The sequence below is a fragment of the Anopheles cruzii genome, chromosome 3 (assembly GCF_943734635.1).
Source record: "Anopheles cruzii chromosome 3, idAnoCruzAS_RS32_06, whole genome shotgun sequence".
In the NCBI taxonomy this organism is placed as follows: Eukaryota; Metazoa; Arthropoda; class Insecta; order Diptera; family Culicidae; genus Anopheles; species Anopheles cruzii.
Window position 1 is genome coordinate 7,184,723 of NC_069145.1, and position 144,179 is coordinate 7,328,901.

At 48.1% G+C, this 144,179-nt stretch overlaps 1 protein-coding gene and 2 non-coding genes across 3 annotated transcripts; 2 read left to right on the forward strand and 1 right to left on the reverse strand.

The window, feature by feature from the left end:
- The first annotated feature begins 14,655 nt into the window (after window positions 1-14,655).
- Trnaf-gaa (transfer RNA phenylalanine (anticodon GAA)) lies at window positions 14,656-14,728 on the forward strand. Its single transcript has one exon. It is a non-coding gene; the product is annotated as a tRNA-Phe (tRNA).
- A 5,087-nt stretch (window positions 14,729-19,815) lies between these two features.
- On the forward strand, window positions 19,816-19,888 carry Trnaf-gaa (transfer RNA phenylalanine (anticodon GAA)). The gene has a single exon. It is a non-coding gene; the product is annotated as a tRNA-Phe (tRNA).
- A 10,205-nt stretch (window positions 19,889-30,093) lies between these two features.
- On the reverse strand, window positions 30,094-107,670 carry LOC128269746 (hemicentin-2-like). Its single transcript, XM_053007148.1, has 18 exons — window positions 107,466-107,670; window positions 66,150-66,291; window positions 59,441-59,587; window positions 53,559-53,620; window positions 53,047-53,291; window positions 49,574-49,646; window positions 43,627-43,778; window positions 42,814-42,964; window positions 42,501-42,631; window positions 42,070-42,223; window positions 39,945-40,036; window positions 39,511-39,871; window positions 39,318-39,430; window positions 38,037-38,138; window positions 37,883-37,967; window positions 31,287-31,405; window positions 30,661-30,942; window positions 30,094-30,582 (listed from the first exon to the last, which is right to left on the reverse strand). The coding sequence occupies exons 1-18, from the start codon at window positions 107,668-107,670 to the stop codon at window positions 30,094-30,096; spliced, it is 3,105 nt and encodes a 1,034-aa protein (XP_052863108.1).
- Window positions 107,671-144,179: the final 36,509 nt, after the last annotated feature.

Sequence of the window (144,179 nt, forward strand, 5' to 3'; positions counted from 1 at the left end):
TGGAACTCAAGTTAGCTTTTTAATATTTGAATATTTTATGATTGAATTGATATAAAAAAAACTGACCATTGAGTAGCATTTGAGAAACAGATCAGCTTTTGAATTTGGTTCTTGGATGTAAATTTAAGGCTGGTTAATTAAATTACCGAAAGTCATCCTCATCAGTTGTCATCGCCAGCTAAGTTGACAACAAACCTTCTATAGAAGCCTTGGCGTTGGCAAAGTGGTTGATGTGGTAATAATTGTTCAATTTTTTGCGCATATTTACTAGAAAGCAAAATCGGATGTGGCGCTGTAAATTGAAGCTATACCATATTGTTATGTTTATCAACAACAGGAAAGTCCTGCCGATAACAACCAACATCTGGTTCTTTTTCTTGTTTTGGCTGTTCCTGCTATCATCGCTAATGATTTTCTCTTCATGTTCACTTTTCAGTGTTTCGGGTCCTCCAAATTTTGAGTCTTTATCGTTCATTTCACTACATCATTATGTCGGAGCATTTTGGAGCATGGAAGCAATAGCCATTGTTACAGTTCGTGGAATGTGGGACGAAAAACTGGAGCCAAAGTTTATGGTGGAAATGATTCCTTCCTGGCGGCTGTTGAAACGTTTCCAAGCCACCAGCGTATCCTCCCGAACCGCATTCACCGATGTTGTCCCATTTTGTTACATTGTTAACGTGGCAGCCACATCGGTTCTCATCCGCTGCAATCGATGCTCTCATTAAAATAATTTATTGAGCTGTAAAGATTACGCTCGGAAGAGGGGGTCTACTTTCCGCGAACTGTATTGTTCACGCGTAATTTCGATATCTAGTGCTTCCCGATTCTCCTGTTTTAAATTGGCATGTGTCGCTGTCGTTGGATGGAGATATGCTTCATTTTTTGCTGATCGCCATTTCATTTATGGCGTCGACCGTAATTTTTCCATCTACTAAACATTGGTTCTTTTGTGGGTTTTTTTATTTCTGTTATTATCGGTTTTTAAAGTAACGGAAAGTTTGTTAATATCGTTTCGATTTCGGTATGGTTCTATCGATTACGAGAGCGATAGAAATGGTTTGTTTCTTACAAAATGTACATGTAGATTAAACGATTTTAGGTGCCGAACGGTTCATAGCTTTTAATGAATTTCTATGGAAGTCTCACTACTTTCTAGTACTACTCCGACTGTCGAAACCATAGCTGACCTAAGAACTTTTTGCTGCGATTGGTGTCAATCCAATCCAATCCAATTCGATTCCTTGCAGTGTGCTGTAGCGCCGTGCTGGCTGGATTAAGACCCGTTTGTAATTGAAACAGTTTTTCGCTGAAATGATTTCGAAATGAAATGAAACACAATATTTGAGAAAAGTTAATTATATTTACCCCATCGTGGTGCTGCCACACAGAACCGCATGCAGGCGACACATCTCTCCGGAGTCGACATTCGGATTCGGGAACGCCCGGGGGCTATTTATGTGAGTTGCACTCCAGGAAAATGCAATACGCCATGATTAAAACCACTCACCTTTTTTGTCCCGTGGCCCAGTTGGGAAACAACGAAAGGAAGGAGTTTAAACAAACGGAAAGCGGCGCTAAGTAAATTACATTACGGTAACCTACCGATTGCCTTCGGTGATGATAAATGTGATGTGTGTGTGTGTGTGGTGTGGCGCTATTCACTACGGAGAAGTGTCCGGAAATACTGAAACCACCCCTGTGCGAAGGAAAACTGGCCTGAGGGTATTGAAAGTGTAAGGAACGATATTTTCCCTCCCTCAAAGAGTGGACAAGCTTCGTCGAACATGCTCTCTGAGGACTTTCATCCCTAAGGCCCTATTCGACGGCCAGGATACGGTTGTACGGTTGGATATGTTCATCGAAGGATAATCTTTGTATCCCTTGACAAGGGTTCCGATTGCAAGCGAACTTCACGGGTTTGCCGGTGCGTTGATATTGCCGAAGGTTCAGAGGATTTTCTCTTTCTCCCGGTTGATGTCATTGGTTTGACGTTCCTTTCCAGTTCCACACGAAAGAGCTGCGCATTTTGACTTTTTTATGGACCAAAAAGAACAGTTTGATAGAAGCATGTTTAAAAAAGCAATTGATAGAAGCTTGTTTGAACAGCTTTTCACGAACGAAACGTTGTTCGTCAAAAAACTATGTACCTTACAGGAATATATAGGTCGACCGTTACTTATACGGATTTCTCTATTCCACTGCCGGATAAACTTTACATTAGAGGTGTAATATTTCAGGATTTCGGTTTGACAAACTTTTACGATTTACTATAAGTAACGATGTTACAAGGAAGCGAGACAACAGAAACGACGCTACTTGACAGCTTTGCCAATGTTTAAGTTTTGACCAACATTTAGACTAAGAACAGAACGAATGGCAATTCGCAACTCGAATAGAGAGGACAGATCAGTCAAAGAACGGTAGCTGCAATCGATAGCCTCAGAAAGTGAGACAGAGAAAGGAAACCGAAGAATCGTTTGGTTTCTATCACGCCACGCCCGTGAACAGTAATTGATCAGTCGTCGTTCTGTCGGACGAGCGTTGAGCGCGTGTTAATTGCACACTTAGAGACTGTGACAAAGATGGGAATACGTTTTTGTTGAAATGCCTGAAATCTAACAGCGATTACGTGTGCGATTCTTTCTTGAATTAGACAAACTAGTAAAATTGGAAGCGATTGAATTAATTTAAGGTTATTTTAATCGTTTCTATCCATTGTGAAATTGTGTTTAAGTATAGTGAGTATGATGATGCGCCCTAATTTGCGCAAGCGTGAGTGTGTTGGTGAGTAGCTGTGAACTGGTGAGACGAGATTTGGCAAAGTGAGAGAAATGAGATGTAATGTGGTGAGTTGGAGCTTTTGATTACTTCGTGAGAGTTAATACGGTGAGTTTAGTTATGACTTGTGAAGTTATTACCGTCCATTTATCGCAATTTTTATCCATTTATCAATCATCCATTTATAGCGTTATTCAAACTCGTTCTACAAGCTGTAAGTAATAAGAAATAAGAGCTGTTCAACAAGGATTAATCAGTGAGAAAGCGAACCTAAGAATGCACCGCACGCCGAGAAAGCAACTAACGGCCGGAGTGCATTAAAGCGGACCAAAGATTCTTCCTGGCAACGGCGAATTCTCTAAGTTCTCGTTTGTCTTCGCTTCGATTTCTCTTTCATCGCAGCGCAGTAATCGAATGTGATAGTTTTGGTCGTTCTGCTCGAAGTTCGCGCAAGACGTTCAACGAACAAGTCGACAAGCGAAAAGGAGACAGAGCTTACGAAGTAAACAAAAAAGCCGCCGGAAATAAGGATCGCTTAGTGGGCACCACATGAGTGGTTCAGAGAGCGTCACGTCGAACCGATTTTGTCCCCCATTGCGATGCGCTTTTCCGTGGTTTTCCTGCCAACGTTTCTACCAACGCTGGCAGAAGATAAACTATTTGGTTCCGTGCGCCGGAAAGGGTGATAAGTGTAATTTAATTTCTCCGAACCATTCAATTAACTGCAACCGGAGGTTCGATATGAAGACGGTGCTGTCCGTCGCGATTACTACGGGCACTGGAATGCCCCGTTCCGAGAGCATCGTAGAGAAAGCCACGCAGACGTTAGGTTTATGCTTGCAGCCTTCTGTTTTGTTGAAGAATTAGAGTAGGAAGTGCTTACTACGGCTCCTTATTGGGTGGCACCTTGCTCGAAGACCCGCTGGAGATCACTGCCCATCAGGCAAATAATCTGCCAGAATGAAAATGTGTGGATAATTGAAAAACAAATCACAGCTCGCCGCATTTCCCACCATCAGACACGTGTTTTCCGTGCGCCACACATAACAGTGGCGCGGCAAAAAGCGATCTGTGTGCACTAAAAATCAGCATCGTTTCGGTTTCCCAAAGTTTCCCGAAAACTTGCTCGCCGCTCGCTGGTGTGGTGATGCTGGTATGATTTTTCGCTTCATTATCCACCGCCGGCCGGAATTTTGACACCACCAACATATGCACCACGAACATAAATCTCTCGCTCTCGCTGGGAACTGTGTTGTCGGCAAAAGTCTGCATTCATCGCAATCGTGGGGTTGCCGTTACGCAAGCCGCCGTCGTCGCCGTCGTCGCACAATGAATAAATTTAATTAAAACTTTTCAAATTATATAGACCACCCTGGCCCTGGCCGGTGCCCCAAATGGGGGCGGCCTAGCCGGCCGCTGTCGCCGCATTTGGACCGCCGCCGCCCCTCCCCGTCAGGGATTTCAATGTGCATGTCGAGGAGCCGACATTACCGGGCCGGCCGGCCGGCCGTGCCGTTACTTGCCACGCAGGAGGGGCCCGGGACCCGGACAGTGCATTTCGTCTGCGTCATGCTCTGGAAGCGAAGCCCCTCTTTTTTCGAAAGAGTAATTAAAATTGATTGAAACAGCCGCGCGCGCTCGAATTATGCGGTCCTGATGGCCAGCGATGGCCGGTGGTTCTGCAAAGTGACCGCCAGATTATCGCCGCCGCTGAAGTGAGATAGCCCGCACGACGTAGCCCGGAACCCGGAAGTGGACGACAGACGGACGCAGAGTGTGATAAATAAAGGAGAACAGAGGGCGAAATTGGCACCAAAATGCTGGTAACCCGAATAAAACGTACCGACCCAAAGGCCAAAAAAAAAACGCCGCCCCATTGCCATTGTTTATGAGTGTTGTTTATGAGCGTCCCACGATTCCCCTCAGCACCCGTCTCTGTCGGTAGGCTAATGGAGCCATTTGGGGGAAGGCAAATCACTTTGGGGTCCTAGGCAGAGAGCGAGAGAGAGAGCGAGGGAGCCGAGCAGCACATAACTCAATTATGACTTTTGAACGTGTTGCGTTGTTGCTCCACACGTCACTGTTTTGAATGAAACGAACATAATTAAGCTGTCCTGGCTTGGCTCCTGTTGGTTGGGCGGTCAACCTAATAGCTGAAACAACGCAGTAAAACACCAGTTTTTTTACTGGATTGTAATGAATTTTCAAAACTTCTCGCGAAACAGTTCGCCATAGCGCGCACTAGCGATGCCTGCGATACGGAACACATCGCCCCGTCAGTATGGAGCATCTGGGGCACCAACTTTCGCCAAAGAAAGATGGTCGAGCAATTAGGGAACGGAAAAAGTTTGACTGACCAAAGCGGCCCGGGCAATGGGGCGCAACTATCTGCCAACTATTGTGCCCAAGAAAGACTGGCAAAGTTTAGGGGTTCTAATAACCGGCGAAGGACCCAGGGAAACGATAGCCAAGAATGTGGTGCGAAACGTTTCATAGTTCGTTCAAGTTTTAAGCATTTTAATCGAACACAATGGCGGCAAAGGCAGCTTTTAAAACGTTCCGCAAATTGCTGTCAAACTTCACTGTGGGGAAGTGGGCAAAAGTTTCCACTTTTGAGCCACAGTTTTGGGCTCCCCAGTTGACCACCATAAGCCCAGGACAGTGAATGAAAACATCTTCCAGGGTGGATGCAGGCGCGTTCAGAACAGAGATCAGAAGTTAAGTACATACTAATGTTTTACATTAAAAACTCATCTTTAAGCAAAGGTTGCAGATAAACGTTTGCCGCCGGCAAGAAGTAGAGACCGGTCACAAACGAACCCAATAAACGGTGGGAAGTGTGCCATTAGCACCTGTGCGAGCCGCCGCAGGTGTTCGGTGCAACCCTTGCACCGGCTGATGATTGAATTAAAGTGACTTTTTACCGGCCCTTTAATGGCCTGGCGGTGGTCAGTACGGGGTCACGGCAAAAGCATCCGACAGCCCCACCCAAAATGGCAGCACGGTGGCCCACTGGTGGCTGATGAATAATGCAGCAGCCGTCGGAGATGCAGCTTCCCCCTGGGCGGGGTTCGATTAGGAGCGGGACGAGCGGTCCTGGCTTTAACGGCCAATTGTGTGTCTGTGTGCGGTGTGTTGAAAGTGTGCTGAAAGTGTTGCTATTGATTACATAGACAGCAAAGGGTGGTGCCGGCCAATGGCCATTTATCACCTTCAGTATCAGGCAACAGTTCCTGGCCCCTGGCAGGAGGGACATTCCCAGGGAGTGCTGACAGGGCGGTTGACCGTTGGGCGGACAATCGGTCCGCCCGAGCCAACACACAGAGGGCGAAGAAAAGAAGCAAAGGACAACAAACAAGCGCCGCATTTGGCATTCATTTCCAGGTACCGGTTCCGGTTGGCGCAGGTTTCCAAGTTAACCCGGGTCGCAGGCCGACCGGACGAGACTCGGACGCCAGACTCGACACTAATTTGAGCGTGAAGCACGATAAACGTCATCAAGGCAACCCACGCCACCTCCTTCCGGTGGTCCGGTGGTGCCCGAGAAGTGTTTTATTGTTCCCCGGAGAACCCGCCCCCCCGGGGGTCCTGGGATGGTATCATGAGTTTGCTCAGGGCCCGGCTTGGAAGTGCACACCGGAGGCCGCTCCAGGCACTGGTAGTTAAACTTTGTGCACGGTGGTGAAACCGGAGCACCTGAGCGGAACTACTACAAGGGTGTGAGCGGAGCACACCTTTAAAGTTTTTAGTGAAAGCGATTCTGCCAAGGTCTCTCGCCGATGTCCCGGGCGCCTTTACTGGAAACGACCGGCTCTATCTCCTCTGCAGTTGGTAGCATCGTTTAGCCGGTCGCCAGTTCGGGCCGGACCTATCGGCCTCGACCTAACGGCTTTCCGCACTTTTCCGCCGGTCCGAGTGTCGCAGTGTTCGGACACTTGGCCCGTTTCCGGTATGCGTTCCCGGTCGGGCGTCTCCACACCGTATCGGTACGTGTGGATCGAATGGTCAACATTTATCTTTCATTTACGAATGTGACCACTCGGTTCCACCGTTCCCGGGCCGATAGGAAGCGGCGATTCGGAGCGGCACGGTTGCTTTTCGCCGCGTTTCAGGGTGGCACGCAGCCGACCGCCTGGCCTTTGATGGTTGAGGTTTGCTTTCATCCGCCGGTGGTGCAGTTCCGCGGGGGCTTCGAAGCAGTCGCCACTCGCGGACGTGTAGCCACATAAAACGGAGCGCCACCGAGTATGATGCAGAATGCTCTGCAACATTCCCGAAATGCCCCTGGAAGTGCGGTGCGGACCGAAATTCATCCGCATGGAGCTGGTGCGGTAATTGTTTAAAGAGCTTTAAATTGACACCACCATCGAACGGCTTTCGGTTGCGGCGAATGAATCATTATCAGCTGTTTGTCTGCGCATCGCTCCGTTGCGATGGCTCAATTTGGATCGTTTAGTTCTTCCACAATGTTTAAAGTATAACGGTCGGAACCACCGGACTTTCAATTGTGTCAGAACGCTTGTTTTGTACATTTAAAAGTGTTATAAATTGGGAACTCGTCTTATAAGTTAGCCTATATCAAAAAATTGTTTAGAAATCCCGATGCGCTACTTAACGGATCATTCACAGAGAGGGCAACAGAGGTCTCAGACGAGAGGCAACGTTTGATAATCAAGTCATTTTCATAATCTCTTCAAACACCTCATGGATGTCGGCATCTCTGCCAAGTCATGTAGTCATGTGTCAACGATAATCCTGAAGTGCCTCGTTCGCACATTAACCGTCTCGCTGCACCGATTGATCGGGTTCTAAGCGAAAGACGTCATTTCGAATCGAATTCGAATTCATTTGGTGCTTAATACGGCTCTGCCCGTTCTAATAATAAACATTATTCTTTATATGTGGTTAAAATAAATCTTTATTGGATGAAATAAAAGCGTTGTGCTAAATTGTTCACTGTATTGTTCCTTCACTTGAGTATTGTCCGCCCCGTCTCTGAGACGCACATGACAGAGTGACACGAAAACATTATCACTTTAAGCACCAAATAGACTTGATTTTGTGCGCCAAAGTTGTGCGCCTGTTGCTGGCCAACGTAATACGAGATCGGGATGGAAGCTAAACAAGTGTGAACAAGCAGAGGCCCCAACGAAACACCGTTTTGTGTCACCGTTGTCCCCGTAAACCGTGCGATTGCCTTATTTGCAAGTTTTCATCCACTCCGCGGTGCAAGTTGTTCGAATAAAAGGCGGAAAAATGCTAACGATTTCCGCGAAGCGCGAGCGCGCGCTCAGGTGTTTTGGGCCGGAAAAAAGCGTGACCGCCACCGACGACGCCTGGCGGAAGTTAAGAAAATAATGTTTACTTATTCCATTTTTTTGTTGGTTTCTTTGGAAAATTGTGTGCTCAAACAATATCAGCGCTCAACGCGTCCGTCAAATTGGCAAACACCAACCACGACGGGGCGACAGGTGGAAAACGGTGGGAAAAGTGAAAAGAGTTTGCCGGCGAGGGCGAGAGGAAAACAAAAAAAGAAACACAAGACAAATCATAATCAGAAAAGTTTTCCGTAGGCACCGACGGTGCTCCGTTTATTATGTTGTAAGAAAGGCTGTCCCGGTGAAGAGCCGGGCAGGCCGTGCAGGGACGGTGTGGTGGGAGGGCACATCAACACCTGTGCCGGGTTTTTCTTTTGCGTTCGGTTCCATCACCCAAACCTGATATGAAGTAATGCTTCCGGGGTCCCGCAATAGAGTTGGGGTTAATATAGCGGGCCCCTTTCGCGCCGTTGATGCCACTCTTCGAAGCGGAAGTAGAATTTGGCTCCACAGGACTTTTCGGGGCCGCTTTTTTTTGTTTTCGATAAACCGATGGAAATTGAGAAGAAGACAAAAAATCATTCGCCCAGAATATTGAAACAAATTTGGCACTCCCAAAAAGGTTTTCCGATACGCACCGCACCAGTGCAATGAGTTATCCAACGGTGAAGGTGAAGAAAACAAGCTGGGAAGTGGCTGTTGGCCGTTGGAGAGTGTGATCAGGTGGAAAACTGATAGCTTTGAGCGGGAAGTGATAAAGCCGAAGGGGGTTGAAAAGTCAATTTTCCCGCCTTTTCGCGGCGGCGCTTTTCTAGCACGTTTCGCTACTTTATGAAAGTCTTTCATTTTGTTGCAAACTTTTTGCAGTGGTCCATTCCTTTCACTGTATTTCGCTTTCTCGTTGTCGAGTGTTAAGTTTTCTATCGGATCCTTTCCGGGATCTTTACCGGATGCGCCGCGCCGGCCTTGGCTCTGTCTTTCCCTTCCTATAATGGGTTTGAAGTTGAATTGATTTTTTGTCCATTTCCTCCAACGGGCACCAGCGGGTAATGGAAAGTTAAGATTTTTCGGCTTCTAAAGTTGACGACGAACAGCAGGATGGCGTAGGAGAAGGGAAATCGAAAGCAAGAGAGACTGCCAACGTGAAAAACTCCTGGAGCGATAGTTTGCCGCGTAAGCTGTTTATGCAAAACAAGGACAAACATCAACGAATCCGATCGACCGACGCGCGGTACGAAAGGTGATGAGCTCGGCGCCAAAACTGGGTCCTAAGGAAGAAGCCTGTAGGGCCTTTGAACGACAGTTCACGACACGTCGTTCGTCCCATCAGATGGCTGGCTGGCGGACGAGGCTTTGATGAAACATCTCGCAGCATGGAATGATAATGAACTTTTATTTAGTGTTTATTAGAACATCGAACGGAATTCCTGATTAAGGGTGTCCCGGTGGTAGTCCTAGTAGTTGGCCCTGCCGACCCGGAGGAACACTGAGGTGGCACTTATTAACATTGGCCCGGAAGCTGGTAGTGTGTGGGGAGGATTATTTCAATCAACCACACCCAAGTCGTGCTTGGGTCGTGTCCTCGAAGAACAGAGCGAGGAGAGCGAGAGAGAGAACGTAAAGGTATGTCTGTTACTTGGGACTGAGCTTTCATCAAAAGGCGCAAGAATGTTACACCAAAGAGGCTGATCAATTTCTGCCCAAAAAATCTGCCACCTTGCCGCTGGGCCGCATTTGCTATTCGGCCAGGTGCTTCAAGTCAACGCTTAGCTTCGCTTACTTAACACCTCCCGCATGTCAGGAAACGCATGCCAGCAGGTGACTTCGACAGAGATACCAGACCTTGTCCAGGCAGCCCGTTAGTGGATGGGCTAGAAAGTCCCGAGCTTTAGCACAATAACGGCAAAAGGTAGAATATCAGCCCTATTATGGTTCTCGATTCGAGTCGTCGAACGGTCATCTGTATTCATCTGTGTTCATTTGGTTATCCACTCGCCCGTTCGAGCTCTCGAACGGAAATCTGGAACTGGATGAACGCTTTCTGTTGAAAGCTTTCAACTGAATGAACTTTTCCGTTCGACAATCGGTATTATGGTTCTCGAACGGAAACTCGAATTCGACAATCCGGCTTCCGACAACTTTTTGCAACGGAAAGAGCCGTTCCGTTAGGAAGTCTTTGATTTTATCAATTATTTCGTATTGTTTATGCTGCGCCGTGCAAAGATAGTGATATTTTCAAAGATAGTTTGTATTTTGGTGATGAAAAATTCAATTTGTCAAATTTACATCGCAATATTTTGCGAAGAATCTTAGTATTTTCAGTTCTTTTACTGGCACTGTCGCTAGTCCAAAGTAGGTCTGCCTAACTAAGAGCCTGCTCTACAGCAGATAGGATAAGTGATAGGGAACTCAGTAGCTCACACATTGGTGTACATCAAGAACAAATAATCATGTACACCGAGAACGCGTAAACGTTGAACCAACAACTGTCTCGTTATTATGGCCGGCGACAGAGCCGCACCGAATCCGAACGTTGCTTGCCGATCACCGATCACTTTCATCGCGTTGGAGAACGGGACCAGCTAGCAGCCGAATTCGCTGTGCGACCCGGGACTAACCGCACAAGCCGTCGCGCATTTCGTTCGCTATTTCGTGCGCGAACTTGTACTCGTGATCTCGGTGATCCGCCAGCTTACAATATTTCGAGTTACAACCTTCTACACATCTAAAAATTTCAAAAATATAATAGCAAGAATCGCACGCACAGCTGATCTGCTATCTGTGTATGTGTATCTGTGTGTGCAATGTTTACAAAAATGCACAAGAAATGACAGTTCGTACTCAAAGAGCTTGAAAAGCTTTCACATTTAAGCTTTTTAGCACATTTTAGCCTATTTAGCACTCGGAGCTTCTCGATTCGACAACCATAATAGCGTCGTTCGTGTTCGACATTCGCGTTCGAGACTCGGATGAATTTTTCCGTTCGAGAACGCGGATCGGGGGGTATAACTTAATGCTGTCTTCCAGCTGTAAGGGCTATTAACTACCGCAAATTCTAAAAGGAGAAATAGTATTGATTTACTGTAAAGTAGTTTTTACAGTAGTAGTACAAATTTACCGTTCGAGTTAATCTCTTTTAAACTACTAACGATGTACTCTAGAAAGGTCGAAGCTTGGTTTTTTGTGGCAGTAAAGGTTCTGCTTTTGGAATTTAGAAACAAAAATCAATAATAATAATAAATGGATTAGCGAACCTTTTTCCTGTGCAAGGTAACGGATCAGACGGAGCGCCAGTCTATGCAGATTGGATCACTGTAGAAGGTGCTTAATTCTTGGGCAAACTCGAAAATACATACTGGAATGGGTGGGGTCACTTGTTGTAAATGTTGTAAATGATGCCCCTATATTAGGTTTCTTGGACTTTAACGTCCTTTACCGGCTCATTACGACTTGTACACTCGTTGTAATTGACAAACAACGCCTTGATTATTCAACACTGTCTTTATTCTTTAATGATCCAGCGTTACTCCGCGATCCGCTGGATTTGCTCACAGGTAACGCGGGACTCGTAAAGTATCGTTCCATGTAGTAACTGCAATGACGGCCTACCGAGTCTGCTGCTGATGAGTGAAGGTAATTTTTCACGCTTCATCAACATTCGCCATGTCGATTCGGTCCCGGCCGAAAGGCGGAAGCCTTTGGAGGCGCACATGTGTGTGTGTTTGCCAGTACACACACACACCCATAGACAACAACAATTGAACACGAAGCGGCACTATGGAATAGATCACGTAATTTATTTCATCCCGGCGAGGAAAAAGGTGGATTTGGGTGGCTGCTGACGTCTGGGTGCCTATTTTGCCCCGAGCCAAGGACGATTTGAATGTCAGATATTGCCGGAATCTTGTTGTTTCTTCGGTTCCGTTTCGTCGCATTTCACGTGCGTTTTATCTGGACAAGATTAGACGTTTGGGGCGGCAAAGGGCAAGCCGTGTAAATGAGGTTTGGCCAATGGTGCGTAGAACCACACTCGCCCGTCGAAGAGGGAGGCCTACGCGCAGAGGACACACAGCCCCACGCTGTGTGGCAGCTGCCGGATGAAAGATGAAACAGCTTTCCACCGTGGCACCAGGCGCAGCCGTAGGTATTTTCATAAATCTGCCACCCATTTTCACCTTCTTTTTCTCGGAGCCGCCCGGTGGTGGCTCGTGTCGGTGGCTTCTCTGCGGCGCCGGCAACCTGCCGTGTGTGGTTCGCTTTCTTGGTAAACGTCTTTGTCGCGTTCGCTCCTCGTCCTTTTGTCGGGCGACGTGTGAATGTGGAATGTGCTCTACGCCATATTGAATTCCATGAGGTTGTTGTTTTTTCTCGACACACTCACACTTACACACATACACTCCGGAGGACTCGGGTGACATTGTGGTGGCCGTTGCGCCCGTCGGTTTGATCTGCCTCTGCTCTCCGGATGTTTGTGCACCAGTTTTCGCGTTTTCATTTTTATTCCGTTTTTTTTTTCTATTGTGCCATATGCCCCGAAACAGGAGTTCACACGTCATCCGGTGCTCCCGGGGACACTCGCCGGGCCGGTTCTTAGGAAGTTCGTGTCGGGCGCGAGGTCTATACCCGGAACAGCATACCATACAATATTGAATTTCAAAGTTAATGTATGGAATGCGATTGCGAAACGTGCCCACGGACCGGGGCGGCGCGTGCGCCAGGACTTCGCGGACACCCGAACGGGTAACGGCGAAGTGAATATCGGTGGGAAAAATCAAATCAAAGACCCATTTTTTCCGGTGGATCTGTCCGCCCCGGATATGGAGACTCCTTTTCCGGGGTGCGCGCGGGGATCGAATATTACGTATTGAGAAGATGTTCATCGACCGGCCCATTGGATGACGGTCTAGACTCGATTCGGTGAAATGCGGGCCATCTTAAGAGGCCCGGGCATGTCAGCGTCCCACGCGTTGCTCCTTTTGATGGGTTTCGGAGCATAAAAATGGCCCAGTTTATCGGTATGAACGATTGGCTGCAAACGCCACCCGCCACGCCACGGCACGATCTTCGCAGTCTCGGAGTCTTGGAAATTAATGGAAACGGAAATTAAGTCTAATGAAATTCGGAGCCCCACTCACGGTGCCTGGAGTGAAGCACCGATAAAAGAGCGCACAACTTCTTCACTGCTGCTCTTGGGATCGAAATAAGAAATTCAATTAAACGATCGGACGTGCACCGGGTGACCCGGCGGGGCGGGCGCATGAGAGCGTAATGTTGGCTTTACATTTTTCGGTTTCTGGGAACGGAATTGAAATTTAAATTCATTTGCCGATACGCCGGCCGTTCACTTTTTGCTGCTGGGAACCGTTTCCACAGAACTTGGGAGATAATGTTAATGATAATCAGCCTCTTGATGGTGCCTCTTTGCTGTGCATGGAGCGCTTCGGCTTCGCCATTCGTCCTGTGCCAGGGATGGTGCGGACCTCTTTAGCGCGTGCATACGGTTCACTTTCGTTTCGCATTAAATTGCATGTGCTTCTCGTTCGCAGTATTGTAATGCAATCGTACAGCAACCCGGCGAAACCGAGTGGCCACGGGGTGTTGAATGTTGTATCTATAGCAACGGAGCATTCAAATTAATTGGGAAAATGTGGCGCATCAATTGGAATGGTTTTTTTTCGTATCTTCTCACCTAACTGCTCTTTGGAGATTGTTTCCAATTGTTGATCTTATTCGAATCCGTACACATTATTTGACAGGCATCTGTAACTGTTTTCAATTGTTGTATCAATTACATGTAATGAAATTTTAGAATTGACGAGGTTGCAACTTGGTTTCGAACCAGAATCTCGAAGGTCGTGAGGACCGAACCAACATGCTAACGACCGACGTATGTAATTGCATCCAGTTCCGACCCCGGTGCACGATTTCGTTTCATCCATAACTTTCGACTCCCATCGAACGCGGTGACGACCCAATATAATCAGCAAACCTCTCATGTTCTCTTTTTCACTCTCACTCTCAAATCCTGACCTAGCCTTGCCTTCAAAACCGTTGAAAACGTGTAAACGAACACATAAATGTAATTTGCAATTTGTAGCGTCGGAATCGATTATCACGGCGCGGGTTGACGTTGGTGGCGTTGGTGTCGCTGGAACCCCTGGATGGTGGGTCTGCGACTGTAGCAATATCCCCCTCGGGGGGGCAGCAGCTGCTACACCCCACGAACCTTGCGCACCCCCTGTGTGAATATGTTTCGCGGTGCAAAAAGTAGATTACCGGCATCGGTGGTGCCCGCCGCGTTTTGGGACGGGTTGGTCAGGCCAAATGCATGATTATTTTAATGCGTGCGAATGTAAATTGGCGAACGATGGCGGTCGTTCGGCTGGGCGAGTAGGGTGACGCCAGGCCACGGTGGTGCCAATTAGAATGGCTAGAATGTAAATTTGCACGTTTGCCGGCGTGAAAACTGGGGCATCGACTGATTACCGTTGCGCTTATCGCATGCAGCGCACCCATGCAACGGTTGGAGCCCATTGACCCAGCATCCCAGAGAGCGGCCGAAATAGCTCAGTTGGGAGAGCGTTAGACTGAAGATCTAAAGGTCCCCGGTTCAATCCCGGGTTTCGGCAGATTGAGAAACCCGCCCATCATCATATTAAATTGGGGTCCTTATTTTATGCAGTCAGAGTCGTCTTTTGGGTAGCATTAGACTAAGTGACTCGGCAGTCAAGGTTTTGTCCAGGTCAAGCCCCGGTAGACCCGATCGTGTAACCGATAGCTTTTATAATGTTATTTTCGTTCACTACTCGAGCTGATGCAGGCCCTCTCCAGGGGGCTGCCAAGAAAGGCAGATTACGTTGATGAATTTAACCGAGTGGTCGGTAATGGAATAACGCTGTCATAAAATGTTGCCCTCCTATGGCTGTGTCGTGTCCTGGCGTCCTCTTGAACACGAAGTACTCGTCCACTAGTCGCTTCTTATTGTGTATGAGTTAGAGCTTTGCGAGGTCCGAGAAGAAACCAAACTAAGCAGAAGAACCCCCGTACCCGGCATATGACCAAGGAGCATACAGTATCTTCGGACAGCCTCGCACACACGAGCGGACGGCGAGCGAAACTTTTGCAAGAAATTGCCGCCGGCCAAACATAGAATCCATTTGTGGCAGGCCCGACACTAGCCACGGTCGCCATATGATTGGCTGTTATCCGAAATGGAATTTCGTCGCCGGTTCCGGATCATCGGGCCAAAATGTCGCGCACGTACGCGCGGTGACCGGTCCGCGTGATTGTCCACTTGGGCTTGCGAAGGCACTTGGACTCCGACGTGCTTCTCCTTACCACATCGGCGCCTCGTTTGGCAAGAAAATGAAAGAAAATCGTCGTACGGCGGCGCACGGCTGCGCTTAATAGGTTTCAGGCTACCGGAATCGAACGCTAGCCGTCCCCAAAGTTCACTAAATCACACTCGTTTCGTTTGGCTCGCGAAATTAATTGAAGCAAGTCCGAGCCGAAATTCAAATTAGATTTAAAATTGCGTTTACATCGACACTCCATCATTGCAGGCCCGTATCGTGCCAACGTACCATGAAACAAACGGGCCGGGCCGGAACCAAACCGTAAGAAGTAGGACCGCGAGGACCACACAAACTACGGGCAAATAACAAATAGCGGACCGGAAAAGTAATACCGAAAGCCCCCAAAACAAAGCCGAGCGCTCGGCGTATGACAAATGAAGACAATCGTCTTCAATCGGGGCCGATGCGGGACTGGAATCGAATAATTTCAGATAAGTTTTAGAATCGCGTGCATAAAGTCGGACGATGACATAATCTATGCGCTTTCGCGAAGACCACCATCCGGAATGGGTGTGTGTATCGGTGCGCGGTTCCGCGCGGTCCTTGCAAGCATTGGAAGATTACACAACACAAGGCGGTTACCCACGCGGAAGACTTCGGTCAGGGCGGACGGACGAATATTGTGCAAAAGTTTTTAGTTGCTTCGAGCAACATCAGACATCAGCGCTGTGCCGTCAGACCTTGGGAGTAGCAACCGGAAAGAAAAGCACTACTGGCAGCCGAACGGAATCGGGGCAAACATTTTATTTGACTGCCCCCGGCTAGGTGTCCTTTCGCTCGTACGATCCTTCGCCCGGCCACCGAATCTGGGCGTCGGGTCCGTTGGAGCGCCCGGGCAAATATTGGCGCCGGAGTACAAATATGGAAAACTTTACCCGAGCGGCCACGAGCGGCGTTCGCCGATAATATGTAACACAAAATGAGCCACCAACGTAATGCGTTTGTATTAAAAGTTTCGCTCATTGTGACCAACCGAAATGGCGTTCGTGTTGTCTGTTTTTTTTCGACTTTGTCGAGCCAGAGTCGCGCCACGAATCGCGAAGATCTATTTTGTGGCGCGCGGTACATTTTCTTCGGCGGCTAGGGCTAAATTTGCACACATTTTCTTCGAACTTGAGAATTAAATTAGTATTTCGGCTCGTTAGTTTGCCGAAGGGCCGTTGACGCCACGCCTTGTGCGCTGTGCCTTTTAACCTTTGGCCAATTCTCGGCAACGGTTTCTGTTTGAATCTACCAAATTTTGGACTCTGCTCTGCCAGTGCGCGATGGGTGAGTAATTTTAGGGACAATTAACGTATCACTGCCGAAGCCCCATTTTCGTAGGATCGTAAAAACGATTTCCACTCATTTTCACAATCGTGCGCTTTCTGCGAAGCAAAATTTGGTAGCGTTGAAACAAAAACCGACCCACGCACCACCGAATGCAGAAGGATACTTTTAATTGAATTACTTTACGCTGTCGAAACTTGTTCCTGCTTGGCGGCTCCGCGTTACCAGTAACGAAAAATTGGCATTGGGTTTTTGCCGTTTCAGGGGCCGCTTTTCCAGCTCGTTAGGGACGCTTCTCTGTGGCTTCGTTGCACTTCGGGCATGCGGCGCCGGAAGTTTCTGGCCAGGGATGCATTTCCATCACTGCACTGCACTCCGCTTCTTTTCGGTGCCGAAAACGGTTGGAACCACAGAAGACCCCAGAACCAACAACGGCGTAAGAAACGCATCGTAACGCAGCACCGGAAAACTTTGGCGGCTCACCGTCATCGTTGGCGGCGTCATCATCGTCGTCGGTAACCGGGAAGCGGATTAGGTTCGTGGTTGAATTTATGAGTTTTGCGGATTCGCTTACCGATGCTCCCGCGGCGTCCGCGGTGCTGGCATGCTAGGAATGTGAGGTAAAAAAAACAGTGGCACGCGTTCAAATGGATTAAGCAAAACGGTTGCGAAAGTGAACGAAAGCCGCACGGGCTCGCTCGTTCGCTAAACTCGTTATCAGCCAAACGGGCGTGTAAACGGTGAGACAGCTGACTTTGGGCAAGAGTTTTCCGAGGAAAACGAAACCATATTGTTCCAGCCGCGTGCGTTGAAGGGAGTTTTCTATTGTGCTCTGGGCTAGCCGGAAGTACACTTCCCTTTGTGCAAAGTTTTAATCAAATCGTGGAGAATAAAAAAAAGCCATTGGAAAATGATAAACAAATAATAGATAATATAGATTTTTGGTATTTAAACTTCAGGAGATACGATGAGATGAAGAAATAAAATGATCAATTGAAATAGAAAACTGGCATCAACTACTTATTATAGAATATTTTAATTTTCTGTTTCCATTCACGGAGCTTCATACTCTAATATGGTTTATGGATCTTTCAAGGATAAGGGATCGAGTCTTTGAACATACCTTCGCTTACTTATAGTTTTTTATACTGCTGCCAAATGTTTCTTGATTTTTGTTTGATAATTAGTTATTAGTGCTTCATAACTATTATAACCTTAACATCTTTGAAAAGAGTTGACGATAGTTTTCTTCTAAGTAATTTTTTTGTGATTGAATCACAATCGTGCGCCTAGTTTGAGTAGAAAGCAGCCTCGAAGCTCGGAGCAGATCGATCGATCCAGTGCCGCTTGTAGGGTTCAACGCAAAACCCCTCACGGTGCTTCCCGCGCACAATGACCTGAGGGAAAAATGTAGCATCTTGAAACGTGAGTAAAATATTAGCCAGCCCATGCTCGGTGGCGCGGGCAAGTGATGAATTTTCCCCAGAATGCTAGCTATCCCAGAAAGGGCGCACCGTCGCTTCACCGTTCCTAAGACCGTGTCATGCCGGGAGCTGGAGCGGATTAGGGCCGTGTGATGGTTCTGAATGCTCCCAGCGTGAGCTTAGAGGTGTATCCACCGAGCTCCGCGCGGGCCTGTCATAACAGGGAATTCCTTTTTTGCGGTCTCATCGCGCGCCAAGTGAACCAGGAAGTTCGTGTCGTGTTCAGGAGCGTTACGCGTCGAGTGGAACTTATTCCCGATATTGACGGCCATGAATTGGCCATTTTCTTTGCCACTCTATCGCGGAAAGCGAAACATAAATAGTTTGGTTTATCAAAAGGGGTACCACACTAAAACAACTGCTAGGGGGAGGAAGCCTGAAATTATCCTGGAACGTTTTCCGGGTCAATATACGATTTGAAAGGCCTTCATTCATAGAAAGGTAAAGTAAATTATGGAATGATACCTTAACGGTTGATGTGCTCTGAGACAAGAGAAATTAATTTAATGTGCTCCATCAGCCGGCGCCTGTGGCTCCATAATGGCAAGATGTTGGGTCAACCAGAACGGCCGCTCGAAAAGGAGTACATTTAAAGTTATGTTGTGCGAGACAGTTGAGCCGGTCGGAACTTCGCACACGAACGTTTATGTTCGCCGGCCCTCGGGCTTTGGGACGCGGTGCTAAGCTTTTCCACGGCAACGGAACTCACCTATCCTTAACGCTTATTACAGTCATCAAACGCAATCTTCTAAGCGATTTCCTTCAGGCAATTCGGGTGCTCGGATGGTGGCGAGTTCCTTCCAGCTGGCTGCGGTATTTGGCACACGTCGGCAAGTTTATGAACCATCATAAGTGGTGAATAAATGAGCGGCCACCAGGCAGGAGGCTCCAGTGGGATTGGATTAGGACCGACACTGCTTCCTAATGAACGCCATGGGCCGGTTCTTTCCCGGAAGCCGCTGAATAAGTGTTAGGAGTTACGTTTCCAGTTTAATTCTCTTGTGTCGCGGTCGTAACAACACCCTCCGAACTAACCAACATCACTCCAACTAAGCTTGGCGCTAAAAGTTTAACAACTTCGAGTGGCAGCCTTCGCCGGTACCAACGATGGCGGAGGTGTGGTGGAGCTCATTGTTGTTGCACGACTTTGATCGAGATTGTGCCTTGCGTTCTGGCCGCTCTTCTCTGTCTAGAACTTTCTCGACCGGCTTCCCGATGCTGTGTGGACCCGGGGATTAACATTATCATTATTACCACCTCGGAGAGACTCGGTTTGCCTTTAATCACCGGTCTAGGCGTGACGTTCTCCGGGTAGCTGGACTGGCTTTTCAGACGCTTGTTGTTATTAGCTTAGACCGGTCCGGTCAGTTTGTTGTGGTACCTTGAGACTGACCATTACCTCGGTTGTAGACAAGCTGACGTAATCTGGCGGATTCGTATCGCTGGCGGTAACTGATAGTGATGATAAGACCTGACGCAGGGCAGCCACTCTAACCAGAATCCATGTTTTGCTAGCTTTGCGATGTTTTGTTTCATTATCACGACCGAACAAATCTTTGCAGACCTTTGTAGGACCCTTGCCATTTACAACGACCTCGTCCAGGAGAAGCCGAAATAGCTCAGTTGGGAGAGCGTTAGACTGAAGATCTAAAGGTCCCCGGTTCAATCCCGGGTTTCGGCACAACTAGGTCCACTAGGTCCACTTTTTTATTGACAGGATCCCCAAACAGGAGCAACCGTTGTATAGCATATTGGTCGGTGTTGATGCGCCAAAGATTGCCTCGCCATTCAAATGGAACTTATCGAGCTGATGCACACCCGGGATATTAAATTGTAATGAATGCACAGTAGGGACGCATGTCCAGAAATCTAATCACTCTGAGTGAAGTCAAGCCTTTTTCGACTCTCCGGAACGATCGATTCGCTTCCGAACGAATTCCTTGCCAGCGGCACGGGACCTTCTTGATTCGCAATTTGCACTGACAAATACGCGGGAACAGACAGACAACACCAGGCAGGAAGCTGCTGGTGGGCTGGTGGTGCTTTGACAAATGAAAATTAAATTGTCATCTGCACCGTGGCACCGTGGTGATTCGAGTTCACACTTGCACTGCGTTGCCGTACGGCGGCTGCCACTTTTCAGCGCCACTGTTGCGTTTCCCAGCAGGGAAGCATTGAGTTGAAGGCCACTTCTTAAAGTGCGAATCGGGACGCGGTTACGAGACCACATCCGGGCTGCAGCCACACTAAAGTTCGTTGCATTATTAGTGCACCGTCACCCGAAGCATTGCCGTTCGCCGGATGAAAGTTTCCCACAGCACGGGGTTTAATTGAACGAGATTGCAACGCGTAAAATGATAGCAATGTGTGCGATTTTACTCAAGACCGGAACAAGTTTCTAGCTTAAAATTCAGGTATACCGTAAATTAAAATTGAAATGAACACAATAAATTTAGGTTTCATTTGATTTACCATACAAATTTGATTTGCTGTGTTCGTGGCATTGGCAGAGTGTTGCAGCACGGTTTTGGGTGGGCCCTAGCAGTGAACTATTTGCTCTAAGTTGGCACATTTGAAATGTTTGGTTGTTCTCTCTACTATACCTTTTCCTTGTAATATAAATATTACAATAATTTCTAATGCATAAGTTAGCACAAAAAGAGTTTTGAGTATCGAGTATTCGAGTACGTTGATTATCAGTTATAAGTTATCTACCGACAGCCAATCAAAGGAGGCCAGTTTCGGGCAAAACATGTTGATCACTTTTAAACGCAATTTGAAACATTCTTCATGAAAAATGGTAAACTGTAAAGAAGAAAGTAATGACTTTTTCAAATATTGGGCCTTAAAACGATTGCTTTTAAAATTCTCTTTCAAAATGTGCTCTTCTTTCAGAACTTTGGAAAGTGTGACGACCAAGAAGCCAAGCACCGGCTTGACTCGGAAGGTACGTGCATAAATTGATAACACTCTGATAAGGTTGCTGCCGCCGAGTTGCATAAGCAACCAGCATTCCTCACGCGCACTAAAACCGGCTCCATCTGCACAAACTTCAGCAACATTCTCAGCGGAAGGAAAACAACGCACCGGAGGTGGATTCGGAAAAATCACTGGTCAGCCGTGATTGGAAATCCTGCTCCACCGACACGCTGGCGGCTGCCGTCGGTTCATACGGTTCCGAGCGGACTCTATGCAATTGGTTAGTGTTTGATGTATCCGCCAGAAGCAACCGGCGAGCGGTTTTTCGGGAGTTCTTCCTGCGTTCGAACAAGCAATTTGCCGTTCGCCCTGTGGAGCCCTAGCCTTTGTTCAGTTCCGACGATGACGGTGACGGACGTCTTGCTACAGTCAGTGGTTCCGTTCGAAAAGGAAAGTCCGTCGGCATTATTCGGGAGGCTAGGTTAGTGGGCGTCTGCTGCATCCCGGCGAGATAAGTAGCGTTTTAAGCACTCGACAACTTCCGGACGGAGGATTCTATTTTCTTCCAGGCTGCTCCCGAAAGCTCAATAGCAGGGAATTTTCGGAAAAATGGAAAACGGTCAGCTCATGGGAAAACTCAGCATGGCGTTGGTGCCGCCGATAAGTATCGAACGAGACCGGAATCGAACCGGATGATAATATCGTTACACTGACCGACGAAAGATTGTTGGCACCGCCGGCCGGCACTCTTCTACCGGAAGCGACCAATGGAGTTTGAAGGGTTTTTGTCCGATCTAGTTTCCCCGTTCTAGTGCCTTTTGACTTGCGATTGTGATTTGTTGGCTATTTTTCGTTTGTTTGAAGTTGAAATGCGAAAAAGTGTTGCCGTTTATTGCGCCCTGAACTTTGCTGCTTTTCCGGAGCGTTCTGGGGAAAGGTGGTATGCATTGTTGACCGACTTCGAGTGATGTTCGGAAGTTCGAATTGCTTCCGGCAGCCTGTGGCCTTTGTTTGACCGTCGGAACAGATTATTGCAGGTAAAGTGCAAGGTTTTGACCTATCTTTGCTGCGAATAAGCCTGACCTTTCTGCATTTCGGTAGGAGTCCGTTGGTCTGCTCGTGATACGAGCAATCGTACGGTGAGTGGCATGATGGACGGTGAGGTCTCGGAGGTATTTTAATTTCTGAGAACGGTGCCTACGGCATATCAGTACAGTCAGTTGGGTTGTTCACAGCATAATAGCAGCATCCATCGGATGGTGATTACTCACGATCTGACTCGAATTCAATTGATTAAGGCACGAATCGATTTGATTAAAATGTGTTTTGGATCTTTATCCAACTAAAAGTAATTAATGTTTAGTCTATTTTGAAAGACCGCCTGACAGTGTTCCTTTGGTCCCTAAAGGAGCATCGTAGTTCATTCCTACGTGTTTTTCCCAATCGCCATCATAAAAAAGGCCTGGAAAGTTCTTAGAAAATTGAAATGAATAACCCTTCTTCTAACAACACAAGAGCGGTGCTTGATACAGTAAAATAGCAAAACCGAGGCACCACGAAAAGGAAACTTTCAACGGCCATAACGCCCGTCCAAAGCCACGTTTGGAGTTTCGGATGACGTTGCGTGTAGGCTTTGGAGGGGGTTTTTCCAGGAAACCACGATAAAATTTAAATCGCTAATCGAAATGTCGAGCACGTTCCATTCATCAACATGCGTGCGCGCGGGGATGGTTTTGATGGCGCCGGTGGTGTGAATTTAGTCCTTGTCTTCCTCTGCTTCGGGCTGTCCTGGGATCATAGAAAACCCGGTATCATGCATGCCACCAGACGCATAATACCGTGTGCGTGTGGTGTTGGCATGGATAAGGTTGCACACAAAAAGTTGCGTGTGTGTCCAGCCGAGGGTTCGCTTTGTTAGGCTCGGATTCGACTTTTTCGCAGTTTGCTCTGGGCACTGTAACGGAAAAGTCGAAAGTTTGGTCTAAAAAGCGGTCACAGCAACATGGGTTGCAGAGTAACTCTCAAAAGTTGGCTAAAGAATATGCTATTTTGGTAAAAAATTCCACGTACTATCAATAAACAAGGATCGTTCCAATACAAGCAATATTGGAACGCTTTCTGGGAAGTTTTAAACCTGAAACTTTGAAATAAAGTACTCAACACAGTAAGGTGTAAAATGTGTGGCATTTGTTACAAAATCTTTGAACTTCTCAGTACTGTTCCTGACGTGCGTGCTTCGGTGACGTGGAGTCCCTGTTGTGCAAACGCAACAAAATCCTTTATTGCTTTACGAATTGTAAATTTGCTCCCAACGGGCTACGGTGGGTTTCGCTCGTGAGGGACCTCCGTCTTTGATTTGTGATCCCCGGGTACGTTGGGGAAGAAAAAAAGAAACACAACCGTGGAACCGATATACATCCGGTCCTTCGGGAGAGTGGCTTACGCGTCAGAAGGGCTGGAGCTTTCCGGGAGCCCCACACCGAGGACCCCACAAGCGTCGCCGTCGTCGTCGCAGCGCAGTGCACGCTAAAAGGATGCATAGGTTAGGTGTGTTTGGCGTTTTTGTTTTTACGATTCGCAAACCTTTTCGTCCTTTGATTCGGTAAGGTTTGTGAGTAAAGCCGACAAAAAAAAAAGCGAAGCGCCCTGTGGGACCCTAACAAGTACAAAAACTAGCCCAACGCAGGCGCATCCTTCATAAAAGAAGCCTCCAGTGTTTTCCGATCTCTGGCTGGGCCATTCGTCCAGTGGTTCGTGCTGATTCGACATCCGGACCCGGTGAAAAAACCACGGCCCTCCGACCTCCCCGAAGGTGCCGCTCTATCTGCCACACCGCCGATGGCGCCTTGATCGGCGCGTCAGAAACACGGCGTTGGCATTGGTTTCCAGTTCGGGACCTAGAGCGATGCCCACCACTGCGTTACAGCACATCTCGGGTTGTTCTGTGAACCAGAGCCACAAAAAAAAAAAAAAGAATTGCCGTTGGTTTGGATTAATGAACGATTGCGCACACCGGCCGGCCGGCCGGCGTGGGGGCTAAATTCGAGGAATATGTAGCGTTAGTTATACGCCAGTGGATCGATGTTACACATACGCACAGAAAAAAGGGAAAATGTTATAAAACTTCCTCAAATTCAATGGCGTTCCAGTTGATTTAGATTTTCATTCGGGCCCGGTGGTGTTCGATAGAAATGCAGGTGATGTGTTACAGTAAAGTGCAGCAAAAAGGGGTCAGGTGCGGCACATAGCACGTTGCACGCGATTTTTTGAGCCTACGTTCTGTGCGCTGTAGGGCTACCGGGCGGCCGATATGGACACAAGATTCCTGCCCCATTCCGGTTCGATAGAGCGTACGCATTTGGTGGACGATTTCTGAAACCTACGGATGGCCGGTTTTAGGTTCGTGTGTTAAGGGCACGGGTGCAACCAGTCAGTTGATGCCGTTCACAATAAAATAAAGTGTACCCAGTTTTACACAAAAAAACTTAACTTAGAAATCCGCAAAAAGACACATTCATTCATGTGATAGTTGAAATGTAATGTTTAGTGTATTCAGTTATTGGAATTAGTTGGAATGAGCTGTGACCTTGGTGCGCGATTCCTGGTGCTGTAGTCAATTCCGCAAACCCGCATCCCGCATCCCGGAATTGATAGCAAAAACCCGTAGCCTAGAAAATTAGTTCCGAACCGATCCAATAATCTGGCCCCATGAGCGTAGCCATCGTGATCGAGTCAGTTTGATTGTTATTTGAATAAATTAAACTAAACCGAGAGTACGCAGCCAAGGTCCGACGAGACAATTATGCTTGCGCTACTGGTGAGCCTGGGGCACACAATTTGAATGTACGTCGAACACCGAAACCCGCTGGCGAAAGGATGTTCCAATTTCAAATTAATGCCTGCAATGGTATGCAAAAGGAATGCACTTCTCTTTGGCCGGCGAGAAACAATATTTTTCTTCTCAACAATATTCCGCTGGCTCTTTTCAATGAGCCCCAAAAAAGCTGCTCTGCTGGTGTTTTCGTATGCCATTTTATTATCATAAATGAATTGTTCCTACCGGACGGACCGGTGAAGCAATTGGAAAATGTGAAATGTTTGCTCAACTTCAACTTCTCAATTGAAATTTGAATGGAATCCTTGGGAATATTGTCAAAAGGCGAGTGATTGAAAGTGTAGAGACGTTCAAAGAACAATAATCGAACTCAGTGCTCAATAGTTTGCCCAATTGTTTCGAATAAGACCGTTCAAATACGTCCGGTTTTCCACCCGGCGGTTGAGTTTAACTTTGTCCGGTGGAAAATGTTTCACTCGTCATTCTTTCTCGACTCTTCTTCGGTGGCCATTATTCTCGAGACCGGTGTTATGACTTGTTTAAAAAAATGTCGCTTCTCTGAACTTTGCATAAATTTGCTGAGTTCGTGAAATAGATACAGTAGGCGTTGGATCTAATTAGGCCATTGTTGTCTCGCTAAACAATGAAACGAAAGAGGCACCAAATGCTTAGAAAGTCAAATTTCCAGGAAACCCTTAGACCAGATTTCATTGAATGGCCTCAAAATTGACCTCCAGCGATGACGTATCGGTTCGCGCAAATTCAACCACTGGAAGCGAGTTCGATAATGTACACAATGTTAAAAACTTTCCGAATAAGCAAGGTTCCTTAAAGCACTCCTCTTAAGCTGTGTATTTAAATCACACCGAATGTGTTAGTTACCTTCAACCAAACAAACGCTGCGGGAATTGAACTGTTTGTGCTGGTAGTCCAGGCGTACCAAGAGTTTCTCATTTGGTCAGGTCACAAATTGTTGGGAAAACTGCAAACTGCATTTTGCGCTTGTTTCCTGCCTTCCTTGGCCAGTTTGTCACCTTATGGCCGCTGGGTTGGCTGCACAGTGTTTCAAGAAAATGAGAAAACTTTCCACCATGAAAACGTTTTTGCTTGCGCCCGTTTTGGAAAAATTATGATTCGCAATGAGGTATGAACCTAAGCGAGACGCGGCCAACTGCGTCGGGTGCGAGTATTTAGAGTGTTATTTTCGCGGACTATGAGTTGCAACTTAAATAACGTGGGGGTCATTTGATTTATTGAAACAATTTCTGGCGCAAGTGAAAACACCCAAAATGGGTTGCGTTTTCCGTGTGGAAAAAAGGAGTGCTGTTTCCATTCCATTCTTCGACGCAGCAACCGGAGAAGCTGCAGCGCCGCCAATTTCACATGTGTTCCCCGACAAGTAGCAGGGAGCAGGCCTTGTGTGATGGCCTCGTTTCTGTCGGGGGCAGGATCGTAATCAAACGTCCATCTTCCGGAGGTATCGATTTTCAACTAATGGCCATGTCGGAAGCATTCTATCGGCGCCGGCATCCGCCGAGACCGCCCGGAATTGTAGGACTAATTAAATTGCAATTAAGGAAAACTTTTACCGGAACTCCGAACCCGAAATCAGAAGGGATCCGGCGTGCGGTTCCGCCGGGGGTTCGATTCCGTTTCCTTGTCGCAGAAATGCGGGCCGAAGCGATTTCCTCGGAACCGGCAGGACCTTCCAGCGGCAGTAGTAATGACAGCCGACTCGGCAACCAGCAAACTTTCCCCAAAATGGGTTGCGATCTGCTTTTCGGGCCCCCCGGGCCGGGTTGGAGGACCCGTGCGTAGCGTTGCCGAATGCTAAAGCGGCCGGCAACACTCTGGGAAATTGTCGCTTCAAAAGCAAACTGTGGTTATTTCGTACAATAAAAGTGACACTTAGTGTGTACATTTGGGGTGCCCCTGTTTTCAGAGCCGCTCCAGTTTTTTGTTCCATGCTGTCGGCCCAGACGGCCGGCTTGGTCTCGTCCATCGGCTGGGGCTAGAGCATAAAGATAAAAATACACCATTTCTTTGCAGGCAACCAGGTTCAAATGAAAACGAGCTGAATCGAAGCAAAAAACCGAGCCTTGGAAGCGAATGGTGACCGTACCGCGTAGACTTGTTCCGCTAAATGGATCCTCCGACGCCGACGGGCTACGACGAGGTCGAAAACTTGTTGAAAATCCGGTCTGTGCTTCCGATTTCCGTCCGGTTCCCGGTTCCTCTGGTGCGCCGCACACGCCAAACCTTTCGGTACCGAAGTGGACCACACCGACGGGAGACATTAACAGGTTTTTTTTCTGTCTCTTAGTCCTGGCTGGCTCGAACGGAGCTTTCTTTCGGTGGCCTGCGTAACGAGCTCGAAAGTAGCAGTGTCATCGGGAAAATGATTTTCAGCCGGACGGTTCGAGCAGCTTTCGTTTTTGTGGTACAATTTTTCCATACAAAGGCCCGGTGCTCTAAAAGGCAAACATGAAAATTGTGCCACACACACACACACGGTCGATTTATGATATCTAAAATTAACGAGTTTCAGCCAGTGGCCATACTGAAGTGGAGTCTATTATAGGAACGAACACTTTTTAGGCGTCCATTGATCGAGGAAATGACCTTCGCTTCGCCGTGACGAAACGGGGCCAGTGACTCGTAGCATTGAATGGTCATCGTTGCCGGAGGATAAAGGGTGATTTTTCCATTTTCCATCATGTCATCGTGCGCCCGGAGGTGGTGAACAAAGGCTGCGGGCTTGTTAGAAGTCGGAAAGTTACCCGGTGGAGTTTTGCCCGTATTCCCGCGGGATCTTATACGATGAAGTTATGGTGCGATTGTTACACTAATCGAACCATAATCACTTGGACGTGGATTGTTAAGGGTGGACGGAACAAACAATCCAAGGGACAGTAAACAGCAAAGGCAAAAAGGCGCGAATGGGTCCAACATGCAGTAAATGTTTTAATTTTCTTTCAACTCGCACCAAAGACGGCGGAACACGAAACTCGCATTACGTTAGATCTTTCCATTCATCTTTTATTTCATTCAGTTACATAAAAAAACGAATCTTCATAACTAATGATTCCATCCCTGCAATTGGTTTTGTTGTCCTTCCCTTCACTCGCCCTCGACCCGAATTGAAAATAATTTCGCTCTCTTCGCCCGTTTGTTAGTCGCTCGTGCTCCGTGCCGCATCTTGGCTGTTGGCGTATGTGGTGTGGTTAATTGATTCTTGCGGTTTGTGTTCCCACTCTGGGCTTCCTTTTATGGCTTTGAGCAACACTGAAAAACATCAATACATCGACAGAGTCTTCTCCTTCGTTATTTGTTCGCGCAATATCCTTTGTTCGACAGCTGCTGTTAAGTATTCCTGTCGGGTGAGATTTAGTTGTTTCCGTTTTCCAGCTTTTTTCTCGGCTTCGCCTTTGTCTGTTCGTTATTTCACTCTTTTGTTGACTATTTCGCTCTTTGTTAATGTAGTTATTTTCTTTATCTTTCGTCGTCTTCTGTTTACATGCAGCCGACTCGTAACACGGTATACAGTTCTGTTCGATAACACTCGTTTCGTTTTGCACTATTCATTAGCTCGTTAGCATTCTTCGCTTTCCGTCTCTATCACTTGGTTTTAGCAATTGAAAATAATTCACATAACCTACATTCTTTTGTATCTAAGTGCTAATGTTCCAACTTATGCCGCAAACCCCTTTTGTTGTCCCCGCTATTGACTATTACTCGCGTGTTGACTGATTCCTTGTTCAAATTCCATGTTCTTCTATGTGAAATATTTACAGATATTATTTACATTTCGCTTTGTTATGCTCTTACAACTATCCATGCTTTTTGGGCGCTAGTTTTATTGTCCCCAACAACACGGTTTCGTTCTTTCGTTTTGTTTCAATTGCATTTTTTTCTATCTCTTTCTCCACGAATGGTGTACCCTGCCTGGATTGTTTACAATGGTGTGTATATTTTGTAATTTACATTCTCTTCATGATTAAATTCCGCACCGGCCGTAAACACGGTGTGAAGGTAAATAAACAACGCAACACGTTTGAATTTAATTCACGCAGTCGCATCTCGTGTACCATCGACGGCCACGGACGGTGACCGTATTTCGGTGTGGAAACTTACGTTAGGTACGGTTCAATCGAAAACAAGTCAACAATTGGCAAACATTCGGCTAACCCACTAGAAGCAGACTCTTGGCCCTTCCGGTTGCGCGGCCATTTTGGGCTTCCGCGCGTTGCTCACACGTTTGTATCTCCTCCGAGACTAACAAGGAATTAACGAAGGATCGTTTGTTAACAACAAAGCATCCGATAGTATTCGAGATACCAAAAATACCATCATTCGCGGTGTTACTAAATCGGCGGCTTAAAATCATAATGAAATCTCAAAAGAATGGAAATGGCAAATAAAACCTATCGTTAGGGTTATCGGGAAAGCATCGAAGGCTTTTCGGACATGGGACAGCCACTTTTTAGCAATAACCAACCCAGTTTAATTTGATTTTCGGTTGGAAATGTTCTAAAATAATCTCGGCTTGGAAAAACAAATTAAAGGAATTGGGTCCGCCATTGCATGAACTAAACGGGACACTGTTGGCCTGTATTCCGAGGCGCGATATGCTTGGCTTAAGACTACTTAAAACGGGCGACTAAAGTGGTCTAAAAGTAAGGACTTACGCTAGTGTGTTCGCATAGCACCACATTTTTAAGAAACATTTCGGGATCCTTCTCCGACTGTTGCTGTCTGGATACACTGAGAAAGAAAAACAGAACATTCCAAACTTGCCCGAAACACCGATGGAGGCCAAACCATAATTATCTTCAACCGAAGAAGAGTGAACCGACGGCCCCCCGAAAAGCAAAATGCTGGTGGGGCTTTGTGGTCCCCGCACCACCATTTCGGGAGCTTTTTTCCGATTCCGAACCCAAACGCAACGGTTTCAACGTAAATTAATGCGGAGATTCCCAAATGTGTCACAACTTCCTGAATTCGAAGCGATTCCTTAGCCCACTCTGGGTCTCTGAGCGGGACGGGGGGGTTGCATGGGGTGGTGGTACGGATCGGGAGGTGGGTTGCTACTATTCGGTGCACTCGTCCAGCCCGCCTAGCACCGCTAACTATCAACATTTGTCCGGCCCGCCTAGTCCGGTGGCGCACGGCCCCGTACTGTCCAGCGTGCTGTAGTTGGTCGTCAGGAGTGGCATTTTGGCGGTGTAAATCTGCGACGTGGCGTAGCCCCCGTTCGAGGACGACGAGCAGGAGGTCGTCTGCGAGGTACTCAGCATGCTGTCGTAGCTGTTGGGCGTAAAGTCCCGCAGCGGCAGTCTTGTGTAGATGTTGGGTGAGGTGCGCGTCGGTAGCATCGCACCCACCGGGGTGGACAGGACGGAGCCGGTCCCGGGGCCGGGCGATGTGGCCATCGGTGGGCCGGATGCCCCCGGAAGCAGTAGGCCACCACCGGGCGGTGGCGTTACCGCGGCCGACGGTGCACTCGTCGAGGACAGCAGCAGCGAACCGAGCGTCTGGCCCGGCCCGGGTTTGGCGTAGCTTCGGACCGGCGAGCTGTATATCGCGTACCCGGGGTTGGTCGTTAGCGACAGCTCACCAAACTGCGCGTGTGTGAATGGGATCCAGAAATAGGAAAGTGAGAAAGGTTTCTTGGTTTTTCTTGGGCGCGAGATGCGTACCTTCTTGAAGCCATTCCCGGTCGGGGACATTAGATGGTGGTGGTGCGTGGGTGAGTAGGCCCCGACCGCGGACGGCACCGTCGTCGAGACGGTGTACTTGAGCGCGGTGTCGGTGTGGAGCGCCAGCCGCTCGAACTGTTTCTCGTCGTCGTCCTCGCTGTTCTCGTGCGGTATCACGTCCGGGTTCTTGTCATCGATGCTCGAGTGGCTGCCGATGTTGCGGCTCAGCGGTTCCGCGCTGCCCTTGTCCTGCTCCGTGTTACCCGTCTGATGGTGCTTCTTCTGCGTGTGTGTGTGTGTGTGCGACAGTGAGACCAAAACGAAGCGAAACGTGAAGAACCGGTGCACAGAAACCGCGGGCCACAGGAGCCATTCTATAAATCTAACTTTAAAACACGAAGCTCTGGGAGGACAAAAAATCCCTTACGCCTATGTCCGCGAGTTCCCCGAGACATCGGGGCAGATTCGTGGCAGAGGTGTAAATCCCACCACGTGGCGAGCACCGCCGTTTTTCCACGGTGACGTCTTAAAGTTCTGCTCGCTCCGTTCACCGGTGAGGGCAGACCGCGTTCGCGACCTGGATACAAGGTTATATGCGCCCTGGCGCTGTCCCTGACGGTACTTACCTTCGTTTTGAACTTCACGAACACGATAACGCACACGGCGACCAGACAGAGCGTAATAGCCGCCCCGACGAGGGCTCCCAGTAGGGGCGTTAGCTGCACGAGGACCGCCTTCGATGGTGCTGTTTGTGTGTGTGCGTGGAAACGAGATAAAAAGAACAATAGCAAAGGGATGTAGTACAGGAATGTACGAAAGTGTTTAAAAGAATATAAATGTATGAAAGCGATGCCCGAAATGGAGCATAATTAATGAGCCGCGTACACGAACCGGTCTTCGCCATCGCGGTCGCTTTCCTTGGTGGCATCGGCCGTGTTCCGAGCGAACCTGTTGGGAGTTTTCGAGCTTCAAAGGCCTTTTTGGCGGTGCTCTTGGGGGAATCGGTTGCATAAAAGGTTTCCGAATTTCGTACTTCGAGCGAAGCTGGCGAATGTGTGTATGGGTGGAAGGCTCCCACTAGAGTATGATTAGATTGGTTGCTTCAGAACCTTCGAGTGTTACTGCCAGACTAGCATTAGGGGTCGAAAATGAGGCATCCGTTCCGTGTCCGTCGTGGGTCCGTGGTCTAGGTGCAGAACCTCCATACGAAATATCCAAGCTTTTAAAGGGAGGTACACAAACGATCGACAGTAGCAGGGCGAAAGGATCTGTATTTGCAATTTTCCGTAGACGATTATTTGGGATCATTGTCATGGACCAATGTCATTTGTCATACATCGCAGTTTCTTGAGATACCGCCGCTCATACTGGTTCGTCGAGGCCAGTTCCGCGAGTTTCTTAGAATGTGGCAAAAGTCATCTCAACAGCAGCGCATAGTAGTTCTACTTAATTCACATTCATTGTTTTCTCTTAAAATCACACACTCTCCAATATTGTATACTTATAGTAAAAGATTATTGAACAGTTATTATATGCTTTAGTATACTTCAAAGTATTCTACTATTCGCGGATTCTCGTTGCACGTATAGCGGCAGGCAGAGTTCCCAATGCAAGTTTATCTTAAGCTTGTGTCTTACGACGACTGGGCCCGGCCAAACCCAAGTCTTGGTCATTGTCCGATTCAGCGTTGATGGACAGGAATGTTGATTGAAAGCGCCCATCGATTACCATGTTATATCCCGTTTTCCCATATCTAAACTCATTTGGCAATTCCTGAAGAAAATCGGAAACTTTCAAACCGCCATTGAATATGCTTGTATATTTTTCGAAACTGATGATCAACTTTGTTATCTGCTCCATCAATTCCTTCATCACTAATTTGCTACGCTTAAAGTTGTTTTCAAAGTCAATCCCTGCCAAGAGCTTTAAATGCTCCGACTGAAAACGGTCAATATCGCCTCCGATGCCCCGCCATTGGTTTGCTTCCATTGGTACTACTTGCGTATGTCCGATGTAGTTGGCTAAGGCTTTGTGTAGAGAAACGTTAATCTCTTTCAACCCACTATCGATAGCACCTACGCGAATAACGTGCGCCGCATGGAAGTCACGTCCGTGGCCACTGGTTTTATCTTGATATTTACTTGCGCCGCCCTTCACAAGATCTTCACGCGGAATCCCCGTTTCTTCCGAGATACCCTGCAATATGCCTCCGAATTTGATGTATCGCCGAAGCCGACACTTTATGTGCTTCTTCACATCGTGTATCCGGATGCTGTATTGTTCCAAATTGCCTTCCTTTGCCTCACTGAAGGGAGTTGAGCTAGGATCGACCACTCGGTCCGTCTTTTCTCTTCCATTTATTAGTTTTAAAGAACTGTTGGATGCTGCCGCGGATCGTTTTCTTGAAGTAGTACTCGATTCGTGATGAATTTCGACCTCTCCTTCAACTTCTAGTTGCTGCAATTCACTTGGTTTTTCTATATATGTCGGTGTAATCTCGATAATGTTGTTGTACCAATCCTGTCCTGCTTCGAAAAGATTTTTTGCCCTGGTCCACCAATAATTGTTGTCAAAGAACTTGGGGTTGCTCTCACCATCCGGCTGAACATTGGTGTTACGACGCAGATAAACCAAATCAGAATCACAAGACTCGCTAGAATCTCCCGTCTGGGTTTCATCATTCGACTTTAGCCGATCGTTCGGCTTAATCTTGTCATTCGACTCCCTCTCACGACTGGATTCGCTCTCACTATCCAGCTCAGTACGATTTGGTGTTTGGATTTTATTCAAGGGCTCAGTCATATCCCGAAAGGGCTGGATCAGCTTTATTACAGTCTCACATTTACACGGATTAAATTCGGTGCTAAAATCGATTTCTTCCATCATTCCCAAACTCTCTGTCTGAAATCTTTCGATCCGATTTTGAGCGAAGAGAACATTTTTCCCGCTGGAAATTAGAGTCTCTGATTGGCCAATAAAGTCATTTAACGTTTTGAAAAGTTTCTTATTTCTCTGCTTCAAAAGCACGTTGATAGTTCCAACACGGAAGACTGGAACATCATGCACATAATTTGGAGATGGTTCCAACGTATTTCCTAGCTCATTGTGACTCTCTGCTTGAGATATGATGTTAGTACGCGGAATGCCAGTTACTTTGGCTATGGCTTGTAGCATACCACCGAGGCAGAAGTACTGTTCCTGACAGATCCTAATGAATCCATTTACATTAACTCGATTGCCAGGGTTAATATGGTAATTTTTGTACTCCTTATTCTTCACGTCGCTATAGTAAACGCTACCTAGTCCGTGTAACAACTCACCCTCAATGTATTTATGCTGTAGATATTTTAGGTCAAATCGATCGTAACAGTCTGATCGATGATCGCACCGATCGTATTGAGAATAGAAACTTTCAACTATTTTTTTAATCACGTGACGGTTTCCCGGTGAACACACGTCAGCAAAATTAATTTTGGTGAGTTGTTGAAAATTCTCTGAATAAAAATTCTGTATCGCACTAGATATATCAGGCCATTTCTCGTTTTCACTGTCATTTTCGTATTTATCGTAAGTTTGATCGAAGAAATTTGCCAACATATCGTACAGGTCGCCGTTTCGCTGTTTCAAACGGTCGTCAATTGTTACATAGGAGAAAGGCAGCTTAAGGGATGTTTTATACATTGAACTCTCGAATACAATAGTTTTATCGTCCCATTGCACGAGTTCTACTGGCGGAATATTCGTTTCTTCAGTTATCGCCTGCAGCATACCACCGAGGGAAAAGTACCGCTCCAGGCAATTAGTCATGAAATCTACAAACTCACACCTGTCGGAAACATTATCAGTATTCGGACACGTATCATCTTTTACAATATTATATCCTCTTTTGAAAGCCACAAATAATGTCTCTATGCTGAATGAACAAAAATCCTGTTGGACAGCACTCAGCTTATCTTTGTCATTGTGGTTCTTCTTCATTGCTCTTTCCGCAGATATTTTAATGGAACTGGTAATCTTTTTTTTCAAATTTCGTAGCTCAGTACGACTTCTAAATACACAGACTGCGGAAAAATCGATTTTTAGGCTGTATCTCATGTAAAGAAATAAGTTTTTCATGAGGAGGTTGTCGAAAACCTCTATACAGTTCCCTTCCACTTTGTGGATAAGTTTATTATATTCCCGTTTTATAATGTTAACGCATTTTTTCTTAGATGGGTTACTCTTAAAGGCTGTAGGCGTCTTCTGTTTCCATTCCTTAAATTCATCACGGGTATAGTTTGATATTTCATCAATCGCCTGTTCCATGCCAATTGCGAAGAACCACCGTGCCAAGTACGTAGAGATTAGTCGATTTTGATCGAACATGAGTTTGGTGTTAACGATCTTCAGCAGTTCACGCTCTATGTCGAGTCTGTTGGCCAAAAATGATTCGTTGTCGGTTTTATCTATTTGTGCTGTGAAGAAATCCTCCAATTTACACTTCGTTTTACCAAAGCAATTTTCGTAACGACAATATATTATCAATTCCTCCAACGTTTGAGTGTATTCTGTGCTGAGCGTTGGGACGTCCCAAGGATGTTTAATCCTATTCTTTATCTGGTGTATTAATGCATTCAATGCTCCCATGTCCGTAAAACCGTGTCCGAGCGTTGGGATTTCTCCAAAACTAGTAAACAAATGATTTATCTGGTATATTAAAAAATCCAACGGTTCGTCCTGCCCCGTGTGCGGCTCGTCAAAGAGAGTCGTCAACAGACCCATGTTTTCGGACTGAAAACGATCGATCTGGCCTAACACTTCGCTCCATTGACCGGCTTCCAGCAATTGCGTATGCCCGATGAAGTTGCTTAAATCTGTGCAAAACTGTTCATTCTTACGTTTTAATTTTATGTTCACACGACCAACACAAAAGACATGAGCCTCGTGGCTTCTTCCATCATGGCTGATTGTCCGATCTTGACACTTTATGTTCTCGGCCCTAACAAGAGGATAACGAAAGTCGATTTTCTCCCGCATATATTGTATCAGGCGTCCTAATATGATATAGGCTTTAAGTCGACACTTTATATGCTCTTCTATGGTATAAACCCGTTGCGGTAAGTTGTCAGATTGTACATCGACACGCTCACGGTCATGCTGGTCGTCATAAAGGGACTTTAGGAAGGAAAGTGTCTTCTGCTCTCGTTCACTTTTTTTAATTCGGTCAGCCATTTGGTGATTGAAACACAACACTCGTGGATCTCGCGGAATGTGCAGCACTTTGGTGGGGGCCACAGTTGTGATGCCTTTTCGTGGAACGTGCAACAGGAACCGATCAGGCTGCAACAGTTCGAAAACAAACGGACTTTGAATTGTGTTGTAAAACTACAATTTGTTACACGTTGTCAGTTAAGCGGCGAGAATATCGATCTGCCCGCTTAACTGTCGGAACGACTGCGCTACCGGCCACGGGAGAGCGACCTCGTTTCGAACGCAGCTACCAATACCACCAGGCCGACCGGGTGAAGGTTCTCGCCCGATCGGCCTGCGCGCGAGTAAGCGTGATCGGACAAGGGACTTGGATTCCAGAAGTGACCGCGATAAGTCACGGAATTTTTTAACCGTTCCGTTGCCGTTCCGTTACCGTTAACGCTTCCGTTCCGATTACGCGTAATAAAGTGAAAAGTTTAGGTGTTATTGCGCGATTGGTGTAAGACACCTAATTTATTACGTCGTATCACAGTTAATAAGTGCCCACGTCGGGCATAGCGCTTCCCTGTTCGGGTGAAGCGCGCGTGCGCCCGAACAGGGAGGATCGATGTCGGATGATCGAAAGATGAGTAGAGACTGAGTAGACTACTGAGCGGCCACGTGCACGCTCTTTTATCTATCACAAAATGCTGTCAGTGCCAGCCGCGCGCTGGCACCCACACATTCTCGCACCTGCTCAGACAGCCGCGTCTGAGCAGGGTTGACTCAACCTCATGCCCAAGCGCATGGTTGAGTCGGGTCGCTACACTGTTTAGACGAGCGGGTTGCTGGATCGAGTTGGTTTTCCGAGATGCCGCTACAAAAGTAACAGAACATAACGCGTTATAAAACGTGGTGGATATAATTTCATTTCGCGAGCCCGAAAGAATCCAATACACGTATTACCAATTTGCGCACATCGAAACTTTACACGATTACTGCGTTGAGTCAGAGATTTGCAACTAGTGAAATGAAACCGTGCTAACCAACCGTATTCAAGCTCGCTTTTGGTACGACTTCTGTGTGTCTGTGCTCTGCCCTGCATTTTGAACCCCCTTTGATAAACTTTTACGGTTGTTCGAACCGCGAAGGTATGGCAGCGTCGGGTCTAATCGTGACGATGATAACTTATCAATTTTTTTTGCGATTAATGGCTCGGCGATCGGTGATATCAGAGTTATCATGATTTGTACACCAATGTACATGTAGACTGTGCAATTTTGCTTTGAACTTCTCAGAATTTCTGTGAACTTTTTTGAATCTGTACATGAATGATACAGCTGAGTAACAACGAAGAAACAATTTGGAATGGAAACTACCATAAGAAATAAAAGTTTTGGTACATCCCGACTGTTCAATGCTTCGAGTGTTATACACCAATATGCTGGGATGTGACGGTGAATAAAGAGCTTTGTTCGTACTTATTCTTTTGTTGTAAGCATTTGCAAGGAGTTGCACGGAGAAGTTTGCACGGAGAGCAAAATGCATAAACCAGAATAAACCACAAAAACATTAATTTAATATCGTAAAAAATGATATTGTTTTTGCACACCACTGGTCATCTGGAAAAGAAAATAGAGTTCCACTGCAGTCGACGTCCTGTTCAGGTTATTGAGAAGAAAAAAGTTCAGGTGTTCAGCTTAGAAAGAGCAACACCATGCCACTGATTTCGAAATATAATTAAAAAGGCATTCATACACTTAGCAAAGGAAGTGCTAAGAATGGTAATGGACCATCATTCAATGAAAAAAACTGCTAATTTTTGTAAGTTTCGATGACAGCTATAAACACGAAAACATTGCGCCATAAAATATGAAATCGAACGAAGATAGCCACTGCCGACCTCCTTTGTTTTGGCCACCACCTGAATTCGTACATTCCGCCCGGTTTGCCAGCATTAGATATGGAAGTCAGTGATATGGAGCTAGTGATATGGACTCCATTCTGTGTTGGTGCGTTTGATTAATCAACTCTTGGTGTGTGTGTCACTTACCGGTCCTAAGTAGCGGCGCCGGAAGGGTCTGCGCCTTCACTCTGTAACTGGTTGGTGCCGTGCCTTGCAGATTGTAGGGCGTAATCTGTTTGCAGAGAAAACGGAATGACCAACATAAATTTACAAGTAGAAACAAAAATACTCCGAACATTACCTTGATGATGAATTTGGTGTCGCTGGGCAGCTTTTTGAGCAGCATTTCCGGGCTCTGGTAGCTGATGCTTTGTAGCAGCTTGCGCTTAGATTCTTCAAATACCTTCGGTGTTGGGTGGGAAAAAAGTAATGAAATATTAGGGAACAAAATGCTAACGCAGCGCAAAGAGAGCCCTGAGGGTGGCCAGCCCAACGCCAGTCGAAAGTTAAGCTCCTCGTCTTCGTCGCGGGCTTTGTTGGGGTGATAGTAGAAAAACATCCAAGCTGAATGTTTCCAGCACTCGATGCACTTTTTGCGCTCACAAAATGCACCTCGGAAGTCCCAAGGAGAGCAACAAGGAGATTCCCGTTCCGTATCAGCCACGGGGTCACCGAGCGCTGCGCCCCGCAAAACAGATTCTTCGGAGTTTTTCTATGGTATGCTGCCCATCAACAACGGTCCGCGCACATGTCCGTCCCGAGGCCAGGACATTTGACAGGCAGCGGGATTTTTTAAACTCTCCCGGCTACACCCCCCGGGGATCGGCACCCAGTGGGGTTGCGCTCCAACTTCCTAACAAGCAAACTATGCTGGCCAAAGGTGAGTTTCCCGCGTCTAACGACCGTCCGTGTCCATGGCGTGTTACAACTTTTTAATAAGCAAAACTGTGTGGCGCACCAAAGCCGGGAACTCCGACGGGAGGGTCACACCGAGCATTACTGCATCGGAATCGCGCCGGGTCTGTGAACCGTTTTTTCTTGCAGGACTCATTTAGGCAAACCACACTTTCCGGTTTTTCGTGGGATTGATGCCAAAACTACGTCATCTAGCGCGGACGTTCCAACACGCTGGACGTGTAATTCTATTCCGAAATTGGCATTGTTTTCCCCGGGTGACATTGATGAGGTTTTGAAGTACCATGTTGGTTTTGCTCTCTAAATGGCCAACAATGTTGTTTGCCGTGACTGGGGTGCTGCGGCAACACTGCTACAAAATGGTACCAGTTTCAATTTACTCTCCCCGGCTCAAATTTCGATCCAATTTTTGGCCAGCCAATGCCAATGAAGTGTTCCGGACATTTGGAGGAAATTTGAGTAGATTTTCCAAACCATTGTGATGGGGGTTTTTTAACATCAAAATATTCACAACTTAATGGCCAACGGACTGATTTCGGTCGCTCGATGGCGCTCTCTCTTTGGGAGCTGGATTGACAAAAGGTACTGCCTATCCAGCTGTCAAAAGGTACTGCCTATCCAGCAAAGAACGGGCAAGGAGCTGGGTTGGGTGGGTCGTGTAACTTACGTCGAGGTGGAACTGCTGTGGGATGCCACCGTCCTTGCCGGCGATGCACGAGATGTGCACCGTGTAGGCGGTCACGTTCGAAACGGTGCAGCTCTTGATGGGGTCCGGTACATCTGTTGGCGGAGAGGAAGGCGCATATTTCACTCACTTTCGGTGGCAGCTCACCGCCGGGTGACTGATTTTGGGCACCTACCGGCGACGAGTATGTGATAGGCGCAGTGGCCACTCTGGCCGTACGCGTTGGTCGCGGTGCAGGTGATGGTGCCGAAGCTGTTGAACGTCTCCACCCGGTACATGTAGAGCTGGCCGTCCACCAACGGGACCACCGTTTCGTCCTTGTGCTGCTGCTGGTGCTGCTGCTGACGGACGGAGTGCTCCAACCGCTCCAGCTTCCGCCGGACCATCTCCTCCAGGCTGGGGCCCATGTGGTTCGTCTCCAGGTCGATCTCGGCCAGCGCCAGGTTCGCCGCTTCCGACTCGACGTTCGTGTACGGCGGCAGCTCCAGCATGCTCTCGAGCGAGTTGTTGAACTGCCACCGGAACAGCAGGTTCGGCTGCGGGAACGGATCGAAAATAGTTGCATCATTAAAACAACAACCCGCCACCCGCGGTGCGACGATAAATTACCATCGGATTGGCGTCGATATCGCACGTGATGTTGACCGTTTGTTTCACGGCGGCCCGAATTATTTGCGCTTCCGATTTGCAGACCGGCGGATCTGTGGGATCGGCGGTAGAAAGTGGACATTATTCAAACGGAGGTTTAACTCGGTGCGATGAGTAATGTTGGCGCGCCTGTTCGTTGGCAAAACAAAATGGTGTGGTCAAAGTGTGCCACTTTGTAGCCGAACGGCGGCCGATATTGGTGGGTTGAAAAGTGTTTAGGGCGAACCTTAAATGCCTACGAATTTAAATCGATCTACAATCGCAAGGGCAAGGCGAGGGCAAGTGCAAACTATACGACATTGTTCGACAATTTGACAAACAGAAAAACCATGGATAGGTTGCCTGGATTAACCACATTTTTATGACTTTTTTTTGGGGCTTCTCTCTTTACGTGCTAACTCTCTGACTTGTTGATTTCGTTTTTGTCCTTTGAGAGACTTGGAGACCTTGTTACAAAAAGCTTACAAATGGAATTATATGGATGCAATTCTTCTACATTGTTTTAAGTTCTTTATTGTTTCTCGTACATTGTTTTAAGCTGTTGTATCAAATTATATCATGGAACACTCCAATTTTCTCAGAATACTATCGGATGCCTGTTCCAAGGAAGTCGAGTGCTAAAGCAAATGACTGCCCTGTACTACCGTTTGATACCGCCAGCGTAAGTCACACGATAACGCCCACTGGTGATACGATAATGGGACAGAAAACCGCACCCGGCCATTGTGTGTGTACTTGTCGTATCTTTTTGGGGGGACTTGTGACCATTTTGCTTTATCATTAAATATTTAGAACATTATTGACCACCGGAACACCCAAGCTCCAAGGCCCACCTCGGTAAGTACGGCCGGTTTCGAGGCCCAGAAAACCGACAGCAGTTGGAAAATTACCATCGGTTTTTTCTGTACCGGACACTCTGAACTTCCCTTTGGGCCAAATTGGTGCCAATTTGCCTGACCGCAGAAAATACCCCAAACTGTGTCATTCCAAAAGACAAAAGGCGGGTTTTCGGTGTGGGATTTGGGGAAACCAATCGATTGCAACAGTGTGCCCTTAATGTGCCGTGTGCTCTTTCAGCCCGAATAGCTAAAATCGTTTCTTAATTGATAAGCATTTGCAACAATGGCGCAGCGGCTTGACCGGATCGTTGTGAAGCGCATAACGGTCTGTGTCCAAAGTGTAAAGTACCGAATGGTTCGTTAGGTTTTTGCGAGTCGCTACGATCGTTCCTGAATAGACATTGGGTCAATGATGAGTGAGAGTAAGTTTTTATAGTGAGCAGTGACTCGGAAACCCGCGATCATAACGCGATTAGCCACGTGGCATTAAATGCCCCTTTTTGGTTCGGTGCACAAATCGAAATGCCACAATTATCAGTATGTGTGTGGAAAAGAATGACGAGTCCACCGTTTTTTTTAATTTTCCATCGATGGGTGAAAATAACATGGTACAAGCGAGGTCCTTTTGAAAATGGTTGCACCACCGTGCGGCTCGTAACTGAATCCGTAACCACCGTAACGACCAGCACCTGCAACCAGGATCTGCTAATTGGGTGTAACAATCTAAATTTAAAACCAACCCATTATCGCCTCTATCCGCTGGCAATCTTCAAACCACTCACTAATAAGTGGTCCCCGGGCGGGTTTTCATCACGAGCCCCGACTTTATGTAGCCCGGCACCGGCACCCGGGGTAACTAATTGGACCGTAATCGTGGTGAAATCGCGTTAACAAACGCACTTTGACAGCGGCCAAGATTTATCGGCGATTGGTGCTTAAACGGTTTGCAATCCGTTTGTCCGAACCGGAAGGAACTGCAGCTGGGACATAAATATCCGCCGGTTCATTAATAAATTCTCTCCGCCCGCTTCTGAATGCCCACTAATGAATGTTGCCGCTGGAATAAATACTCTCGCGGTGCGTGTTACGGTACTCGAATGAACCCATTTCGAAGATTTGGTCTCATAAATTGTCCGGATCTCCCAGTAGCAACAAAAAAATGGAAAGGTTCAAGGTCCAAGAGAAGTATGGACAAACAGCGCGGTCGGCGGACAGTATAAATTGTAGTGGCATAAGTAATGAATTACATTTGATGTCCAAATAAAGCTGATTGCTGTTGACGGTGCCCTCGCTGTTCGAAGCCCGGCACATGTACTCGCCGTGCGTCGACTTGGTGATGCTCTGCAGGACGAGCGTCTGATTGGACACGATGATGCCGCGGGCCGACTGCAGTAGCTTGTTCTGCAAAGAATGTGAGACAATCGAATGCATTAGTAGCCAGCCACTACTAAACAGCTTTAATAGAGAACGGAAGACCTGCTAGACTTGCATCTGGGTCAATCTGAAGAAAAACTTGACGGTGCGAGAAAAACACAAAAACTCGAAATTCCAATGCCAGAACTTGCACGTAAAGGCACCGGTAAAGGATAATGAAACGTGTCCTAATGGGAGGTAATCTTCCCGGTGGCACACTCGCTGTCCAAGCCCCCCAAGACACCACCACGGGCAGAGTACTTACGTTGTGGAACCATTCGATTTTCTTCACCGCCGGGTTCGCCTTGATGTCGCACTCCAGATACACGTCCGAGCCCTCCATCAGATTCTGCGAGTTCAGCGGTGCGCCCAGTGCCAGCGATATCACAGGAACGTCTGCCACCGGGGGGAGGAAAAGAAGTCGCTGAACATCCGCAGGTTCTAAACTTGCGCCGGGTGTGGCTCGCGTCACGACACCTTGCCCGGGCTTTCAGCCAGCGGAGCAGAGTTTGACTAATTTACGCCAACATCATTAGAGCCGGGCCGGAGCCTGAAGGCCAGCCGGTACCGATACTTACGCTTGACGTTCAGCACGTGGGTGTCCTTCAGGAGCACGGTCGGTCCGTCGACTTCGTTGTAGCTAATTGAGCATGTAATTGATTTTTCATTATCCTCCGGCCCCGGCACGAACACCAGCTCCGATACGGTGACATTGCCGTCGTTGGACGTCTGCGGTCGACCGCCGGGCCGAGAGACAGAGAGAGAGACACAGAGAAAAGGACACGTTAGTAGCCCGAAAGATGGAATCCCCGCCCGAAACCCGAGACCCAACGGTGCGCCGGCGAAGTTTGTGGAAAAAGTGGCCCAAAGTTTTTGAGTTGATGCGTGTAATCGACCCCGATCCCAGCGATCTGCGGCGCTCCTCGCTTTTACAGGTACTCGATGCGCAATAGCAACAGGAAGAACCACGGGTCTGACGTGTGCACAGGTGCCCCAGCTTCGGAAACTCGGCGGTCTATCTTACTCGATTAATTAATTTCGGATTCACGAGCCCGGAGACGTGCTGCTCTTGGAGCGGGCCCTGGTGTTGAAGTAATTTAGGTTACGTAATGAAATAGAAGGGCTAGGTTATGTGTCGAACCGAGGTCGCACTTGACACGGCCGCAGCTAAACTTGATCGTCCTCCGGTGAACAATCCGGGACCTTCGAGTAGCGGCGGATATCAAGGACACAACGTGAGCATCACACATCCACAGTTTTGAAGGCACACCCAAAAAAAGGGATAAGCTCCCTTGGGTCACGGGCGTGGGTCGTTAGTAGGTCTCGGGTGGGGCGAGCGTAAAGCGTGTTTGAAGCGTGTCTGCAAAAAAACCGACGCCTTCGAAACGAACCGTTTGTGATGAGCCACGGATGACGGATGATCCCTTGGTCCAGACGACGCTCGGCGCTGGGCGACTGCCGGCCGTGATGCACGATACTTGCGTCTTGACACCGGCCGTCAGTGTCTCCCGGAGGCCCTGCATCCGCACGAACAGTGGTGGCACTGTGGAAGAAACCCGAGAGATCAGCATTAAAAAACGGCACACAAACAATCGCGCACACACACACAAAATTGGGGGTCTTGCCGGATGCTAGGCCGGGCCGGGGCCAGGAATTATCCCAGGAAAAGTGGGCACGGGTTGTCGGAAAATGGATGTTGTTTTGTAACTAATTGGATCGAAACTGACAGTGATTGAAGCGCGATGTTTTATACACGACGGGGTCACCACCGAACCAAGGCAGCGGCAGGTAGGTAGCATCGTTAATGGTGGCCAAAAGTATTGCTTCCCTTTTTTGGGGGTGGATTTGTTGTTTGATTTTTTTTTCTTCTTCTTCCGCGGGATCTGCTTGGGGTTTTCATGGAAACTCCCCGGCGTCGGCCGTGACGAAGGTCGCCGTGCGATGAAATGCCACGGAGCCCACGGTGAAAAACGGGGTATCTAATTTATCAAATAACCCGGCGATCTTCGATTTTCGGTGCGCCGCTCGGAACCGACGCCCGACCGGATAGGGCGATGAAAAATGGAATCATGAATTAATTATACCTGACCCCCATAGAGTGAGAGAGAGAGTCAGAGTTTAAACAGGCCACGACTCCATGGTTAACGCATTGCAGAGGCTTTTAATAAACAACAGATTGATTAGGCATGGCTCCCGCAAGGATCATAGCCGGCGAACCGTGTTTGGGCGAATAAAGGTGTCGGAAAACCGAAAGCAAACAACTGACGCCATGTTAGAAGGTGTCTGTGTTTCCCTCTCAAGTGATTGACAGCTAAGTCTTCAGTTTTTTTTGTCTATTTCATCCTACAAGTCGTCTAGCATCTTTCGGATGTTAAGTCAGGATAATTTTAATGTAGCGTATCCATTTATTTGTAACTATCCTAGCGCAGTTAGTCACATACCTTAGGCAGATTGTATGATTTCTACTTCATGGTAGCAGTTTAACTTCGCTCGCCGCCAAGTAAGGTGTCAAACTTCAATCAAGAGTCGCATAGATGTAGTCGGCATCTCATTTAGGCAACCTCTGGTCAAAGCAACTGTTGCCTTTTCGCTAACAACATTTACTAGCATCGCTTACTGAGTGTCGTCAAACTTGAAGAAAATGCGCATGCTCAGCCAAAAATATGTACTTAAGGTACTCCTTAGCATAGTTCATTTTTTTATCGACTTCACTTAAATTCAGGGGTTCAATCGTCCAAATTACTCTCCATTTTAAAGGTTGAAATAAGTCGAATGACTATTAGGTCAATTATCAAACCAAAATCATCAACTCTGATCAATCACTTAGAGAGTTTCGTTTCATTGCTAACGTGGGCCAGTCCTGTTGAGAAGTCCGCCATGTGGGTTAAGTGCTCCTAGGTCCTCGATCGAGCACCCTACACTGCCGTGTCTAGAATTGTTACAAACTTCTTTCCTTTTCAAATTCATTGGGTCGGGATCGGCCGCATAAATATGTCGTCAAGTGGCTCGGTCAATCGGTCACGATTAAACCCACAAATTGGAGACGTGCCCAAGCGGGTCCATTGCTTCCATTGGTATCCAAGAGTGCGTCTGTGTGTGTGTGTGTCATTAGATGAGGAAATAAAACTCTAAACTGCTGCGCCAGCCGGATGTGCGCAGGGAAAGATAGATAATGAACCGAGCAACCGGCTCTGCGACATTCTGGGTGTTCCCGGTCCGGATGTCAAACGCTGAAGCTGCTGACGCCGGAATCGAAATAGATCGAACCCCGGTAAACATGAAGTCCCGGGTTCGATCCCGGGTCCCAGCTCCGTTTGACAATCTTCACACCAAACCGCCGGTGGTTTTTGGTCCGGTGTTGTCGGGCGTGGGGCCAATGTTTGGTTTTTCAATGTTTATGCTATGCCGCAACCGAGCATCCTAGCACCAGCATCCAGAAGCCGTTCCGGTCTATCTGGCCGCGTACAAATATAGATTAGACTGCGGACTGGGTGTGTGAGGGATGTGACGTTGGCGAGTGGTGAGATATGACATCCTCGAGTGTTGCAGAGGGTCCCCTAGTGACTGCAGACGGTAGCGATGGTCTTGCATGCCCCACTCAGGCCAAGATTTGGGTCGCTGCTCATGGTGGCTGACGCCCAATGACGCCCGTTAACTACCAGGGGCGATGGACACGATGGAACTCCATAAAGGGGCAGCAATAGCCCGAAGCCAGCGCTACGGGGCAGAAGATGGGGCCATCATAAATTCTTCTATCGCCGTTCCATAAAACCTCTCTATCCAGAGTGCGCGCTCTGTGGGCCTCTCCGGGGACACGATTCAATTATGATGCGTTTTCGGGTTGCATGTTTGCATCGAGACCCGGGGTTTTATTGTTCCCGTCAGCAACATCATAATAGCCGTCATGGTGGTGGCCGTTTCGGTTGCGGAACCATTAGCGGCGCTGCGTATCGTAAAACCGCGGAGGGTCTCCAATGTATTGGCGAGCACTGTCCGATAGATGGCGCGCGGCTCTAGTGACTCTAGCGCGCGTCATAAAATGGCATCATTATCAGCGCGGCACGACACTTGAGCCAGAATTTGTTGTTCCCTTGTTACTATTGCGAACACACTCTTTTGGGGCGAACGAAGGAAACTTCTCAATCCGAGAACATCCGGTGAAAGGTTGTGCCGAGGGCAGGGTGAGTTTCACGCGACGCAACGCGATGAATATGGATGAATTTTGATGAGGGGTTTCCCTCTAAAATAAGGACCCGTTTTGGGGCCTTTCCCGCCATCGTGTTGTTTGTTTTTCCTGCGCTGCACGCGATTCGGGTTTAATGCTTTTTGGCCTGACGAAAGCAACTTATTTATGGCCGTGTTGCCGGTTACCGTCGTGTCACGAAACTGCCATCGTCAGGGAAGTGGACCACGTACCTTTGTCACCGCGGTCTTAAAAACGCGGTCAAAAATGTGCCAACCATCAACACGGCGTCGTAGCTGCATAATTTCTCATTTTTCTATTAAATTTTTAAACCGCCAACCTCGGTTGGGAAGAGCGTCAGCTTGGCAATGGGGTGGCAGCATAGGAACGTCAACGATTTGCCGGGCCGTTAAGGGCCCCGTTAGCGTTGCAGAAACGGAAAGGTTACTGGAACGTGCAAATCAATACGGTGGGACCGACGAATGCGAAATGAAGTTGCAGCCGGTACCGCAAGCGTTGCATCAAATCCGAAGGGCCACCGCTGCTGGGGGGCCACTTGAGCATCTGCAGAGGCGAAGCGTAAAAATTCCAATCCTCCGGTGTAAATCGATTGCGTTCGGTACTGCGGGGCCATGTGGATCGATTTTTACCTTGCTGGCTGGATAGTTACGGCACCCGGTTGGCAAACTGTATGTGACAGAGAGGAAAGTTTATGCAGTTTATGCGCCACTACGAGAGACGGTGCACACCTTTTTAGAAATACAACTCGTTAAGAGGATTGCATACCTTTAGGCGTTTAACGTGATTTCAGCGTTTTTCGAACAATGGAAGCGATGCAATCATTTATCGCAAATGCTGCGGCATTCTTCTTCAATCTAACGACGCTACGTGTGGTAATCATCGCTAACTTCACTTTTATGCCTCCTAAATAAACCATTGCCATTTCAAAAGGCTCACGTTTTTCAATTCCAAACACTACAACCACACTTGATGCATGCTTAACGGCTCATAAAACATTGCGAAACACTCCTTGTGAGAGCACCTAGCGCAAAGGGAGGGAACGTAGCAAAACGGAACCACTGCGATACTTCCAAGGTACCGTCAATCCACGTTTGAGTCCACGCGCGAGTTGATGGTGTTTATTGCGTGCCTTCGGCTGATGGCAGCAAGGATCAGATCAGATCTCGACCCAATCCGAAAGCAATGTCGCGCACGTGAGAAGTACGCGCCCTACGACGACCTGTCTCGTCCCTTGGTCGCATGACCCACCGGTCGGTGGCGATGCGTTCCAATTTGTTCCGTGCTCCGCACCGTGGCTGCGTCGTACCGAATGCCAAAACTATTTGCTTTTCGTTACCAGCCTTTTTGCAGCCTGTTTTCGCTTCGCGCCAGGACCGAGAGGCGGGCGCTCCAGCAACACAACGATCCGCTCCGATGCTATCCGGGAGTAGGGTGCATGATATGTTTGCCAACGACACGGACATGATGCGCGCCCGCTGCTGCTGCTGCTGCACACTTCAAGCTGTATCGTGCCATCCGTTTTGGACTGGCAGGTTCGTCAATGCACACGTTTCAATTTGCAGCAAACGAAGGAAAAAGAAAATGAGGAGTCACAGAACCAATCCGCCCCGTGAAACGGGAGACCTGGGGCCCTCTGGAAAAACTCATCTGCAAGGGATTTTAAATGGTACAGCCCCGACGACGAAGTGCAAACAAGGCCGGGGTGCGTTGCCACGGGAACCGGGCCAGGATTCGCCCACGGAATCCCCCGATGCGTTCGCGCGAACTTAAGTCTCATCCCTGTGCCACGAGGACGTGGTGCGTGAAGGTATCGGTACCAAAATGTGAAGCTGAAAGGTGAAAAAGCATATCAATCGGATTGGAATGCCCCGATCGTCGCCAGATTGCGACCCTGGTGCCCCGGTCGTCGGGTGTGGGATCACCGTTGGAAATTGGTCGACAAAAGCGGCGAAGATATCATTCTCCGGCAAACGATGGTAATTTCTGATCCCATTTTGAGCCGTTCCCGAGGAGTAAATTGAGTTGGATGCGAAAGCATCTTTCGCAATTATTTTCGCCTGTTTTCTTCTGTGTGGAGCGAGCGTAAGACGTGGATTAATGAAACGAGTTCCACGGATGCGGAGTGTTATGCTGGGCCTTTTTTTGTGCCTTTCCATTTCGTGTTTACCGTTTTTCTACTTCTTTCAGCACGACCAGGCTCTAATTTCGTAGGCTTTTCGTGTTATGATCGTGTATGGTTTCCGAAAGAGCTCCATTTCATGGGATGCCTTAGCTCACCTGGTTCAGGTGAACTCAGCACCGATGCATCTGATCAATTCATGAAAGATTGTCAAATGTGTAGCCACGCCATCGTCGTCAACTTTAATGGTAAGGATCGTTTCATGAACGTTACATTTACATTAATTAAACGCGGTCGTACTTTGTGAGTCGTTCTTTCTTTAGCTAGAAAAAGCCAGTTGCGTAAACAAAAAATATGAATGAAAACGGACCATTACAGAGCTGCTGGAAGCGCATATTAATGACCTGCTAAAGGTCAGCTCGAGGAAAAAACAGAAACTCATCGCAAGAACCGCACACTATCAGGCGGCAAATTGCTCGACTTGAGGCTTGAGCCGCCACTTACCGGAGCAGCCACTCTCACCGGGATCCGATAGTCCGCCTTGCAACGTTCGACATTCACTGGCTCGCTGGTGGGCAAATGTTTCAATTTTTAATTAACACTCATCTGGTGCTCGATTTCACTCCAAGTTGCCCGCTTCCCGGTGCTGCTGCAAGACCTTTTGGTAAGGCAAAGCAGTTGGAAAAGTTACACCCAGCCCCGACACCGAAGGAGGAGCGGCACTCGGGTAACACGGGGCAACTGGTTCCACGGAAAGAGCCATCGTTTCGCTCGAAACAGGGCGATGACGGAAAAGTATTGGCAGGAAGTTGTCTGCTTCGCGCAAAAGGCAACAATTTGTTGGGCTCAGCAAACAAGCGGGGGTCCGAAGGAAGTGGTCCGGCGCAGGGTGGGAGCCGGAAAAGCCGATGCTTGTAAACGATCTAATATGAACGCTAATGATTGGAAAAGTTTTGGACTCCGTCCCCTGTAAATTTGGCATCCTGCTCCGTCCTCGGGCCGCTGAGCTACTTACGTTTCATGTCCATCTTAACGGCACTGGAAAGTGGCGGTACCACGTGGCCGTTGCTCGCTTGGCACGTATAGACCTGCGGAAGTATGAAACACACAGAGAGTGAGCGAAACGGGAAGTGAGTGAGACGGGGAAATGTAGTGAAACAAGAAAACGATAAACATTTGTTCATAATTAAAACTTTGCGCCAACAAATACGCCGCCCTCCGTGGCGTTCCGGCGGATCGGAAGACTCCGCTCCGCAGAGAGTTGACGCGTGGAAGATGACGCCTTATTTATGCCCCCTCCCCGAAACGGTAGGTCCATCCGGCCACGCACACACACACACACAGTCAGCCACGCTATCTGGGGTTGATGGAGTCGCCTGGTGGGTCACGAACCTTCGGAGCGTTTTGCCGCGCGAATTGGAGACGCGATTTTCTTGTGCGCAGGAAAATTAGTGAAAATTGCTCCGCACGGAAGGTCAACCACCGATGGCGAAGCGATGATTGATTAGGAGTCTCGGGAGGGCGAGCGAGACGGAGAAAGTTCCGGAAGAAGACTAAAGCGTAGGCAACCGGAAGGCATTCGTGATAATTGGTGGCGATCCGATTTCGGAAGTCATCCGAAAAGTCATCAAAGGAGTTTCGTGGTGACCGAAGCGATGTTCCGATTTTGAGGTTAAAGTAAGGTTGAGCAAACTTATCGATTCCTTATCAGTCACGCAAAATGCGGTTGATTAAAGGACTAGTTTTTCGACGTTTTAATGATTGTTTCTAAGGATGCTGATTAGAATGGAGCGTCGACTATGCAACGCAATTGTGCCCCGTTTGTGTTCGATCCCTAAATCTATGAATTTAATTATGCCAGATTGGAATTCCCACACCCGAAAAGGTGAGATTAAAATTTATGGTTCCCACCACCGTGCACCACGTGCAATGGTTCTCCATTGTGTCGACCTCTAAGGCCAAACAAACTACGCTTCCGGCTTCCGGCATCACAACAACCGGCTGCATTTGTACGGCGCACCGTTGATCGGCCAATAAATCAATCCGGAAAGGATTGTGCGCCAGCTTCAATGGCCAACAATGGCAGACGGGAGATAATATATTATACCGGAGGCTTTTCCAAGGCTTAGCCTTCGGCCGCCGGATATAAGCAAAGCGGATCTTCGAAAGCCAATCGATTCCGGTTGGGGCTTTGATTTCAATTTTTCAACATTGAAAAAGGCGACGTAAAACAATCATATCTATCACGGCGCAGCGCCGGCTGGCGGGCAGATAACGGTATCCGGTGTGGCAGGATTTTATTTGATCACCGTAAATTTGGCTTCGACAGAAACTATCTGACTTTCCGTCTCAATCGGCACGGAATAATCATAAAGATATGTTGACCGCCATCGACCGGAACGTTATCATCGTTATCTTCATCCTCACCATCACCATCATCATTATTATTATTAGCATCGTGATTGTGGGCCAGTTGTTTGTTCGCCGATCGAGCAATGGCGCTTTGCGTCCGAAAACCACCAGGCGCCTCCATTTGGCGGCTTTACAAATGACGTCGCCCCCCCCCCAAAACCAGGATATCCGGCGTGGTAGAAAACTTCGTGTGCGTGTGTTTGTGTAAATGGCTCACACGAACGCCCCATGATCCGACGCCAGCCCCTAGGCAAAGTTTTCTGGCATCACCGCCCGTTCGGGAACACTCTAGCTTCGCAGGAAGAGCGAGCGGTGGCATAAGATGTGATTATTTTGAACGGTGGCCTCACGCACACTTCCCGAATTCGACAAAAGAGCACCAACGCAAGCACCACAATCTAATCGTCGAATTCCGGGGCCCAAATCCGGGGTTCCCGGGGCCACTCCGTCGAGTGCCCCAGAGTCCAGAAAGTTCGGCCTTGGATGGATGGATGAATAAAGGTTTCTCGGTTAATCAATCAACCGTGTGCTTAACCTGGCCGAAGGGTCACGCTCACTGTGAAGGGTTTTTGGTTTTGGTTGGCTGGACTTTCTTTCTTTCTTCGTCCCGGTTTGGTGGCTTCGTCCCGATTTGCTAAGCCCACCCCGCCACCAGGATCTTGAGGTCAGGCGGATTGTTACGAACGTCGAAGTTGCTCGCCGCTAATCGCTTCCGTGGACGTGAAAATGTGTTTCCTCTGAAAGTGGCCAACTGGCTGGCTGGCTTTTCCATGCTTCAGACATTTCGGGCCCCGTGCTTTCCTTTCATTCCCCAACCCGAATCCGGCCGTTTGAGTAGAACGTCTTTTTCCAGCGCTTTGAAACTCGATACCATCGATAACGGGGAATTTCGGGGCAGTCAGGTGTGTGTCTTTACAAACTTCCATTGACCGCCACAGGGAACGCAAAAGTCACGTCCAACAGTCTGATGCAATAAGCGCGCACACCCTTCAGTTACCTTCGGTGAGTACGCTTTCAAAAAGAGAGCGTTTGTTTGCCCACCGCCCCCAATGAGAATCCTTCGAGTTCCTGGCATGCCCGCCTGGCGAACGCGGGCTGTCACTTGTAAAACGGCTTAAACAACCGGCCGACCGCGCCGCCATTCGGTAATCCAATTGTAAGGGTCACGACGTCGAGGGTCGAGCAAAATGCCGTCAAAGGCGGTTAATGGGCAGACGAGCATGTTACGGCTTACTCAGGTCTCACGAGGGGCTCAGGAGGGTCACTCGCCACAAGAAGGTCATCACCTTACCTCCCCCACAGCGGGGTGGCAGCTCAGAGGGATTGTGCAACTATTTGCCGGTCCGTGGTAGTCCGGTTTCTGTCAACACGAAAACAATTGAAGTAAGACCAGAGTCCGCCACAAAAACTTGTAACAGGAGACCACCACAAGAGTATTTCAGGGTTTCGGTTTCTCCGTGTGAGGGGTTTAACAACATTTCAATTATCGATGCAGTTTGACAGTAATTGCTGGGGAATTGAAGCCGCCGTTTCAAAGGTGTTCCCCGCTGCTGGGAAGGTGAAAATGAAACTCGTGACGGTCGCGTTGGATCGGCCTAGCTCCGGGGCTATTACCTCACGCTTGAACGAAGTGTCAAAAACGACCATATAAAGCACTCGTCCCCTACAAACAGGGACACAGGTATCATTTATGACAGTTCCTGTTCCATCTAACCCCACGCTTGGCTCGGAGAATACAAAACTCCAGGGAAATTACCGTTGGCTGCATCTAACCATCGTCGCCGGTGGACATCCTGTCACTGGAGCGGATGTGTCGCAGTGACCACGCGGGGCCGAACATCATTTTTGCAAATTGCCACCAATTCACCGTTAGTGACTTTCTGGCGCCCGTAAGTTTCTGACAGCCGCCCGCCCGCCTGCCGAAGCGGTGTCAAACATGATCAATCATGCTCCCCACGAGAGCAGACTTCCGTCCCCGGGGTGCGGGCGCACATTAGCATAAATGTGCCCAATAAAACTCGCATCATCGTGCGGATCTACAAAATACTTATCATCCGCCCCGAACCGATAACTTACCGAATGCAGATCATGGCGCGACAGTTTCTCCAGATAGAGAACGTTCTTGACGGTGCCGTCCGGCAGCACCAGGCTGGAGTCGTCGAGCAGGGCGTGCTCCCGCCACCAGGTGACCTTCGGCGTCGGTTGGCCCCCGGTCGAGATGCACGTAAGATTGACGTCCGCATGCTCGCGGTACGGACCGACGACGTTGTTTAGGACGGCCGCCCCGAGCTCGTCCAGAATCGTAATCTTCGACGGTGGCACTGCGGTCGGAAGAAGAAGGGCATAAGCAGAGTGGCGTTGAAAAATGTATCGCAGGCGTGTGGCACTGAAGTGAGGAAGATAAATGCTGATAACATGCTAACGAACGCGCGGAACGTCTTCATTCGCTGGAAAAGAAGCGCAAGGAGTTCCGTTTTTCTTTCTTTCTTCCCCCAGCGAGAAAACACAATTTCCGTCGATCGGGGGCTTCAGCTGACAATGCGCAATGCCGACGGCAACACAGCGGGGCGCCTTGGTTGGACACTTACCCAGCACGTCCAGGTCGATTCGGCAGTTTTTCGTGGGCGATTTGTGGAAATCCACTCGGCACCTTTAAGGATGAAGCCGCATGAAGATCGTATCGGAAAAGAGAGAGAGAGACGAAAACGTGAAGAAATTGAATAAAACACAGCCAGGAAACATGAAACGGTCCCGTTAATATAGGGCAGGTGTAAGCTGCGTCACCCCAGATCGCGGGGATTACGCTTAATACGCGCGGTCCAAAACGGGGGCTGGCCACAAAAAGTTAGAAAGTTATTAAAATCAGATACTAAACGGACGAATCAATAAAGCGAAACTGACAACATAATCGGCCCGGGTGCTAACGCAACCCGAGGCCGGCTATCGTAGCGACCGAGACGCAGATCTTATCCCCCTCTTCCTTGCCACTGAGCCATGTTACCGATACCAGGAAGCGTGACTTATTGCAGAAAATCCGTCTGAAGGAAGAGAGAAAACGTTGCGAACGGAGCGGACGGTGCGACTTTTAATAAAATATTAATTCTGTCTCAAAAAGAAACCAACAACATTAAGGATCATCTTGTTGTGAAACTAGTTAGCCTTTTCAGATCCTTCGCGGGCGGGCGAAAGGAACAGGATACAGGAGCATTTGTTTTCAATCTGTTGATGCAAAAGCATAAAAAGTTGCACACACAAAAACAGCCTTTCTGCGCCGTCGTGCGTCATGTCCCGTGGGTTTCTTATCGCCATCTCGGTATGCTTCGCCCATTCCGCCTGTCCTTCTCAGCGTGTTGCTATGGCTGCTATAGTGGGCCCGGCCCGGCCGAAGTGAGAACTTTTTCTTTGACCCACTTTGAGGTCTCCTCGGTACATCGCTTGTTGTGTAAAATATTGTTTCGCACACACACACACACAGTGAACGCGAGCGAACGGTTGGATGCAATCCTTTTTGTGCTAGGCCCTCTTTTGGGTTTTATGCAAATATTTGGCCAAACCGGCGGGGGCCAACAACAACCTCGAGAACCGCGAGATACTAACCGAACCGGCACCGAATCGATCGATGGGCGGCGGCGGTGGTAATATCGCGTGTCCTTATTTCCTTTTCAGGTAAGACACGTCGATTGGATTCGTACAGCTTTTTTTTCTTCACCGATTTATCCGGTTTCCAAAAAGCATCGTTAGCAAAGTGGAGCACCCTTTGAACCTGCCTTGCGGCGGACGAAGGTACTAAGGGCAAGTACAAGATGATACCGTAGCAGCAAAGTCCCGACAACCCAAATGGAGCCCGCCACTCAAAAAGACAGAGGACACACGCCGGTAAATATCACTTTTAGGTTGGATTCGGGAGGATGGCCCTTTTCGGAAACGACGGCACTACGTTGCACCGCAAGCGCCGTTTTTGGTGTCCTTTTTCGTTGTGTTGTTTGTCACGTGGAAACTTTTGGGGAATGATTTCCTGGAGGATTTGTTTTTTTGTTTTTCGATCGCCGCATGCTGCGTTCGATACACACGTCTTGGGAACAGAAAAGTTTGTTGTGTCTTTGGTTTTGGTTCGGGGACACTTTTGGGCTTTCGGGTCACAGTAGGCGATTTGGTTGATTTCAGGCATCCAGCCAACCAGCGCGCTTACTGAGCACTATGGGGTCGTTTCGTGCGTATTGCGAATTAGTTTTCTTTGTGAAGCTTCTAATATCAAACTGTTTAGCGGTCGGTGGATAAAGTTAAAGAACGTCTTTATCATGAAAATGATTGCATTATTCGCTTAAATTAAAGTAAAAAGCAAACGATATGACTTAAAAATTCAACCCATTGATTGAAAGTAATGAAACTGGAATGAAAGTAAAACTGGTAAAATAGAGTGTAAAAATGCATTAAAAAGAACGGCAATTAGCGAATAGAGCCTTATTATTTTCGGATACCCTGATAGTGATTTGGTCGGCTAGGTGTTGTCGCCAAAACTTTCACTACGACAGAGAGAAACAGAGAGAGAGACAAGGCGACAGAGAGACAGCGAAAGTGTGTGTCCGGTCGAGAAGGAAATTGGATTTGAATATTTTAGGCAACACCGTGGAGAAAAGGCAACCAACTGGCGGAAATAAAAGAAAAGGGTGCCATCCATTTAGGAAACGGACGATACTGACAACCGGGCCGGCCAAGGCAAGAGCATAATGTTGCCCTGTACTGAAACCCACCGTGAAATACTGCGCCATCGGGTTGACCTCCCTCAGGGGGGTCTCGCCTTCGAAGCCGCCGACGAGTGCCGGGGAAATTCCCGACAACAACAAGTAAATCTTACTTTCTCCCCGCACACGCACACACACACACACGCACGAGCGTTCCGGACACGGGGGATAACGAGAAATAAAAAAAGGGTTCTGGCCGTCGCCAAGGGTATTGAATCGTATGGGAGGTACGGTAAAAAGAAAAAAACAATGTTCGGTAAGTGGTCGAAGTGGTTGTGTTGAAAGGATTCAATCGCCGTCGGGGCTCGGGGTGATTCCGGACTTTTCGGAACATTATGCTGATGGTGGTTAATACGGAACCATACTGTGCCAACCAACCGGAGAAGGCCCAAAAAGTTGGTTCCGAACAGGCAGAAGTTCCATCGTGGTTGGGCGGAGCAGGCGATACTTGCCTTCACGTTTTTCATCTTTGGGCTCTTCCGACGACCCAACGATGCTGGCTCCTTCTGCCTCGCTCTCGAAGATGATTGACTCGAGAATTCATGTTGATTTGACGAGTTTTTATTTGATTTTTCGCTTTCCCTTTCTCGAGTCGATTGTGTCGTAATTTTTATTACCGGCTCGAGAGTTTCTTCACTTACGCCACCGCCCACCCGCCATGCTTATGGCCCGCTATGCGCCACCCACGGCACATAATGTAATCGAAACTATTGGACCGCAAATTGAAAAAAATAAAAATAACTGCGCCCCAAAGGAGTGTTGAAGAAATAAAAGTTGGCGATGTGTCGGCCGAAACACTTCGGAAAGGGGGTTATCAAATAAATATCGGGATATTGGTTTCCGTGTTCCGATCCTGGGGCCCCGGGCTGCGGGCAAAGCGTGCGCTCCGGCCAAATTCCAATCATTCTGTCGGTGAAATCATTGCGCGTCCGGAAGCTTACCACCTTCGGGCTCGACTGGCGCCCGAATGCGTAAACTCATAAAATCTTATGAAACGCCACCATATTTGTATTTCGCACCCTGCGAGTCGATCGAGTCTTCGGTCGGTGAAAAGTGTGCAAAACTCACACCACACGTGGCCAGGCCCAGCTCTCCCCCAGCGGGAGAGTACTGAGGGCGTCATGCCAATAATGGTGCAACATATCTTTTCACCTTTAGCGCCTTATGTGTCAGGGGGCGCCGAACAGCGGTGGCCGTGACCGCCCCCGGTGGGGTTTTATCCTGCACCATTACGCGCTATTGCCACATCACACGCCCTCGCCACCCGCAAGAAGGAGTTGGTATCAATTCCTGCCGACTTTCTCCCTCCGCGAAAGGGTTGGTGGCAAAAGGTAACCGCAACTACCGGCAGCGGCGGCGGCGGCCTGTAGTTTACTGTTATGGGCGTACACGGAGGACGCCCGGGCAATTTCTGCAATATCCTGGGGTGCCCCGCGGGTGCTGAGACATAGAAAAAAAACGAGAAGGTCAAAATGGCAAAGTGGCGATTGAATTCTTTCCCGTCTTCCGGCCTTCGGTGGTTTCGTTGGAAAATTGAGGTTTCTGCGGAGAGGCGTTCGAGCATAAGAAGCGCTTGGAGTATTGGAAAAAACGAGCAAAAACCTACAAACAAACAAACAAAACTCAGCGCCCTCTGGCGATTGTATCGGTCGATTGCAGGGAGGCAACTTTTGATTTCGCTTTCGCCATTTGCCGGGTTTTAGTGTCGGAAAATTGTCCGGCTTCGGCATCGGAAAACTTCCGCCCACTGCGTCGATGCGAATGGGCGCCCACTATCGGTGCGCATCGGGGCCCAGGGTGGGGGGGGGGAAGCTTCTTCCCATCCACCGTTGATTGGATCGTCGAAATGTGAAAGTCGTGCGCGGCCAGAAGTGTCCGGCCAAAAATGCTGCGTTGCAGCAAAAAAACGGCATCGGCCGCTTCTTCGATCGGGAACCGCATCGGGCATCCGGTCCCAAATGGTGGTACTTTCGGTGGTAATTTTGCTCGGCCCGTCGCCCGACTACTTCCGGCTCTAATCGGCAGCATAAGTTAATCTGCACCTTACACTGTGTAACACGGCAAATGGCGGCCGGAATTGCGTTTAAGAGTTTGCCCAAAATAACGCAACACACCAACAAAAAAACGAGAGAAACAAGAGATAAATGTTAAGTAAACGATTGCACTTCGGAGAAATCGGTTCCCCGGTCGGATGGTGGAAAAACTTTTACGATTATCCGGAAAATAACCCAGCTTGGCACTTCGGACCGGTCAGTGGCGGACTGAAGTGGGACCGAAATTATGCCGCCCCCGTGTGTCTCCAGGGAGTGAAATAAATTTTAAACACCGTAAATACGTCCAAATAAAGTTATCCTATTTCGATGAAAACTTTGGCCGATCGCCGGGTGCCGGTGTCTACGGCTTTTGGTGCTACGATTTGGGGATTTTAATTACACCTTCCCCGGTGATGGACTTGCCCGGAACAGCAGGGTGTTCCGAAGGAGTTTCTGCACTGATTGCAGAACTGTTTCAATTTTATTTTGCGTCGGTCAGCGAGTAGTTGGGCCGGTAAGTCATTTAGCAGTTGAATTGAACTGTGATTTTCATGTGAAGTCTGTGAGATGATTGTGGTCTTAACAGCCTCAGGCTCAAAGCTATCCTTCCGAGGATATTTTGGTCAAAATAAGATAAAACACTTTAAAATGAGCAAAAAGGGGATCGAAGACTTTGTTTAAATGGCACTTGTTTCATAGAATGTATCAGATTCCAACAATTCGTTTGGTTTATGTAGTCTACGTGGTCTATCAATTGATACTTTCACTTCAATCGGAAACAAAAAATGTCTCATTTCGTTATGTCACCAAGAGTTTCTAAAATCAAATGTCTGAAGCAACCTATTATTCGAAAGACTCACAATCTAGGCCATTAAAATTACATCCATAAGCATTAGCAACAATTGCCATACATGACGACATTCTGGAAGGTAGACATTCTGCAAAGACCGAGTTTGGACGGAGAAGATTTACGTTGCCTTTTGAAGTATCAGTCCAAATAAAGAGCAAGTTGAAAACAAATCTAAGGCATATTAGAAAAATGCCTTGATGTTGGGAAACTTCCTCAGTAAGGCGCATCAATACCTAGGCGAAAAAATGGCATTTAAAACTTTTACCAACTTTTGATTGACCAACGTTCAACTTGTTCCACTCGGTCCAGGGACACGTTCGGTCCGAGGTTCGGCTTCTTTGCCATCTAAAGAGAGCACAATTTCGCGATTCGCGTAACAATGCGAAGGTCACCGCGTCACCCCGGCAGTGCATTTTCCGCATTTCCGGTGCCCCACTGCCATCGATTCGCATTTGATTGATCTTATGGCTTATTTTATGGGTTCGCTCGCCAAATTCCTTTCTGATTGCAAAACCCGGTGCCTCACCGGCGGGAACGAATGATGGAGAGATAAAATGGCGGCGGTGGCCCCCGACAGAAGATGATTCGCCAGATGAAACTAGTCCGATGAAACTACGGGGCCATCCACGATAATGCCGCTGCCCATTCGCAACGCAGCTCACGTCCGGACCGTACACTTTGTCAGCCGTGAGCCGTGAGCGGTTTTATGGGCACTTTTTGCGACTAGCGCCAGGTGAGCCGAAGGCCACACCAGCCACATCGGTATGTAGCCAATCGCCACTCTCTCGGTCGGTCTAGCTAGCCGGAGGTGGCTAAGTTTCGCAACATCTCGTGCCGCCGCTTACCTGTACAGTCCGGCATCCTCCTGCTTGACGCCCTTTATCCGCAGGGCCGGCGGGCTGGTGTCGTAGTAGAAGTACGCCTTCGACTTGAGGACGGCCTCGTCCGACCAGTGGATCGCCTGCTGCAGGCTTTTACCCCGTGCGTCGAAGCTGGAAGAAAACAAAATAAAGGGAAACGGATAAAATAGGATGAATACCTTGCGACGTTCGCGGCAGAAGGGCCAAAACGAGCGTCGGTTGTGTTCTGGTAGTGGCGGCTGCCGACAAGTCGAGGCGCCAAGAAGGATGCCAACGGAACGGAAATAAGCTGTCGAGTGTCGCGACGTGCGAACCAACGCGCGGCCGTCAGGATGCCACCCGGTCCCTTGGCGGAGAACTCGGTTTCAATAAAATCCAAGTGTTGATCACTTGCGTAAACACGGCCAATGGATAGCCGGGAACGGAATTCTCCAAGCGTTGCTCTGCTCCAAGGGTTGCTAGGTAATGTACAGAAAGTGACACTTGGCAACCTGTGTCGTCACCGCCAGCTGCAATCGTGTGCGAGCTAGTCCAACCAAGTGTCGAAGACGCTCGATGGTGCAAACAGAAAGGAAGTCGATATCGGCGTCCATTAGATACAAGTTGATGAGTTCCACACTGAACGCCGACCGGCCCGAGAGTCGATAAGATTTCCAGCACGGGAAATAGAACTTGGGCGCACCGGCGGAGATCACGGGCAAGCAAAGATTTGGAGGTAAGTGGTCCGACCGTTGGCCGGCCTCTAATGCCGGGGCCTGCAATAAATACCGCTACAGCTTTGGCGTCTCCATCCCATATCCAATTTGGTTGCCCATTTTTGGGCCATTGTTTGCCGTCCGGGAGGTCCGGATAGATTACGGACTTATGGGCTAGGCAATAGAAATTATCTTTCCACAGCCTTGCACCCGGACGGGGCTACCAAAGCCATCGCGTATCACAAAGCTTATCGCCCGTAGGCTCGCTATCGGTGGCCAGGTCGCTGCACACTAGCCAGACCCAGCACGGTATCTAGTCCAGAAGGGCTCCCACTCAGAGGGTGCGTGTCCCCTGTATAAAATTGATAGTACCGAACGGATTTAGAGGCTAATTTATGATAGGGACCTCACCGGTGTAAGCAAACTGTGTAAGTGAATAAAACAGGTTAAGTGCGGCATTCGATAACGGTGGGTTGTGACACTCAAATTGAGGGCCTTCCTTTCGGGCCTCTAATGGGACGCTGAGTACGGGGCCCGTTCATTCCTTTACGACTTTCCCACGTAGCATCGGCTTTCCGCGACGATGGACTACTATGATTGACTATCAATTTTACCTCCGCTCCATTCGTAAACTACTTATTGATTTATTTTCAGTAATATGCCATTACGCGGACCCTGGAGTTCTTGGGGGCCACTCGTGCACGCGGAGATTGTTACAACGTTGCCCGGTTGCTTCCTCCAAACCATTGGCGCTGCGCGTAGCTGGCACGTCTCTTTAACTACATGTTTATGTCGCCTCTCAAGCCAGCAGAAGTACCCCCGGGTCGGGTCAGGCGGCCCTTACCCGGGTGGAGGGCGGTGTTTATGCTCAAAGGCACGCCGCCTCGGCCGTGGCGTATTGTTTGCGCTGTGCTGCATGCGTGTGTGCCGCAGCGGACCCCGCCGGTGGTGTGATCGATTGATGGAGAGGAGAAGTTTACAAATAACAATCACCCGGTAGCATAAACATAGGGCGAACGCGACATTACGACTGTGGCTCCCCTCCGACAACGGCCGGGCCCGTTCCGGATGTAAACGCGCTCCGGCAACAACAACAGCGCGTGGAAAGTGAAACAAGCTGCTCACGGTATTTTAGGCTGCAGGGAGAAAATTCAGCACTCGTCAGTGGCAGCGGCAGCAGTCACGGTGTTTAATGAAGCCATTAATTCCGGTAACCTCACCGGCAACGATATTAATTTGAGTGATCGAACGACTCAGCCCCGGAGGTGCCGGAGAATCCGCTGCGAGTAAATAAACGGCTTTTGATGTTTGATGATGGCGAAGGCAAATAAAATTATCTTCCCATACGATCAAGATTTGCGTGCTTTGCGTGCGCGCTCGCGATACGATGTCGCACCGGAAACCGGAGTCAGTTGCGCCGGTGACGGCAATAAACACTAATCGGACCAATGTAATATGCGAAAATTGTGTAACATTATCTGATTTTTATGCTCGGTCCCTCAGAGCGAGAGAGCTCAATTTTATTCTGCTCATTTGGAGCATTGCAGTAGAGTCTTTTATAGAAAAAGAAATCGTCATTTTATAGCGAGTGAATCATGTCGCAAATGTATTTTAAAGTCCTTTTTTAGATGTCTTCGGAAATGTGTTTTTTGAACTTGATTTATTGTGACAGTGGGAATCAAGCAAATACGATGAAAGGTTCAATATGCATACTTCACTTCTAGCTTTGTGTAAGAGTCCTTAAGTTTGCAAAACGGTCTTCGTTCTTCCCTGATACTCCTTGAGAATTTAACAAATTGTTTCATTTATGCTAACATTTATGGTGCTACTGCGGTTTCTGCAGTCTTCTAAATCGACTGTGATGTTCCGTGTGACTTCTCGTTACTTTGATATGTCCCAAATATTTAAAAAAAGTGACGTGTTCATCGTTAATCTTGCTTCTTGGAAAAGCATAAGTTGACCTATACGAGAAGCGGAAACACACTGTAACCAGTAGGTCTGTACCGAAACGGAAAGAATTTGATTTGGTCTCTGAGAAAAAAAAAATCATCTAATGGATTTAGATGGGATCACCACAAGAAGGTGCAGGAAATAAACAACTCCGTTGGACTGCGAACCGTCTGGGGCATACCTGGGAGTTAAACAATTTCCCTGCGCCCCGCCCGCAAGGTGGCACAAACATTCGAGGCATCAATAATGAAACAACATCGAGGGTTCGAGCCGGGCGAGATCGATCAATGTTTTGCTTCCGCCACACCCGATGGCCGCCAGAGTGTCCGAAAAAGCGGCAAAGATTGAATTAAATATGATGGTTTACCCATTTCCGGGACACTTCACTCCCGGGTGACATCACACCTGGCCCATTCAAACCAGCCCGCCGGTGAGACAGAGAAACACAGACACCGTGGGACAGAGAGAGCGAAAGGGCACCAATATAAAACCTCGACAACCCGAAAAAAAAATCGAGTGGACTCGGTAATCCGATTAAAACAGATGTCATGCACTGCAGCGGAGCAAACGAGCACAATGTGTGTGTGTGGGTGTGTGAGAGGAGGAAACGGCTCCCGATTGTTTTGTGGGCCCAATGTTTGCAGCTTCACATTTTTCCATGGTCCACCGCCAACGGATGAACACAACATTTTTGTCGATGCGATCAATCGATCGACCGTCGGTTATGCTGAGCGGATGCCTTTGGCGGATGCGGGCGTTGCCGCGGATGATGTGTATTTCGTTTTACTTCCATTTCGGGTTGCCCACAAACTCCCGGAGGTAATCCTCTCGGTGGCGGGAAATTCCGTTGGGAATTAAATTCCACAGAAGAAGTGTTTGCTGAGCGAACGGGGAGCTCCTCTCGCTGCTCCCCGTGATAATGCCACTGGTCCACAGGAACCCTTTTGTTTCGTGGCAAACCGCAGACGATTCTGATGACTAAACGGGCCAGAAGCTGGAACTCCTTCGTTTGGTTGCCCTTTTCTAAACGCCATTTAGCTTTGGCTAGAAATTTGAGACGCCAGGATAGTCACGATGTTGCTCTAGAAAAGGAGTCGGATTAAATTTGACGCCGTATTCAATGTGCTGCCCTCATTAACAGAACATGAAAGTTGTATGATGTTTTAGAGTTTTCGGTTATATCTTTTGCGCTGGGACGGCCGATCTCGGTTTCTTTTACTTTTAAACGTCAAAGAAACACACCTTCAAATTTCTCAAACTCCAAATACTTCATATGAGCTTCGGCCTATGCTTTAACTATTGTTTATGACTAGACCGTTTATGTGCTTGGCTTAGGTTCCTCTTTAGCATCGAATTTTGACTGCTGGACATCGACATGTTGAGCAATTGAGTGAAGTTATTAAAACAGATGCAGTTATTTAAACCTGCATGGAATGCTGTCCCCAATCCACTAACATCATTTTCAAAGTCTATAATTTCGATAACATAAAATGGGTACCTATGAGCCGATCGCCAAAAGAACCTGGTTGAGGCCCACAATCGGCGTTCCGTTCTTATCACACCTCGATTGCGCGCACGGCAAACCACAGGATTATTGACAGGAGTCGCTCAGGGCCGATCCGGAATCACACTCCGCGGGCCGTACATTTATCTGTCTCATCGTATTTGTAGAGTTAACGACCACAGCCGGAAGGTACAGAGGCGAGGCCCGATATGATAAATGGAATCGAACGATCAAAAACCGCTATATTCGACGTGCACGATATTTGCTTGGCAAACAGACTGCGATAGCGGGGGCTCATTGGGGCAGAAGTTTGGGGGCTGTTGGCTGTGTGTTTGATGTGGGATTTTTATCATCCACCCTCTGTGCCTGGACATTCCGGGCCGGACGAACGGCGGGGTGTCAGAGGTCAATTCGTCTTCGGGTTGTGAATAAATATGACTCTTCAATATGACTTTTCCAGCTCCACGTCAACAGCCGTCCGTAAGTCCGTAAGTCCGCGCAGATAACATAGGGCTAGCGCTTCAGTCGTCTTTTTCTTTCGAATTCAATTCAAAAAACACCCACACAAACTCCGTCCACTGGTTGGCCACCATAAAACGGTAGTCTAGAGAGGTTTGAATCCGAACATCATTAGCATTTCATGTGTCACTCGCGCCATTTTACAGCCGATCGTCGTCGAGATTAGGAAGGCGAAACGGACATCCAGCGCGTGTATCTGATCGCTGATTTATGGTCATTTTAAATGCTGCCCAAGCTGGGCCGGCCGAGTTTCGGGCCCGTTCTGTTCCGGGAAAGAATGGCAGCTTTAATGAGGTTATTTTTGTGCGCGATCATCGAGCATCGAGCTCCAAATCCATCGTCTCCCATCGGGCTATCGAGATCGGGTGCCACTCACTGGTCAATGCTCATTGCCGAGCAGTCAACCGATGCGTTTAAACGCTTTTGGCATGTGGTAGCCACCGGCAACTGCCGGCACTGGAAGTGGAATAAATTTTGTATCGATGATAAAGTAGGCACTCGCCAGCTCGCCGAGGACACTCGCCGTGGCAGTTGGCCCCTGATGGGTGAGTGAATTATTCAAAATCAACATTGATCTCCGTATTGACAAAATGTCAACAAGCGGAAGACACGCATGTGCCGTCGGCCGAGCACGGTGCGCAACCCAAGTCCGTCGAGAATTCGTCGAATTTATTTGATTACGATAACGACCCGGGCACGAAGGTGCGTCCAAGGTTCCGGCGTCCACTCCGGCCGGGGTGTCCTGATACACTTTGTGTACCACAACCACAATCTCGAATCCTGCGCTTCACGAGAGACAAGCAATGCGTGTTTGTGCTTGCCTTGCCCGCAGCCTGGTCCCGGGCTCCCGGGCGCTGCATTAGCATTCCGATGTTTATCGCCAGTGATTGCTCTTTCGGGACGCCGGAACTCTCGGCGAACCTCCGAACCGGGCGGGTCGAAGTGTCCTGGGCAACAGAGGACACGCGAAAGCACGGTGCCGACGTCGAAGAAAAACAAATAAACTCCGACAAGCCCGAGTTGCGAGTGAAGGTCGCAACCGAGCGGAGCTCCTTAGGTGGGATCTGTCGGCCGGGCCGGCCGACGGTTTACTTCTAATTTTTTGTCCCTTTTGGCCCTGCTGAACTTCATATCATTGGTTTAATTTATTTACATTGCTCTCGAAAACTGTCACCAGCCTGTCGGCCGACGTTCCGTTTGTTTGACATCTGCTGCTTGCCCCGGGTTGCCCCGAGAGAGAGAGAGATCACCCAGAAGTATATACCTCGAGCTGGAGAGTGGTCCGTGCGGTTTGGCAATCCCGCAGCCGAGGTAATCGCGATGGGAAGTTGTTAAGAACCCGGCCGGTGTTTGAGTTACAGGTCGGACGGACGGACTGCCAGTTTATGCAATCAAGGATTTTTGCTTCCTTTTAACTACGTACGTACGTACGGTCGCTCTCTAACCATCATCTCCGTCAGTTATTTGCACGCGTTTGTTGTTTGCCAAACGGCCCATGGAGGCCCAAGTACTTCTTCACATTCACCGAGATCTGCTTAAGTAGCAGCAGCAGCATTCGCTCTCGAATTGAAGCACCAGGGAAGGCGGAAAAATTAATCCGGAACCAAAACTACCGGGGCGGGCCAGCCTCTCCTACGCAGGCCGCTATCGGAGGTAGACCTGCGCCACGGTACGTACTTCAGAAAGAAAGGCTTCCATACACACTCAGGCTTTTAATCACATAATGGCGAATTTATTTCGTCTCGCTGGGCTCCAATGGCCGACTTACTGTACCGAATGGCGGTACACCGAAGGCTGTTGTGTAAAGGGGCGATTTACTGTCCGAATCGTACGTTATTGCTGGTTCGTTGGGTTCGCCCTATTGTTTCGGGCTAATTGAGTAAGATGCAGAACCATTTCCAGTCCATTTGCCGACTGGCACTTTCACCTCCATGGGATGGGGTGTGTGCTGATGCACTTTCGAGGCGAAGGACTCCAGCTGAGTCGCCGTTAGGCCCTCAGCCGCTGGTCGTTGGGAGCTACTTACGAGTAAATTGGCTTAGTGTTGCCCTCCTTGTACCAGATGACCAAGTAGACCTTGTCCGTCAGCATGGTCATGCTCGTTGGCAGCAGATCGCAGGGCAGCGAAACGTCCAGACCGACCGCCGTCTGCACCTCTATTAGTGGACCTGTGGAGAGCGCGGACAGAAAGAAAATGGAAACGGGTGTGAAAGAATGAATGAAAAATATGACAATTTCGGGTTAATTTGGCGTGATGATGGAGTTCGGACCAGCGACCTCTGTGAGCTAAGGGCATTCCTTATCCACCATTTGCTGGGATTAGGAGTTGGCGTGCCGTTTTGTGGGCAGTAATATGGATTTGGGTTGGAGACGTCACTGTGCGATAGGATGCTTTTCAGTACGGACGTGAAAAACGAAGCATTCCCAATAATTGGGGCGCTTATGAAGAACTTTTTCATAGAATAAATCGTTATGGAGAAACAATTCTTGTGGGAATTACAAGATGTCGATTGTGAAAACACAAGAACACTCGGCTTTCTATAAGCCGTCCGTACGAAACCAAGGGTTATTCCTTCAGAACGCACCACCTTCGGAGTTCGGAGTGATGAGATAAGTCCTAGCAAGACGTGGGACATAAAGTAGAGCAAATGTCAACCGTTCTTGACACCTCCGTTGTATCTGGTTTTGAGGTTTAGACCCAAGTAGCCCTGCGTGCGCGCGCTTACCATCCGACCGACCGACCGAGAGCGACCGAAAAGCTGTCAATTCCGTTGCGGTTGCGGACGTCTTCCGAACGCCGGGCCGGGCTCGGAAGGCGTCAGATTTATAATCCCTGACAAATCCGTGGCGAGGCGGCAAGGCGGCGTGACTGCGGCCCGGTTGTATCACTTTCCATTTCCGAGCATCAATCTTACGGGCGTGGGGCCGTTTATTTCTTTTTGGCTGCTGGCCGCCGACTTCGAGTGACGTTTGCCCGACCGAACCAATCTCGGGCCGTCCCCGATTGCGACCAGACTAGACCAGGAGTGAGTGTGTGGTGACGTAAACACGGCGGCGGATCGCGGATGCTGTGCTCTGCTGACACACTTTCGTCTCGGGGATGAGCATTCTTTTCTGGTTCCCTATCTCCCCAGAGCGTCGCGCTGTCTTGCATGGTAACGAGTGGATGAAGCGCTAAAGCGCAGCCCGGCTGAAGTTGACTCGAGAACTTCGCGCTGAGCCATGTAAATACCGTGTCTCAGATCTTGCCAGCGCCCGGAGCCGACACTGGAGAAAGATGGCCGACAATATGCTGCATGTCAGTCGAAAAATGGGTACCAGCTGGTTGTGGCGGTGGTTTACAGCCCCGGCTGATGGTGATATCTTGGCCATGTATCCTCCTATCATTAACGACTCGCAGGCGTTGGCGTGTGCCATTTTTCCGCGGAAAGCGAAACGCCTGCCTCTTGAGTACCTTTATGCATCGCCCGTGCGCTGCTGTGTTCTTTTGCTGGTAAATCTTTTCTGGCGCCGGCAAGATGGCTGTCGGAGCGAAGATTGTGGGCCGCGTAAGTAGTAGCGCGCTGTAAGTAATACACCTTTAATCTTCTTAAGATGTCATTCAATCTCGACGTGCCAAACTGGATTTCGCACAGTGACTAATTGTCGTCTTCGGGGAAAAATGCTTCGTGCCAAAGCTCACGGTGACACGCAGGGTAGGATTAACAGTTCCCGGGATTCGCAGGGATTTGCAGGGATTCTTGGGCAAGAATTCGAGAAAAGTGTCTAAAATACATTGCACGTTCTGCGGTTCACAACGATAAGAGCTACACTGGCCCACTGGCAGCAGCAGAGTTAAAATGGTCCGAACCTTCTCCTTTTGCACCTTTCGAAACTTCGAGAAGATGGAGCCGGAGTAACAGAAATGGTTCAATTTCCTGTCAATAAACCTTATAAAGATCGAACGCTACTTCTTTACACCAAGAAGTAGGGCTATAACGGGCAGCTTAAATGCGCGGTCGGTGAAGATCATCCGCGGACAGTATCAGAGTAAGTTGTCAGCGATTTGTTGGCACGTTGCGAAGGGCCGGGACTTTGCCACCAACTTTATAGCGTGCCGGGATGCACTTCTGTAACGTCAATTTCCGATGGTCTCCATATTCTTCTTGCCTTATCCTCCCGGGCTGGGGTGGTGTAATAATAAACGATTCCGAGACAGTGTTTGGCTTGTCAATAGCGCACCCTCGACCGACCGACCGACCGAGGAGTGGTTTTTGTCCGAATGCTTTTACGAGTTTTCTGTCACCACGCGGTGATGAAAAGTTTCAAATTTCTCAAAACTAGACTCTCGGACGGTCCCCGAAGAGCTGGTTTGTTTCCCGGGGAGCCGCAGCCGGCTGCTTTATGATGCTTTCAACTTCTTCGCAATCGTCGCTCGCGTGAATAGTGCGCCCCCGAGCAAACATATAAACTTCCCCGGAACTTTGGAACTGTTTGGCTACCGGAGTTGGCCCAGCTGGTAGCTAATGGCCGGCGAACGATACGCCCCCCAAAGGCAAGTAATACCTCGCCCCAAATGGTTCCCATCGTCGGGCCTGCCTTCTCTTGGAGAACTCGTATTTGTTTTGCCACCGTTGGTTCTTCTGCAGCGCCGAATGCTTGTTTGGTTTGGAGAGGTTCTACCGGGAAAACTAGTGGCGCCCAGGTAGACGGTAGACTAAACAAAAATCGATAGCTCGGTATATGGCGAAAATAATGGTGAAGGCCAAGACACGTTGTCGTAATTTCTTCTGGCGTGTGCCATTTGCGTCACTGATGGTTCCACGGCCGCCCTAGACCTAGACCGAGGCCGCACCTCCCTCGGAGAAGTTTCCGGCCCGGGGGGTGATGAAAGCAAGAAGTAAACGACACCGCGCGTGAGGCGAGTGTTTTTGGCCACCACCGGGAGCGAGAGATAAATTACATCATTTTTCAACACCTTTGGCTTGGCACAGGAAGCAAACGCGCGCGTGCGTTCCCTCCACGTCCAGTAAAAGTCCAGCGCAGCTCCAATGACGAAGATTTCCCTCGGGAAAACCCGGTGGCAGCGTCCGGGAAGTTTTCCGGCCCCTCACGCGGCGATCGGAGAGGCAGAGCCGTTAGATGGACGCTAGGAGCCGAACCGAACCGACCGGCTTCTGTGGCAAACAAATGATGCCGCGCGCCGGTCCGGACCCTCACGTGACGTGTGCGAATGGAAGCCCGGCTCCCAGAAGTGGTTTCCTGTGGCGATACACGTACCGGGGGACGGCCTTTCTGCGCTGTGTCCCGGATCTTCGTGCGCGGCCGCCCGGGAAAACTTCCACCAAAGTTCGGGGTGAAGAATTTCACGGTTAATTGAAATGTTCCTCCCGTTACGGGGGGTTTCTCGGGCAATGCGGGCCGCCTGAAGTGGCACCAGTCACAGCACAGCTACTAATCACACATAAACGTTCCGTTGCAAGCCCCATGTGTTTTTTTTTGCTTTTGCCTTCCAGAACGTCCAGAAATCGAATTCGCTGATTTATTGGTTCATTAAGCGTTTCTCGATGGCGCTCGATCAACCGATCGATCGTGCTGCGTTGTATTGGGCGAAGTTTGTTAAATAATTAAATTTTGCACATCTTGCACCGGCACCGGCACGAAAGAATGGTCTGGCGCGGTCGTCTCCTGCTGGTGCCGCTGAAGTATTTTAATTTGGTGGCTTTGATCGAAACTTTATCAATTAATCATCACCGGGCAAGTCGCCCAAGTGTGTCCTGCGGTCGATCTGGGGTTAGAAGCGTGTCCTCACAGCAACCCCGCGATTCTGGATGGTGGTCTGCTGCATAGCTCTACATTCTCCTTTATTTTTTTTTGCCAATCGTCTTATCAATCGCTCTATCGGTGCCGGATTTATGGAACGGAATGGTTAATTAGCGGGAGTCCCGCAGACTGCGCGATTTTTTCAACGTCAAAGCTTGATCATTAGGTTTTGGGTAAAACAGTGTCACGACAGCTAATACCAGCACTCCGTTACTGACGAGTACCGCATTTTTAATCAAACGAGTCCTTTATGCTTAGCAATCGACCACTCAGAGGTTCGGCGGATGAATTATAGAACATCTCGTGGCCAATCTCTCAAAAGGACGCGCGACATCGATCGCTGCCTAACGACGAGTGGTGGGCCCGCTTTTTATCGCGATTAATTGCTCTAATTTCGTTGCTCCCCGAGAGGATGAGCCACAGGCACAGGCGCACACGTCGGTATTAGTTACCGGATATCGACCGTAACGGTACCCTGGCCGGGCTCTCTGTTGCATAATTAATGGCAAATGCGCGTCAATAAAACACCGGGGTCGCCTGGTGGCGGCACTTGATGGGCAGCTCATCGGATGATGACCCGCAAAGCCGCGTCCACACGATAGGTCATTTAATTAACGAAAATATGATTGTCGGGCTCGCCTCCAATTACGCGAAGTGGCCACTCATCCATTCACGCCCGCCGCCACGTGGCCGCACTTTCAAGTGGCACTAGCGGCGTGTAGGGGCGTCGTGAAAACAAAAAGCACGCTCACAGCGGATTGATGGTGTCTGTCGGTCGGTCGGCTGATTGTTGATTGCACGCGTGAAGAGGTTATTATGCAGGCGCCGTTCGCAATTCGGGATCCATTTTCCAACTAAGGCTCCGAATCACAATCAAACACCCTGCAAGTGGCCACTAGAAGCCTGGGCTCACGCGTGCAGATTACGCGCAAATTATGTTTGTGCTGCGCATCGTTATTGTCGGGTCTAGTCGATGAAGCCCTCGTTGAGGCATTAAGGTTATGTACATTATTTGCCCCTTTTCTATCAAAACATTTTCTACGCCGTTTGGGACTACCACAAGTTGACACATTTCAATGCGAGCCTAAATTAGGTGTGGATATCGTGAGGCGTTCTAGCATTACGTGTCGATACAAAAAAAAATCGATGCACAACACTGAGAACAAACCCTATTCAATCCGTTAGTGCCATCGCCAGCCAATAAGCAGCACGTTCAAAAACACCTGTGTTCGGGTTTTGGGGGCCTCTTCCGTGAACTCACCAGGAGGAAGCATAGTACCGGGGCATAATAAAAGTTGGACACACCTCAGCCATGGGGAACCCTCGCGCGCTAGTTGAAACATGCATTGCATCAACAGATGTCTCCCTGAAAAGGTGGGTGCGCCAGCCAGCCAGCCAGCCAGCCGAGCCGAGCCGAGCTACTAGTGCAAGTATTTATTTATTTATTTTATTGATTTATTATTGGGTCCGTCGCTGACCTACATACCTACCGCTAGATGCCGGAGCATTTCTGGAGCATATGTTCCAGCGACGGAACATATGCATTCTATCCACCGTCTGGCCCCGTCTAGTACTGTCCGGTCTGCCGAGCCCGTCCCGGGTTATTGTTACACCGCATGATTCGGACGGGGTGGCGGCCAAGTGTGCCGATTGGGAGTTTATGTGGCGCAAACGGGCCCGAAAAGGGGTTGGTGGTTAAATTGGTATGAATTTTTAAATTGATTTTCTTGACATAATGCGCATCGCGCTGGGCTGGGCACAGTGCAGCAAACGGCCAGCCGACCACGTGAGGCGCATAAATGTGGTGCTGATTTTTTGATCACGAAGCGTTACTTATAACCACTACCCGGATGTGTGCGATGTGGTTCGAACTGATTCCATTTTTATTCAAGTGAAGGAATCACTGCTATCACGAGCGCATAAATTGTTGAAATACAAAATGATCACGTGAATGGATTCTTAGAAACCCAACAGAGTTTGAGAAATACTTGAGCAAATGGCAAAAAACCGATGAAAGTAATTCACCACAAACCTAAACGTTGGGTCCCAAAAATCAACGGTTGAACGTAACGAAGATGAATATTAAATTTCCGCCATCCTTAGGGGTTTTATTTGATCAGAGCAAATTAATTACTGTGTTGGACCCATTTATCCGGAAAGGATTGTGTTTCCCTTTTCCTAGCTCACGAACATACTTTTATGCCGTAAAAAAACGATTCCAAACGTTCAAGCTACCCCATAAAGCACGGTCCGCTGCTCGGGCGAGGGTTTTTCCCTTCCCTGTAGCTATCATTTATCAGCTATATCCTTCCGCTTTCGTTTTGGCGCTATATTTGTGTTTTGTGCGGTTTTGATTTTGTTTGACTTTTCGAGTTCGCCTTATCGCGTTCGCGTTTTTTCTCTCTGGTTGCCCGCGTGGTCGGGTGTTTGCTTCACTAAACAGCAATGGGAAGCGATTGGGGTTGCGATTGCGCGTTGCTCATTTCGAATGTAGATGATCCTGTTGTTATCCTGCCGGTTATGTTTGGCTTTCCCCGTTGGCTCTGTGTTTATCTTTTCCCTTTGGGTTTTTGAAATTCAATTTTTCGCCTCTTCAGCCGTTCTTTACAATTATGCTTCTGTTTATGCTTCACCGAACATACGCCCAGAGATTACCGGATCGAGCGTCGTCGTTTACCAACACAAATAACCGGACGGATGTGTAAACCAATAAACGAAACACGAATAACGTGATAACATCGCACGTTAATTCGTTGGATGGCGGATTTTTTAATAGAAAACAGATCGGATGAGTAATACGATCCGATCGCAGTCCGATGTTGGGCTTCCGAGTGTTGTGGTTGGAATTGGTTTTTCGGAATGCACATTCGCGTTTTACGGAATGCACTGTTAACAGCATTAAATTGGTTTAAGCCAAAATATGCACAAACATAGCTTTGCTAGGTGAGGTTGTTTCACGCGTAGAATGATTATTTTTCTCACTATAAACGCTTCTCATCGGCTGAGACATGAGATCAAAGCTTGCTTCAATTGACTAGCAAAAGTTTCGTTACATCTTTAATGAGCCTGCCTGAGGATACTTCAAAGCTTCTACAGAACCAAAACCACACTACCAACGGCGTGTGTTTTGGTAAAACATATTTTAAAATCATTTTTCCAGTTTTTCCGCCAGCAGGCAACGGAAAACATCGTCGAGACCACCGCCCGGCATCGAATTGAATCGTAAAAAGGCCAATAAATTCCCGGGCAAACTGAATCGAATCTATTTTTACGTGCGATTACCACTTTACGGGCATATTCTCAACAATTTGGCTCGGTCGTTGGCGTTGGCGCTGGTTTAGCTATTGATTCTAGTTTCCAGCTCGACAAGCAATTCCGTCGCTGCCGTCGTACCGTAGTACACCAACAAGAAAAAGAAGCACCCATGGGTGGATGGCGTGCGGGGTTGGCTCTTTTACATAAAGAAAACTCAGCTTGGGGCCGTTTTTTCTGTCCTCCAAACCCCACTGCCGGTAACTCATATCGATCCGTACGTGGCTTGTGTTTGAAGAGAAGAAAAAGAACCCGGTAGATCCCGGTTCGTCGTTAGTGAACGCGGTGAGAAAAGGGAAAATCGAAATCGAGTGACGAGCAAAAGCCAGCTCCCTAGTGGTCTTGCGTCACACACCATTCCCGGGTGGGGGGGCTTCATCTCCCAAACACGCCCGGTGGCGAAAGCACCTAGAAGCTAATGGTCACCATGGCACGGTTCGGTTCGGTTTTCCTTCGATCGGAAAAGCTCCGATGTCACGGCCGCGGCCGCGGCGTATTGCGAAATGAGATATTTAATGTTTTTCTATGCTAATGCTGGGAAAACGCACACCCTGGGGTGGATGTGTGTTCAGCACAAACATACACACGCACACACACCGCAGGTGGATCGGAGTCGGGTTTCGCCAGAACGCAGCCCTTGTGGCAAAGGAGCCAGCCCAGCCAGCTTCCTGAAAGCCACCCATCTGTTTTCGGTAGTTTGATCAAAAGATTTTGGCACCCCTACTTTCGGCACGACAACTTCAAGACCGGGGCCCCGGGTTGAATTTAAGTGAGACAGAACGGAGGACGAAAAATTGCGGACGTTCCCGTAGGCCAAAAAGGCAATATCTACACGTGAAACGGGTGGCCCATAAATAATCGGACCATTTCATACATCTCTATATGAACCGCGCCCAAGGTTGACGGAGCAGACTCTCCGCGCGTTGCGTTCCGCGGTTCGCAAGACTCTCCGGAGACAGCCTGTGGGACCTCGGTCCTGGCACTTTGCAGCAGGTCGCTTGAAGATTAATAACACGCTCCAAAACATACTCGCTTTGGCCAGGCCAATGCGGCAGCAGGCGGAATATTTCGATGAGGGCGTCGAGGGTTCCTTTGGCGGTGGGAAGAAAACCTAAGGACCTCGCATACGAATGTCAAATATTGACACGGCACACGGGGCTCGGAAATGGGAGCGGGAAACTCATCCGACTAATATGACAAATTGCTCTCGGGCCACCAAAGTGATATGGCATGCCCTCACACAAATAGACCCGCGCATGGGCCCGTTCCGGCCGCGTCGTAATATATTGCCTCCATCGGAGCGGAACTTGCGGGGCGCCGTCTTTAAAGAAAAACGACGGGCCTTAATGTCACTGAGTGGGGAGTAGATATATTTTTGAAAAGGTAAACGACGATGGTATCAACGAAAGGGTTTTGGATCGTTCAAACCAAGGAATAGTAGAACAGCCTTCAAAACATCGTCCGGGCGCTACACAGCACCCGCTACGCCATGCTTCAGCTGCTAAGGAACGCCTAAACTTCTGAAAACGGAACTGCTCCAGGGTGGAGTGAGTTTTCCTGGGAATGCCGGAAGCTCGTTCGCTCGTTCTTAACGCGCTCCATGACGCCACGCATGAGCTGCAACTGCGGCAAAATGTGTGGAAAATGGCACGTTCAAACAAGAGCTACTTTCTTTGTTATATATTTGGACATAGAGACTTCTTTCGTCTTAAACGTGAGAAAGGACTTACTGGAAAATTTTCATGAAAAACCTCAAACCAGGGCATCGTGGTTGAGTGGGAGAGTGAAAAATTAACAAAATATCAAAACATCACAATGGAATCATTGTTGACTTTGCTCGTTTTAAGAAATCATCTTCAAGAAAACCTCAGTTTTCCGTACCCAACCGGCTGACAGAAACGGCATTAAATTTTCCCGAACTCTTTATTCTGTCGAGATGGCCATTTGTTGGTGACGGTGGCATTTGTTGGTGCGTATTCTTTGGCATAAAGCACCAACTGTGTTGGACTACTTGTTACACGCCACCCGTCCGCAGAGTCGAATGAAAATTCTTTTGAATGATTCGAAATCATCTTCCGAGCATCTTCAAGGTGACAAGCTGCTGTAAGTGCAATCTGTAAGTGCCTCCGGGGCGCACGACAGTGCGGTAAGCAAGTGATGGTGTGGTGGTCCTGGCCACAACCACCATAACATCGTTATGAAATAAGACAGCGAAAAATGCGTTTCAACGGAGAGACTTTTCATTCCGCGGCAACGGTGTGTTTGACGCGCTGTTGTGCCCCAGCTGTTTCGTGGCTCGATGAAAGTGGTTTTACTATTCGCCATCGTTTTAGTGCAATCATTTTAAAGCTTTCAAACGGCGTTATCTTGGTTGTAACGTAGATGGTGTCTCGACAGTTGGGGCGTAATTCATGGACCACAAGTATGAATCGTTGGGAACTGCTTATTAATTGTATTATTTGGAATTTATTTGCGTAATTTAAGTTTGAGTTGCTTGCTGTCCATTCTCCTTTCACAAGCTAGTTAAGATGCTGGCTCTCACTGCCTTACCTTGCTGTACTTTTTGTGTTTTAGTGTATTGCTATTGCTTTCTTATGTTTATTTTCGTTGTTCAATTTGATGAATAATTGAGTGTAAAAAGAGTAAGAGAAAAGCTCAGTACATTCCACAAAACAAGGTACGATAACAACGGAAACCCAAACATTTTCACGCCGGAAGTACATTAAAAATGTACCGATACCCAAGCATTTAGACCACCGTTTTGGTTCGGGTTCGTTCGGCTCGTGGCTTCGAGGGAACATCATACAAGGCCACGGCCACACAAAAGTATGCTCCAAAAATTTCAAATTAATTTCCACCAAGTTTTCCGTTCCGCTCTAGCCGAAGGCAAAACTTTGCCCCACTTTTTTGGTCGACGGTTGAAGCCCCAGGCGCATGTATATTTCAATTAGAAACATCTTTTGCTCACGCTGCTTTTTTCTATCTCTCTCTTTCTCTCCGGGGGTCCTTTCTTGACTCCAGCCGGGGGTCTTATTAATAAGTAATAAACCATTTCACCGAAGGACGGGACACGGTGTGACGGTAGAAGGCAGTTGCTACCTTCCCGAAGTAGCGCCGGTTCCTGCTGAGCTCTAATTTGACAGTCGGCCGGCTTTTTTGTGAGTCTTCCGGCCGGTCGGAAAAGCAGCTTCCATAGGTGCGCAAAAAGTGTCCCACAAAAAGATTGTTTCGAACAGAACTTTCCTTTTCCCTTTGTGAGCTTCTGGTGTCTGATGCTCTCATTAGCTCTTCTTGAGATTTTAAATGAACAAAGAGACTCCAGGCAACAACGTTGTGAACTTTGCACATTGCTTTCAAAGTGCAACTTTATAAATTACCAAACAAACGAAGCAAAAAAAAAAGCGTTACACTTAAATACTGTTCGAGTAGTATTCGAGGTCATGACTGTACACTTCATCGTCTACGGAATGCAAATGCTACCATCAGATGCTTACACAATAAATCGTGTTCCATTGCGCACGGAATAATTACGCTTTCCGACTCTAATGTTTATGCAAACTAAAATTTAATCTTTTTCTGTCTCGCCTGCCGACGGCCAACGTCATTTAACATTCGTTCCGAGACGACCAGCCCCGGGTGGCACTCCAATTTTCTTCAAATCCATTAGCAGCGGGCCCCGTGCACGAGTGCAGTCGCATTCTCTAATCTCCCGGGAACCGGGAAGGGATTGGAATAAATTGACCTTACAGCTCCAAACTGCGCTGCATTCCATCACCACTGCCGGCAGCAGCAGCAGCGGCATCAACAACAGCAACAATATTGCGCCCGAATGCTTCCATTTTCCGCTCAAGTTTTTCACCCACTTCTCGTGTTTACATCGCCCGTGGGAGTGGGAGCAACTCGGAGTGCAACGAAAATGTTCGCCGGTCTGATCCCGACGCTTTTCGGTGATGCGATCCCGACAACGAACAACGAATGGACATGAACCGCTTTACGAAGGGGGGGCCCGGCGCGGCGAAATGAGCATAATTACCTCGGATATTTTATTTATGCTGATGCTGTACTCCTAGAAATTGAGTTACTTTTGTTCGCCATCGTTGCCGGTGCCGGATTTGATATTATGCAAGGATTCACTGCAAAACAGTAGAAAAAGCGCGAAACGCGAAAACAGATTTTACTGCTGCCCGGGCGATGTGTGTCCCTGGTGTAGTAACATTTTCTTTTCGACTCTGAATCGTCAGCCAGTAACCGACGGGTTAGGTCAGTTCTTTATGGGCTTACAGTTTCTTTGGCCCCAGACAGCGCGCCAAGTAAAACTATGGCACATCAACAAGCCCGGACCGTGGCCATCGTAAAACGCAGCCGACGTGTGCTCCGGGTTCCGGCAGGATCAGGGTACTGGGGCCATCATCATTAAAATTTTACTATTTCTCAGCGACAAGTGCACCAAAAGTGTTTTACTGTTGAAATGGCAGTACGCGGCGAGTTTGGCTGTTTGCGGAATGTTCCTACATTTGTAATTTGGGAAATCACCGTAAATACCGCTTGTTAAGCATGCTATATTGCGAACTTTTGCAGAAATTCGACTACATTGAATGATAATAAAATTATTTTAAAGTTTTTAAATAATATTTGATTTAAAATCAACTCAATAACTAATCCCTTTTTCATGTATAAAAGATATAAAATCATTTTCACCAACGCTATACCGTAAAAAGCAATAACATTGGGCCAGTAAGACGAAACGTCACAGCGAAAAGCGGAATGAACGATACCACACAAAAACCAGTCCAACCCAACCGACGATCCTTCGTTGCATTTTTGATTCCAGGCCACAATGGCGGCGTATGGCAAATGTTTTAACATCATCAACCAATTAGCATATCTTTTGTTGCATAATTTAGCGGAGCGAGATTGTGTTTTGTGTGTCCCAGGTCCCAGGAGCGGGCTTTCGTTCCGAGGCGCTTCGAAGAAAATGGGGTACCGTTTCCTTTTCTACTTGCCCGGAGCAGAAGGCAAAATAAAATGTAAAATGTATTTTAAGTGCATAAAGACTGAAGCCAAAAAGCGAATCCTTTACGCGTTTTGCGCGATCCCGGCGAAACCCAAAAAGTGGCGCTTTTTTATGGCAACACCCACGAGCGAGTGAAAGGCCACCAACACGCCATAAAACTGTTTCATCCTGCTGCTTGATGGGCTTTCCTTTCAAGGGTCTTCCCGATTTCCGGTAACAAAATGGATGTTTAAAGATGCACGAACGTGACCGTGGCGATGGATGTGAGCCGGTTCGTGTGACTCGGTGCGTTATGTGAATGATTCGGTAAAAGTACCATCGCCCGAAGAAAGCTAACGGCAACAAGTATTTGCTGGGTTTTTGGGAAAACGGCGGAAGTTGCGGAACTTTTTGCGTAATGAAACGAATTCCGCCCGCTCTCGACGCCAGAAGACGCCGCCGCGTTTTCTAGGCGAATTTCGATTTGCCGGTACGCATTCCACGCCGAGTTCTCTCGTTACCGTACCTCAAGGGCGTTGTTGAACGCAAAATTTAACTACATCCTAGAAAACAACGAAACATAAATCCTTTCACGGGTTTTTATAAGTTTTTCCAATGTGAAGAAGAATTTGCCCGGTTCCCCGGCCAGGCTAGCGGAGTTGTATCGGAATGTTTCCGGGCACCGTAGAAAAATGGATGTTGTGAATTCCTTCCTTAGTTGATATGGTTTTGATAAGAATTTAACTCTCATTTCGTAATAATCCAACATAAATTTAATCCTTCTTTAAGCCATGCCATTTCTGAACGAAACGAGGGAAACAAGCATCGACGCTGAGAGGAGCCATATTACAATGCCGCAAAGAATGGAACCCTCTCGTGAGGCAAACCCAAATGCAAAGATGGGTTTTGAAATCACTAGGGAGGCTTACCAAAAGTCCTTCTCCCCGAGGAAAAATAACTATGAAGGAAAAGGATGTTATAAATGAACCCTTTTACCGTTGGTTCATTCGCTTTGATCCTTCAAACAGCCTTCAGCAACCAGCCGGGACAGATGGTTCTACGCTGACCGGTAAGGGCTGGCCAATTATTAACTTCTCCATCGGCTCCAGTGACGCTGGGTAATGTTTCACTCATTTCATTAAATTCACAGCTCCGAAAAAAGAAGGTCCGCGGTCCTATTCGTTAACACTCACCTCAGACGGGATAATGCGGGAACAGCACGTTCCTTCAAGGACGGCGGCCACTGTTTTTTGGAGCCCCCCCTGGGCCAAATCGCGCCCAGCGAAATTGGATGAAAGCGGAAAAGGAAATGATCTCCGATTTATAGCCGAGAGGTCCCGGTGGGTGGCTCGCGCCAGACAGGCAACCCGTGGCCGGGGATTAGAAAATGGAGCTTCGGAGCGGCCCGGAGCGTGTTTTGGCTGTGCGTTCAGTTCATTGAGCAAAAAAACGGAAACCAAACGCCCCGAAGGACATCGCGCAGGACGGTGAACGCAAAGCACTTTCGACTTTCGACTTTTCGGGTCGACTTTCTAATGGAGGTTTATTTCCAGCGAAGGCGAGATTCATTTTATTTTATTTCGTGGAATGATGGAAAATGGAGAAATCGAATGAGGTTCTTCTATTGCGCTCGACCGTGTCTTCCATTTCGCCACAACAACCCAAAGACCGCCGGGGATGGGTTTGTCGAAGCACTGGTTTTCCCGGGATACTCACGAAATGCTGAGAAGCGCAGTGCTTAGAAAGGGCAGAAACGAGCCAACTGATTTTGGAAGATAATTGAAAAGTTCTTGATGGACTTGTTGGAGAGGATGTTGACGATTTTGCTGAGAATCATGAGCGACCATAATTTCGGACTAAAAGAAAAATGCATCACAAAGTAAGCAAACCAAATAAACGAATGTCGCTGCTACACATTCGCCCATCTCACTGAAGTAACCATTTAAATCCATGCGTTAATGCGCTCTTGGTTATGCAAAACGCATTACTTTGCATCCCTTATGGTATGTTCTCTTGTTTTTATATAATTTAAAATGGATGAAAAGATTCGATTCTACACTTCCATCGCATCAAGGGCTGACGCAACATAAACTCCTTTCTGCCAACGTGCGTCAAATCGATGAACCGAAATAAACCGGCAAACGTGATGGAACTGGTTTTTGGGTTTTGGTTCACCGGAGGGAACATCTACAAAATGAAATCGATCGATCATTGGGTTTTATGAATTTTTCCCAAACATCAGGTTGCTTTCCCCAGTTTTTGGCGTTGGACCCCAACTCGTTTCTCCTGTGTGGAGTTCGTTTTTGGGGCAATCGGGCCAAGCTGAAGGGCCTATTAATGTTTCGCGTGATTTGATTCCTACTCCCGACTGGCTTTAAGCTGCCGTATTAAGGTGCAATCAATCGAGACGCAGATTTTTCTGCAATTTTTTACTTCTTTCCTTTGAGTTTTTCGCCCTTTTCTTTTGCGCACCAACCACCCAAATATGAAACGTTTTGTTGGGGCCAAGCGATAGTCGCGCGAATCGTCGATAAGACCTTTTGCCTTCTGTGCGGCGGTAGGCTACTATGCCCACCCGAAAGACCCATCGCCATGGGGAGCAATAATATTGGCTCGCCTGAGCTAGCAAACAAGAAAACGGCGCCAACTCCTGTGGCGAGGATACGGAAAATCAGTACGAAGGTGATCGTCTGCGTTGTGTCGGGCGTCGTGGGGAAAGGGATTTTAATGGTCCATTTGTGTTCCTCGAGAGATTCGGCATCCGTCCGTCCGTTCCGGTGGTGCGATGAGATTTGGGGGTGGTTCAATTTTGGCAGAAAATTACTTCCCCGTTTCCATCTCATTACTGACGCACTTTATTGGACGCACGGGCACCGGACTGGTCGAGTGCTGTAGAGTGCGTTGCGGATCATGCGGATTGACGTCTAGAGCTGCCCGGCCAACACTGTTGGTTACACATTCATTCCGGTTCGGTAAAATTAAATTCGATTTTCGTTTTAAATGTTGACACCGAATGTTCTGAACGGAAGCTGTGACAAGCCAGCTGGCAGCACCCTTATGACACGAACATTTGTCCAGCTTTCTCTGTATGCTCAGGCACCACTTGACTTTGGGACCCGGGGTTTGTTTACTCTCGTGCCGTCCGACGTCGAGCGAACACCGCGTTGAGTTGGGCTAGTTACTCGGATTACGGTGGCGTTGAGGCGACGATCTTGAAACCCGAAACCCTCCCGAGCCACGCGCTAGCCAAAGGCTTCCATGAACTCGCGCCCGCGCTAACAACATTCTGCAGCCCGAGACCCTTCTTTTCGGGCCGGAAGGTTTTCTCACCCAGAACCGTCGGCTGGACGCTCCCACGTTTTAGACACATTGTCACGATCAACAGGACCACACCAGATCCACATCCTTTCGGTGGCTTCAACACCGAACGCCGGTGGTCTCGAGTGCTGTCGGTTCTGCATATTCCACATTTTCTCATGCTTATTTATCCTTTTCTAAAATAAATTGATTTCACCAAATGTGGGTCTCGACGGTTTCGAGTGCTCCTTTCCGGGGTCTCGTTTGCGCTGGCGCGCCCTCTCTCTCTCTCTCTGATCCTTTTTTTCTGTTTCTCTCCCTTTTGTTACCAAATGGACGTCCCGGCATTCCGTCTCGCTCCGCTTGCCAGATTTATGGGTTAGGGTTATGTTGAATGTTATTTAAATACCATCTTCTTCTTCTTCGATGGCCGCGCCCTTGAGGGATGACGTTCCTCTCGTCGGCTAAATGTATATTGACGCACTCGGGGCCGCATTGGGAAAGCCATTTCGACGACTTGGGCCGGGTCGTCTGCATTTTCCTTCCCGGGCAGAGATTTCCCAAGAATGAAGCTACGTGACTGCCACACGGGGTGACTAATTAGAATCTTTTGTTTCGCTCTTCGCTACAGAAATCGGAATAAATGTGACACTTTTGAAGGAATATTTTCTTATGTAATCCGTAAACATGGATTCCAGTGCTCTGGAGTGGAGCAATCTTTGATTTCGAACCGCTGGCTTTAATTTCATTAAGCATACTTTTGTTGTTTGGGTTCTTGCGCTGCGTCTGGGTTTGATGCTAACAATGGTTCAGGAACAAATTTAAATAGACAAATGAAGTTTTTATAAATTCCATAACCAATGAACAACATATATTTGTAGCATCCTCAAAAAATCCAAGCCAATTAAGACCAATATTTTCGTTATAAAGATTATTGTTAGATACACTTTACACAAACTGAAGTGCAGCAAAACTTATACATAACATTCCAAGATTAAGTAGAAACAGTAATTAACACATACAACACTAAGAACAGGTGACTGTAAAAGGGTCAAAGAATAAAGAGAAAGAAACTTAACGAGGCTTGCTAAAATGCTTTCAGCAAACGAAAAGACATTATAAAAAAAAAAATAAAGCGACCACCAGAACATATTAATAAATGGCATTTTTGTACGTTGGTCTAAGTTCTATTTGCACTTAAATAAATGTTTAATTCGATCATAATGGTCAAGAAATCCTCTTTGGTGGACTATTTCGTTAAAACCATTTCAAATGTAACTAAGGGAAGAAATCAAAAGCCAACGATCTGTAGGATCTTTACCTTTCAACACGTTCCTTCCTCGTCGTCCACTGCTCCAGAAATGTGTTCGCCCAGAGAAGCGACACGATGAAAATATGTCCGCTTCCCCGGGGAAATTGTTTGACGTTTTATTTTTGTATACTTTCCCCGGTCTATGGGACATTTCACGTCACACACACACACACCCAGAATTCGGAATGTTTATTTACCGGAAACGAATTAACAATGGCATTGTTTTGCTTCCTGCCTCCAGGCGCTCGGGAGCCCCACCGGACCCGGAATTTGTCCGTTTTTCTCACCTCAACCCATATAGAAGGCAACCGAAGCCAAACACACGTGCAATCGACCAGTGGACGCCGTCGTGCTGGCTGGAGAAGGCCGGCCGGAGCGAGGTGTTGAACGCTGCTCGCACCCGTGGGGAAAACGCGTGTCCCAAAAGGGGAGAACATACGTCGACGCCGTCGTCGTCGACATCGTGGGCCAAAATGAGGGGATCCAGGACGCACGAGCCCGTATCCCGAAGGGGACCGCTGACGACCCAGTGGTGGTTGATGATGACCATTAATAGCTAGGGCCACGGTCGTCAGCCGTCGCTACATCCTTTGACACGTTTGGTACCTACGGAACAACGGACTGATCCGAGTTCTCCTCGCCCCTGTCCGACCCGGTGAATGGTTGATTTATTGACTCGTTATGAGTCGTCCCCAACATAGATCGTTGTTGTTGCTGCTGCTCCTGCTGATGCCATCTGACAACGCTGGATGGACACAAAATGGATTAGGAATGCAGAGCGGAAGGAAAAATAGAAAACATTCCGCATTTGTTTGTGCTACAGGAAGTTTTCGAGTGGCCCGGGGGCACTTTCCCGGGACGGTCCCAGGAAGCTGGTCCGGGGCGACCGCCGTGAGCCAAAGTTTTCGCTCGCCTTCGAGCAATTTGTTTTTATTATCAATTTTAATGTTGCTCATTTTCCTGTGCGCCGCCAAGCGCCGTGGCACTTCCGGGGAAGACATTCCATGACGGTGATGATGCGGAGTCGTCTTCTATAAATAAAGCGTATCCCAAAAAGTTGAGCCTATTTCTCGCCGAGCAAGACGGCCGAGAGAGGGAAGTACATTTACCCTAGCGCGGGCGTCCTCCTCGTATCGCGAGACACTTCAGTAGAGCCCCGGGGTCGACCACTTCTAGTAACGCCCCCCAAGAAGCTAGCAATCGGTATGCAGATGTCGAGAGAGCCCGAGTTCTCTGCCCTTCTCCGATCTCGGACTTCCAGGGCCCAGGTCGTCACTGTTATGCTTTTGCTGATGGACAGAAATGTTGATGGTTCTAGATCTCCATCCCGAAGAAGACACACTTCACCGCCATCGGGCAACCAGCGCCCTCAGCAAGGGGCCACCGCTGAGGCCAAAAAACCCTCTGAATTAAAATTACGATGCAGCCAATATCAATAATTCTTCGTTGGATCCGTTGGGGCCAGCGTTAGGGGTTTTTTTTCTAAAGAAAGAATCTAAATAAATTCCGTCTTTTTCGGAAGCTGTGCTCGGCCCTTTAAGTTCTTGAAGTTCTTGGTGGCGCTCGCCACGGCCCCGGATACTGACATCGGTGCATCGGTTGCCGGTGACTAAAATTAACGGTCATCATTAAAAATGATTATAAATAGCTCGAATGCTCTCATAAATTGCATGCTTCGTGCCCGTGGCCCGCAGAGACAGAGAGAGAGAGAACGAAAGAGTGGGCGTAATGTCGGTCGAAAAAGTCCGCCCCAAACTGCTGCAGGAACAGCGGACCGGGCATGATTTTACAATGGCGCAAATAAAATGCACCTTTTATGCTTTGTTCCGCGCTGTTTTTATGGGCTGTCGTTTGACCGCTTTTATGCACCCATCGTAATCCTTATGGTCAGTTCCTTATGACCCAGCGGGCACGGTGTCACGGTGCGGTGTCGTTTTCTTTTCGAATCCCGCGAGCTTTTAGTGTGCCAAAATAAAATACTTTGTGTCATTTCATTTCAGGTTTCTTTTGCTCTTCATCATGTTTTATGGACGTTACACGCCTGTTCATGCTCATGCTTGAATATTTCAAGTTTGATTTCTTCTGTCAAGTCTTGAGCAGTCTTCACGCACGCGTCCAGCTTTGCTAGTAACTTAAACCTTTTGGGTATGGAGTGTTGCGAACATTGTCAATAACGTGATGTTTTTAAACTTCGAGTTACTGTTTAAAGATCAGAAAGGTATTCATAAGAATAGGAAAAAATAATGAACTACCATGTTAGGTTGGACAGGTTTTGATGTTTATTTAATTGATTCTACTTAATTTCAAATTCCACTGAAAATTTTTACTATTATTTCGATGACTGTTAAAACTACCAAAATAGGTATTTTACGTGTTATCTACCTCTTTAAATGGAGCTTATCTTTTTACCGGTCTGTTATTACTTTGGAGGCTTCAAATGTGGAAATGGGAACGACATCATTCATTTAGTAAAATGGAGGTTTAGTAGATCCATGTTACATATGCTATTAGTATTTTACTTAAGTCGTAAGTTTAAGAGCGATTTTGAAAAATTCCTTTCAGCTATCGTATTTGGAGTTTCTTGTTGTATGATAAGATAAAGGTTAGCCAAAGAAACCTAAAACTTTAAATACTAGAAAACTTATTGCAATCCACGAAGAGTAGTTAGTTAAATATTGTAAAATTTAGATTCTATTTGGGCTTATACTCATTTTGACATTTCATGAAATGATTGAATTCCGTTGTTACTCAAAGTTCCGTAGACACATCCACGGTCTCACTCTTTTAACCACAATTTCCAATCATCATCGATTTACGGCTCATCTTTGCCCCCAAAAACCCACGTAGTTAACAAATTTGCTTCCCACAACAAGTTACCCTTCTAACGAGATCGCTTCCCGAAGCGTTACAAACAAATCGATCGTCCCGCGGAAGAAGAGCGCAATCAGAATCGCCCCAGTAATTCCCACTTTCGTGCAGCGAAGACTCGAACAGCAGCTGTTGCAGCATAAAATCAATGAAGTAAACCGATCATGACGTGTTGGGGTGCTGCGGAAGCAAATGACTTAGTTGTTACTTGCGAGCATGAAATACGCCGCTGGCCGGTGCGCATCGGCCCCGAATGGAGTGCCACGGGATAAATTGTAATTATGGGCGACATAAATTGTGGACCGCCGCCGCCTCGCACGCTCGTTAGTTTTGCCGTCATGTTAGAGAAGCAGAAAAATGTGCCAGTTGGAACCATCGAACGTGCCTTTCGGAGTTTGGAGTAGAATGCCCAACTTCAGATGGCCGCACGTTGTGTTTGCGGATGCAATTGTGAAGAATCCCCGTCCGTAGTTGGCAGTGCCTCGAAAACGACGAAATCTAAGCGAATGATGCAAGTGCAACGTGTTGCATTTAACTAGCCACGCCATCGAAGGGGTGCAGCACTAATCGGGACCGATTTTCTGGAACGATTGGCTCAAGCAAACAATGGAAATAGTCATTTGTTTTCGCGATCACAAAACGCATTCAATGATCGTGAGAAAATGTCGATTTCACACTCGATGTAGTCACTCGGGTTGGCACAATCACGCCATCCGTTCGAACGAAAAGTATGTTGATTAGATTTAAGTTATTTATTTAAACTTTAAACTAGTATTGGTTATAGGAGCCCAGAGAGTGTCATTTTGTCATAAAAATAAATTATTAAACGAACTTAATTCTTGAATTGTAATAACTATGTCGTTAATCAAGAAGGACACGTTCGAAGGTCTTCCGTTTTATTTGTATAAACTTTATTTTTAAAACCATTCCTCTCTACTATTTGATTTGGCTTCTTCGCACACCGGAATATCCAGAAACAAGGGATCGATCGTTGGCGATAATTGAAATCGTATGATTAATCGTCGTTTCGCGAGCCACCGCGCGAAAAGGAAGCTGGCTCTGCTGTTGTGGCGGGCTCCTTAAAATGAACCGCAGTACAGGGCGTTGGACTCTTCCGGCGCTCGGGCTCGGGCTCGTTCTGTTACAGTTCCACTCCCCCGAGGGCGATATCGATTATTTACGCGCTCAGCGTTCGCCGTTCGACAAAATAATTCATTAAAGTGTCACTCGGAAATTTATCACCATTAAACGCGATATCTGTGCGCAATCCACGGACTCCACGAAAGTTTTCGAGTGTGATTTTGCGATATGATTTAATTGAACGGAAATGACGACGAAGCCGAACGGGACTGCAAGTTCGCCGGACTCCGAGAGTTCGTAATTTAATTGGCTCGGGAAGCGCGAAATGCGAAACGAATGCGAAACATAAATTGTTCTGGCCAAAAAAAAAACCGGAGGATGCAAATTCTTGAGCTCGGGCAAACTTGTTCATTCATTGAATATCATCATTTTGCTGGCCCAGAATCACCGGGTCTAATTAAAATGAAACGGGGGGATCAACTAGAGGGCGCATTACACGAACCGGCGCAACAAGATGCCGCTAATTATGAGCGCAACTTTGCGAGCACGGGATACCATTAAGGTGAGACGTTTAGTAGCGGAGACGGTGTGGTGTGACCAATTTTGCGATGGGCGACAAGCGGACCGGTTTGAAAGTTGTCATTGAATCAATTTTAATTTGCGTCCCAAAGTGGACCGGTCCAGTCCAAGAGTTCGAAAACATTCTGCCGGAGCATAAGGTGATGAAGAGACGGGGCGAAGACGTAGCAAAGATGGGGCGAAGACGTGGCGAAGATTTGAGCGACGGGTGCCGCGCCCGATAATGGGTTGCGTTAAACTAATTAGCTCCAAAGCTCCATCGATTTCCCGCTGCACAGCGCTGCAGGCTCATCACCCGGCCCGTCGACACTCTAGGATGGCTCGTGGCTAATTTTTATTGCAATCAATAAATTTATCGGCCCGGTTGGGGGCATAAAAATAATTAACAATGCCGGCCTATGACGGCCCCAAGGGTGCCGAAAACGCAGATCAGTTAATTTGAACCAATCCCTTCGGAACATTAACAGCATTAGATGGGAAGCCGGGAATTTATGCTAAAATGGGTACAATTGATGTTAAATTTAAATGACGTGCAAAATTCACTCGTTTGAAATCACAACCACAACTTCAGCGCTTCATTGGACCCTAGAGGGCGCACGTTTCGAGGGCCACTTTTGAAGGACGCGTTATTTGCAAGCACACGTTGCGCTGCAGTGTGCATCTTTGACGAAGTTCACTACCAATCTGCGCGCGGACAGCGTAGAACGAAAGGCGTTAAAACCCGTAATTAATTCCAATACGGGAACATTTTTATCGCCAACCCGCCACGAAGTGCCCGGTGACACTTGATGACGTTTTATGCTCCACTCTCCAGCACGCCAGTAGCAGCAGCAGCAGCAGCATAAATGGGCTTCCACTCGGGCCTGGCTGGCTGTTGGCAGCTTCAAGCATCGCCCTCTTGACGTTCCACGGAGCATCGCGCACTGGAGACACGTCAAGTGATTGGAGTTTTGCTTTTCGTTTCCTCTTCGGAACTGATCATTTGCCCGCGGCAATCGCACTGCGCTGATGATGCATTTAATGTGTTTCGTTCACATTCCATTCGTCGTCGGAGGTTTCCCATTCGTAATAAGTAAAAAAAATCTGATTCTGGAAATAGTCCTAGGTTTAAAATGTGGCAAGTAAGCAAGTTGCTTTCGAGGCGAGCAGAAAGCGACCTGCAGCGACGGAAGTCTAAGCAAAGGGACAAAAGCCGATAACTGCAACTGCATCCTGGTCCCTCCTCGAGATGGATAAAGCGAACTCACGATCGAACTCACGTCGATCGGGCCGCGAAGGGTGCCCAGCCTCTGCGGCTCTGGTTAATTGAGATGTCTGGCTCCACGGTCCTGGGTTAATTGATTTTCTTGCCGTCCGTAGGAATATAATCCGCGGTCGATAATCTTAAAACGCCGTTCCTCGGCCCCGGGTCGGTTCGTGTGAGGGTCGTAAAATTTATTTCGAAAACTCTGGAGAGGATCGCTCCGTTGCACCCCGAGCGCCACCAGAGCCTTCGTTAATGACACCGGAATAACGTCGCAACGGGGTCAACGGACACGGCGGCGACCGTGAACGGGTTCTGCTTTGGGCTGGCGTTCGACGTTTGTCCCGTCGTTACGAGGAGAACGAATTTTCCCAGAAAAATCGAACCCATTTTCCCGTATGTGACTTCGGGCGGCGAAGTCATAAGTTGTGCCCCATGAACCAGGACCGGGAATCGTGTGAGAGAGCGGGAAAATCACAAAACCCAGCGACATCTGATCGCTTCAGATTGTGGCGCTGCGGTGGGGAACTAATTGAATCAATTATTTGAGGCCATGTGGCCAACGGAATGACATCGGAGGCACCGAGGACCCCGGGGGAACATGTCACGAGTTACCACTAGGATAATCACATGGCACAGGAACAGGAATGTGGATAAAGCGGACCCCGGCCGAAGAAGAAGAAGAAGTCCGGAGAGGTCAGGCATAAAATATGAATGCTAATAAGTTGGGAACACGCAGGTCGCGCGCCCGGCCCAAGAAAAGCTCCAGCAGAAACGAAGGAGCAAGAAACGAATTAACTTTGTCCAGGACAAAGTCCAAGCCACGTCAGCCCAGCTCAGCCCAGCAGTGCGGTGAAACTATCGATTGTTTCACACAAACCACAGCGCGGGCACCAGTAATCGGACCCCCAGTAAGGGGGGGTGGGTTCCCCAAAAAGTGCCACAGGACCGCGCAGAAAGCTGGAGAAGCGGAAGAAGGTGAGCCCCGGCCGTGCCGAGGGAACGATAATGTTTGCGCAGTTAGGACAACAAAAAACTGGGCGAGGGCAGAAAGTTTTCCCGACGCAGGGCGCGGTGGGGACGTTGGGAAAACTTTGCGATGTTCGAATACTTTAACTTTACCCCCTTTTTCTGGGCTGGATTCTTGGCCCTGGACGATCGAATAGGGGCCCCCGGCCCCGGTCTGTTTATCGTAATTTATTTTGAAGTCTACCTGCCCACAAAAACAGAGCAGGCCAGCAGGCGAGCGATGGACGGCCGATGGCCCGTACGTAGGACGCCGAGCCCGGGCCTCCTGTTTGCTGCCGGATGTGGAGATAGGTACCAGCGCCAGAATTTGCATCCGGTGTGCCGGGCAGCCGATTGTCGGGGTGGATAAAATGATTGATGATGAGAGTGGGCCACTGGCGGGCAAGAGACGGGATGGAAAACCAGGAATTAATTATGGTGGCCGCTGCTGGGCGCTCCAGCGGAGCAACAGTGCCGCGATGCCGTTGCCGGCCGAGATGTAGTATGCTAGGCGAGCATTGGTGTCGCTAGAACTTTGCTTTCGGTGCGAAAATGAACAAATCCGCCCGGCTTGGTAATGAAGTGACCTGCGGAAATCAGTTTACCGCTCGGTTGGTTACGATTTTAAACTTTGCGATTAGATTACGATCACTTTTTTCGTAATTTTTGGCAGATTGACTAAACATTTCCTTTCCAAAATCCGGCATATCTTGCTAATAAATTGATAATAAATTATCTAACTTTGGCTATCATCTAAGAATCTTCAAAGGGCCGCATGTTAATTGATGTTTTAAAATAATTTGTTTGATGTTGAATATGTTGTTTTGTCAGCAGAAGCTATTAGCGGAATAGAAAAGCTACTCATTGTTGTGTTAAATTGGATTGCACTTTCGTTAAAGGATTGTACATTGTTTAATTTTCAAGGCAAACAGCCGGTAAAAGATTGTTGTATGGAATGATGAAATGTTACGATCAGTTTACAGTGAAAAGTTACATCTCACAACAGGTGGAATGAGCTTTCAGCACACGATGAAGATTAACAAGGCTTCGAAAGCTAGTCACCTTTAGAGAACAGTATTTACTTATTTATTCACGTCAAGTCAACGGTCAAGTCAAGTCACTTAATACTAAACAGAAGAAAATCTCAAACTTAAACGCAGGGATAGTCAATAAGGACAGACAGAAGAGCTAACAGTGAGGGTAATAATCGTAAAAAAATAAAACAAAGGCTTTATGGACGTGTTGGTGTTCAAAACTGATGAAGCTTAATTATATGCTGCCGGCGATATTGCTAAGTGCGTCGAGAGTAGAAGACGATCGACGAATGTAAACATTCACATCTAACAAAGGACACTTTCTCATGAGTGTATCATTTTTGTGACACTGTTAGCATTATCCTGCATTATTACTACTATAACAGACAGTTATTTAACGTAAAACGAGCAGTGAAATTTAGGTATTTTTCCATTATTAATATGTTAATGTTATGTGTGTGATTATACGATGGATTTCGCTTTTTTCCAACGATTTAATCTAATGTCGAGTTTTACTACAATGTACGGCGCTGTATTATTCATTAGATTACAGCTTCTGAACGTTGGACCGGGTGTCGGTTGGGCCACACAAACACCAGCATCCCGCACCATTACGGACGGCCCACACGGGAATAGCTTTACAAGTCGTCTTTTGATAGAGTGCCACCGCCGCCGCTGGGCGCTATGGAAATGAATTTCAATGACTCCGATGATGGCCAGATAGTGGCATCTGAGGCTTCTGCGGCTTTCGGCCGAGCGGCTCGGAACGAAAGGATACTCCGCTCCCGGTGGCAGCATCATCAGCCTGTGTCCTGTGACCACGGGATGCCCGAGCTCAAGTGGCCGATCCAACCGACCGACGATGATGTGAAAACAATGGCAATTGCGCCAACCCTGGCACCCCCCACCGCCCGGGGTGGGCCCCTGCTTCCCTACTCCGGCCACCGCACGGGGCCCTTTCAAGTGCGAACGACCACAATTCACAGCACACGGGCCTTTGCTTCCGCAGGTTCCGAGACACGGCAAATCTCGCCCTATCGGAAGCCGGTCCGGGTTTTTCTTCTTCCTCTCGCCTGCCTGGCTGCGGCCTTTGCTAAGTGCTTGCCAGCACCTGCGCCGGGCCGAAGACGGAGGTGGTGGCTTTCGAGTGTGCAGTGTCAAACGCTCGCTCCGCGCCTGGCCGCGAGCCCTTGCGTTGCGCTTATTATCCTTGATGGCGCCTTTATCGTCACCGCAGCTGGGTAACAGGAATCCTTTAAAACTTCCACCGTTACACATTCTTTATCGCCGCCGTCGTCGTTGACTTCTCGATCCCGGCTGCCCTCTTTCGCTCGGGGACCTGGGATTTTTTCTTCTTTATTTGTATTCATTCCACCACAGACACACACACACGCAGACTCTTAACCTTCATCAGCGCAAGAGGGTGGTCTATCATGCTCACAGCGCATTAAAATAATGATGCATCCTTCGACTCCCGGTGGGCTACGGCAGCCAACCGAGGAAGCGGACAGATTCAGGGTTGGGTCTGTGTCACACAAGGACCTCCGTTCGTTCGGAGCACAAAAAAACGGAACCCATCAGTGCACGCACCGCGGCCCTGCAGGGGATGCTGAAGTGGTTTAATGTTGCTGTCACAAAACAAAGACAAGTTGCGTATGTTTGCACCGACCGCCGTGCCATTCGAAAGAGTGCCTCAAGAGGGCTGCAAACCGAGGGCGCACTGCCTTGTCAGGAACAGGAACGGCTGCTAGGGGTGCCGCCGGTTCCTTAGCCACCAACAATTACACCCAGCCAGCCAGGAGAGTGCATTTGAGCTGATTCACTCCGATGTAGCCTTATTTGTGTGCCCACTTCGGAGGCCAACCGAACGGAAAAAAGGCACGCCGATCCACTCGTAGACGCGCTGTAGTTCGCAAAAGCTTGATAATGAATTAAATTACCGGCGAAGCCAACCGAATGGAAGTACTATAGTGTTGCAGCCAGACGGCGGCGGCAGCGGCGCATTGTGTGCGTCATCAAAAGTTGCGCCATTTTGCGCAACAAAACATTGAAAGCATATAATTACAACGCGTGTTGAACAACCATCAACTCTGCCGGGGCCGGCCGGGAATTTATTGCCCAGACGGGACAGCGAACCCCGCTCTTCGCAGGCCGGGCCGCCGCCGCCGGGGCATCGATCAACGAGCGCGACGTTTTTATTGCATAAGAAATACACCATATGTCGTGGAAGGCACTCTGCTCCAAGTGACCAAGTGCCGCTGCTGGTGTACGATCAATTAACCCGCCTGCCGCTGCTGCTAATCGGAACGAATCAGCGTGGATCTTAATTAAACTCGAGAGCCATCGCTTTCGCTGAACGGCAAGGTTTTATGGTGATGCGTCTTCGCGAGATCCATCCTTTGGTGGACTCTGGTGAACCCTTTTGGCGAATGGTAATCGCCGCCATTTCACCGCCATGCACAGGGAATTAGCGAAGAACAGGGATTGTGTCCAGGAATGAAGCACACTCCTTTCGATATCTAGTCTAAGTACCAAAAAGAATGTCTAAATATTTTTTGATGGTTTCAACGCAGAGCTGAAGAGATGTTATTCAGGGGGACCGAACATGGATTGCTATTCAGGAGTTCATTTTATGTGGATGAAACAAACAACACATTTTACATCGGTGTTGTTGGCCCTTCGAATCTTCAAAGTTTTTGTGCACAGAAAATTTTTGGACAAAATCTTTGGTCTGCTTTGCGAATTGTTATAAAAGTTCATATTTATTTATCATCAGCTTTGGATCATCATTGAATGTGTTTGATGACAAGGACGTCTACATCGATTAAAAAAACTGAAAACTTGATTGGTTCAAAAATAACTTAAAAGTTATAAAAATTGAAAATGAAAGAAATCATTTGGAGCAATTTATTCATTCCAATAGCTGAGCTTTAAACTCATAAAACTATTTTCCCCAACAATCCCAAAGAGATCTAGAACAAACTTAATTCGCAATCGAAGTCCCAACTTCTGAAATACAAACCATCGTGGTGCGTAATGTTTATTTAAATAATTTCCGATGGACGATTACAAGTTGGCACGAGTTATGGTCTATCATTTAGTGGTACGAATTCCCCGTGCGCCGTTTAACCGCTCAATACGGACCACATGCACCAACCACGATACCAACGGTGAAATACTTTCCCAACGAGAATTTAGCTGCACATACTGCGAACGCTGGAAGCTATACCCCTCGACTCGAGGATACGCTACGTTGCGTTCGCATACCTTGTCGGGCACATCAACATTTTCTTCCGCATCGAAAGGCTGGAGTGGAGCGCACTCTATCCGTTCATCGCACACACACACACCGACAGAATGGGTTGGTCCTCGGACTTCCTGTTATGTCTACGCCACCCGCTGCCCTGTCTAATCTACCGCATCTTGGGCGCTCCAAACGCTCGAACGTGATTTGCTTTCTTCTGGCGCAACGCTGCCTCATGGCCGGGAAATAAAGAACAACCACTTGCGAGCGACGGAAGGTGCAGAAGATGCTTCTACTTGGCCCCGTTGGGCCCGTGTGCGTGTGTGTGTGTTTGTGAGGTCAACAAGCCACTTCCGTGTCCGCACTACCGGAGTGCACTGGGTCAAAAGGACGAGGACGGGCGCCAACTTGCTGCACGTGCACTGCAAGGGCACTGATTTGATTGTAGTTCACCGCAAGAATGCCCAAAGGCAGTCATTGACGGTTCATGGATTGTTAGAATTAAACTTTAACACAAATTACCTCACTACACGACCGTGTATCATTATATAGTAGTTGTTTCGTGCTATAAAAAGTGAACCATTCAAATATACACACTTCGGACGCGTCTCACATGACTCACCAAATGGTGCCCGTTGTGGCCGTTCAGACCCCGGGGTGTACCTGGGTTTGGTTGTAGTAGTAGTAGTTGGTTTTATTGTTGAATAACCTTATTTGAATTTAGCTCATTGTTTAACATAATTGGTAACGGGTTCACAGTGTTTGTTTTCCTCGTTATACTTAAATTATTTGTGGCGTTGCCGTTTGATAGTTCTGTTTATGTTTGTGTTCCATTGTGTGGGAAAAAGGGGAAAAACCCACGCCAAAAAAAAAAAAAAAATTTTTACATAATAGTACTTAATCTATGCTTAATACTAACTTATTTATTCCTATCTAATTATGTACTAGTCTCCGATTTGTTGACAGTGTATTTATCAAGCTATTTTCGTTGTGTTCGCATTTATTGTGGTAATTTAGGTTTGTTTTTTCTAGGAATTCGTTTATTGTTGGTAACTGGGTCCTATCATGTAGAGCTTTCGTGCTGTACCAATAAGGAAGGTTTAAGATCATTTTAAGTGTTTTATTTTGCTTGATCTGAAATTTCTTTATATAAGTTTGGGCGCAGGTACCCCAGACTGGTGATGCATACATGATAATTGGACGTATGCATGTTTTGTAAAGTAATAGCTTGTTTTTTTCATTTAACTTTGATCTTCTGTTTATGAATGGATAAAGAATTTTAATTAATTTGTCTATTTTGATTATGGTGTTGGTAATGTGTGTATTGAATGTTAGTTGTCTTTCGAAAAAGAATCCTAGATATTTAATTTCTCTTTTCCATTCTATTTCTGATGCTCCTAGTTTTACTGAACTTTTTGGAAGTTTGTTAGCGCTTCTGTTTCTTGTAAAGTATATTGCTTCTGATTTTTCGATATTAGTTTTTATTTTCCAAGTCTTGCAATATTTTGAATATGCCTTTATCGACAAGTTAAGGTTCTTGATTATACTGCGAGGGCTTTTAGCAGAGCTCGAAATCGCTAGGTCATCAGCGTAGAGATACATGTTGCAATTTTTCATATCAGTAATGTCTGACGTGTATATGTTATACAATGACGGTGATAAAACACTTCCTTGTGGTACTCCGGCGACTGGGCTGAACGGTTCTGATTGACTATTTCCTATGTGCACTATATTGACTCTATTGTTTATGAACGATTGGATAGCTTTTATAATGTAGGGAGGATAGTTGTGTTTTATGAGTTTATATAGTAGGCCATTATGCCATACGGTATCAAATGCTTTCTCAGTATCTAGTAATATTAATCCAGTTGATTTACGGCATTCCCTACTTGATTGTATGTGGTTTTTAAGCCGATGAAGTTGGTGTGTTGTGCATGTATGGGGTCGAAATCCAAATTGCGTTTCTGGGACAATATTATTCCTGTTGGTATGCTGGTTTAGTCGGTTGACTATGATTTTCTCGAAAATTTTTCCTATGCAACTAAGTAAACTTATTGGCCTATAACTTTCGGGATTGGAATTGTTTTTCCCGGGTTTTGGAATGGCTACAATCTTTGCCTGTTTCCATGCGTCTGGGAAGTACCCCAATTTCAAGCATGCGTTAAAGATATGATTAATATATACCACTGCCTTGGTCGGGAGTCTCTTGATAGTGTTGTTATTGATTTTATCACAGCCTGCTGATTTTTTAGTTTTTAAGTTTTTAATAATTTTGATAATTTCCTTGGGCTTTATTAATGGGAAACGCTCTGTTTCAGCTGTCTGTTCTGATTCTAACTGATATTGGCTGATGGTATTAATTACCTCCTTTTCTAGTGGGCTATGGTATTTGTAGGTGGTTTTGTGTGCGTTTTCAAAATGTTCTTTAATTGCGTTGCATTTTTCTGAATTTGTTATTAGTATGTTGTTTTTGACCTTCAGGGCTGGAAGGGGTGTGTGTTTTTTCTTGATAATCCTTACGAATTTCCAGATTCTATTGTTGTTTTTTTCAGAGTTAATTTGTAGTAGATTCCTAGACCATGCCTTATTTCTTTCTTTGGATACTTCCGTCTCGATGTACGATTTCAGGAAATAGTATGTGCTTCTGTATTCCATGTTACTACGATGCCTTTGCCATTTCTTCCTATACTTGTTACGAATCTTAATAAGTTGGAGAATGGACTCAGGGAGGATTATATTGAAGCTGTCTGGAACTTTCGCTGGGACACAGTTTTCGTGAGCTCTCAAGGTGGTAGATGTAAGGTTTTCGATCATTTGATCGATCTCGTGGGTGTTAGTTATGTTCGATAGATTGAAGTTTGTTAGATCGAGCGAGCCTTTAATGTAGTTCCGAAAACTGGTCCAGTCTGCATTTTGGTAGTCGTAAATTTGTCTTGGATTTTTATAGTTGACATTGGTATTTTTGATTTCAAAAATTACTGGCAGGTGGTCGGAGGTTAATTCTGTTACGGTTGTCAATTCAGATAGGTCTAGTCTATTATTTGTAATGGTAAGGTCAAGTGTGGAAGGGTTTCTCGACGCTTGTGTAGGTATGTATGTAGGAGTACTAGGGTGGTGAATGGTGAAGAGCCCTTTTTGCCCTTCTTCATATAATCTTTTTCCAGCTGTGTTTGTACCTTTGCAGTTCCATGCTCTATGTTTAGCATTAAGATCGCCACAAATCACGAAGGGCTCTGATCTTGCAGTAATTTTAATTATGTCTCTTTTAAATAGCTCTATCTTTGTGTTTCCACCTGGGTGGTATGCCGCTACTAACGTGAAAAAGCTTTTTTCCGTGAAAATTCTTAGTCCTATAGCTTCTATAATACTTAAATTCATAGATCTTAACAACTTATGTTTAATGACATTTCTTATCAATATAAGTACTCCTCCTTTAGCATGTGTTACTCTATCTAACCTATATGTGACATACTCTGGAATCGAAAACGTATGTTCAGGCTTCAGAAATGTCTCTGTGATGGCAATGCAGTCTATCTTATAATAACTTAAAAAATAGTTTAGAATAGCTTTTATAATGTAGGGAGGATAGTTGTGTTTTATGAGTTTATATAGTAGGCCATTATGCCATACGGTATCAAATGCTTTCTCAGTATCTAGTAATATTAATCCAGTTGATTTACGGCATTCCCTACTTGATTGTATGTGGTTTTTAAGCCGATGAAGTTGGTGTGTTGTGCATGTATGGGGTCTAAATCCAAATTGCGTTTCTGGGACAATATTATTCCTGTTGGTATGCTGGTTTAGTCGGTTGACTATGATTTTCTCGAAAATTTTTCCTATGCAACTAAGTAAACTTATTGGCCTATAACTTTCGGGATTGGAGTGGTTTTTCCCGGGTTTTGGAATGGCTACAATCTTTGCCTGTTTCCATGCGTCTGGGAAGTACCCCAATTTCAAGCATGCGTTAAAGATATGATTAATATATACCACTGCCTTGGTCGGGAGTCTCTTGATAGTGTTGTTATTGATTTTATCACAGCCTGCTGATTTTTTAGTTTTTAAGTTTTTAATAATTTTGATAATTTCCTTGGGCTTTATTAATGGGAAACGCTCTGTTTCAGCTGTCTGTTCTGATTCTAACTGATATTGGCTGATGGTATTAATTACCTCCTTTTCTAGTGGGCTATGGTATTTGTAGGTGGTTTTGTGTGCGTTTTCAAAATGTTCTTTAATTGCGTTGCATTTTTCTGAATTTGTTATTAGTATGTTGTTTTTGACCTTCAGGGCTGGAAGGGGTGTGTGTTTTTTCTTGATAATCCTTACGAATTTCCAGATTCTATTGTTGTTTTTTTCAGAGTTAATTTGTAGTAGATTCCTAGACCATGCCTTATTTCTTTCTTTGGATACTTCCGTCTCGATGTACGATTTCAGGAAATAGTATGTGCTTCTGTATTCCATGTTACTACGATGCCTTTGCCATTTCTTCCTATACTTGTTACGAATCTTAATAAGTTGGAGAATGGACTCAGGGAGGATTATATTGAAGCTGTCTGGAACTTTCGCTGGGACACAGTTTTCGTGAGCTCTCAAGGTGGTAGATGTAAGGTTTTCGATCATTTGATCGATCTCGTGGGTGTTAGTTATGTTCGATAGATTGAAGTTTGTTAGATCGAGCGAGCCTTTAATGTAGTTCCGAAAACTGGTCCAGTCTGCATTTTGGTAGTCGTAAATTTGTCTTGGATTTTTATAGTTGACATTGGTATTTTTGATTTCAAAAATTACTGGCAGGTGGTCGGAGGTTAATTCTGTTACGGTTGTCAATTCAGATAGGTCTAGTCTATTATTTGTAATGGTAAGGTCAAGTGTGGAAGGGTTTCTCGACGCTTGTGTAGGTATGTATGTAGGAGTACTAGGGTGGTGAATGGTGAAGAGCCCTTTTTGCCCTTCTTCATATAATCTTTTTCCAGCTGTGTTTGTACCTTTGCAGTTCCATGCTCTATGTTTAGCATTAAGATCGCCACAAATCACGAAGGGCTCTGATCTTGCAGTAATTTTAATTATGTCTCTTTTAAATAGCTCTATCTTTGTGTTTCCACCTGGGTGGTATGCCGCTACTAACGTGAAAAAGCTTTTTTCCGTGAAAATTCTTAGTCCTATAGCTTCTATAATACTTAAATTCATAGATCTTAACAACTTATGTTTAATGACATTTCTTATCAATATAAGTACTCCTCCTTTAGCATGTGTTACTCTATCTAACCTATATGTGACATACTCTGGAATCGAAAACGTATGTTCAGGCTTCAGAAATGTCTCTGTGATGGCAATGCAGTCTATCTTATAATAACTTAAAAAATAGTTTAGTTCTTGTTTTTTAGTTAAAATGCCATTGGCATTCCAGTATGCAATTTTAGGTGTTATTATTTTTGGGTTCACGGCGAAGGCGAGCAATATTTAGTAACAATATCAAAGATCGTCATGATCTGTTCTTGCTTTGTTTTGCAGTGTTGCATTCTGTCTATGACTTCCACTACGATAGGAATCAATTCCGAGCGCTCGAAAAGTTCGGGTTTCTCTTGTCTCTCGCTTGTTTTAGTTTGGGGAAACTTTGTGGATGTAAGCGTGCTGCTCCACGCGTTAACGGGATTTGCTGGGTGCCTTATCGGTAACGCCGGGAATTCGTTCGGCATGTGTCTGTAACTGGTGTGTGTAACCGGCCTTTGTGTTTTTTCAGCACGTTTTGGACGCTTCGGGCACTCGTAAAACCCGGCACAGTGGTTGCCCTCACAGTTTGCACATTTAAGCTTGTGCGTTGGAATTATCCCGTCGCTAGTAGCGGCGACCATCGGGCACGACGCTGATGAGTGGTTGTCCGCGCACTTGTTACACTTTGGGCCTCTGTTGCAGTTTGCTGCGCCATGGCCGAAAATTAAACAGTTTTTGCACTGCATGGGTGCGTTGGGTTTGCTGTAGTAGTCCCATCTGACACGGCAATGGTTAACGGCGATAATTTGCCGTAGTGATGGCAGATTTGTTGCCCCTTTCTGGAAGTGTAGCAAGAATACTGCATGGTCGGTGTATTTCTTCTTGATGTTCAACTTTTTCACCTCAACTGGCTGGATGCCCTCTTCTAACAGGAAGGCTTTTGCCTCCTCGCAGGAGCAATCGACTAGGCCCCTTAGTACGATTTTAGTAGTTTTTTCCTCCTCCAGCTGGTAGGAATGGAATTGTTCGTTTATTTTTTTAAAATGGCTGGTCACTTTTTTGTAGTCAATTGCGTTCGTGCAGCGCACGACAGTGCCCTTTCTTGTACTTGTGGTCGTGTATTTAACTACGCCTGCCGCTATTATTTTAAGGTGTATATCAGCTGTGTTGCAACTGACCGTCGTTATTGGTGGTGGTGGCTTTAACACACTTTTGTCCGTCACTACACTTGTCGGGGACCATGGCTTCCCCCCCGCTTGTCGTCCCTGATCGTCGTTTGACATCGCCACATCGTCGCCACTTCGATCACTAAGCAACGCAAAGCGGTTGGTGGTCGCTGTTTGTAACGTGCTGATGGTTGCTGGGCTGAACACTATTGACCCCGTCTTCTTTACTTTGGTGATCCGTCCCTTCCCCATACTTGCAGGGTTAGGAACGATCAACGCTCCCCGTTTCACTCTGTATTGTTGGTTTGTGCTGTTGGGACTGCTTGTTCAGGTACGTCTATACGCTCCGGTGTCTGAACAGCTACTGACCTGGGTTTGGTTGTCGAAACAGTTCCTCTACTGGCCGGCGATGCTTACCCACGAAAAGGAAAGGAATTTCCGGTGGGCAGACCCCGTTCGGGGCTTCTTACTTGGGCGCCATTCCACCGCCGAAGGGTACGGGCCAAGAGCCAAGAATCAGGAAGAAGTCGTGAGCGTCGAAGGTCGCACAAAGAATGTGTGTACGGAGACCGTGTGGGACCGGGAAGAACTCTAGGGAGCCACGCCGTTCCCAGTTCTTGGCGGATGATGCCCACGCGCAGCGGGAGTGTAATGATACCGGAAGCGAAAGTTGCCGCTATCCACGGCGAAAATCTACAAAGTTTGGCCCTTTATGTTCTATTTGTTTTTGGGATTCTTCCTCGTCTTCCGGGTGGAGTTGCTAGTACAGCGCTAGTGGAAGAGTGGCTAACGCGCGCTAATGTAAGGCCGCGCGCGTATCTTACCAGCTACAGCACGGAACAAGAAGAACCGTAAGGCGGTACGACCCTCGTCGGTGCCATTCGCCCAAAGTGCGACTGGCGAGAGGCTTCACTTCACTCGCGGTCGTCGAAATGTAAGAGACGACCAGTTGCCGGTGTGCAATTTAAATGAGTTCAGTTCCCCGTCCGAAACGTGCGGGGCGCACGTACCGTGCCAAGAAGCTCCAGACGGGAACTCTGAAATCCACCCCGAACGATGGAAGTGTGTCTTCCGGCAGTTTCGGCTTTCCGCGAGGGCTCGGAACTTCTTGCTGAAGTTCCGGGTGAAGCGGAACATAACGAGCGAAGTTTGCGAGCCGTGCGGCTCGGGAACGAAAATCTTTTCGATGACATTAGATTTATGTACACCATTAAACGCGCTGGGAGCGCACGCGCGAGCGCCCGCGAACTGGCTCAACTGCAGCGCAGCGTTTCAATTATCCTTCGGCCGTGTGCCCGTTTCGATGGTATTAGGGAATTAGCGGGACGACAGACTACTCCGCGGCGAAGATTTATTTGCCCAAAAATCGGGGTTTTTTTTAATGGCGCACGTACACCCGACCTGGACCTGGACTGGAAGCAGAAGTTTGCAAGTGGCAAATGGTTCAAACATCCCGAACAACATTTGAAATGCCCGATGCGTAAAATATCGAAAGTCGATCAAAGGATTACCACGTCTTGTGGGCGGCGGCGTTTTTATTGAATACAGAATGCCGGCGGGTGGCCAGTTTCAGAATTTTCAATCAACGTGCCCAGTGGTCGGTTAGAACTTGAAGCTACCAGCTACCCGCTACCAGATTTGCGCTGAGGCGGGGAAAAAGTTTCCCCACCACATCCACCATTCATTCGGAATTTACAGCGAAAAGCGCATTCCCGCAAGTAACTGGCGAATCGCGAAACGCGCGGCCGATTTTCGCGTGAATGATTGATGGGATGCGTAGCGCTGGTCTTTTTTATTCCGGGGGCGGTTTCCACGGATTTTCCACCGGTAAAATTCCCAGGAAATAGTTTTGGGCGCAAAAAAGGAAACTCCAGGAAGACTCGGGAGCTCTCTGTTTTGGAGCAGGAATTTCCCGGAAGAACTTTTTTGGGAAGTGGCGAGGCCCAATCGATAAACAGCGTGGCAGAAGCGTATTATGTGGGTCACTAGAATGGTGGGTGGGGAGGGGGCGGTTTGAAGTACACTTTATTCGGGCAGAACCCCCGGCCCGGAAAGGATAACGAGCCACGGTACTGACGGGCGGGCGAGATTGATAATCACTTCGCGTACGCGAGTGTTCGGAAATTGTTTTATTTATTATGCAACGCGGCAAATGGGACCTAGCGTACGTGGGTTGGCCAGGCCAGATATGGCCAACGCGTGTACGAGACAGGTAGGTATGGCCCCGTGAAGGTACGCGATGTATGCACAGTTTTACATGCAGACAGACAGGAGGTTTCGTTCTTTTCGAGCATACACACCCGCGAAACGCTTCCTGCTGCGCCTCGAATGTGGAATCTTTGGGTGAGGGTGAGGCCACTTTATAGTATATGATGCTTTTGGACAACAAAATGACGATGAAACGTCCTGGCACATGAGCGAAGGGAAGGATGAATGAAGATGAATCCATCCATGGACTTAATATGGCGTCGGTCAGTAGGTCGCTGAAGTGAAATTTTAAAACTGATGAGACCTTTATGAGCGCCTGGATAGCGTTTCTGTTAGAGCACGCGTTTGTGAAAGAAGCTACACGGGAAGACGTCTTTACTCTGTGAGGATCACACGCGGTCTGCGTGATATATTTTGACAGTTACAGTATGACGAGTCGAAGTGTCACTTCTCAACACACCCTGCGGGAACGGTTGAGTTGTCGCCAAATGCTCCGACAGTTTCTTGTACCTATCTCTTACGAGTTGACTATAAGACTTTTGTATCTTTGGGCTAGGTGGCCGAAAATAGCCGCTAGAAGCGATATCTTGCCATTTTAGTGATAAACGAGTGATTCTAGAGTTACGACTTTGGGGCTACGATGGTTCCTTTCTGCATTTGAGACTTCTTCGGTACAGTTTTCTGGCTCCAAATGTTACGAGACTGTAAGCTACCATTAATGCTGATGATTAAAAAATTAAATTAAAAGACATCAAATCAAAAAGGCAACACTGTACAAATCGTGTCCTACATAAATCGGCAGCAAAATATGCAAAACGAGGACCATAAACTAAATCACGAAGATACCCGAAGCCATAGGCCACACAGAGTGCAGAGACACCGGGAAAAGATGCTACCTTCGAGTGCGGCAAATTATGGTCCATCGTTCCGGCCGACCGGCGAAGATTGCGTATTTCGCCATAACAGATCAATGTCGGACGACGGCGGAACCCAAATCCGCATCGACATAAGGCCCTGGCCGGCGGGGCCCACCCATCCGTATGATGGACGGGATATGGGCCGCCGCCTTTCGCGGTCCGTTTCAAATGTTTCAGATGTGACGGGACATAAATAACCACCGAATATCGGTTGGTGAATTCAAATCCCCAGAAAAATAATTTATGACAAGCCCACCCAACGCAAATCGTCGATCGCCAACCGTGCCAACCTATTGATCGCATATTGCACACACACGCACCTCCGAGGCAAAGGACGTAACGAATAGAGTCCCGTCTGTGGGGCGGTCTGTGTTTTGGCCAACTCAGAGTAGGGGCCAAAAAACGAAGGTCTGGGGGCGGTTTCACTCCTCAGAAGAACGATGCTAATCTCCACGTCCATCTATTCGGAGGCTTTCGGTCACAGCGAGATCCCAAGACCCGACCGACCGCCGGGGATCGATTTTATTGATTCCCACACATCGATCGTAATGATATGCTAAGGCCTGCCCTGGCTCCGGCATATCTTTTGAGAATTGAAGAAAGGAAACGAATACACTCTCTGCCTCTCTCTCTCTCTCTCGCGCTGCTTCATTTCCTAGCGGGAGTTCCCAAAGTCAGCTCCAGTATTATCCTTCGTGAAGGGGCGGCCAGCTTTCGAACGGTCAGCCGTTTGATCCCAATAAACAACCGAAAACGGGTTGGCATTTCATGAGCTGCTTCTTTTCACTTCTCACTCGGCCCCCTCTGATCGGGTCGGTCGCCCCTCGGTCCAAACCTTCCAGGAAGTGAGGCTGTCTCTTCATCAACCCCACGTACAATTCAACGGGGGAAAGCATAAAAAATATGTCCCACAATATTCCGGGCGTAACCGAAGCGTTTTACTACTACGCACGTGTGTGTGTGTCGATTTCTTTTGACTGCCAACGGCTCCCAGCAATCAGTTTCCACCCCAGAACCGGCCCCGAGTTCCTTTAATGCCTGAATTTTCTTACTCCGGGGCGAAAATCAATAAAAATCACCAAAAAAGGCTGTTGATTAAATTTTCTTTCCGCCGACATCCTTTGCGTCGTAGTCCGGTGAGTGATAATAATAATAAAAAGCAAAGAAATATCCCGAGCGATACGCACCGACTGACCCGGACCCGGGACAGGGTTAAGATGATGAGAATGAACGGCGACGACAACGACGAGATGATGATGATGATTTGTTGACACGTTCCACGGCACGGCCGTCTGCGTTTTGCTGTCTGATCCTGGCCCTCTGTCGGTGCCAATTCGTCGATACTCAAGCGACTCCATTTCTTTTTTGGTTTTGTTCCATTGGACTCGGACCAGTGGTTCTTGTGCCGTGCGCCGGACTCCATCAAATGCCCATGAACGGCTGCCGGTCAGGGCCAGGCTGGAAGATCTTTGATCTTGCTCAAACACGGCTGGATGACGCAACCTGGAGGATGGCTCATAAAAAAAGCATAATTCCATTCCGTTGGCCGGTGGACGATTTCTTATGCTGCTCTCCGGGTTCGTTCCCACCCGCCCCGGGGATTGTGGTAGCAAATTCTTCAGGTCCGACGATCTTCACGGTCCCATTTCTCTCGGCGAACCCCTTTCACCGGCACGAGCTTTCATCACGTACGGGCGGACTGTCTTTGAGACTGGCCGCCGGTGTGGCCGACCCGCGAAGGTGAGCTGTTTACGAGCGGCAACCGGCTTTCATCCCGGGATTAGCCCCGTTCTAGGGCCTTATTTATGGAATATCCGTAACCGACACTTGGACCCCGCGGTCCTCCGCGCAGGTGGCTCGGGTTGCATTCGCGCGCGGACCCTGCCATGAAACCGTCCATAAAACCGGACCTCAATCTTTGAAAGACTCCGGCCGATCCGGCCGGCGTTCGAACCGTTTTGTTCTAATCAATTAGGCCGATAAACTCGGGAACGGTCCGGCTTCCTTCGGGAATGGTCCCGACTAGAAATTATAACCACCTTCCCGAACGTGGAGTTCTCTGTTATTGACCAATACAATATTTTAATTGGATTTAGAACTCCACCACGTCCACCATTTCTGGGCGGCCAGGTATCAGATGAAGGGCAAATGAATTTGTTTCTTAATAGCTTTCGAATATGGAAAACATTATTAATTCGGTTGTCGGATTAGACTTGTCCGTTTAGATCTACGCGTCTGTGTCTATTTTCTATTCGACTCCATATCTTATCGCCGAATGGATTAATTGGTTTCGAAAAAGAAACTTAAACGTTGGCCACAGCTTAAGTGCACCAATTTGATGATAGTTCCTATTCTTGCGCCAAGTGCGATCCACAGCTTTCCGATTGATCTGTCCGTCATTGTTGTGGAACAATGCTTCAATCCAACAAACCGGATGACGTCCGGACTTTGGCCTGCACAACACTGTCAGTAAGCACACAGGGCACGGGATTTTGGCAAACAGAAAACTCTATCCAATTCGATTGAGACCACTCCGAAGTGCACAACAACGGGGCTCCCCCATTTTCCCACAGGATTCGATGGCGCCTCTCGTGCCGGGACCAAAGGTTTTCTCTGTTTGCTGTGGCAATTCCAATCCGGCTAAGCCGCCAAAAGAACTGTGGAGCGCAGTAAAGCGAACAGTCTTCGTCGGGATTTTCGGGCGCACTTATGTTTCGGTCGGTGGCGCCTTCCTTTTATCGGAAGTAGTCCCGCTCCTGCCCGCCAGAGTCCAGAGCCCATCGGTCAGTACGGAAGAAATGGGATTAATTCCGCGCCACACGCCCATTCCTTCGGTGCCAGAAGGATAAATCCAGTAAAGGGAATTATCTTTCGATTACGCTGCCATCGATCTTAATGTTGGCCGCCCGAGCCAGCGAGGCTTTGGGCTCGTTCGATCGGAAAAGAATGACCGGCGTGTTGTTGTTGCTGCCTGCTGCTACGGTTCGGGGCCAGCGGACGAAGCATAAAACAAGACGACATGCGCGCCTCCGTGGCCTTCCCCAAGGGATCGCCTTTCGGTTCGCTGGTCGCGTGCCGAAATGGAGAAGCGCTTTCAGCGGCGACCACGCCGGCCTGGGACGGCGCTGAAACGGCGGATCGATGTGGAAACTGATAGCCGTCGTCGGACCCGCTGCGATGGGGGTGATCCGGGATTTAGTCCGGTGGCACCGCCGGTCCAGAAGCCCGGCACTGGCCGCACCGGAATTCGCCGCCCGTTGGCATCTCGGTTGTGGCTGTGTGTATGTTTGCAACATTAGTTTTTCGCTTCAGTTTGTTACATTGTTTTGGTCTTTTTTGGGATGGTTTTTTGGATTCTTTTTCCGAGACCTGATTCTCTCTGATTGCCGCCGGTCATTAGAGAGTGTTTTTACGTTTTCTGGATCGCTGGCGGATCGCTGTGTCGGTTGAAGAGGGTCGTCGGCGCAATTGGATTACGATTGACAGGCGATTTCCGGGCGCCGGCTTCCGGAGCAACGTTTTCGGGCTTACGGTTTCTGGAGACAATTAAATCAGATGGCGACAAAACTGGCGAAACTAGTGTTCGCTCCGAAAGCGAAAAGTTAATTGTTTTTTCAGTTGGCTTTTTGTTTTGAAAACATAAAAATAAGCCACACCACGCTAACCGCGGTTCCCGATTTCTTACTCGGTATGTGTGCACCCAAGAAACACGATCTTCTCCTTCGGACGATCGATACCCGATTTGGGGGGGGGAATTTTCACGGTTCTCTCTCTGTGCGCGCGTGCGAAGGCCGCCCTTACTTTATTGCCGCTTGGCATGCCCGTGGTCCCAAAATGGTCCCAGGGACAGCATGATTAATTGGTCCGTCTGATTTGTAACGTTGGCCGGCGGTTCAGTTCGTATGGCGTGCGGATCGGCCATTACGGAACCGAATTGAGCCCGGCCGCCGCCAAATAATTCGATGAGCGATTGGGTAAGATTAAAATTTAACTAGATGTAGATTTTGGCTGAATCGTGGTCGAGGAACAGCTAAACGCCAGCTAAAAAGAGTGAAACTTGGGGAACCAACTCACCATTCTCGTCCCCAATAACGCTGCTGGCCGACGACGCCGGCAGCAGCAGTGTCCTTCCGGAGAGGGTCACGAGTGTGACAGCCGACAGCCAGCACAGTGCGGCCACGGTGACCGGAAGCGGTGGCTTTGGTCGCCGCCACCTCAACTTTGTCGTTAGGCCGGCGGTGGCGGTGGCCTTTATTCCTGTCACGTATTTCGGCGCCATTTTTGTTGCCATTTTGATTTGCTCTCCAACACCACACAGCGGCGGGCCTCGGTGGGCTTGGTGGATTCACTCTAATTTTGCACTCCGTTTTTTGACGGCACAAAATTAAAATCGAAATAAAAAAGAACAAACACACTCACACACGGAATTTTTCGGAAAAGCTCACTTTTTTCTGGCCATACACTATTTAAGCTTCTCTCTCTCTCTCTCTCTATCACTTATTTTTCGCTTTTCTGTAACTTTTTGCACATTTGACGATTCACATCCTGTGCGCCAGTTTTCACATCTCACGCGACACACCACAAAGAAGCACTGCGTATCGGGGCCGACCTTTTCACAACCTTTTATGAAACGCGAAATCCACTTTAAATGAAAAATGAAAATTCAAACGAAAATGGAATAATGGGATTTTTCAATCAGCGTGACATATTGACACTTTCGGGAGTTTCACCCGGAGCCTACGTTGATGCACTCGACGAGCACTTGACCAGTACGGGGAACAAAATGATCACTTTCACGTCATTGCGACCGCACCACCACACGAACAGAGACGTCACTGCGCAACAGTGCGGTCCGGCAACACTTGGCTCCTGGGATTAGCGCGCCGGGTGTTCACGATATCCTTGCGGTTAGTGGTGCCGGTTCCCAGCAGGCCTCGACTTCCCATCGATTCGCAATGCACTCGGGAAGGATTTCTCGAAACGCCAATTACAACTAATTGAGTTTTCACAAAAACTGTTCCATCTTTTGCACTGGAAGTAAGTTTAAAATAAAAAAGATTAGGTTTTGTCGAAAAAAAAGCTTTTTCTGTGGCCACAGCTAAAGCTAATTGCTGTTGAACACCACAACGGCAACCGCTTCTGCACTCTGCCAGTAATCCTTCGGAGCTTGAAATGAACTGAGTATCCCGAGAACCGATGGATTTATTTGCTCCATTCGCGCGCGCTCTTAGCACATTCCGTGCTCGTTATCACTTCACCAGCGCCAGAACCCTGGGAAGGTCCGGGGAGTTGGCAAGGAGTCTGACAAGCACGGCGGGAAACACGACACCACGGCACCCCCGGCCTTCGCGATGCGAAACATTTCGGTCCTGTTGACCAAGACAGCATGCAAAAAACCAGCAACAATATCCTTTGTTTAGCCTTCAAAAGTTAGTCCACAAATATTTTGCCTTCCTGCTGCCGCTGCGCGTTGTGTGAGGCTCCTATGAAAACTGAGCACTTTCCGGGATGCTTTTTTTCGCGGCGCTTCACTTTCCCGTTGCTGGCGTACTACTTTGGCTTCCTTCCAATGGACGGTTTGGACGGTGCGGCATAAATTTTGGTCCTCCCAAACAAAAAACGTGGCACGGGACCCGGATTAGCGCCACGTGGTAGCGAAATTTATTAATTCACTTCAGTTGATTATTAGAATAATCCGTCGTTCCACACGAAAAGCCGGGATCCGGCCGGCCGGGGTTTTGGGAGACCTTCACGGGGCGGGCTCTGCGCGGGTATTACACTGCAAGGGAGAAGAAAAGCAAGGAGAACACCATTTAATGATTGAGTGAGACTTATAATCAACAATTTTTTCATCGTTCGCTCTTCTTCGGGGAGCGCGCCACACGCCAAAGTTTGCACCAAAACTGTGCAGCGGCTCCGGGAAAGTCGCATCGCATGAGAGTGATGGGAGGGAAAACTGGCCCCAAGGGCACTCCAAAAGGGGCCAGGAATTAATACTGGCCCAACGACGGCACAGTATAATTAGTTGCGGCCGCTGGCTACCAGATCGTGACCCAGTGTACGGAAAATGAGTAAGGTTCACCAACGTTCCCGTTTTCCTTGTGCGAGAAAAACTTTTCCCAAATCACGCCACACAGGGAAACACTACACCTTTCCTGGCCCTATAATTGATTAATTAATAATAATGGATCTCTGGTGTGCTCGGTGTGCTGTTGTTGGATTGCCAAAGGAACCTTCGTTTTTGCGCTTTCATCCAAAGTTTCTGGATCGCACACGCCCAGACACAGCGCACCGAATCTCTTACTGTTGGTCCGGGGTTGTAGGTCGCGCAACATTTGGTTCAGAAACCGATCGATCTTGCCGGAAACTGAAAGCCGTGGCGTCCCGAAGTGGCGCCTAACGACGCCTGGCGCTGCTTGCCCGTGGTTTTCCTGCTGCGGTCCGTTTAATATGATTTTTTCCGCTTTTATTTAATCCCTTATGCTTCACTGCGCGCATAAAAGCCCCGCGGGGACGACACATTTTCTTTCGCTCAATCCTCTCAAAAAGAAATGCGAACCAAATATAATCCATTACGCCGTTGAGAGGCCGGAGAGGCCGGAGAGGCCGAACATTTTTTGTTTTGCAGCGATTTTTTGCTCCAAATCGCTTAACAAATAATTTGTGGTGGGAATCCTTCAGGGCAGGGAAATTAGTCCCGACAAAGGCGCCCGGGCGGCCGGCTCCCTTTCCCAAAATGTGGACGAAATATGATTTTATGTTTCGGTTCGCTTAATGAAAACGATTTCATTTCCGGCGCCTGGTGCTCCGGCTAATCGTGCCGCCAGTTTTCAGCCGCTGAGTGCGGCCGGAATAAAAGAAAAGTGGCGTAGGATTTGGGACCAAAGTGTCCTTCGTGTCCTTCGAGCGGCCGGCAGTTTCTTGGGAGTTGCAGCGTTGTCCGTGGGCTGGTGGAATTTGAATACACACGCACGGTCCGTGGCAAGTGGTTTATCAGTGTACCGTATTCCGTACAGCAGGGCGGCCCTCCAATGGCGAGCGCCGTAAGCCAAGTGGACAGCTCCACCGGTAAGCCCTTGGTAGCGTTTCGAGGATTAAGAGGACTACCGACCGACTGGTTGCAAGATTTGGCAAGATCCTGGACCGCGCCACGGCCAGGATTTGGTTCTTTTTGTGGTGTGAAAACAAGGAAACCTTCTCACGTAACACACTGCTGCACAGAGTGAGATAAAGCGAAAGAGAGAGAGAGAGGGAGGGAGAGGGAGGAATTTGGTAGACTGTATCATGCCAAAGCTGTGTGCGGTCGAGTCACTAATCCCTGGCCAAGATCCCCTTGGCCAGTAGCCCAGCCCAGGGCCTGTGGCTGGCTGGTTTGTTTTAAAACAAATCCTTATCCCGTTTGGTCAGAGAAGAATTGATAAACTTCAGACTTCAGCAGCCAGCTTTTGCTTGCCCATTTCTGGTCATACGAAACAAAAACTACATATAAAATAGATAAACTTTCATCATTTTCTTTCACAACAGCTTTCGGGAGCATCTCTTTTGCCCGAACTCGGTAAGCGGGCCCGCCGTTTGGAAGCATAAAGCGACATAAAAATGGGGGATACAAGACCGACGAACCGACGTAAATAAAACATTTTCACATGTTTTGCAACACACCGACCCCGGGCGAGCGAAGTCTTCTCTTTCCCGTCCGAAGATTGTCGGGATCGCGGCCCACCATCGTAAAGTGTTGGCCCAAAAGTAAAACGACCAACTAAATGTGAATTATTCTTGGTTTGCCGTTAATATTTCCGCCGGCCTAGCCTGCCCGGTACCAGGTACCCGAGCCGCTCGGTTCACGCAAGGAGCCCCACGGCCCGTCGGGAGTCCTTTCGGTTGTTGTCTTTAATTTCATCCTTCACCGAAACTGGAGCAAAAGCAACAAATAAAGTAAATTATCAAATGGACGGTGGTCTGGGTTGGGCTGCTCCGAGCGAGATGCATAAGAACGGAATCCTTTTTTGTTTTGCTTGTTAGGATCGACCTGGGACGAGTTAAACTGCTCATAATTCAAAACCCACCCCAGCCCGGCCGGGTCCTGGGGTCGGTCTCAGTCGCACGGAGTACAGAGCACTAGCATCGTAAATGTCGTTTAAAGTTGCTCGTACGACTGAAGCTAATGAAAATTGTTCCGCGCAACCGAATCTGGGCAGGACGCTCCAATCAGGTCATGCCGTTCCTGGCCGATTGGTTCGTGGTCTTCGCCCGTGGCCCTTTTTAGTTGTCGCCTTCATTAACCAACTGGTCACTTGGCTGGCTGGCTGGCTGGCTACACGTTGCCCATTTCAGCGATTCGCCGGCAAAACGAATCAAGGACCTTCGCGGGCACCTCGAGGACGTCCCAGATCGGTTCGCGGTATTCTTGCTCTCTCTCTCTCTCCCCGCGATTGGTAGCATCCACGGCTTCATCAACCGCATTGGGTGAGTGGTTAAAGAGCGCAAAACTTGTAAAACAAGTTCACTCGATGTTTTGCTCGATGGTGCTCGGACTGCTCGCCATCGGAGGAAGTTGTTTGCACAAATTTTACACAAACTTCCTCCTCCGAATCAAATGAAACCATGCTCCACAGCGGAAGAAGGAAGCGCGTGCGTGCCGTGAACTTCTGAAGGCCCTCCGTGGGGTGGAACTTTGCCCTACGCTTGTGGAGGACGTTCCGGGAACGTTGCATTTCATTAACTAACAAAGTTGGACTAAGACAACTTACTCACCCACACAGTGCCGCGTTGCGTGTGAAGGACTCTAGTCGGACCCTTACTGGACCGCGACCGAGTGTGCTGGTGAATTGTGTATTTACATTTATTTTACTTTAATTTCAACAAAAAGCCCTTCAAAGCTCTACATAAATCGCCAGCGGCCAGTCAGTCAGTCAGTCAGTGGGCACCGCACGCCAACCGGAAGCGCATGGTTGCAAGCGACTTTCCGTTTCGATCGGTTCCGTTGTTCCGACCCGGGAACCAGGAGCAACTTCAGGAGCAAATAATGAATGTCAAGTAGGTCAAACACCGCCAACCAATCACGATTGGAAGGTAAAAGGGGCAAGTCAACGTCAGCCCTGCTATGCTTCTTAAGCTTCTTTCGACCAAACCGAGCTCCCCAGCGGTGCGTGAAATGCGCGCGCGGCCCGCTCCAGCACAAAATGTTCATAAATCTTATCATAATCTCGTTAAAAGCTTTTCGCAGCCAGCAACGGAAGCGCCATTGTTGTAACGCCCCCCCCCCTCCCTTGCTTTTTGCGTGGTTCGATGAAAATGGTCAACGATGTTGGAGCCAACGTTATCGGGGGCCTGTTTCAATTTTATGTTTTTATTTTTCGTGCTTATCGGTGAACGGGCACACGCCACGCAGCAAAACAATAGTCTTCTAGGAGGGCACCCTCGCAGAAAGGAGACGGTATCCCTCCCTAGAAGGGGGGCCGGTCAAGGAATGCAAATCCTGTTGCGAGGCCACCGATAAGGCGCAGCGGGCTTCGCTCGACACCTTTTTTGCGACCACAAACCCTTGGCAGAAAAAGCCAAGTAGCAGCCACAGGATCCCGCTAATCCCGTGTCGTACGTCAGGGGCAAGCTCACGGACCCGAATCTCTGTGGCGCCCACCCGGGAGTACCACAGGAGCGCAGGAAGCGCACAATTTATGAATACCGGGCGCTTCCGTGCGATTCCGTGCGCAGATTTCCATGAGCTGAAGGTACGGTTTTTTTTTTGTGTGGTCGTTTCTCGGTTCTGGAGCCACTGCCCGCTGCTGCCGTTGCATGTGTGCCACTCGAAGCCTACTCCGTCCCTTTGCCCACTGCCAAACGCTTTCCCGCACTGCCCGGTGGTGTTCGAGAATTTTTCACGGAAGAACAGGAAAACCGTGAGCGCCATCGCCGGGCGAATCGGAAAACGGCGAAACCTGATGAAGACATTCGCTTTCGACATGGCGTGAATCTCGATCCTTACTACACAGCCCGCCTACGTGTACGCCTCGCGTACGATGATTTATGGCGGTTACGGTGCTCGAAAACGGGGACCCGGGCGCGGGGTATAATCCACACCCGGGCGCCACCATCCGGAAGTGAGGGAATTATTCATGGTGCCCCAGGCGCCACCCACGGGATACGGTTATGGAGGAATTATCAATTCATTACCGCGAGTTGTACAAGTTCGCCAAGTGGTGCGATTAAATTTGATCGGCGAGGTCTTTGGGGCTGTAAAACTGAGTTTCGATTAAACCCGGGCCCGAACCATTAATCGATATTACGCGACTTTTAATCCATTAATCAATCGGCAATCGACCAGCCCGGAGCCATCGGTGGACGGACATCCACTGTTGGCACCCAGCTTACGCGCGCCGTTATCAAGAACGGTTTTAATTCGAAACAGGTTCACCGTTATCGGCGCGTAATCCTCAAAGTTGGACCTCGGCTGAGAACAGTTGGGCCAAGTAATGATCAGCCGGGAAGCATCCATCCAATTATGTTACTCGAATGATGGCAGTGTACCTGATTCCAGGAAGAGCGCCTCCATCGGGCATCCGAATCTGATCATCTGGTTCATTGTTGTGTTTCCGAGTTTTTGGAATGCTTTTACCAAATTTCCGACTGTCGGCCCACGGCCAATTGCTGTGAGCTTTAACATCAATATTAACTTAAAAGATTTATTTGCACAATATAGGAATTGTTCCCATTTATTTGCTATCGAATGACGTTAAGTGATGCTGAGCCCTAGTGCGGTCGCAGTATATTTGCATGATTTAACATAAATTAATTTGCCATATTGAAAGCCCCCCCTTTGGGGTCCTTTTTTTATGAAGCAAACAATAAAAAAGAACTTCAATTATAGCAACCCACAATGGTTGTTCGAGCAACGGTCCGATAATGCGCTGTCCTAACAAAGCAAAAACGTATTATTAGTTTTATATATTTTCATCATCCTTCGCTTCAGTTTGTGCAATCGATTATTCCATTATTTTCACCCACTCTCCATGCTTCGCTCGCCCATCCGCGGTGCTGGCGATCGCTGCCGGCGATCGTTTGAATATGAAATTAAAATATGATGCATTTATGGATGATAACAATGATAATGCGCGGCCCGGCAATAAGAATCCCGGCATGTCACGGACCGACCGGCAGCTACACGCGCACGGTACGCACCGCCGAATGCTTCACTAATTTATCATTTTACACTTCGGTGGACCAGATTTCAACCGTAGCATCGGTCCGGTGTGTATCGAACGGAGTGGCAGCTGACGGCGCGAGGCGGCTGTTAATTAACTTCCGGATCGTAGCACCTGATAGCGTCTGATGGCGATGTTGTTCTAGAGCACGCGGCGGTCGTAAAACAAACATTGTTGTATTTGTTGCCATTTCTCTTCAAATACCATTTTCCGATATGTTTTTTTTTCTCTCTCGAATGAATAGTACAGATTTTGCGGAGAAGTGGGAAACGGCCTTCACATTATTTGCGAAATTCATTTCTACCCCAAACTCCCAACATTTTCAGCGTCGTTTTCTCTTTTTTCGAGCCGCTGCTCCACCTTAAAATGATAAGTCAATCATGCGGAAAACATAAAAAGGAAGGTTTGGCCCGGTAAGAGGGCCCGCACCGATAAGAAGGTGCAATTGGCTACGGTAAACTGTGGATCGACTTTCCCGCGTGACCTTTCGTGACGGGACACCTTTTTCCCGGGGGGATGAAACATTCTTTCGCACGCCTTCGCACGTCATCCATTTTCTCGGGGCAAACTTTTGGGCCGAAAAACGATATCACTTTTGTGTGACTTTTTTTACACTTCGGCGGTTTTGCGTTGACGTGGTCGGTGGTGCAGAATGTTTCACTTCAACAATTCGTAGGCTTAGAACATCCCCAGAGAGATGCTATTTTGAAGTTGGTAATTCGGACACCGAGCACTGACAGGAAACTAATGCGGTCCCAACGGACGCTTCACGGTCACTGATAGTACTGATAATGGAGAGCACAATACACAGCACCGGGAGATCGGTGGTAGAGATACACGACTCACAATTCAAACTTGCACTTGAAATTTACTTTCAAAAATTGACCTTCCGCCAGCCACTGGTCACTGGTGAAATTTAAATTCAAATTCAACGAAAACATTTTCCCGCTTCGACCGAACCTGTGGGGTGTATAATCCTTGCGGCGAGAGCTCAGCTCAAATAGCAAACTTAGCGATGATGGCCATCATTCATCCCGGAGCGCGCCAACTTACCGGAAAACAGGAAACATCCAATTTGTCTCCAAAGTTAGGCCGCCAATCGCCGGTTTTTCTGGTATCCTTCTAATCCTTTCGAATGCGCCGAACACAATTGGGCCTGGCGGGTTTACGCAACCGACCGTTGGCGTTTCTCACTTATTGCACGTGGGATTTGATTAATTTTCCCGGATATAAACCTCCACAAACCAGGCGTCACACACGGAAGGGGGGGCACCGTGGCCAGACCGTTTCACGCACGCACGCACGGTCGTGCGCTGTCGTCGAAATCCGTCGTCACCAGAGAACGCCGCGTGCACCGCGAACCGAAGCGAATTAAAATCCGATGAACACTGCCGCTGCGACGGACTCGGAACTCGGATGCGCCACTCTTGCGTGGGACCACGGCACCAACACCTGGCCAAGCACGCACTACTACACCCACGATCCGGTACACGACGCACGACGCCGGGAACTGCAGCTGCTGAGATAGAGAGAGAGTGAGCGTGAAACAGTTCATTTCTCAGCATAAAAAGCATACAGAGCATAAAAGGGGAAACCTCGGATTCGTTGTACTAAAATTGTGCCATAAAACTCTTCAGAACGCAGAAGTGAAACACAAAGTGAGTGAGGGAGAGAAACGATACGCTATACAGAAAAGCGAACGCATTCACTGTGAGAGAGAAACAATAATGTTGAGAGAAAATGGTACGAGAGAGAAGCTGTAGTTTTTGTCGAGAGTTTTATCGAGTTGAATCGAAAGCATCGAAACATAACATACATTTTTATCATACATTGATCCCTGAAAGAGTGATAGAGAGAGAGAAAACGACTGATAGAAACGGAAATGGGAATACGATGAACTTGGCATTGGGAATCGAAGAGTCCATTGATATCATTGGCATTTGGTGATGCTGCGGCTGCGATAATCTTTTTATTTGCAATTTTTTCGTCATTGAACATTATCACTTAATTGATGATCGTAAATTGCTGTGTAACGATCTATGCATGACTATTGCTTCGGCCACTTTTGCGGTGGGATATTTTTAGCGCATAGATAGTCCTTTATTAGGAATCAGATATTAATAAATTGTACCATTTCAGCTGGCGAGATTCATCTCATTTAAATGCTCTCAGACCACGGATAAATTTTCAAAAACTCCACTCAAATTCCTCGAAATTCATTTGCAAATTAAGTTTTCGATAGCCAAATTATTAATTAATGCAACGCGCGTGCTGTCAGCTGACCTTTGTTGGATCGTCCAACAAGTCTCTTCTCAAAATTGACCCAAAAGTCTGAGAAACGATTCCAATACGGTTGCACAAGGTTTTCTGCTTAAGTCTGCAATAAAATCGCGTTGTTTATGCTGATGGGCCCCTTCGGACGCACGCCCGACTTATAGCATGGATTCCATTTAGGTTCTCCATTTAGCATGCCGGCCCAAGCCGGCACATTCCGATGTACGGCTCGGAGAGTCTATTAGCTTAGCTGTTCGTAGCTATCTCCTAGAAATTCCTCCTCGAGAACCTGTTGGTGTGTCCGTCCAATGGCCAATTTTACCATTTTCTTATCGACCGCATCATCGTCGCTTATCGGGTGACAAGTAATTTGGTTGTACAAAGTGTCGGACATTAAATTAAAGCGCTGCACTCTTTCTTCCCTTCGGTAGCGGGTTGTGGCCCCGCAACCAAAATGACGTTTTTAACACGATTTCATTTCGAAAGGTAACAGATAGAAACAAAATGCCGCAGCCGCATATGTTTCGATCCGAGACCTTAAGAAAATAGAAACTCACACAAAAAGCGGAGGAAGCGACTTCTAATTAATTAAATCGAAACAAATCGTCCGTCCGGAGCCTGGCGTCGGCGTTGGGGGCTACCCCACGGAACCCGTGGGCAGTAGTAGCGACGGTGTGTATTCGATTTTGACTGCTAAGTGGTTGTTTGCTTAAATATTTCAACCCATTAAACCGGCGCGATCTTCCAACACGCCTGTCGCACGGATGTCATGCTAACCGAAGTAGATTAGAAAATTATCACCGCCGTTTCGGAAGCGAAGAGATTCGTTAAACTTTGTCCACCAAATTTCAATATTCGGTTCGTGCATTCCGAACTGGAGCACACGATGGAAAATCTCGATTTTACCGGGCGATAAATCTCTTGACCGAAAGCCGACCGCCCTGTCGTCGGTGGCGTATCGTTTCGATAAATATTGTTTCCAAAAAACGAACCCCTAAACAAACCTTCGGTTGGTCGGTTCGGAAACCAAAATGGAGATATGTAATATCCTTCTTTTTGGTTTTAGGCGAGTAATAAACAAAAGGGGACAAGCTAAACGACGCCACTGGGGTATGCAAATATACGGCGATGGTGTCTCAAGTTTCAAAGTGAAAGAAAAATGGCCACACGTCTTAATTAGCCCGCGGGCGGCGCTTCGGCCCTTCGCGCAAAGGGTGCGCTCAGTCGGTGCCACAGTTGGCGCTACGGACGACGGTAATTTATTCAAGTTTTTACACTAATTCCCACCAACTAACGGGGCGCGACTCGGGAGCGACCATCGTTACCTTGGCGCGATCCACTTTATGATGCGATCCGGTTCTTATGTTGGAGAAAATCGAAAACAAGCGTGTGGCGGGGCGTACCAGATATAATTTAATTTAATTTCGTCCAGCATCCCGTACGCGAAAGTTTGGTTCCTTTTGTGAGCACATTCTCTTTTTCTTCGAGACACACGCCTCGGAAGGGCTGATGGAGGTCCCGAACCCGACGAAAGAGTTACGAGCGATAATTTTTCACGTATTCAAGGGTCCAATCCTTTCGCGGTCCGTTGGTTGATTTATTTTACTTCAATCTCGTTCGGGTTTGTGTGGATTGCTTTTTATTAGGCCTTAGATGAAGGTAGCTTTCGGACCCGAAAGCTCACATTGTGAAGGTTGCCAGACCGATTGGTCAGCAGTGAATAAAACGACAAACCACAAAAAAAGGAAAGCAGCACCCTTCAGCATTTCAAAATACTCCATTCCACGTTTGTGGTTAGGAAATTGGTTACATTTTTCAAATTAGTTCGACGAAAAAAAGCTTCTTGACCAACCACCCGTTGGACATCCGTCCCGATTGTGCGATGCATTCGGTTGTTGGTTTCAAGATAAAAATGCGATAGAGACATTCTACCTTCCGTTCCTTTCACTGTCTTTCGATGCACCGGCGCCAGGATATTTAAACATAAAAAAACGCGATTCGCGCACCGATCGAAAAAAGACATCCGCAAGAGCGCACATTTTTTATGCGCTTGTTCGCGGTTCGTGCGTTGATTTAAAATCTCTGCGCTCTTGCTGAACGGTTTTTTAAATGTTTATGGGTAGTGTGAAAAATATTTAACCCAAACCCGAAACGGCACGGCAGGACGAACGAGGTGATACAAAACATAACCTCAACGGACCGTGGAAGATGGGATAAAGGTTCTGGAGGCCAGTTCACTGGAGCTTACTGTTTAAATTTATGGCCTCATTGTTGTCCGCAAACGCCATGTAAAGACGGCCGGTGAAGAAGTTGCCCCCCACTGCATATGCGGTGTGAGGTTATGTCGAGATATTGATGATCTTCGGCGCTTTACGCGATCGCCGGGACGCTCAAAACATAAGCACGATACCATGAGCTGCCCCCGAAAAAGGTGGTCAAAAGCCGATAAAAAAAACCCATTGTAAGCTGGTGCGGTGCTGCACAATCGATCTCACTTCTCACTTTTGGGATGATCCTGTTTAATCTTTCAAAACGATCCTTCTTAAGTGATTTTTTATCTGGCCGCGTGCAACGTCATTAAGCAAATATTTGCTAATCTAAATCAGAGCCTCTAGAGCCAGTGCGCGGGGCTCATTAAATTTAAAAGAAGCCTCTCGAAAAAGGGACCCCTGCCGTGGCGAACGGGGAAAAAGGGAACACCATGTAAAGGCTATGGCCAGGCCGATCGTAGCGGGCCTTGGCTCTTGTTCGTTCTGGTACGTTCGGCCGTTCTCGGATCGCGCCTCCAAACTCAACGGTTTCGTTGAACCTTTTCTGGGGTTTTTGCCGTTTGGTTTTTGTCTCACTATGCTCTGCGATCCGTTTTTATGCTGTCGGTTGGCCCTCGTTGGCCCTTAGCCATTTAGCACTCGCCCGGCTTGATCGTACGCTCATTACGAAATTCCTTGTAAACAAATCACCAACTATTTTTCGTAGATGGCAGCAATCACCACCGTAAACAAGGGCTCGAATCCTTCCAGAGCTTGCTCTCGTCGTGTCGTGTTGCTCGTGGCTCGAGTGGGGTTCACCGTGTTTTTTCACACCTTCTACTGTCTACCGCGGTTCTACGTTCTCGTTCTTCTGTGGCGGTGGTTTTCCCACTTTTTTTTTGTTGCTAAATCCCTTTTATGTTCCTTACCTGAACGGCGCGCGCTCTAGAATCTCGGCTCACTGTGGGGACGTGTTTTGTTTGTAGCATCATTTGTTCTGCATTTTTTTCAATCTCACCATGCATTCGCGGTCCCCGGTTGTCGGTTCGCGAATGCAGAATACCACAAAACAGGCGCGAGCACTCAAAATTATGCACAGTCCTTCCTTTTTGGCCCTTCCTTTCTGGCGTTTCTTATGCCGTGCACCGCATATCACGCCACCATTCATCAAACATAGTTATCGAATTCATTTCTCAAGTCCTGCGGCCCTCATCCTCCATGTCGGGGCCGTGTTCCAGAACGCCGACTTTGGGAATTTACTGTTTCTCGCCTGCTTGGATGAAGGCACAACCAAACGAAAGAAGAAAAAAAACACTAAAACCCTTCGAGCGTTCTTCAAACGAGCTTCGGCTTCGGTGAAACAGCAACATAAAAACATGCATCGACCGTTCGAAGTAGTTATCAACACGTAATTTTTGATTGGTGTAATTTCAAGCCACCATCGTGTTCCGTGGTGTGGCAGCAGCCACCGGTTCTCGGTGGGTCCGTTTCATTCTTCTTCCTCGGAATCGAAGGATCAAGATTGAGAAGCGAGAAGCCTTCCCAAACTTTGCGGCCTAAACCGCCGCTGAAGAGCACCACTTTGGGAGCACGGTTCCGACATTGACGCGGAAGAAACGACCCCTCCGGGTGGTTGCGTGATCGAACGGACTTCTGGGCGAGAACGCTTCAACATTATTTTTTATGTTAAGCATGAAAAATTATATGCGCACAGTGTGGTAAATATGTTTTGAAATCAATGCTGTTCGCCTCAAGGAGGTGGGATATTCATTCGGATTCCAATGCCCTGAGTAACGTGAACATATCCTGAGAGCCTAATAAAAATCAGGTAATTTTCTCTCACAACTTGACACAGAGATTGACAAAGACAAGAATTCAAATTCTTGACAAAGAGTACAGGAATCAAAGAATTCAAAACCATCAACGGAAGATGAAAGAACTTCCATAACGTGAAGCAGTTTCGAAACATAGTTGCCGTACTGTACGTATTCTATAAAAACCCCAACCCAACTGATCTTCCCTTTGTGTTTATTTGTTGATGGTGGTTTCCCATTTGACAGTTCTCGATCGATCGAAGAAGCGCTTTGCCAGGGTTCTAAGCACTTGGTCTGCCTAGGGGCATCCTCAAACCTTAAAGAACAAGTGTTGAAAGACGTCCCGAAAAGGGGTTTAAAGGTTCGCTCCGATTCGAAAACGAAACTGGCGGTGAACCATGATCTTCCACCGAGTGATCGAGAAGCGAGCAATTAGGAACCACAGAAGGTTTCATCCCTCGGAGTGTGGGGCGGTTTTGAAGGTTCTATAAATTCCTCCACGGGCGAAAGATTTATTTCACCAGTAATTCGACCCGGCCACGCGGTAAAACCGTCCAATTTCATCAACCCAGCACAGGGGTAATGAAGCCCTCAAACGTACAGCAGGGGACAGCGGGCTGTCTTGCCAAGCTGCCGAGCTACCAAGAGAGTTGCGTCGTCTCCGATGACGGACGGGAACAATATTGGTGTATTTATTACGTCGCCGAATGGCTGCTCGCCGATCGATCGCGGGGCCGTCACTTGGCCGTCGTCGTCGTCGTCGTTTTTCTTTCCTTTAACGACTGGTCTTAAAACCATAACGATATAATTTAACGAAACACCGTACCCGCAGAGAGGGAGCGGGCGTGTGCGCGCGCGCGCCCAGCTTGTCTTGGGGTTTTTATATCCAACGCTTCCCACTTCTTCCGCCGAAGAGCATTTTTGGATTGCGTCAACCCGTCCCGACGGTATGGCGGTTGGCGCGCTGTGGGCTGTGATCGTAAAGAACGGCCAGGCTCGGCGGTTTAATTTTAAAGAAGTGCATTATCGAGACCCCAGGACCTGGTCGCTGGTTAAGGACTCTTCGCGCCGGGGCAATAACAATCATAATCGCCACACGATGCCGCGTCCGCCCGTTTTTATCGCCCGTCGTGCCCCGATCCGTACGATTGGTTGCGTTTAATAAAAATTGAGTCTCAAATTTCCGAACGCCTCCAAAAAAAAAAAAAAAAAAAGGCCGGAATAATAACGGCCGGCCGTGTGGTGTGGTGTGGAGATGATGTGGAAATCTCGACGCGATCTGGTGCCACCGTTGCGCGATTCGCGTGAAGACACCTCCGGAGGATGACAGTTGCGGCAACCGCGCGAGAGACTGATCGTTCGCGATCACGCGATAAACTCAAATTATACTTCTGGCTCCTTCGCTGCTGGGATGCTGCTTCCGTGGGCCGATGGTGCCGAGGAACCCCCGGGAGCTACGATTAGGTCAAATAAATCAGGTGGCACCTGCGCACCGGCTTCTGGGGGTCGGTTTCCGCGAACCGGAGAGACCCCCTCCGGCGAACCATACCGGGGTTGGTGTGTTATTACCGCAAGCTCGAGGTGCAGCTCGAATTCGGTCGATTCGGTCGTTTATCAGAATGGTTTATTGATCCGGACGGTTGCGCCTGACCGTGGCGCAAATCGCGATGCAAATAAGTCGCGCAACTTGATGCGCGTGGATCGTGCAGATTGACAAGCCAACGGTTTTGCTGCGGCTTTTTTTTGTATTACTTTCATACCCGCCCGGATCCGGAGTCCATTTTCTTTGTCCGAAGATCTTCAGATCGTATCGTGCGGCCAGCGTTGAAGTCTCTTGTGGCGCCCCGGGGGCGTTGGGCAAAACGACAACTCCAAAATGTGTTGACATTCTCGATAATGATTTATGATCGTGTCTTGGGTGCATGCTTATTTACGGTTAATCTGTTTCGCAGGAAACGCGCCGCGATTTGCGTGCAAGCGTTGCTGGTGAAACCGTTTTGACCGGTCCTTTAGAAAATTGCTAAGTTAAAGAAAAGAAAGAATTCAAAGAAATCAGATTCGGCTTGTTTTTTTTTCGTTTGTCAGTCACGCATTCACTCAAAAGTTATTTCTTCTTCTTTTTTGGCGCTACAACCGCTGAGCAGTCTTGGCCTGGCACCAGAGACAATGCTAATCTCTGATGCTCTTCTGTAACATTTAATTTTTACGGACGGGATTGTTAGCCCCGCGCCAACCCCCCTGTCACGCCGGTATCGGGAATCGAAGCCATGGCCGGTTGAGTTACAACCGATCCCGGGATTCGAACCACGGCCAGCTGCGCTGACAACGAAGAGCGTTACCGACTGCTCTATCAGCGGGGGTAAAAGTTATTTAACTAGAAAAATATTTCAATGATCATTAAAACATCAGATCATGAAAACAATAAATCATCACATTAAATTAAAATAAGATGCGAGCGCATTAATATAGCACAATATAGAAAAGAGACAATTAACACAAAATAAATACTAGAAAAGAAAACAAAAAAAGGATACTACTGCAAAAATGCATGAAATATTGTGAGAAGTTGTTGTCTTTGAAACGGAACGCGCTTCAGGACCAGTTGGTTCGATACGTTGCTGATGGATACTATTGTACTGCTTCCAATCCGTGAAGAGTGAGATTGATTTCCGTCCATAAATGAAAACATCATCGATGGGCCCAGCATAAGTGAAGCTTTACGAACATTCGAACAACAACGATTATTACCAGCTCGTGTGTCATCGCGAAACGACAACTAATATTTCACTCTCCATGCGCTCCTACTGCCAACGACTGGCTCGATCTCTTGGTAGGGCCCCGGTTTTTAATATTTGCTTCCGAGCATTGTCGAAGCACCGGTCGGCTTCGTCAAATGCTGATACACGCCTTATATGGGTTGTCAAACTAACGCTACCACATGGCACGCGGCGTGCTCGGGAGTTCATATGCGAATAACAATAACATCGATCCCACCGCGGACTGCTGCCGGGTGTGCCGATGTTGCTGCGCCCCCATATTGACAATGCTCTTGCGCTAAGAAATATCAATAAGGCCGAGGATTTTGAAAAATAACCCGACACTCCTGGCGGCGTCCCCTGCAACGCTGTCCCCGCTTTACGTGCTTACGCTCGCAAATCGGAGATCATCAGCCATCTACCGGCAACCGGGGGTCGATCGGCAAATCGGGGAATCGGGAAGACAAATCACTCCACTCCCGATGTGTGCCTATCGGGTGCAATATGTTGCGAGCGATATTACCGTGTGACAGCACGTTAAACCTGTTTCCGGGCGTGTATTATCACCAACTTTCGCCACGCCACAGTTTAAGCCCGAAAAAAGGTCCTTCGTGAAGCCACAAATTGAACCACGCGAGAATCCGAATCCGCAAACAGCCCGCATTTGACTGACTGATCGGAACACAATAATTCGCTTCGGTTGGTCCATGTTCCGGGTGTTCTCTGCCAATTTTTTTTTCTCTTTCTATCCCTCTAAATTCCAAGGCCATAAACATGTTGCCCACAACCACCGACACGGTTGACGGTGGCGGATGTTGTGGCAGCGAACAAACGAACATTCTTGCCACGCAGCATGTGTCGCCGGTTCGCAAGGACTCCCGCCATCGGGCACGCTCAAGAGTGGCTCAATATATATAAATTCTGATTTTGCAAACAAAACTAAAACCCACACCCACCCATGTTGTGCGTAGGAAAAAGGAACATGTTCTCCTGTTCTCCATCGTTATTGGTGCTCGGGTGTTCACCAATGTTCGCTCTGCCACGGCTTATCCTTGCAGGATGACGAACGATGGCTCCCGGAGCCACGCATGGCCCAGGCCATGTGCCTAGGCAGTTGGAAAATTTACAATCGTGCAGCAAATAAACCTAGCCCCCGTCGCCCACCCTCGGTTTGCGTCCTTGCTCGGTGTGTGTCTCTCCATTCAGTCAGCTCCGGTCGCTTAGGCATCGAACGCTTCCCTCCCCGGGGGCGGTTTCACGCGTCAACGGAAAAGGTTTTCAATTTTCCTCCCCAGTCGATCGTCGGTCGTTTGCATCGTCAATTGTTGCAACGATGCACAAATACACGCTAGCTGTGGCTGTGTCGGTTTCAGCGATGGGCATGCATCTTGATTACGGTCTGAGCCGTCGATCTAAATATTCATTGTTGTGCCGCATCAGAAGATTGCGTTGCATCGGCAGCTTTCGATTGGAAATGAGTGGAAAATGGGACAGCGAAACCATTGTTCTTTCCTCTGGCATCGCGATGAGGCTACTAACAATAGATCAACAAATATCGTTCTGGTAACATTCCAAAGGGAAGGTATCTGTGTGTCAAAGGAAAACGAGAAAAATAATTACTTTGATTTAATGTGATTTTGTCATACTTATTATGCATTTTATAATGTTAGTAAGAAGACTTCACTAAGAATGTTCCACTAATTTGCTAACTTAAACTACTTAAAAACATTGAAACCATAGAGAAATTTACATTCGAAAATGACCGCTCAATGACTAAATGAACACAGCGCTTGCCGCGAGTTTACCCGACTCCCAAAGAATTAACCTAACGACGGTCCAATTACAACCCCATAAGGTCGCGTTGGTGATCTACATTTTTGTTTTCACGATACCGATACTTAGTGCTCCTCAACTGACGGGGAATTCCGCCCAAAAAAGCAGCCGGCAACGAAATAAACACGTTCATTTATTTTACCTCGTTATTGCAGGAGCGCACGCCTTGAAGTTGAAAGATGGCGCACAACGACGGTTAAGACGCGTTTTCTCGATCTTCGATTTCGCTTCGCCCCTAGACGCGTGTCGGGCGAAACAAGCGAGCATCGATTTTTCACCGACCAACATCCCCATCGTATTCGGGCACCCTGATTGATGATGGGGCTCCAAGCAGCAGCAACCCTACGTCGCCGGGGAACAATGGCTAGAACACAGGCCACACAAAAAGGGAGTGATAAATGGAGACAGAAAGATAAAGAGAGAGAGAGAGAGAGTGCCCGGAATTGGGTGAAAATTGTCGACCCATCAGCGCGCACCGTGCTGTGGTGCAAATTTGAAACCCATATTGTGACACGGCCCCTGGACTATTTTGACTAATTTGGGAACGGCGGCACCACGGAACTGACGGCCACACGCCCTCCGTTTGCGGCCCACCCCGGGGTCCATATTAACATTCTGACTTCTGCGGATCCGTGGGGTGGTGGGTTTTGATGAATGTACGCCCATCGCACGCTCCAGAAGCCGTGGACGGCTTGTTAGGATCGTGTATCCTAGTCCGACCCACGGCTCGATGACGGAGTTGGAATTTGGTCCTGGGTGGGTATTGAGAAAAAAAAACGGACCCCATAGACCGAAAGATAATTCAGTAACTTCGCTTAAACTATTGCCTGACGCACTCGGTCCGCCTCTCGGTGTCTCCATTAAATTGCACGATCAGCGTGATACTTCTATTAGCCGCCGAGGCGCCTTCTCTAAACCGGGCCAAAAATAATGGTGACTATCAACAACCGCACTAATAGGCGATAAATAAAATGAAACCAACTCGCACCACCGGTGGGGGTCCCCCGTGGGGGGTCCCCAAGGCGGCTGGCGCAAAATTTACGATCGGCTCGAGACAAAACTGCGTGCCTGCCAGCCAGCCTGCCAGCGGTCGCCGCCGTACCTTTGACGCCGAAAGCGTCTCTCACGTAGCAAATATGGCACTCGGCGTCAACACCCACACACCCGCACCACCCACCACCCCCGGCGAAGGCCGGTGTCGTAAAACACGAGCACGGCGTCCAAATGACTAATAACTTGGAAATTATTAAAAGCGACGCCGCGTGAGGTGTGCGCGTTGTGATGGGCGCCGCCGCCGCCGCCGCTGCGTCATGGTTCCGGGGAGAAATAATAATTATTCTCCCTAACGCGGAGCGCCGTGTCCAGGCTCCGGTGGGGGGTCGTCGTTGTTTTAGCGTGAAGCCTTCGCCTCACCCACCGCCGGGAGAGGAGGCTGTTGACGAGGAACGCTCGCCATCGCTTGTGTGTCGCCATTGCAATGCGCGCCCGTAATGATGCCACCGGCGTGGCGAACTGCGAGCCCCACCGTTCGGAAGTTACGGAAATATTAATCTTTTCCGAAGCCTGGCCAGGTCGCCAGGCCGCTACAGCCTGGCCGGCTCTGACCTACATTCTCTGGAGTCGATGGATTCCGGACCGGACTGGCCGGAGCTCGATTAAGGAAAATATTTGATTGCGATGTAGAGTATGCGTTTTTCGCTTCTGAAACCGAGTTCTCTGGAATGTAGACGAAGGAAGCCACGGGTTATGCATCGAAATCGGTTATGTATCGATTATAGACTGTCTTGGAAATGACGTCTTAAGTCGTAGCCAAAGGTTGTGGCCACTTAGCCAAGATACTGATCCAGGAAATCTCAATTTTATTGCAGATAGGCTTTGTTTAAGTTTTCTGAAGTATTGGTTAGCCTACCTGATAACTTCAATGTCTGAATATGAAACCTGCAACTTAATTCACTAGATGAGACCAAGCCTGGATGAGGTTCTGTGATCCCGAACGAAATATTTGATCGAAATTTTAGCGCAACACGTCATGTCTTTCATGTCGATTGTTAGTCGAGCATTAATAACGATATCATAGCGCATCGCGATATAATCTGCAATCTGACCTAGGATCAACGATCAAAAATCAATCATCTCGCACCGTATCGTTGGGCCGGAAGGCTCGACTCCACAAAGTCCCGGTCCGGTGCCTCCGAATGGCGCACAGGTCAAGAACACCCAATCTGAGCCCTTCCGCTCAGATTATTTACCCAAGCTTTGCTTTAGTTAATTAGCAAATCAACAGATTTGGCCAGGATTTGTGTATCTATTCAATCGAACCCCTGTTCGCTTATCACCCGACCCGAAAGCCGCCTCAGACCCCCCGCCCTGCCGTATCTGCCGAGCCCAATTCGCCCGTTTGCGGAAGGGATTTACGGTGTGTCCCTAATTGCTATAAATCCTCGTACGCGCACCGTGCGATAAGCGGCAGGTCGACCGTCTTACGGTCTACGCACACGTCGTCCCGGGGCCTAGAATAACAGGGCCAACAGTAGGGCTTTAAAGGCGCCTCAAATTAAAATTAAGCCGACCTCGAAACCGGTGGAACTTGTGAAAAGTATCAGGGGGACCATGGATCGGCCCTTATCTGATAGACGGATCCCCGGACGGTGCTGGCCCTGAGCCGGATTTGACTAATTGCCGGTACGCCGGAGCTGTGCCGTGGTCAACTTAATAGCGTAAAGCGGGTAGTGAGTAGAGCATTAATCGCATCAGACAACCGGTTGAACGCCAACCCTAATCTTGGCGTAGAAGCTCTCGCGGGTGTAGTACTCCTGTGATGTGAAAAAAGCAGGGCTCCATCGCAACATGACCGCAGAGCATACGTGTCCCGGGTTTCCGACGGCACACGGCTACGGGTCCGATTAGCGATTGCTGATTGCTCCACTTTTCAATACTCGGTTGGTCGCTCGGTTTACACGTGCCCTTTACACCCCACTCCCGGGCGCAGACGTACGAAGGTCCAGCAGTAAACCCCCCAATCGGGTGTGTGGATTAATCGTGACATGTTGTTGATTTAATTTGTGCAAACAATTTCCACACATCCCAGATACCCAGGGGTCCCTCTTTCCGTCCTTTTCGATCCACCGGTTTTTTTTTTCACCATTTTGTTTGCATTTTCCGTTATCACCTTGGGCTGGTATCCGTACCCCACACCGGGCTCCGGGCTGGAGCTTATCGCTTGCGTCCTGCAATACACGTGCCCGGCTCGAATTAGTGTGAGAGGTGTGTTGGGTTTTTTGTTACATTTTTGCGTTTGTTTGCTATCAAAATTATCCAAACCACAGCCAAAATGACACGTTCCCTGTTCTGGAACCACCAGACGACCGCCCGGAACGTCCGGAGCCGGAGAGCCATGTCCCAGTGTGGCGGGAGAACTCCGGGCAGACGAAAATGCATATTAAATCACGCGTATCACCCTCAACAGGTTGGCCGGAGAGTTGTAAAACATGGCGCCGCCGGTTTGACCACCACGGGTTCGTGCGGGGACTCCTCCGTGTGGGTGTCTATACACCGCAGCAATCATCGCAGTACACCGCTTGGGGATGGATTCTCGGTTAACATACACGGTTGGATACCCGACAGTACACGGCAGCCCGGGCAGATGGCGGGATCCAGTGGTGCGCGCGTCCAACTCTTGTGTCCGCCTTTAAACTGGATAATGGCATAAATGGAGGAATAATCGTAAACAAACAACCGTCACCGTGTGCTCCCGACCGGCCGGGATCGGATGTTGATTCTCCTTTTTTTTCTGTCACTGTGCCGCTTGGAGGCAAACGTTTTGTGGGGCTCTCTCTGTGCCTATGCCTGCTACGACCTACCATACCACTGGCATTGTTGGGAACGGGTCGTGCGCAAATTGGACAAGGACGACGAACACGGACTGGACCGGGCGGCCTGCTGATTGCCCTGGACGGCCCTGTGTTTGTGTGTGTGTGTGTGTTGGATGTGCGTGTGGTTTGTGGCCAAGATAACGCGCGTTTTTGTGGCGGATAAATCCTGCGACCGGGCGGTCGTTGTCTGGTTGCGTTTTAGTAGGCACGGGACTTGACAGCTAGGCTCGCCGCCTGCCATGCCCAAAGTCGATAAACGATCGGCCGTGGTGTGGAAATATTTTTCCTATCATCTGTCAATATTTCGCACGATTAGTGTCCAACCGCGTGGAGTGGAGCGCTCTCACTTTTTCGGACGAACTTTCTTCGGCGAGGTTTTCCATTTTCCCGCGGTCCCGATATTTCACCCGCAGATTAACTTCACATTGTTTCCGCCCCCTTTGGCCACAACGACCATCATCATAACAAGGCGCGCGTTTGGCGGCGATATCGGCGAATCGTGGAATTCAAACGAAAGGACAGTATGCTTGCCGGTTTATGTAAGTCGTAACATTTATGCGATTGGCCTTTCGCAAACGAAGGAAGGAAAACTAGATGAAAAATGGAAACGGAGCTACGCGTGGACTAAATTCGATTATCGTTTTGGTCAACAGCGCGTAAGCGTTGCGCAGGCTCGGCGGAGGAGGATGGAGCTTAGCTTATAAATATGGCCCATAACTTGTTCTTTAAATATCAATTCATTTCGATGATGGAGATGGGTCGCAAAGTTGGTTTTTTGATAGTTATGGATGAACTTTTGGTGAAGTTTTACGATTATTTCCCCATAAATAAATGGCCGTCACCGGGTACGTACTGCCACGGCCGATGGTAGCGCACTGAATAAAAACGCGATATTACTTAATCGGTATCGGTTGGGGCGCACTCACCATTTTTTATTGTGTTGATTGGCGAGAGCCGCATGGAGGTGGTCAGTGGCAATTGCTCGCCATTTTGGTGAAAATCGAAAAAAATAACAAGCGCACATAGCACGTTGCTCAAATGTTGTTGCATACCGTTAGGCGTAATTACTAGAATCTGAATTATGTTTGGTCGTGTGAATAATCCGGGAGCTACACAAAATCCTTGGAGTGAAATATTCATTCTGCCTGGTATATGTTGTCCTCTGGGTTTTTTTGGGTTCGTTATAAATTTCCATACATATTCGCTTCCTTCAGCGTAATGGTAGAACACGGTCACAGTTAGATGAAGTTTGTCGATTGGTTTGTGTAACATTCTTACCTAATTGGCGTGCGGGCTTCAAATAGCCGGGCAGCTGAGTCTGGCGGAACACGAACCAGTTCCGTTAACTGCGCCCGCTTTATTTGTCAACCCTCAACGAGGCATAACCCGAAAAAGGTTCGTGGCTCGCGATCCACTGCAACGCTGCAACTGTGCAACGAAACAAATGGCCGGAATAGTTCACCGAGCAAAAATCGAAAGCGCTCAGCGCTCCAGCACAGTTCCGGTTGTTTCGGGTTGAGTCCATTCTCTGGTCTGTGCCGCAACCTGGGACACAGTTTTTAATTAGCGACATATTTGGTAGGCTCACGTGGGGCCACACATCGCCGGTGTGGGGCCGGCACAAAAATGCCCAAACATTCCATGTTCTAACCCGGCCCGGTTGCTCCGTTTGACAGCCGGCGAGAGGTGGTCACTGTAATTGAACACACGTGTCACCGCGTTTTATGCACTACTTCCACGTCGCACGGACGGAGACCGATTCCAGGGAGGCAGTCTACGGATACCTTCAGTCGACTGGTTCGCTGGTTCCTTTCGGACATCCCGGGCGCTCTGGCGCATTGGTACGATCGCTTACAAACAACACTCTGGTCCAGCACGGACCAGCAGCCGTGGACAGTATGGAGTACGCTACGTGACTAGAATTTTCCAGAGCATTATCCGGTACCGCTCAGCGGGTTTCATGGCGAAAGATTTCAACTATCTTAACACTCTCCGTCTCGCTTGATGGCACTGCATTGCTGGGGTACCGAATATTTTCTGTTTGTTTAAGGCGTCCGCGTGGTCATAATAATTTGGCGAAAATTTGTTAAAAAAAGTTGGCGGCTGCAATTGGGACCACCGAACCTGGGGTGTTTGGAGTTACGAATTAAGAATGAATTGGCACACCTGGATGGTATCTGATCGTTTTTCTTCAAAACAGTATCTCCTGAAAGAATTGTCCCTTTTAGGCAGACAACACTCCAATTCACTTCTTATTTGCAGTTGTAGTTACCATTTCCAAATTCCTTCTTTAATTCTTATTATTGAAGAACCAAGCTGGTAATGATGTTGCTTGATAATGCGGCCAACAACGATGTGAAACGTCCCAAGACCGCCGGCTATTCATTCATCAATTTGTTGTGTCCTTTTCGCGGGTCTTCTTAATCACTAAAAGGCGCTCCCGCTGGGAGTTGGGTCGCCAATGGCCGGCACCGCGTTGCGGACAGCGATCGCGCCGTGATCAAGCCATTAAAAAGATGTCATTAAGAAACGTTTGTCGTTTGTCGATTTTGATATTTTCTTCGTCCTTTTTTCTACTCGTTCGTGCCATTTTCAACCGAAGGGTCGGTGAATTCAAGCCAAAAACTCGGTGTGAATGGAAGGTAAAGCATCTTCTGCGTCGAATGGCGGAAGAACACATCTTTTCGCTCAAGGCCGTACTGCGGCTCTTTTCAAGGTGCCATTTGGGGATCTTCAGAAAAGAGCACAGTTTGAGTGCATCGCTGCAATGCGTCATTGGAAAGTGTAACAGACCAGAAGATAATGGGTATGAAATGTCTTCATATTAAACAAGGAGAAGAATCGGGCTTCGACAACCATAACAAGATGCCATTAATGAGAGTTTTCATATTATTTTGCCTTGTTTTAAAATAAAAAAAAACCCCAACCTTGTCATTACTTCTTCGCCCAAGAGACGTGCTATTTCTCGAAGATCTCTTAGTTATACATTCTCTGGCTGTATTCTGCTCTGTTCCTTCCTGGCCCCGGCAGGCTGGTCTCGCCTCAATGTATGATTTCGTATTTGCTCTGTTGGTCAAATTAAACGTCAACCTTATTTCGCAAGAAAATCCATCCTCAGACCTTTCAGAAAAAGGAACCACTGTGTGGGTGTGTGTGGGTGTGTGTGTGTGCCAAATTACTGGCAACAAAGTCCGGCATAAACCGCAGCAGCTCTCGAAAAATTGGCAAACAGCTGGCCGAGGTTTGACTCGTATAAATAAATGAACGAAAGCGCCGAGTGATAGTCCATTCCCTCGTTTACGTTTGCCGGAGCGAGAAGTTATCCTATTTCCGTTTCCATAAACTGCGAAAAATCCGAATACGGTTCCTGCTTTTGCCAGGTTTTGACAGCCATCAGAACGCCCGAAACTAAGCAAGGTTCGAGGCCCTTGGCCCTGTTGCTGCCGCAATGTCCGGGCCCAAGATCCCCGCCGCTCCCCGGAAGGGCTCGCTGGGGGACTGAGAGTTGGAGCAAAAGACAGTTCGGAATCGGTTAGTTTGTTTCCTGGCCCGGGTCCCGGGGGCACTCGTCGGTCCGGAAGAGTTAATAAAAATATTGTATTTTATTTCGGTTTAATCCACAGTGCGTCCCCGGTTGTGTTTGTCCCGTAGCGTGTACCTCTATTGTTGATCCTGGCCTTTCCTTTTCTGATTCAACCCCCCGCCTAAGGAACCCTTCAATTCGCAGGAACTCTACTCGCCGTTGGTTCGCTGAAGTGCGCAAGCTCTGATCGCAAAATGTCCTGGAGGCAGACAGTGGCTACGGCGCGCACAGAGTGGGGCTATCCACATAAGTTTAGATTTTGCGGGACCGCCCGGTCCGGATGGGATTTTTTGGGCTAAAGCGCTGTACTTCCGGTTTCGAGACCGGGGGCAGATTCTTTCTGCCGTCCGGAACCGTCTGCCTGCGCTTGGAGCCTTCTCAACGATGTGTATACATTTTTGGAATGTTTGGCTCCCTGAGAAGGGTTCCGCTGTCAGATGAAGAAGCCTTGGAACAGTGGTAGGCGGAACGAATATACGTTTGAAGTTTAGTGCTTTAATTTTGTTCAAGTATTTTGCTATGTTTTCTGCTTCTGGAACCGTTTAAAAAGCACATTCCGTGAGTTGATAAAACATTTAGTTAAATTGGTCAAATATATTTGAAACTCAGCTGTTTAAATTCTACGTTTACTTGTAAAGCAACCAATATGACTGGGGATATGGATTTAAACTTGGAATTGGAATCATTGCAGTGTTTCCAAATCTACTATAAAACAACTAACCAGCATGCGCCAAAAACACAATGCGTGATTTTACGAGTCTACTGTAAAAAAATCCTTGGTGATCCTGGTGAAATCTCTTTAAAGTGGCACCCGCGAGGCTCTCATGTACGTCATGAACTCGGAGCGTCTACTTTCAGTCTCACAGAAACGCAAGCTGCAATGCAATTATTCCTCATCCCGTGCGAGCCTTGCTGTTAGCTTGTCGCAGAAACTCCGTTCGCCGTCGTACAAGACCAAGCCACCCTTGCTAGTCCCTCCGAGCGGGCGGCACGGGGAACGGAAATAAGTTTTGTTACTGGCTGAAAGTTGTGCGCTGCGAGAAAAACCCAGTTATTGTAGTCCGAAACTTTGTTGCATCGTTTGCTATTCATAATTCTTTGCTGACACTTCTTTTCGGTTGTGTACGCAAAGTGATTTGTGTTTGCAATTTCAGTTACCCTGCACAATCGGGAAGCTGCACCACAGTGCTAGCAGATGCTTCTCTCCGATCGGAAACTAAATTGTATTTAAACTGCCAGGGTTTCGTGCGCTCCGACGCGCGTAAGCGGAAATCGGATCGTATTTCCGCCGACGGACAAGTTTCTAGGGTTGTTTAATGTGCACCGTGGGCTCACTGTGTCCGCGATGCGAGGCCGATATGCAAACGGTTTTCCTTGTTCACCGGCTGCCGGATTCATAACTTTGTGCCAACCCCTGACTGGGGATGCGCCGCTAGCTACGATACCCAACCCGGGATGCTCCGGAAGCGCAACAGTGTGATTGTCCGGGTTTTTTTTTCCTTGGTTGGCAATGTTGAAACAAATGCGCTAACGCATGTCGACAGATGAGAGTCGATTTCGCCGCTTTCCGATCGATCACGCTGCTGATGGACATGTTAGTGTTGCGTTAGTGTTGCGACACCCGTGTTCGCCAGAGACTAATAGAGGGCCAAGATGAAAAATCGTTTATTTACGTGCGCCAGAGTGTGGTTCGTGGTCTGCCAAATTCGTTTGATGCTGCCACATCTTCGCTTACAGCAAACGGCTATGCTGCTGCCGCTGGAGTGATTGCGGTAAACAACCGCGCATAAGCGCATAAGATCCGAAGCGTGGCCCAAGTTGGCGTAAATATTTGGACCATCGTTACGCCGGGAAGTGAATGAGATTTTGTAAGCGCTTATCGGGATCGTTGCGATTCATAAAACGTCAAATTATGGACATCAAAACACTCGCCGCACGCACATGTGTTGAATGATTGGATCTTTCATAAAATGCAATAATTAGGTGTAAAGTGTGGTGTAAATTGTCCGGCATTCAACATCGCTTCCCACAAACATTGCACGGAGCGACTCAAAACAGCTTATGGTAAGCGAAAATCTTTTTCAAGAACCGAAAATAGTGACAAATGAACGGTAACCTCAACCGAGGATGGGTTTAACGTCTCAATCTCAACACGGTGCTCCCGGCCGACGGTGCTTCGTTCGAGGGACCGGAACCGGTGTCGATTTTCCTCACCGGCAATAAATTTCTGCTCCATATCCCCATATATTACACGGCCACGTTTTCGAATGACTTAATTTATTGACGGGCCCGCGAAACGTTTAACGCGCGCGCGGCTGGCGAATCTTAAGACGTGGCCGTTCATTTCTTTTAATGTCCTGCGAAATGGAGTTTAAACGCTCGCCGGGAAAAGCCAAAAAATGCTTGATTCATGTTTATGGGTTCGCCGCATCTTCGTTTTTGAAGTGCTTCTTCGTTCGGTCAGTGGCTCCCATTTTTTTTTTTTTTCTGTGGATTGTGGGCGTGCGATCGCGAAAATTCATATGCTCCTCACGTGACACCGGAGACCGCGAGACATAATGGCAGACACATTATGCACGGCCGAACCCCCCGATCCGCGTTCTCGAACGGAAAAATTCATCCGAGTCTCGAACGCAAATGTCGAACACGAACGACGCTATTATGGTTGTCGAATCGAGAAGCTCCGAGTGCTAAATGTGCTAAAATGTGCTAAAAAGCTTAAATGTGAAAGCTTTTCAAGCTCTTTGAGTACGAACTGTCATTTCTTGTGCATTTTTGTAAACATTGCACACACAGATACACATACACAGATAGCAGATCAGCTGTGCGTGCGATTCTTGCTATTATATTTTTGAAATTTTTAGATGTGTAGAAGGTTGTAACTCGAAATATTGTAAGCTGGCGGATCACCGAGATCACGAGTACAAGTTCGCGCACGAAATAGCGAACGAAATGCGCGACGGCTTGTGCGGTTAGTCCCGGGTCGCACAGCGAATTCGGCTGCTAGCTGGTCCCGTTCTCCAACGCGATGAAAGTGATCGGTGATCGGCAAGCAACGTTCGGATTCGGTGCGGCTCTGTCGCCGGCCATAATAACGAGACAGTTGTTGGTTCAACGTTTACGCGTTCTCGGTGTACATGATTATTTGTTCTTGATGTACACCAATGTGTGAGCTACTGAGTTCCCTATCACTTATCCTATCTGCTGTAGAGCAGGCTCTTAGTTAGGCAGACCTACTTTGGACTAGCGACAGTGCCAGTAAAAGAACTGAAAATACTAAGATTCTTCGCAAAATATTGCGATGTAAATTTGACAAATGGAATTTTTCATCACCAAAATACAAACTATCTTTGAAAATATCACTATCTTTGCACGGCGCAGCATAAACAATACAAAATAATTGATAAAATCAAAGACTTCCTAACGGAACGGCTCTTTCCGTTGCAAAAAGTTGTCGGAAGCCGGATTGTCGAATTCGAGTTTCCGTTCGAGAACCATAATACCGATTGTCGAACGGAAAAGTTCATTCAGTTGAAAGCTTTCAACAGAAAGCGTTCATCCAGTTGAAGATTTCCGTTCGAGAGCTCGAACGGGCGAGTGGATAACCAAATGAACACAGATGAATACAGATGACCGTTCGACGACTCGAATCGAGAACCATAATAGGGCTGGAAGTGGCCACGGAGACGCCGGCGCGTTCGCAGACCGGACTGGAGGGGTAATGCAAAACGAAGACGTTGCCAGACGTGTGAGGATTACTGTGCATCGGTTGTGCACATAATGTTTCAAGCCCGATATTGATCTTCGAAACGATCGTGGCGGACCTTAGGCGGGTATAACCGCCGAGAGGCATTTTTACGATCGTCTTCAAAAAACTGCGGTTCCGATCATTTCGACGGCTTAGAGTGGTGTGGCGTTTGGCTTAATCTCCCGTCGAAGGCTTTATAATGTAGATTATTTTTTATGAATTTATATTTGGAATAAATTGTATATTTATGTGCAAGCCGTTGCCCATTACCCTGGTGGTTTTCATAATCGTTTGTGGTTGGTTGTTTTGTTACGGCTTTTGAAAGCCTCAACATTTGAAAAGCGAACGCTCAACGAACAGCACCGTTTTCTGAGTTGAGTTTACTTAAATTAATAATTTTGGAAGATATAAGAAAAACGAGATATTGCGTTGAGTTCAGGGCGCTTTGAGTAAACAGGCGCGGAATAGATGCTCAGACCTTCCACTAGTAGCATGCTCAGCTGTCTTATTAGTTTTGTGTATTACTTTGGGAAAAACAACGTTCGCCTTGAACGGCTTGTAATCTCCGAAGAGCACAAGGTTTTGCATAAATTCTACGGATCCCATGTGGAACCAAAGCCCGGGTCGTGCCCAATGATTGAAATACAACTTTATTGCGCACATATCGGGCCGCTAAGGCGCGGCTCTCGTGGTGGTGCAATATTTATAATCCACGCCACACCATCTGGTGGCGGCCGCGGCGCTGTCGGCCGAATTTATTGGACCCTCGGGAGGTGAACCGGGAGACTCTACACCTGGTCGAAGGCTGACCCAAGGCGTGCATTTTTGGGGGCGCTGTCGCAACCGGACCCAGCAACACACTGGCCTCCACAGGCCAAACACATTCGCCAGGACCAGTGTCGTGAGGCTCTTCCCGTAACTCGGTCTAATGAATTAGTTATGATTTATGTAAAGGCTCGTCGCAACATCTCTCACTCGCGCACTCCAGCGGGCGCAGCTCAATGGATTCATGGCGTGGCGTATTTATGATGTTGCGCACCTGATTCGTCATCAGCCAAACCGGGAACCACTCGTGCCGGGAGGCCCGTGACAGGTGTCGTCGTTGTCGGTCTGATTTTCGGAAAGAAATATTGTCGATACAAATCAGAAACCCCCCCGCCAAAGCCGCGGCGAGCTAATGCTGAGATAATTAATGGATTATGTGTGTGTGTGTGTACGTGGAATGTTGGGCATGATTAACATCGGTGTGATTTTCTCGCGGCTGCTGGCCGGCTGGCCATACATCACCAGGAAGCCATGGCCGACAGAGAGCGAGAGAGTTCAATTTCGCTAACTGAGGTACAAATGTCACCCCATCAAGCGGCTAAAGTTAACGACGCTGACGACGACGACGACGACATTCGAATGTAGGTCGTCACATGTCGAGATAATCAACGAGTCCGCTGACGAGCTGTCAAAAGGGTGGGGGAGGACCTCAGAACGTAAGCCGTCCGAAGCAACGCTCACCGTGTGTCGATTCTAATCGGATTTACAGCGACGTCAAACCACCGACCTACCGACCGACCGACCGACCGACGATTCCTTCCTGTTGGGCCCACCTGGAGATCCTAATGGTGGCCGCCGCGCAAGGTGCTCCTTAGCGTAGTAGTAGGAGTTGCTGCTTCCTGGTTCCCCGCAGTGTCGATGGATCGATGCTCTCTAAGGTTACGACATCGTCGTCGTCGTCGTCGTTGCCGTCAACTTTTCCGCCCATTTACGGGCTTTACGGCGCATTTCGAAGCATTTGCCAACTTCTAATGGGCACGGGGAAGTGCTTGGTAAAGAGAGAGAACCGTGTTTGGATTTACCTATGGGGGCAGCGACAGAAGGGCGGCACCGTCAGGAAGCTAAAAATAAGCCACCAGCTGGCTTTGCTGCAATTATCGACTTGTTACGGGAATGATCCCTAGCACCATGTCGACCCAGTTCGGAGGTCGGTTCAGAAGTGTCTCAGCCTCTAAGCATCTTACGGCTTCACGCGTGTTATGTGGCCACATACCGAAGCCATCTTCTTCCGCCGTGCCGCCCTTTGATGTGCGGAGTGGTCAAAATGTTTGGCCCGTTGGGCCACAGCGCGGCATTTCAGTTACCGAAAAAATACCCCAAGTAAGACACACATCTGAAGGTGTTGAAAACACTCACCAAATGCCGGTGACGGACCTCACTTGCGTATGGTGACCGTGTGCCGCAATGATTAATTGCACGTACGGAAGGTTGGATAAGATCGTCGCATAAAAATGCCGGACCCAGACCGAGGGTGACGATTTCGTACTCGACACGTTCCTTTTTGGGCGGTCGGTTCGCCTCGGACACCAGGCACTTCTTCCTGGCCCCGGGTGGTCTACCATCCATCAAGCCGCTGGTAATCGATGTGCGCGCCGGGCAAGGCGTGTGAAGCAAAACCGTTGCGCTGTTTAGTTAACATTCCATTCACCGGGGTGCCACTTCATCTAACGTTGGACCCAATGCCGGGGTCTACGTGGGGTCCAGACTTTTGAGCCGAGATAAGACTTCCCAAACGTCAGACGTACTTCAAACGCACGCCCAGATCGTGTGTGTGTTTTGTTTTTTTCGCGAAAACCTTCTCTCTCTCTCGTGAATATCAAACATCTTAATGGTCTCTACGCATACACGGCGAGCAGAGGGGAGGTTTTTAATGTTTCGCGGATGCTTTTTTTCTGTTGCGTCGCGTAACTCGTGTCATTTAATGTCCGCGGTCCATTGGGATTTTATGGTCCTGGAGCGTAGATGCCGAGTACCGCGTTTAAGCATGCGTAAGCTGTGGAGCTGCGTCGTTGAGAAGGTGTGATGCTTATCGGCAACAGTAGGTACGTGTTCCGATGGGCTTATGGTGCGCTAGAAATCCGCGGACAGACATCGTGATAATTTGCGCCGGCATTGTGTGAACCGATAGTGAAACATTAATTAGCTCTCTGGATTAGGGTGCCAGGTTTTGCTTAAATTATCTTCCCGAAAGGACCACTATGAATGGTGCACGTTCTTTTCCTACGTTCGGCGGTACTTTGGGCGCTGTGTTCCAATAGAGATACGCCGATGATCACAATGAGTGTTGCCATTCGAAATTGAACGATTTTTCCATCAGGTTGCGAGGAGCGACCAGCATGACGCAAATCCCTTAATTCCCAATCATCTTTATCATAACCGGGCCAAGTGTTTGCATAGTCTGCGTCTTTGTTCTCCATTGCCTTCATTGTGCGAGCAAATTATCTGAGTCTCCTGCCCAAGTGGCCTTTTTGCTCCCTGTGCCCCCTATCGATGCTGCATTCGCCCCGGAGTTGGCAGCTTTTCCGTGAGTTGAGTCCTTTTTTTACCGTTCACGAAAGCTTAAGAAACGTATAATAAGAAAGGAGTCGTAATTCAGAAACGGATTACTCAATCCCGCTATCGAAAACTGCCATGACCCGGACTCCGTTCGGCTATTGGTTTTCATTTGAGGGCCGGTTCGTGGCTTGCATTCTTGTGTCAGCTTTTGTACGTTTTTCGTTCATTTCAATTGTCCGCCCGGACGATTCCGTTGATTTGCATCTTGATGTCTGGGTCGTTTTCACCGTTTTTCACCAAGCTTTCTTCCAATTATCGCGCTTTTCACGCGGCTCACAGTCGATGCCCTGCCGATAGTGGGTAACCCTCGTGGGAGGGAGCACGGATCGGTTGATCGGTTCGCTAAAATTAGCCCGGCGCCCGGCGATGTCAATTAAAACTTCTTAGGCACCATGGGCGCACCCAACTTTCCATCATCATTTTTCATGTTGCTCCACCCGGCGTATCGGCCACCTAATGATGGCGTGGTGAGCAGCGAAATGTCAAATGCCGAACGCGAACCAATCGGTAGCGGCAGCGTGACATTTCTACCCTTCAACCGCGGCCGATGAGGTCTCAATGGGGTGTTTCGGAAAGGCGAAAAAGGCCTATGGCTACCACAGAGTGTGCGAATCGGACTCTTTTTTGCCTTTCGATTCGCAGCATCCAAAATGGGGTTGATGGGCTGTGGGTCCGGATTGGAAGGATTAATTAGATGCGGTTCGATTGGTTTTGCCCACACTTATCGAATGCTACAGCGACAGCCATTTTTGGGTCCAAGACCCCGCGGCCGGTTCAATTTTATCATTGTCAACAGGCTTCACTTAGAGCATTGCTGATTGGGGGTTATAAATAGCCGATCGAAAAATAGTATACTGGGAAACTCTCGGTGGAAGTCTCTGGGCGAAAGTTGCAATATATAATTGTTGCAATTTAAAAATAGAAAAATTCGATTCAATCAGATAAATTTATTTCCTGTAGTAATTTTTAAAATACAATCAAAAGTTTTACACACATCAGAGAGTGGGTTAAAGTTGTCTAACGATGCTTAAAATTAATGTCGTTTTAATAGGGTCCCAAACACCGAGACATCGATCGGCACCAAAGACCAGCGACGGTTTAGCTGAGCTTGGACTACACAATCCGCGCATAAATTTAATTGGTGAGAACTTTAACAATAAAAATGGCCCGAACTTTTGTGATCGCCGTTCTGTGGGTTTTGGCAATAAACAGTGTGACAAGGAATGTTCCCGGAATGACCACACAGACCTGTGACTACCGTAGCACCGTACTTTTATTCGTTAGCTTTACGAATGTTTAACTTTTGCAACCTTTTGCGTTTAATACTATTGCTTGTCTAACAAATGTTACCTCACTTTCCGCGTTCCGCGGATGACGAATCACAAATCGAATTTAATTTCCAGTGCCGAACAACAAACCACTACCCGGAAATGGGGCCCCAAAGCCTCCCACCGCCAACCAATTTCAATATGCTCTAATCATCCGATCCTATTTCGAGTTCGAGCCGTGCTAACTCACCAAAGGATTAGGGCCATAGCTGCCGACCGACCCGTTACGGCCCAACGGTCTCGCTCTCCGGTGCTCGGTGTCCGCGACTGGTTAATGGTCCTTTAGCGCACCGAACGGACCACCCATACTGACACTACCCTGGGGAAGCGGGGTCTTCCACCCCATCAGTCCTCCCGCACAGCCACCAGAGCCCGGGACCGGGATCCTAACCCGGACACCCGCTTGTATCGTCGTCGTCCGTTATGGTGTGGTGGTATCGTAAAAATTAATTTAATTATCTTCGACTTTTCGCTCGCTCCGAAGCCGCGCGGTTTCAGCCCACTCGGGTTCGGTTCGCGCTTGGCTCTCTCGGGAGGCTTCGATGGTTGTGTGTGTTTGTTGCGCGCAATTGCCTTTTCCGCGTTTTCCCGAAAACTAACGCCTCGGGGGATCCGTCTTTCGGTGCGTTTGCAGTGGGGTTAGTGGGAACACGGCAGGCACTAAAACCGAATTATCGCTCGGCGGCTCGGCGGCTCGGCGGCTGGGCGACTAGTGGGCTGGCAGGGGGGGGGCGCAAATGGCGACCGGCGTGAGGTTTTAATGGCGCCAGGACCGGGGGCCGTTTATTGCTTTCCAATAAACGAGTTAAAAACCGCTAAACAGCGCCTCGACTTGGTGGCCGGCCTTTTGTCGTTTTCCCGTCGACCGTGACTCATATTTTCGGAACCAACATAATTAGAAGCGGGACGCGATGAGATGGTCAAGGAAGAATGGAGGCGTGTTATGCGACCACGCTAGCGGGTCCGCTGTTTAAGAAACGTCACGCAGAACACGTTAACAAGTTACCTTATTATCCCTGTTTTCTGCATAAACGATTCACCCCCAGGCGTGGTGGAGAATGGAAAAGAAAGTTCTCGGGCAGGGAAGATTTAAGCAGCGGCAGCGAAAATAATACTCCGACTCCGAAGAGTTCTCAACACCTGAAGTTTTGGCTTTTTGGCGAGGACTCATGTTAAGCAGGTAAGTGCAGGAGCGCTTGTCACACAAGTTGCTGTCCGTGTCGATGGTCCCAAAATAACAGCTTTCCTCTCGTTTCGTTACCGCAATTATGTTAATAAATGTGACCGTCCCTCTAACGGAGGGATGGATTCCCATCGACCTCGGAGCCGAGCCGTGGAGCTTCGATGGCCAACGAAATGGCACAATTATGGGGAGGTTTTACATACTTCCGACGCGCTCATTTTCGCACATTCACACTTCGCACGCAGCTCAATTATGATTCTGATTATACAGCGTCCGCCGAGCCGAGCGTCGGCAGCAGGGCACCCTTAATGGGCGGCCATTTTGTGCTTTCGATAAAAAGATGGATCAAAGATGAAAGTTTGGGCGAGTTTCTATTAATTAGCCACGGTGGTGTATTTTAATAAAATTCACGGCCGAACAGTTTCCAATATTTCTTAATTATCGTTAATCATTTTTCTTCATTTTATCGTTAATCATTTTAATTATTAAATGCCACTTTGTGTTAGTTTCGCTTCGCTCGAAAGTCTCGACAAGAGAGTGGCCAACCACTCGGGCTCTTCGGTTTTACCACCATCTGCTAACAACGGCACAGTTCAACTTATTCGGGACCTCCAAGCGTCAGTCACAGCCATCAATCAATGCTTATTTATTGTGTCGACAGACGGCGCACGTTTATTGATTTAAGGCGATAATCGTCCATCGATAATGTACATACATTTAAAATATAAATCAACGAAATAGATTTTTCCCATGCCAAGAACGTGCCGCACCAGCCAACACCAGCCACGAGTCACGGGGTTACGCCGGCGTTACGTTGCATTCAAGCACGCGAACTTTGGGGCCTTTCCTGAAACCGGTGGCCCAAATATTATTCCAATTAATGCTGCCTAGTCCTAGTGTGGTTAGCGGCGAGTCGTCGAGGAAAGGGCTTAATTACCGTCACATTGAACGCGGCAGTAACTGAGTTTAGTACCGGTTCGAAAAGGCAAACATGGGCGCCAACGCCAAACAAACCCGTAAATGCACCATCTGAATGCGGATCAATAAATCTGGAGTGTTTGGCGTTCGGCGCGCGATTCATTATTCAACGCTGGCTGTAATTAATTAGCTTCCAGCTGGGGACTTTGAGCTTTACCGACAAAAGTTCACTACTCACTTCAGCCATTTCAACAATCAATGAAAATGAGAATGGCGGATTTTGTACGCCAAATGCAGGAAACGCTGATAATGTTTGCACAATTGTTCGCAAAATGAGCTACAATCGAAAAGATAATAAAGTATTTGCTCCAAAAAGGTGAATGTTTTTTTCACGTGTGAAAGCAGTTCTCAGCATCGAAGCCTTCATCGATTGACAATCAAATTTAGGGTGTCCATTAATGACTAGATATCCAATCGCCTGTTTTTAATCCCTGCAGTCATATCAATGGCATTAGGTTTGAGATGTTGTTCTAATTTCGAAACAAAGACTAACCAAAGAAGAGGGTTTGGTTTGTGGTATTAAAGGTTTACTACAATGATTGCTTCATCGAATCGAGTCTCATCCAAATAACATTCACAATTATGATGCCT

Coding starts and splice junctions, on each gene's coding strand:
- LOC128269746 (XM_053007148.1), bottom strand. CDS start 107,670: ATGGCGCCGAAATACGTGACAGGAATAAAGGCCACCGCCACCGCCGGC. Junction 66,292..107,465: donor CGTTATTGGGGACGAGAATG/GTGAGTTGGTTC, acceptor CGCTCTCCACAG/GTCCACTAATAGAGGTGCAG. Junction 53,292..53,558: donor AATCGACCTGGACGTGCTGG/GTAAGTGTCCAA, acceptor TTCCGACCGCAG/TGCCACCGTCGAAGATTACG.